The sequence below is a fragment of the Mirounga leonina genome, unplaced genomic scaffold, assembly GCF_011800145.1.
Source record: "Mirounga leonina isolate KUSES-001 unplaced genomic scaffold, KU_Mleo_1.0 Mir_53, whole genome shotgun sequence".
In the NCBI taxonomy this organism is placed as follows: domain Eukaryota; kingdom Metazoa; phylum Chordata; class Mammalia; order Carnivora; family Phocidae; genus Mirounga; species Mirounga leonina.
Window position 1 is genome coordinate 103,267,280 of NW_023270807.1, and position 141,051 is coordinate 103,408,330.

Sequence of the window (141,051 nt, forward strand, 5' to 3'; positions counted from 1 at the left end):
GCAGAAGTACAATTGTGTTGATTTTCTCATCTTTCAAAATAGGACATTAATAAAGATGCACCTACAGTGGTTATACAAAAAGATCAGGTTAGGTGTTATAGATACAAAGATATCCAATAGAAGAGTAAAAACAGACAATGAACCTTAAAAACATAGTCACATACCAACTCACACATTCCACAGAAAACAAAATAGAAAAAAAAAGGAAATCCAACTAGCAAAAAAAAAAAAAAAAGAAAAAATAGTGTAGGAAACACTCTAAACAGAAAATAAGGTGAGATTTAAAACCTAATACTAATTATCCCAGTTTTATCAGGAATTTGAAATGGAGGATAAACTCACCTATTGAAACAAAGATCCATACCTGATAGCATAAACTAAAACAAGCTATGCATTTTTTACAAGTGACACAATTAAAACCAAGTGTCTCAGATTACAGTTAAAGGGTAAAACGTTAAGTCAAGCAAGTAATAACCAAAAGAATATGAAATTTTAACAATAATAATAAGGTTGAATTTTTGGTAGTTAGGTAATAAGTAGATATATATATATATATATATATAAGAAATAAAAATGGGTTTGTTCTCTGAAATAAAAAGTTTCAAACATTAAAATAAATAATAATAATAGCAATAATAATGTTGAATTCACAGCAGGTAATGTTACATAAATCAAAGAGGGACACTGCATTTATAAATTAATAAAGATAGGGAGATTTGACATATCTACAATACCGAGTCTTTCTTTTTTTTATTATGTTAATCACCATACATTACATTAGTTTTTGATGTAGTGTTCCATGATTCATTGTTTTCATATAACACCCAGTGCTCCATGCAGAATGTGCCCTCTTTAATACCCATCACCAGGCTAACCCATTGCCCCCACCCCGTTCCCCTCTAGAACCCTCAGTTTGTGTTTCTCAGAGTCCATAGTCTCTCACTGAGACTGAGTCTTTCTTAAAACACAAGATGTCATAAAAATATTTAAACTTCTTTTAGCATTCTTAGAAGAGTGTTTATCTTTTTTGTATTAGTAATAAGAAAACTGGATTTTTTAATTACATAAACCTTTTGGTACAGCAATCCAACCTTGGATTCTGTCTTATAGAAATCAATCTCTGTTATGTAAGGATTTGTATGTAACTTTGTCTACCACGGATGGGTTAAATACTGCAAGTCAAATGCACGTGTGTCCACAAGTGGATGGCTGCATAAATTATGATATATCCAACTAGAAGCTACAAGGAACTACTAAAAACAATGAGTTGTGGAAAATCTATCAGGGGCTGCCCTTTAAGCTGCAGATTTACATATAGTAGATAGCTCTTAAACGCACACACAACCCAATACCCATATTCTATACATGTTTGTTTCTGTTTGATTAATCATAGAGCAACTTGTGGAATATATAGACCAACTGTTAATAGCGCCTATTTCGGAGCGCCTGGGTGGCTCAGTCATTAAGCGTCTGCCTTCGGCTCAGGTCATGATCCCAGGGTCCTGGGATCGAGCCCCACATCGGGCTCCCTGCTCGGCAGAAAGCCTGTTTCTCCCTCTCCCACTCCCCCTGCTTGTGTTCCCTCTCTCGCTGTCTCTCTCTCTGTCAAATAAATAAATAAAATCTTTAAAAAAAAAAAATAGTGCCTATTTCTGGTAGAGAGATTTTACAGGTTTGGTAAAAATATTTCAATTTTTTTTGAAAGAATCTCTTAATTCTTTGGGGTTTTTTTGTATAAACAAAGTATTACTTTGGTAATTTAAAATATAAAGTCTTAAAGATCTCAAAAAGCAAATGAAGAAAAAACTGTTCCCTATTAGTGCGAACATAGAGACACATAGTGTTATTCGAGATCAGGAAGTGGTAACTTGCTGCTGCAGTTCTGTGTGGGTGTTTCTCTGTCTTCCAGGTTAGGTTGGGCAAATCTTGTATGTGAAGACCCAGATTGTAAACACCTTATGCTTGGCAAGCCATATGGAGTGTGTCATAACTACTCAACTCTGTGGTCTGAAAGCAACCAGAGGTTCCAAGTAAACAAATGACAGTGGCCATGTTCTAGTCCACTTTTTGGTGGACACCAAAAGCTAAATTTCATATTTTTTATGCACCACAAAATATTCTTCTTTTGATATTTTTTCCACTATTTAAAAATGTAAAGATCATCCTTAACTCATGGGCTGCCCCCCAGATGAGCTCTAGATCATAGTTCCAACCCTTGTAGGGAGTGTAAGTGGAAGCGGAAATCTACCTACGGGAATTGGGCCTGGTTGCCCAAGCCAACGCCTCTGGGACCCAGGGGAGCTGGTACAGAACTTACCAAGATTGGAGGTTATCCCTTCTACATGATATCTCCCCGTGTTCTTTCTGGATGAAATGCACTTGATTACTTTATCAGCTCTAATTCTATACTTAGTCTCATTGTTTGCCAGAAAAAAAAAAACCAAAAAGCTCCCATCTTAAGAGAGAGAAATGCATTAGGCTATGCTATCTCTCACTGTGTGGGATTGTGAAAATGACTTTCTCCAAGCAACTACACCCAGAAAATGGAAGTTGTAATGGGTTAGAAGAGAGGAGGGAAGCCCCCTTTTAGATAATAGACCACCCCTGAGAAAGGCTGTGTGGGCTGTAGGGTGAGCGCTGCCTGCAAGGAGAGACAGTGGTACAGGGCGAGAGAGGTGGTGTGATCACCTGGCTGTAGAAGCAAATGAGATAAAACAACATGTCCAATTGTTTGCCTCAGACCGCATCCTAATTTTACCAGTAAGAGTGAAACTGAAGAAAACAAAGGTATTTGAGTGAAGGAAAGGTAAAAGGCAAAAATCATTTCCATTTTATTCAAATTTATGCCAAGGAATTACACATATGTCTCTCAGTCAGAGAACAAAACAGTGCATCATGCATTAAGAATGTGGGGCAGTCAGTTATGACTTAGAGGTAAACCAGGATTTCATAGAGTGGGAATGTTGGAGAATTTCAAATAAATTTAAGGAAGAATGTGTTAATGTTAACGAAGAATGCTTGTTTTTTGCAAAACTACTTAAAGCCCGAAACATTTTCATATGCCTTGTTAACTTCCTAAGGGAGCTAGAGTGTACCTTACTTCAAGATATATTTGAAAACAAGATGTGTGTGTGTGTGTGTGTGTGTGTATAAAACCTCTCAGGATTAATCCTCACAAAACACATTTTAGAAACTATTACTTTAGTTATAACCTTCTATGACAAAATTTGCCCTAAGACAATAAAAAATCACCATGTACACACTAAGTAACGTAGAAAGAGAAACAAAATGTAAAACATATACGGCGGTGCTGGTTGGCTCAGTAGGTAGAGTGTGCAACTCCTGATTTCAGTGTCATGAGTTCAAGCTCCACGTGGGGCAGAGAGATTAATTTAAAAAAATAACAATAAAATATGCATTTATGTGCACTTGTATGCATTTAACCAAACTGCCTTCTTGTGGCACAAACTGTGGGAGATATTCACATAAACACGTTCTTAAAAGCAAAGGCTTCAAGTTATCAGAGATTTCACATTTTAAAAGTTTGTTTACTCTTAATAGTTCAGAATGTACTTTCTAATAGAAACTAACAAAAACAGTGGCTTAGTTTCCCAGCCAACTTTACTATTTTTTTAAATAAAGGTGAAATAAAATTACTGATGATACAGTAAAACAGTTTTTAAAAAAATTGTTAACCAGTCATTAAATAAAACAGAAATGTAGAGATTTTTAAAACAGTATTATAAACATAGTATATTAAATTTAATGCTTCTGAAAAAAGTGAAAAGAGATATAATAGTTTAAGAAAATTATAAATGAAATTTTTGAAATATATACTCTCAGGTTATTTTGTTTGCCTACACACATATTTATCAGAGATTTTGCCTTAATAATAGTCCCTTTAACTCTTTTTATTTAAATATTACAAACACACAGGAAACATATACAGAACAAATATTAATCTCAGTGAATTATCACAAGGTGAACATCCTGGCAACCACCACTCCAGAGAAGATGTAATATCATACCCCAAGCCCCCTGAGTTACCTCACAGTCACTACCTGTATCTTCTCCCCACATATAACATGATCCTGACTTTTAACAAAATGGCTACTTTTGCAAGCTTTTGAAATTTATGCAAAGGAAAAATACAGTACCTCTTCTTCTAGATATGGCTTCTTTGAGTCAATATTATGTTTATGATATTTATCTGTGTAATTATGTCTTGCTGTCACTTGTTTTCCTTTATGGATGAATGGTTACCACGATATTAATATGCCATCATTTAACTATCTATTCTACTTTTGTGTTCAGGTTTTGGCTCTTTTACGTGGATTTCTGGTTGTAGAAATCAGAGCAGTGAAATAGCTGAGTCGTTGGGACAAAGTACACTCAAATTTAGTGGATAATGCCTCAGTTTTGCAAAGTGGTTATTCCCATTCACATTTCTGTCAGCATTTCCATTGCTTCGTATCCTCATCGACACTTGGTACTGTCAGTGTGTTGAATTTAGCCATTCTGATATATGTGTCATTATGTTTTAATTTACATTTCTGTAATCACCTTTTTCTATATTTATTGAACACTGTGTATCCTCTTTTCTGTCCAAGACGCTTGCCTGTAATCTTACTAGGTCACCTATCTCTTTTTATGTTCTTTGAATAATTCTTAATATGGTTTGGAAATAAGCCCCATTCATTTTTCAATCTATTTTTTATTTAATATTTTGGTGAGTTTGGCAGGGTAAGCTAGGCTTATGCTAAGGGATAAGGAATAACCTTCATGATCAGTGGACTCACACATAAATGTTAAGATTTGCTTCAGGTCATTGGATTTGGGGACAGCTACTTTACTCCACATAGTTCTACCATTTTAAATGTTGCTAGTTGCCACGGCAGGAAAAAAGAAAGAAAAAAGTTCACATCAAAAGTGATACATGTCATTTTTGTTCACATGACAACATGTAGTTCTAGTCAATTGTTTATACCTAACCTTGAGAAAGATGGGAAGTGCATTCTACCAAATGCCCAGGAATATTGGTGAGAACTAGTAATGTCTACCATGCCTGGACATTTTCCCTTATCAATAATATAAGTTTAATTTTTCTTTTCATTCCAGTTTGAGTTTATACCATACTTTAGTTAAGTACTCCCCCAGATTATTCACACCATGACACACAAGAAAAATCATATTTCTGTGGTAAGACGGGGTGAATACCAGAGATTTGGTCATACTGGTGACATCTATATGGTTTTTGGTGAAAAAAAATTGTTACTTTTTTATATTAGTTAATAATTAGAAAAACAATGTGTTCAGTCATGTATCACATGATGAATTTCTATAAAACATTCAAATTACAGCTTTTCAAAAATGTAACTGAGAAATTTGAACTGTTTCTGTAAACATGTCTTTTTAATATCAGATCTTGTTCTTGAGATGCTAAGATGAAGCTCCTGGTCAAGGCTTTTACATGAGGATATAGTCAAGTTTTTTATGTGATTATCAATAAAATTTTATTCACAGTAAGTTTGCAGAAAAAATAAAATTACCATAGTGGAAATTATATGTGAAGATTCCAATAGCTCTTCTTTTTCTTTCACTGTCAAATTAATTTTGAAATTGATTATGGAAATGGGGATGAATTTTGAAACCCAATTCAACATTGTCAACTCAACTATTTCAAATTACTGATGTAGGTTTTTTATAGAATATCCATGCATTGTTAGAACAATATTCTTAGCTAGCATAAACATCATAAAAGGGATATATCAACCACAAAAGGATAAAAGTATCTGATAATATGTAAAAACAGAAATTCAGAGATTGGGGCAAGTGCACCCACCAAGAGCCCCTGCCTACCTCCATACATCAACCTAGGGCTGCATGCATGAATCCCTGGGTGCTGGAGACACCACCCCTCCTCACAGCATACAAACCCCTTGTTCCTGATGGGCAACAGCATACTCTACAGCTGACAGCTAAAGAAGTTGTCAAGGTGGTTGACACTGACCAGTGTGTGGCAATGAAGTCCTTCGTGCCCATCAGCTGCAGAAAACTTGGGTGTATCACAGTCCTGTTCCGAAGAGCTCTGGGGGAGCTCCTCACTAAGGCAGAGGCACCTAGCAGGGAGATGTGTTTGGCTAAGCTCCATATTGCTGGGCTCTCTGCCTCTTTTCACAATATTCTGGGCACTAATTAACTAGACGCAAACAGGAGGTCATAATGACATTCGCTCAATTTAACACAAGAGAAAACTGGGGCACAGAAAGATCAAATGTCTTATGCACAGTGACACAGACTGCTAAGTGGGGAATTAGGATTTGAAACCAGGGAATTTGCTCCATAGTTGCCACTCCCAGCATTAGAGATAGACGTTGATTTTCCCAAGGCGAAACAAAAATGGCACAATTGCAAAGTATGGATATGTTGTGTTGATATTAGCCATCTCCAGTGTGTGACCTATTGATCTACAGATCAGAAACACCTGCCGATTTGCAGTAAAATAATGGCTTTTTGCAATTCATCATGACTCTGGCTTTTCCTTACTTAACAAAATGAGCCTAGAACTAGTTTGCCTGCAAGTTTAACATGTTAGAATGCAGGATGAAAACTGATGATTATAGTTGAAATTTGTACAGTACTTTGAAAATTTTCAGTGTTTTAATATGGTATTAATAATATCCATAAAATTGTGGGTTTTTTCAGGTGAAACAAGTAGAATTGCCAGAATTGATCATACATTAAATTAGAGCTTAAGTAGGTACATTATTTAGGATCACAATTTCCCTATTCTCTTGTAACAATACAAAAAGTTGTACACTGAGGAAATCACAAATTACTTAAAGTAACACCAATCTGAAGATTATTATTCAAGCATACTCTCAGTTTATTGTCTTATACAAAATTTGACTAGCTAATAGGACTATTACTGTAGATTTCTATAAAGAATATAATTGCCAAAAAAAAGAATGTAATTACATTATCATAGCTAGACGGACAGATTTAAATTAGTAAAAATAAATCTGGTTAACTTTTCTGACACCTGGATCTTTAGAAATCAGAAAATTCACATGGCATTATCTTTCAAACTGCAACATATTTAATGACATTTTCATTTTAATTGAAAACCCCAAAACTGGGGTGCCATGGTGTCTCAGTCGGTTGAGCATCCGACTCTTGGTTTCGGCTCAGATCATGATCTCAGGGTCTTGATATCAAGCCTCAAGTCGGGCTCCCATGCTCAGCAGGGAGTCTGCTTGATATTCTCTCTCTCCTCTCCCTCCTCCCCCCCCCCCCCCCCCCATTCATTCTCTCTCTCTCTCTAAAATAAATAAATCTAAAAAAAAACAAAACTAAGAGAATATTACATAAGCTAAGCATAGATTGAACTTCAACAAGTTCTAGCAACAAAGTATATTACAAATGATATTCTTGCCTTGTCCAATTTGTTCATTTTTGATATGATTTAGCTGGATGAATTGCAATGTGAAGGAAATAGAAAACAGTTTAGGTTATTTTGTTGTGTTTTCTGGGAGGTTATTTTATTCTTTTGGACTTCAGGTGCATGGAATTGGAGGCATCAGTCAGTTTGTGGCATGCCCTAGTGCTTATTTCTTGTATTTTTCTTTTTAAATGTATTTCCAAGTGCTTTAATTTTCCTTCGTTTTATCCCTTGGTATATCATCCCTAATGTCATCTCACCTTCCTCCAACCCATCATGTCACCGTAAATTATGTGAACACAATTTATAGAATGGTTTGGGGTTATTCACCTCTTTGTTTTGCTTCAAAATTTTCATTGAAAATACTTCTGACTCCTCCATCTTGCTTCCTGTAGATAGAGAAGTTTGGTTTTTTTTTTTTTTTTCACTGTGGCAAAGTATTCCATCAAAGTATTCGGACGCCTGGACCCCAAAAGCTGGCAGCGGCAGTGGGTGTGCCCGGCCTTGGAAGAGTTGGGGAGGGAGAGGCCGTGCAGGGCCCACAAAGGTCTTACCTTCCCAAAGTCTTACCTTCCCAGTCCCTGCTGATGGTCACTGATTTTACTAGCAATGTTGGACAATTGCTTCATTGATATATACAGTGTTTTTTCTCAGAAGTACATCTCAAGAAACAGAGTTAATGGGTGGTGACATATGTACATACACAAATCCACTACAGATTGTTCTGCAGAATAGTTAAACCTATTTAAATTTCAGAAGCAGGAAGAGATTTAGTTTTCCACACTGATATCTGACTTTAGTTTTGATGGCAAAAGATTTGCATGTCATTATTGCTTTTTAATTCGATAATTTTCCTCGCTACTGAGATTGAATAACTTTTACCTTTTAGGTATTCATGTTTCTTTCTGTGAATGTAATTGACCTATTACATCTTTTCTTGGCTAACTAGAGATTTTCCTATCTTATTCTGTCTAAACTGAAAGAATTTATTATATATTTAAGATTTCTTATAAATGTTAAGAATGCTTTTTAGTTGTATGTTGTATCAGAATCATCTCCAAACCTGTAACCTGTCTGTTAATTTCGTCCATGCTATTTGCATAACAGAAATCTTTCCTTCTGTTGTATTGAAAACCCACAAATTTTGTCTCTATGTTTTATTTTTTATTTTATTTTTCAATGTTTTGTCGCAGTCAAGGATCTATAAAGGGCCCAGATTTTGAGTGTACAGCTTGACAAATATTTATGAACTTCTATATATGTATAAACCCTTGTAAATGCCACTTAAATCAAGATATAAAACTTTCTAGCATCCCAGAAGCTTCCCTTGTGTCTTTTCCCAGCCAAAACCCACTCTTCACCCCTATCCCCCACACCCAGACAGCAACCTCTCTACAACCAGACATTAGTTTTGTTTGTTCTTCAACTTCATATAAATGGAATCACAGGTTATGTACTCTTTTTTTTTTTTTTTTTAAGATTTTATTTATTTATTTGAGAGAAAGCACATGAGGCGGGGAGGGTCAAAGAGAGAAGCAGACTCCCCGCCGAGCAGGGAGCCCGATGCGGGACTCGATCCCGGGACTCCAGGATCATGACCTGAGCCGAAGGCAGTCGCCCAACTGACTGAGCCACCCAGGCGCCCCACAGGTTATGTACTCTTGTCTAGTTTTCTTCACTCAGTATTATGACAGTGAGATTTATGCCTGTGGTTGCAGGTAGCAATAGTTCTAGTTTGTAGCATGTGGTTCTTCATTGAATAAATATAGCATATCGTATCTTTCCATTCTACTATTGATAGGCATTTGGGTTGTTTCCAGTTTGGGACTGTTACGAATAAGCTGTTACATTTTGTACAAAGAATTTCACAAACATATTTTATACATATGTCTTTGAGTGCGTATATGTACTCATCTCTCTTGAATGAATTTATATAACACACATGTAAGTATATATAAAATGTCTGGGTCCAGGGTTGTGTGTGTATTTATTAGGAATAGTTATTTAGTTTACCAAGTGACTGTCCCAATTTACACTCCAAATTGCTCTACAGTTCTAATTGCACCAAAATCTTTGCCAAGATTTTGTATTGTTGGTCTGCTTAATTATAGGCATTCTCATGAGTGTGTAGCAGAATCACATTTGGGCTTGTTCTCTTTTTTCTCAATATTTAACTTCATTTCTCTGGCTTTTTTATCAATTGTTTAGAGGAGAACATGGCCTGGAGTACCACAATACTAAAGTTATTGCCTATAGACTATCAGTGTGGATGAATGTTCTGCTCCAGAACATTATTTAAGAACATTTTCTAACCACATATAATAATCTTTGTCAACTTTATTTTTAGCATTTCTGTGTATGTAAAATTGCTTCATTTTAATGTATTAGATGGTGAATTATATTACCAGATTTCCCAGTGCTGAAACTTCATTATATAACTAGAATAAAAATGCAGTTTATTATGCTGTTAATGTGTTGTTCCATTCTGTTTGCTTAGAGTTCTGTTTGCTTAGAATGTTTGTATACTTATCCATATGTGATCTTGGCTTCCTGATCTACTTTAATGCACTGTATTTTGGGGGCATTAATATGAACGCTATGCTTGCCACATAGCATAAATTGGAAATTGTTTCTGTTTCTATCCTCTGGGACTGGTCAAATAATATTGATGAGATCTCATTCCAAACAAGGTAGAATTGCCTCTCTGTAGCTTGGGGCTTTTTTTCAGGAAGTAACACTGTGACAAGCAATCCCCATTTTCTTCTGTGGCATTTGGCTTATGTTTTCTTAAAGGCATGAAGTAAATTGGCCGAAAGCATGGACTCTGGTGCCAAAGCCCATGGTTTAGAATCTTGGTTTCTATCCCTTACAAGCTGTGTGACCTTAGGCAAATCTCTTGTCTTTCTGTGCCTCCATGGCTTCATTGCAGAATAGGAATGATAAAAGTTCTGATAGTGCCTACCTCATAAGGTTGTTGTAAAGATTAAAATAACTAGGTATGTAAAACTCTTAGAACAGTGTGTGGCACAAAATAAATAACATTTTGTTCTATTATTTCAACACTTCTAGGGGCAATTTGAGCAATTTACATGCTTGTAGAAAATGTATTTCATCAAATTAAAATGCATAGTATGGATAGAAACATTTCTTTTCCATCCTTAATTTTTTTTATCTTTTATTATTTCCTCATTATCATTTTTATTCTCTTTTCTTTGATTGGTTTTGCTAACAGGTTTGTGGTCTTGTTTTTTTTCCCCAAAGAACCAGCACAAGATTTATTCATTATCTCTAATGATTTTTTTTTATTTATTATATCCTGCTTTTATTTTTATTTGCTTCTTCCTTTGGTTTCTTTAGGTTAATTTTATTTTTTCTAAGTTCTTATGTTGACTGCTTAATCTTTCCCTTTCATTTTTCTTGATTATTTAGTTATAGTTATTTTATTCCATTTATATGTCAAAGATTCAGATATATTATTATATCTGAATATTTTCTTTATTTTTCATTTTCAGATATTTTGCAATTTTGGTGTAAATACTTTTATTTGTTTTTTATCTGAAGTTTTTATCTGTTGATTTTATTTTTCTACTCTTTCAATTTCCTTTTAAAAAGTATTGCCTTATTCTCCAGGTCTCTTGTGAATAAATTAATTTTTACTGAATTTGATCAGAAAGTGTTCAAACGTCATCTCCCACTCTGTAACTTACTTTTTACTTTTTCTAGTGATGTCTTTTCATGAACAGAGTTCTTAAATTTAATTTAGGGAAATTTGTCAAATGATTTACTTATTATTATCACTTTATAAATTTTTTTTTATTTTTACTACTCAAAGTTCATACAGGTTCAGCTTACATTTTCTCCAAAGTTTTCATTTTGCTTTTTACATTTAATACCTTAATCTACTGAAATCCATTTTTGTATATGATTTGAGATCTAATTTCAGTTTTCCTCATTTCCAGTCTATTTTCACAACACTGTCTATTCAATTTTCCCTCTTCTACAATCCTACTCTTCATATCTATTGTGTTCATATGATTTGTTAGCTTATCTCTCATTAAGTCAAATGCCACACATACCTAACTACTGTATCTTTATAAAGGTTTTGTGGTCAGTAGGGCAATTTCCTATAACTATCTTTAGAAATAGCTTGTCAAATTTCATTCACATATTCTATTGAAATTTTAACCCCATTAAAATTTTTCTATTAACACATAATGTATTATTTGTTTCAGGGGTACAGGTCTGTGATTCATCGGTCTTACACAATTCACAGCGCTCACCATAGTACATACCCTCACCAATGTCCATCACTCAGCCATCCCATCCCTCCTACCCCCCTTCACTTCAGCAAACCTCAGTTTGTCTCCTGAGATTAAGAGTCCCTTATGGTTTGTCTCCGTCTCTTGTTTCATTTTTCCCTCCCTTCCCCTATGATCCTCTACCTTGTTTCTCAAATTCTACATATCAGTGATACCATATAATAATTGTCTTTCTCCGATTGACTTATCTCGCTTAGCATAATACCCATTGAATTGAAATTTTGATGTGAATTGTATCCAACTGATAGATCAACTTGGGAAAAATCAATATTGTTTTAACCTAAGCCACAATACATTTCTCCATTTATTTCCTTGACAACATTACAGAAACGGTTACATTTTTTTTCCATACAGGACTCATATATCCTTTGCTAGACTTAAATCTAAGTGATTTATATATAAGTTTCAAATGGCATTTTATTTTACCAACTTAATTTCTGGTGTATAGAAATGCAATGAATTTTTATACATTGACATTATATTCAGCTATGTTAATGAAATCTCTTATTTCTTCTAACAATTTGAAAGTGTAACTTTTGAGTTTTATATATAATAAAACATCTGTGAATAATTACATTTTTATTTATTCCTTTTTAATCTTCATGTTTTTTATTTTATTTTCTTGTCTTACAGTAGTAATAGTAATCTTGTATTATTCTTGTATTATTCCTAAAACAATTTTTTAAAGTACTTTACCGTTCAAAATGTTTGCTTTCGGTTTATGTCAGAAGTCTTTTGTCAGATAAAGGAAGCCTTACTTTCTATTTTGATAAGAATTTTTATCATGAGTGGATGTTGAATTTCATCAAAGGTTTTTCATACATGTATTAATATGGTCACATGTCTTTTTCCTTTTAATATGTTAATATGGTAGAAGATATTTCTGGACACTTATGCCTTCTTGGGATAAATTCAGCTTGTCATGATATGTTCTTTTTTTATATATTTAAATTTTTATAAATCTTTTAAAAGATTTTTTAAAGAGAGAACAAGCAGGAGGAGCAGCAGAAGGAGAGGGAGAAGGAGGCTCCCCGCTGAGCAGGGAGCCCGATGCGGGGCTCAATCCTAGGACCATGGGATCATGACCTGAGCCCAAGGCAGATGCTTAACTGACTGAGCCACCCAGGTGCCCCTCTGTTACAGATTTTATTCACTAACATTTTGTTTAGGAATTTTGCATCTTTATTGAGTGAGATAGGCTTAAAATTTTGTCTGATGTGGACATCAAGTTTCTATTGAATTTAATGTATAAATTAGGAGTTCTCTCTTTTTCTCTTCTTTTAGAGTCATTTGTATAAGATTGCAATACTCTATTCCTTGAGAACTTACTAGAATCATTTTGGCTTTCGGCTCCGGGAGGCAAAGGTGCAACTTTCTTCGGTCATCCCGAATCCGGGTTCATCCGACACCAGCCACCTCCGCCATGCCACCTAAGTTCGACCCCAACGAGATCAGTCATGTACCTGAGGTGCACCGGTGGCCAAGTAGGTGCCACGTCTGCCCCGGCCCCGAAGATCGGCCCGCTGGGTCTGTCTCCAAAAAGGGTTGGTGATGACATCGCCAAGGTAACCGGTGATTGGAAGGGTATAAGAATTACAGTGAAAGTGACCATTCAGAACAAACAGGCCCAGATTGAAGTGGTACCTCTGCCTCTGCCCTGATTATCAAAGCCCTCAAGGAACCACCAAGAGACAGAAAGAAGCAGAAAAACATTAAGCACAGTGGAAATACCACTTTTGATGAGATTGTCAATATTGCCCCACAGATGCGACAGCGATCTTTTAGCCAGAGAACTCTCTGGAACCATTAAAGAAATCCTGGGGACTGCCCAGTCTGTGGGCTGCAATGTTGATGGCCGCCACCCTCATGACATCATAGATGACATCAACAGTGGTGCAGTGGAATGCCCAGCTAGTGAACTACAAAGGAAAATGTTTCAATAAAGGATCATTTGACAACCAAAAAAAAAAAAAGAATTTATTAGAATCAGCTTGGAAATCTATCTAGCTTAAGTGTTACCCTTGGGGAAAACAAAATTTTAACTAGAGTTAATTTCATGTATTCAGGATTTTTATTTATTTTTAATAAATTACAGTAAATTATATTTCTGCCCATTTTACCCACCTAATCTTATTTTATTTGCCCAATATTTCTCTTGCTAAAATTTTACAAATATTTGTTAATTTTTTTTTCCAAAGAACTAACTTTAGGTTGAGATTCCTTATGTCTTTGGTTTCTATTTTATTTTCTACTCTAACGTTTTTATATCGTTCTTCCACCTTTTAAAAATTTTGCTCTGATATATAGATATGAAAATTATATATATATAATATATATACACATTTAAGTTCTACTCTGAGCAAATTTTAATTATACAGTACAATATTATCAACTATTCTCACTATGTTACACATTCAATCCTCAGACCTTATTCATCTTATAGTGGAAAGTTGTTCTGTTCTTTTTCTAACTTCTTAGGTTGGCTGCTTAACTTAAAATTTTTAACCTCTGTGTGACTTGTTTTTTCACCGATGGTTTTTAAAATTTTTTCTCTTCACCTTTTGTTTTCTGCAGTTTCACCACAAATTATGTAAGCATAAATTTCTTAGTGTTTATCCAGATTGGGGGATGTTTCACTTTCTTAAAAATCTATGGATTTGTTACTTTATTTTATAAAATTCTCAGACATTATCTCTTCAAGTAGTTTCTTTGCTCCATTTTTTTCTGTCCTCTTTTTCCTGGAAGTCCACTTAAAATAGTTTAAACCTTTTCATTCTTTCCTCCCTATATCCTAAACTTTCTCACATTTTTTCATCTCTTTTTCTTTCTGGGATGCATTCTACTTAATTACTTCAAGCAATACCTTCCAGTGCATTCATTCTGTGCTATGTTTAATCTGCATCCTTTGAGTTACATCAATCAACACTTTCTATTTCTAAAAGTTTTATTTGCTTCTCTTTCAGATTGGTCAGTTTTTTTCTAGTGTTTTGTTTGTTTGTTTGTTTTCATGCCACAGTTCATTTTTTTAAACATTTCATCTATAGCTATGTTGTCTTTTCTGTTTCGGGGCTACTTACTCCAGGAGAGCCTATCTGAATTCTCCTGTTGTGACAGTTCAATAATTTCTGGAGTCACAGTTTTTTCTGTCAGTGGTCAGGAGATGGTTTACAGCTGACTCAGAGCATCGAGTGTTGCAAATGAATAGTCAATTGCCAGACTACAACTTTTTCTCTCCCTATTGACTTTTGTAAGATTTTTGTATCTTTAGAGTCAATAAATGTTATCAGAATATGTTTAGACACTTTCATTTTTTCATCATTTCTACCAGGAATTTGATTAGTCCTTTCAATCTATAGATTCAACTCTATGCTTAACTCAGAGATCTTTTTTCTCTTTTTAAGCAGTACATATCCTTTATCTGTTCTTTTCTTTCCTTTTTAAATTATTCACGTGTTAGATTCCTGGACCTATCAACCAAATCTTTCATCTTTTCCTCATAATTGTTATCTCCTTGTCTTTACTCTGAATTTTGAGATAATTTATGCCCTTTAACTTTAAAGGCTTTTAATTCAGGCTTTGACAGTGACAATATGTTCCTTCAACTCCTCTATTAAATGGATTTATTTGGGTTAGTTTCTTACTCCAAAAACATTCTTCTGTGTAATACATTTATATCTCCTTAAAAGCTCGTTCAGGGGAGTCCCCCAAATTTTTCATCTGCCTATAAAATCAAGCCTACTATATCAAATGTCCTATTTGTCTTCACTGATAATCATTTTTACAGCTATTGGATCCCCTCAGATGAGATGAATTATTCTTTCCCCAGGCATCACAGATGGTGAAAAGCAAATGGCTGTACTATAGAACTTGGTGTGCTTCCTGCCAGTGTACCTGGAAGAACCTCCCTTCTCCTCAGAATCTTGAACTCTCCTGGCCTCAAGGACAGAACTGACTGATTCCTCCCTCAGCTCCTTCTGACTCTCTGGGTGATCGGGAAACTAAGCGCCCTGATGGTAAGTGCTGCTCAGTCTGCTACTTTCCAAAGATCTGCCAGAACTCCAGGCAAAGGGTCAAAAACTCTGCAGATCTGCCTGCATGAGAGCTCAAGAGCAGTTGCCTACAGGCCTATCGCTGCCGAATTTTTGCATTCTTTTCAACCACTTTGTTCCTCATTTAGCTTTTATGGGAAAGAGAGGAATATTTTGAGAACTGAACTTATTCAACCACCTAAATGGTATTTTTCCCCCCAGAAACAGGTTAGTTGTTATTGTTATTGTTGTTCTTTCTCTATCAAAGATTTCCCATGGCCCTCAGAATTAGAATCATTTTAATGTCTCTGTCCTCTGCATACTGCTTCTCTGAGCACCTCAAGCGAGGGTTATTACAATTGCCACCATTTAGTAGTTGTGGCCCTTATGGTTTTCTTTAAATTAAATCAGTTTGGTTCTCCAAATCTCTTAGATTTCTATTTATTTCCTGTGGCAGAGAGAATAGAATTAGAACCACACTCCCCATGTCTTCTGAAAAGAAGACACATATAAGAAAGAAAAAATATTTTCCCTTGCTACAAACATCATCTTGGATCTAAACTAGCAGTTGTTTGTTCTGAGAGGCTTTGTCCTATGTCTCTGAACTCTAAGCACCCTGGAATACGTCTCCCTGCCAATGAAAGCTTTTTTATTGCTGTCACATCATGCCTGAGTTCCTCATCCATGTCCAACATCAATAGATCAGAAAAATACCCAAAAGTACATCAATTTTATATATCAGTTAGGGAAAAGGTGAAACAGTCCATGACAATTAAATGCAAGTCAATATCATGTGGCTTTTTTTCATAGATAAGGAACTGCAAACCAGGGGTCTTTAACATTTCTTAATTCAGCAATAGTTATAATTCTAACAGTTATCATTCTGATTCCCAGTATTTATGTTGAGAGCCCAGAATATCCTATTCTATTATATCTTTGCAAAGACAAGCATCCTCGGGCACCCCCTAGGCTTTTCCCTCTAGTGCATGGGAAGCGTACACACTCTCAGCTATCTCACCCTGGAGCCTTTACAATAACTGATGTATGGCCATACCTTGCTACCCCAATTTATTATATGCCCAAATAACTTCTTGCCATGCTTTGGTCTGAGTTTAACCTCAGCCTGTGAATGCTCACCAGTCTCATTTCCAAAAGTTCAATTATTTGGACTAGGTAGTTTCTCTAGAAACATAGAGCTGGGAAAATTCTGGGTGCTATCACTCTTACTTCAAAAGCTAATTCTCATTCCACAGAATGAAACATTTATCCCCTAGGGGAGCTAAGGAAGCTAAAGAGCGTGTTTAAATCATCTGCCTATTATCACTTCCAAATGCTTCCACTGCTTATTCCATTAGATAATTCAGTGACTCAAAGCCAGATGTTTTTATCCCCAAGTGAAAAGTCCTACATTTGGTCTAAAATTACAAATATACTGCAATGCAGAAAATGACATTCTGAAATTGGCTGAAGGGTTTTATTTAACATCAGAACACTTAGAGCATTTCTGAACAAGCACCAAAAATTTATCTTTTATAAATGTATTCTCTGTATTATTATGTGTTTCATGACATATCAATATTTACCCTCTGGTCAGTAAGACTTTGTTTTCATACAGGTCTGGTTTTACCTAAGTTATGGCTTAAAAATAGATTGCCATGATTTTTCTTTTTTGGTGCTGAGGAAGACAAATCACATTTCCCTCTTACTTTTCCATGGGTTCCATCACTAATACCCCCTCCTTGTTCCCTCTACAATGTTGGAAAGTTCTTTTTTTTTTTTAATACAGTGATTGCTCTCTTTTTAAAATTTAGACAGGCTCTGATACCGTTTTTTTTTTTTTTTTTTTACTTACCACTTGAATAATTGAATGATTATTTTCTAAAAATCAATGAGATATATATATAAACATATATAAAATATACATATATATATTTCACCAGTCCCTGCCTCCCTCCCTCCTTCCCTCTCTCTCTCTCTCTCTCTCTATATATATATACACACATATATAATCTCCAGGCTTTCTGGACACCACTAATCTATGGAATTCAGGAGTTTAAGATATTCCTGTAGTTCTGTGGTTCCTTGTTGATAAATATTATGTAGAAAGTATAAATACGTATATGCCAGAAAAAAAAAGAACACCTTTGTTGATGGATGATGAAAATCTTAGCAGAGAATGCTGGAGCAGCAAAACAGAATGACATCACACTGACAGTAATTCATAGTTAGCCAAAAAACAAGGAACCACCCTGAGGCCAGCTGAATGGCTTCAAAAGCTCAGAAGATGCAGACCAAATACATTCTCTACCTCCAGAATGGAATTACATCCTTTGAAATAACTCTGCCATGCGGTGTTGCTAAAACTTTCACAATGACAAGCAAAGGCACATCAGCAGCCTGCCTGTACAGAGTCCAATAAAGTGTCCCGACCAATAACACACCTATCCTGAATTTGTGGTGATTTGCTCAGCCTGCATGCATAAGCTCTATATGACAAGCTAAATTCAGAACAATTTCAGCAATCACTTTTGGACAAAACAGCAGAATATATAACAACAGGGCAGAGGGTCAGGATCAGATCATTCTTCTGTGGAGAAACAGAAACTCAGCATTTCTAATATGCTTCCAGATATCTACAGCATTTACTCTACTGAGATGACTATTTCACAATATTTTATTTCTCCCCAAAACACCAACTTTTCCCTAAAACATCATTCTAGCAGGAAAATCAGAAGTGCTCAACAGACAACTTCCTCATCCTATTTCACCAAGTCCACCAAAATCAAACATCTGTTCTTTTACACACGCTCCTGGTATCTATCCAACTACTTAATGACAGTTCTACTTATGTCTAGTAGTTATACTAATAGTGATATTTAAAAGCTAAACTTCTATTTGCCCTTCTTAAATAGAGTTTTCTCTAAATTTTTCTCACCCAGTTGCTCCAGTCAGTAAACATAAAATATCTTGATTCTTCTCTTTATCTCACACCCACCAGCAGCCCATCAACAAATCCTGTTATCTCTGACTTCAATTTCTTCTTATCTCCTGAAATGTTAGTTCAAAGCCACATCATTTCTCACCTGGACAACTGATTAACCCTCTAACTATTTTGGCTGCTTCTTTTTTTTTTTTTTGCCTTTCCACATCCACGTTGATTATCTATTGTGTAACAAACTTTCTCAAAGCATAGTGACTTGAAAACAATAGGGTTATTGTTTTTCATGATTCTATTTGTTGACTGGACTCAGCTGAGCAATTATTTGGTGGATCTCAGTTGATGTCATTAACACAGTAGTAGTTGCATAGTGGTTAGGATACTGAAAAACCTGGGTCGGTCTCTCTCTCTCTCTCTCTCTCTCTCTCTCCCCCCACGTTGTAGTCTCAGGGCTTGTCCTCTCCATGTGATCTCTCCAGTACTGTAACCAGGCTTCTTCCATGGTAGCCAAAGGCTCCTAACATAAGGGAAAGCCCTCTTAAAACCTAGACCTGGAATTGGTATAGCATCACTTCTGTAACATTTTATTGGTTAACATAAGTCAAAGCCCAACCCAGATACATTGTGCTGGAAAGGACTATACACACACACACATCCACACACACACACACGCACACACACATTTTATAAATAAACTATTTGTTCTGCTTCTCTAGAGAACCCTGACTAATACAATGATGCATATTTTGCATATAGGGCATCCTTTTAGCTTTAATATGCTTTCCTATTATTAATGTCTCTTTTATTGATTTCTTTTAGCTAGTTTCATTTCAATATAACTTGGTAAGGAGAAAAGCAGTTCTTGACAACCACAAGCCAGTCTGGCACTCATAGTCAGGCCATGGTGTTCTCCTATGGAACATAATTTAAGAGAACATCAATACCAGAGAAGTCCAATCTGTGATTCTATGGATCAAAACAAAGACAAGACCATAATCATGTCTGAATACAGACAAAATATTAACATTGTCCAAATCACAAAAATGTCTGCACATCCCCATATCCTGGCTGATAGGAATGACTACAATTTTAACCTTAGTCTACTCTTCTCTCTCTGTTGATAAGATGTACTAAGACAGAATTACCTCCACTCTCTGACCGCATCCAATCCAGAACAAAGTCTGCTTCCTCAAACCTCTTCAAAATTGATAAACCAAGCTCAAATCTTATTTTACAAAGTTGTTTCTAAAACTCTCTTACTGAAATGACTCACAGTTCTTGATGGCACAGATTTACCCTTGCTGAAACAAGCAATAAACCCAAGTTGCTCAACTACAGTTATATTTCTGATGGTCTTTGACTCAAAAGCAGTGGCAATCTTAACTTACTGTATGTGTCATCAGGGGCCTTAAATGATTTCTTGGTCAAATCAAGGTGGCATGGAATACTTAAACAACAGGAACATAAAATGTGAAATTTTACAAGACCAATAATAGTTTTGTATTCTAAATAATTCTTAGTGCCACACTGAGTGATTTCAATGTTTATTTTAGTATCTTATGGTTGCAAACCAATACTGAATATCAAAAGCACTCGGCAAATTGCTGTCTGGAAGTTATTAAATTAATCCCAAGTAGCTATATTGTTTCCTTTTCCTGAAGAAAACTGTAGGCTTGTAATCATTATAATTCTAGGTCCTGTGAGTATTGTGTAGCAATCAAACACTTATTAACTGCCACTGTTAATGCAGCCATCAAAAAAAATGTAGAATGTATAAATTTCAATTCAATTTAGGAGATAATGGAATGACATAGTTAAAAACTCAAATCACGAACAAAAAAAAAAAAAAAGAGAGAGAGAGAGAAGAAAAAGGCCAAACATATTGAGGCACAGAAAAGAAACATAAAAAGAAAACAGAAAACAGAACATTTTTAAATTCAAATGTATTTATTTTTTGTTATGTTAATCACCATACATTACATCATTAGTTTTTGATGTAGTGTTCCATGATTCATTGTTTGCATATAACACCCAGTGCTCCATTTAGTACGTGCCCTTTTTAATACCCATCACCAGTATTTAAAAAAAAAAGTAAAGTTCTCCTGCTGGCCAAAAGGAGTCATAGAGACTTAACTAACTCTCCCATTGAAACGATCAAAAACAGAATGAGATATATAAAGCAAAAACCTTCAAGATATTGGGCAATGGCAACAAAGGACAGTGATCCCTGAGAAAGATAAATGATGTAAACCCCACAATTGCTCCAACTTACTGTCTTGAAAGAGGTCCCAGTCCACTGCCGTAGGAAGGGGAAACACTGACAGAGAATGTGAGTTGTGAGATAGAGATAATAGTCCAAACAGCTAGATGTCATCAAGCAGGATCCTGGAAAGAAAAGGGCTGCACAGAAAAAGGACCCTGACATCTGCAGAAGATCCCTCTTGAGTATTCAACATAGCACTGAATAGTGCAGGTATGTGAAGAAGGTATGCAAGGCTGAGGAAGATCCACCCACAAGGATTAGAGGGCCCATTTCTACCAGCCAAATGGAAAAACATCCTATTTTATGAGGCATTGGGTAGAATATTCAGAAGGTCCTCTAATCTACTAGTCAAAAAACCCACAAAGGTACATGGGTCGGGACAGGAAATGATCTTAGCGCAATTTTAGTTATCTTCTCAAAAATCAGCCTTTGTTTTTACTAATTTTCTCTATTGTTTTTCCGTTTTCTGTTTCATTGATCTCTTTTCTGACCTGTATTATTTCCTTTCTTTGGCTTGCTTTGGGATTAATTTATTCTTCTTTTTCTAATATTCTGAAGTGCAAGCTGAGGTCATTGATTTGAGACCCTATTTTTTCCTCGTATGAGATGTTAGCACTATCAATGTCCCTTAAGTATTGCTGTATCTGCATCACACAAATTCTAACAAGTTGTGTTTTCATTTTTATTCACTTCAAAATACATTTTAATTTCCCTTTGAATTCTTTGTCCTATGGGTTACTTAGAAGATCTCTAAGAATCCAAAAATATTTCTCTTTATTATTGCTTTCTAATTTAATTCCACCATGCTCAGAGAACATATGTTCTATGACTTGAATCTTTGAAAATTTATTGAGACTCATTTTATGTTCTAGAACATGGTCTACCTTGTTAAATGTTCTATGTGTAATTAGAAGATTATGCATTCCCCCCCTTTTGGGGGGGCGGATGTTCTATAAATGTCAGTTAGTTCAAATTGGTCACAAGTATTATTCAAGTTCTCTATATCCTTACTGATTTTCTGTCTACTTGTTTTATTAATATTAAGAGTAAATGATGACAGGATGCCTGGGTGGCTCACTCAGTTAAGCATCTGCCTTCGGCTCAGGTCATGATCCCAGGGTCCTGGGATGGAGCCCCACATCTGGCTCCCTGCTCCAGGTTGAGCCTGCTTCTCCCTCTGCCCCTCCCCCTGCACGTGCATGCTCTTGCATTCTCTCTCTCAAATAAATGAATAAAATCTTTTTTTAAAAAAAAAGTAGATGATAAACTAACTATAATTGTGGGCTTGTCTATTTTTCTTTGCAATTCCAACACTTCTTGGCCTTTTGGGTAAGATCAAGTGTAGTATCTGTTCTTATTAGTTTATTTTTCTTTGCAGTTCCTTCATGTTTGTCAGTTTTGGCTTGAGGCTCTACTATTAAATGCATAAATAATTAGGATTATTAAGACTTCTTCATGAATTGACCCCTTTATCATCATGAAATGGCTTCCTTTATTGCTGGTAATATTTATTCTGAAATCTACTTTTTGTGATATTAATGTAGCAACCCCAGATTTCTTTTGATTACTGTTATCATGGTATATTTTCCCATCATTTTCTTTTAAATTTATTTACCACTTTTTTACATATTTCTTTATACTTTTCCTTATTCTCCTTATTTGGAGATTCCATTCTTCGAACTTTTTCTACAGCTCTCTGATATTATCTTCATTTTTGTTCATTCTTTACCTCTCTCTATTTCAATATGAATATTCTTTATTGCTATATCTGCCAGTCCACTGATTTCTTTCCTCTGCAATATCTAACCTACTGTTAAACTCAGTATTTATCATCTTAGACATTATTTTTTTCATCTTGAGAAGTTTAATAAGGGGATATATACATTTTTCCCCAGCTTCTTGAAGAGGTGTATTACGATTACAAACACTGTTTTAACATCCTTATCTACTAATCCTGTCATGTGCATCATTTGGTTGTTTCAGTTTTAATTTTTAGTTTTACTGCTCATTAAGGATTATATTTTCCTGCTTCTTTGCCACACCTGGTAATAATTTCTATTATTTGCCAATATTATGACTTTTACCTTGTATGTCGGATGCTATTGTATTTCTATAAATATTCTTTACCTTTATTCTGGGACAGAGGTAAGTTTTTTTAGTATGATCCTTTCAGGTCTTGCTTTTAAACTTTGCTAGGCAAGACCAAAGCAGTATTTAGTCTATGATGAATTTTTCCCACTACTGCAATAAAAGTCTTTTGAGGACTTTTTTTGATATCCCATCAATTAAGAGGTTTTTTACTCTGGCTGGTGGAACTATTCTCAGCCCTAGTTCAAGTACTGTTTTCTCTAATCCTTTTAGGTGGTTCTTTCTTTGGTCTCAGTTCCCTCACATACATGTACTTATCAGTATACACTTATGATAAGAAGACTTGAGAAAGAACTCTACAGGTCTCTCTAAATGCAGCTGTATCTTCTCTAGTACTGTCCCCTGTCAACTCAAACCATGTTGGCCTCCATGGACTCAAGCCCTCTCTTCTCCGTTGAAGGAGACCAGCAGGTTCTATCTGGGTTTTTATCTCCCTGTATTATAGCCATAAAACTTTCTTCAGGCAAGAATTTGGGACAATGTTCAAGTTCACCTTGTTTGTTTCCTATTTCCCAGGCATCACTGCCCTTTGTTGTCTGATGTCCAATATCTTAAAGACCACTTTCATAGATATTTCATATATTTTTACTTATTTAAGAGGTTAAGTCTAGTTCCTTTCATTGCATTTCCACTGGAAAGAAAAGTCCCAGAATTGAAGATTTAAATTTACAAAGTACTGATCCAAATAAAAGTAGACACCAAGTTTAATATAGTATACCCTCATTCTTCCCAAGGATATAATTATTGGTAAAAGAAAATGGATGATTACTAAGAATGGTAAGAACTGAAATTACCTTAATATTTTTCATTTCATACACAATAAAGGGAAGAAGAAAGATTTTTTCCATAAAGACATCTGATGCTGCCTCAACTTTTATTTTCTCAACTGCTATGATCTATTAATTTTCCCATCAGCTACTTCCAAGGAAGAACATTTCACCAAATTCAGCGACTGGCTAGCTGTCATTCAGTGTGGACACTGTTTTTTTGTTTTGTTTTGTTTTGTTTTGTTTTGTTGTTTTGTTGTTTTGTTTTTGCTTTGTTGCATTGAGAACAATGCAGAGAATCACTCTGGGAATAATCTGGAAAGACTATGAATAGTGCTCTGTTGTGTTTCCCTTTTACTGCTGCTTTTATGGACTTTATATTGTAGTTGGGTTGAAGTTCATAGAAGTTTTAATAAATGTAAACCCAGGGAACTCATAAACCAGGTCCCAAACTCTACAACTATAATTGTTCTTTATTTTGCTCTGCTCTAAGGAATGCTGACACACACCCATTTCTCAAAGAAATTTTCCTCTCTATCTAACTTATGTGTTTATTTAGGAAATTTTTTTATTATGTTATGTTAATCACCATACATTACATCATTAGCTTTTGATGTAGTGTTCCATGATTCATTGTTTGCGTGTAACACCCAGTGCTCCATTCAGTATGTGCCCTCTTTAATACCCATCACCAGGCTAACCCATCCCCCCACCCCCCTCCCCTCTAGAACCCTCAGTTTGTTTCTCAGAGCCATAGTCTCTCATGGTCATCTCCCCCACCGATTTCCCCCCCTTCATTTCTCCCAAAATGTTTATTGAATGGCTACTACATCAAAACACTGTGAGATACTAAGGTTATAATATCTGAAACAAAAAAAAAAAACAGTATTTTTACTAGCAAAGTATATAATCTAGTGAAGAAATGGATAACACAAGTAAACAAGTAAGTATTTAAACAAAAGTTGAATTAGGTGAGGTGAAGGAAATTAACAAGCAACTATGCGGCAGAAGTTAAAAAATGATCTATTTTTATGATATAGAAAATTCCTAAGAGAGTAAGTTATAAAACAACCCACCGAATGAAAACAATCAATCACAGGAACAGCACAAAAGAGAGTGGGCATAGAGATATGCTTGTGCTGAAATATTAAGAAAGGAAAGAAGAACTTAATCTGTTCAAAGATATGAAATAAAGCCACTGTGGTTGAAGTATAGCAAAGGAGAGAGTGGAACCAAATGAGGTTGAAAGAGAAGCAGAAGCCGTACCATACAGGGTCCTACATGCAATAGTCACTGAAGAATTTAAAGCACGGGGACAGCAGAATCATCCTTATGTTTCTGAAAGACCACTCTAACTTCCATATGTATAATCGATCAGAGGAAGGTAAGACTGGAAAAGAAAATAGCAAGTAGGAGACTAATGCAGGAGTCCAGATAAGAATGATAGTGAAATACACTGAGGTGGTGGAGATGCAGTGAGTGAGCGACTATATACTTGAACAGGGAGTTTGTGTATGGATAGGCACAGAGGTGGGGGACAAGTTTCTGGTTTGAGCAACTAAGTTAACAACAATGTCCTTCGCTGAGATGGTAAAAGACTAAATGAGGAAAAGGTTTGGAGGTGAAAGCAATTCAACTTGGGGCACATGAAGTTTGGAATGCTCAGGAGTCATCAAAACAAAGATGTTAAGTAACCAGCTGAATAAATAATTTATGGGAGGAATTTGAAATGGAAATATTATTTTGGTAGTTGTTAAAATTTAGATTATATATATATATATATTTATTTATATATTTAGATTATATTTAAAGGCATGGAACTGGATAAACTCACCTAAGGAAAGAACATAATTAGGGGAACCTAGGACTGACCTTAAGTGTGATAGTTAATATTATATGTCAACTTGACTGGATCACATTGAGAAAGATATTGTGAGTAGGTTGTGGAGATACATGTGTCAATTAGTTCTAAAACTCAATAGCAGGGGCGCCTGGGTGGCTCAGTCGTTAAGCGTCTGCCTTCAGCTTAGATCAAAAAACTCAATAACACTCTTGTGAAGAACAGTTTTGGTGAAGCATTAGAATTGAGAGCCAGATTTAAAAGGTTAAAAAGAGGTAGGAAGTCAAGAAGTAGAGACTGCATGTGTGACTAATAACTTGGAAAAATGATTTTGAAAGAAGTCAGTGATAAATAGAGGGAAACATGGAGTCAAGAGATTTGTATATATATACATATATATGTTTCCTCACTTTCCTCACTAAAATAGACCCTGAATATTTGCCATGGTACCAATTTGAAGCATATATAAATAAATTAGGGAAAGAAATCAAAGTTACCTAGCATCATCAAGGAAGAAAACTGCATAGTCATTCACAGTCCTGTAAGATATGTGGAAATCCATTCTGTCTATCAATATTTGTGCAAACCAACCTATTGCAAAAACCCATTAGTATCAACACAATTTTACGAAACAACTGTCTAATCAAAAATAATCATTTTTCTATTTAACAAAAAGAAATGGTTTCTGATGCAAATTCTTGTAAAATTGCAGTAAGTCATGTGACATGTTACTATGAAAGTTCTTTCTCTGACTATGCAAAACTAAGCATTACCATTAAAAAAAAAGCACTAAGCACAACCAGAACAAAGACAGAGGGTTTGACCTCAGATTTAACTTCCAGGTGTGATTTTCCTGTAATTTTACTGCAAAAGGAGCCAAACTCACAGGATATTTTCAGCAAATAAGAGAATTCTTTAGTTCTTCTCCCGGCGAGATATGGAGGGAAGAAAAGTAAATATAAACATAGGTGAAGGAATGAGAACATCTAGTTGCAAGGAAACAGTCAAGAAACTAGTCTTATTATTTACTATGAAAAATACAAAGTTTAAGTGAAGGGACTATTTTTTAATTTAACAGTTTCCACCCAAGTAAGGACTCCAAGCATATTCGATTTGTTCTTACTGAACACAATGAGGTTGACCTTATTATTTTAATTTTACAGATAAGGAAACTAAGGTTTATGGAAGTTAAATATCTTATCCAAGGACACACAACTGATAACTACCAGAGCCACGGTGTAAACGCAGCTTGTCCAACTCCAGAGCCAATGGTTCCAAAGACGTAGCATGGTGATCAGCAGTAGAGGAAAATAGGACCGTAGGCTGGGAACCTGGCTGCCTCCGTTTGACACCTAACTAACCCCATATTAACTCTGTGAACTTGGGCAGTTTGTTTCTTCTACTCCATCTCAGTTTTCTCATTTATAAAAGGGAGACAATATTTACTTCATAGGATTATTATGAGACTTAAATGAATTAAATAGGACTTGGACCATGGATTTTAATAAATGATAGGCATTAATATAGCGGCAGTTCTTTGGTAAAGTTACCCTTTTAATGGAGATCCTAGTGACTCCAGTGAGCAAAGATGCTTCCCAATCAAATCACCCTAAACCACCTTTAATCTTATATCAGAACACAGACCAACTAGAATTTTAATTTCAAAATACAGATAATATTGTCTTTGTCTCATCATTGCTTATGTATTTGCTTGTTGTTCAAGCTCTCCCCACCCTAGCGCCCTAATAAGTTTGTTTGTCTGAGAAGTACAGCAACTAAATCTATCAGCACCAAAGCTGGGAAGTCTTCCAGGATCATTTGGAGAGTACTCCACAGAGCTTAGGGAAGTGTGATCTGTCACAATATTGTAAGCTTGTACTAAGTCTGCATTCTAAAAACTCAATGGGAAAAGTGAAAGCAAACAAGATGGAGCAGCTGGGTCGGAAGTGCTTCTCCATTCAGTGTGCAGTAATGATTTTGCCTGCATTAATTGCCTCTTTCTTTTATGAACAGGAGAATTCAGTCAAGTAGATGTGGCAGAACAGAGTTGCTCTAAGATAACAGAAAAGGACTCCTATCTTTTATATAATTGCGGCCCCTTGTTCTTGTGTTTGTTAGATGCAATAAATGTTATTCTATGAGAAGGACCAGCTCTTGCATCCCATCAAAATCTTTCCCGGAAACCTAGAGCATAGAACTCTGATATCCTCTCATATTGTGGCAGAAAAGCAGCAGTACAAGGCACATTACCGAAATAACATGGTACAAGGGAGACAGGGCTGATTTGTTTTGTTGTAGAACCTTTTCTACTGAATTTGCTGGAAAAGCAGAGTAAGGGCTACTTAAGAGTCATCTTTTGAATATTATGCTTTCTGCCTTGTCCCTGTGATGGAAGAGCAGACAAATGAGGGACAACAAACACAAAAAGAGTAATTAACAATTTTGAGAGTTAAATGAAAAGGCATGTATGTGTGTATATCTGTGTTTTTCCAGAATGGCTATGGAATAAGTAATATTTATGCCGAAGTATGGTTTTATACAAGTCATTTTAGAGTTCCTGTGATTACTTCCTAGTTTTATTATACATCTAGAAGCTTGGAAAACAGAGGGAAATCTAGGGCTCCTAACTATGTAATTAAATATTTTTAAAAATCAGCTAGAAGCAGAAGAGAAGAGATGAAAACTTCAACAGATGAAAAGTTTCACAGAAGTGTTGTTTTTCAATGTAAATATAAACTACCTCATGACTGTAGGCTTATCTGTGTGCATATCTTTGTGCATTCACACATGGTCACACACAAAAAGGATTTAAGGGCAAGCAATTTGAATTGAAATAATACGTATGTCTCAATTATCTGGATGCTACAAGAAAAAGTAAAAAATTTTCTGACCACAATAAATTTTCCATTTCAATCATGTGTAGACTATTTTAGAACATTTAAGACATTTTTCTTTAAAAAAAAATCTTTGGCAGCTGTTGGAATGGAGAACAAAATAGGTCCCATTTATTTCTTTCACAGATGGACTCCTAATACAGATGGTGCTATTAAAATTATGTTACAGCAGGGACGCCTGGGTGGCTCAGTCATTAAGCATCTGCCTTCCGCTCGGGTCATGATCCCAGGGTCCTGGGATCGAGCCCCGCATCGGGCTCCCTGCCCCACGGGAAGCGTGCTTCTCCCTCTCCCACTCCCCCTGCTTGTGTTCCCTCTCTCGCTGTGTCTCTCTCTGTCAAATAAATAAATAAATAAAATCTTTAAAAAAAAAATTATGTTACAGCAATGTTTGAAGAGAAGTGGGATTTAAATTCAAATATGAGAATAAAAGTCCATTCAGAACCAAAAAGAGTTACACTTCGAGAGTCAAGATGAGATGACTTTCCGAGTAACTTAAGCAATACTTTATCCACAAAATAATTTATTGCATTTCCATTTCCAAATGTAAAAACTTAAATATCACCTTGAATTTTTTTCCTTGTGTCATGAAGTCTCTGTCTTAAAGACTCAGATGAAAGAGAGAAATAATTACATCTTTAGCACTTAATGTGATGGGATCAATTCAATAATACCAATGCAACCGAGTATTTATAATCATTGCTTCAGCAAATGACAATAAGCTAAATAATAAAAATATAACAAGATAAAATTTTCATAAGGATGGTTTTGAATATTTCACAAATTTCTGAAATAATCACAAGTAAAACTCAACAGAAATAAACATTTATCTTCTAAGTGCTATCATGATGGGAACGTTCCATAACACATATTACTGAATTTTACTACTCAGAGAGGAGAAGCAGTAGGTAGATCGTCAGGCTTTGGTCTAGATTATCAATGGCTACATCTCTTTTCTTCCTCTAAGAGGAGCTGGGTAAACTTAAGATGAAAATACAAATTTGTGGAGTTCCCACTATTGGCAGAACAGTGGCATTTATGATGACAGTTGATTTCCAGAGCTGTTCTTGAGTCTCATACCTCCAAAGGGTTAAAGTGACAAGTAATGTCACATTCTAACACCTGAGAGCCTAGCTTAGAGTGTACATTAAAATCAGAATTTGGGTCAAGATTGGTCTATGTTTTCAATTACATTTCAATCAATTAAAAACATTTTTTCTAACTTTAAACTTATTAATTCTCAACAATGTTCAAAAATTTAAAAGGCTGAGGGCACCTGAGTGACTCAGTCAGTTAAGTGTCTGCCTTTGGCTCAAGTCATGATCCCAGGGGCTCCTTGCTCAGCAGGGGGTCTGCTTCTCCCTCTCCCTCTCTGCCTGCCGCTCCCCCCTGCTTATGCTCTCCCTCTCTCTCTCTCTGTCAAATAAATAAATAAAACCTTTTAAAAATATTTAAAAGTCTCAATGAAATATTTTCCAAAAATAAATGAAATATGAGAGAATTTGCTTAGTAATATTTATTGCTCACTATCCTTAATCAGTTAGGCTTGCAAAAGAGAGGAGGAGAATTTCAAGTGGGTGTTAAACTTGAGCCCCAAACATTTTGATTTCCTGCCTTTTTAAGTCAGCCAATAATCCAGAGAATTCAAGAACAATGAAAATGGTTATGTGTAAAGGACCAACCAGTTGCAGACAGGACATTTTCAAAGAATAATGTAATCGGAGGGGGAGACGAACCATGAGAGACTATGGACTCTGAGAAACAAACTGAGGGTTCTAGAGGGGAGGGGGGTGGAGGGATGAGTTAGCCTGGTGATGGGTATTAAAGAGGGCACGTATTGAATGGAACACTGGGTGTTACACGCAAACAATGAATCATGGAACACTACATCAAAAACTAATGATGTAATGTACGGTGATTAACATAACAATAAAAAATAAATTGATTTAAAAAAACAAAGAATAATGTACAAAATTCTAAGAGCTAAAGGCAGCTTTACGCATTTAATTTAAATCACCAGTATAAGCATTTGTGAGAAAATAATCAGTTTAGGAAACTCTATTAGCAATGCATTCAAGTGCCTGAAATAATCAATGCATGTTAGCAAAACTTATGGAAATAATTTGTGAACTTATTCGTCTAACAAATGTTTATGGAGAATCTACTCATGCCAGAAAAAATCCCTATCTTCATGGAAGTAATATTGAATGGTAGAAAACAATAAACACAAAAATAACATATAATCAGTTGATCCTTGAAAAAATGGGTTTGAACTGCATGAATCCACTTATGCACAGATTTTTTCAATAAATACAGTAAATTAAAATTGTAATAAAATTATAAATGTATTTTCTCTTCCTTGAGATTTTCTTAATAACATTTTCTTTTCTCTAGTTTACTTTATTGTAAGAATATTATACTTTATTGTAACAATGTATAATACATACACCATACAAAATATGTGTTAATAAACTGTTTATGTTATCAGGAAGGCTTCCAACCCAAGAGTAGGCTGTTGGTAATTAAGTTTTGGTGGTATCAAAGCTATATGTAGAATTTCAACTGTGTGGGTGTGAGCACCTCTAACCTTGTCATTGTTTAAGGGTCCACTGTAATTGGTTGGATAAGTGGTAAGTGCTAAATAAAAGTCAGTGCTATGAAGTAAAATAAAGTGGCAATGATGTGTCTACTAGATAACGATTACTAAAAAGTTGTGACATTCAGCAGTAAGTGTTTATTGCTCATGTGTCAACTATGTTGATCTCAGCTGGGATTGGCAGACTCTAGGATGGTCAAGGTCAATCTTGACCAAGGTGATTGGGGCAACTCAGCTCTAATTCATGTTTCTCAACCTCCAGCAGGCTAATCTGAGCAGGTTCTCAGGGCCCTATAAAAGGTGAGGGAGAACATATGGAAACAGCCAAGGCTTCCTAAGACTTAGTGAAACTGGCACTCTGTCACTTCTAATTCATTCTACTGGCCACAGAAAGTCATACTGCTGAACCTAGACTCAAAGAACAGTGTATATCACCCCACCCACTGGGAAAAAGAACTGGAGAGTTAATAGTAAAGGGTATAGACACAGGGAGGGGAAAAAATGGAGTCAATACATCAACCACAGTGTATAGCCTACTCGAAAAGAGTAATCAGGAAAGGGGTTGTTAATCTACTTGATCCAATTGATTAGATAGCTTAAAGAGGCAAAAGGGTGAGCCACTGGGATATGCAGGAGAAATAAGTGCAAAGAGCATGAGGCAATACAGAGGAAATGAGGGGACAGAAGTAGAAGATGAGGTTACACAGGTGGTGGAAGGACGTGAATTGAGGCGCGGATCTTATAAGGCCTTGTAAGCCCTTGAAAGTATGTTTATTTTATTTTAAGTAAGAGGAAAAGCCATTTGAAGATTATGAGATGAGGCGAAACAAACTCTATGTTTAAGGGAACTACAAATGGCAAAATGCTGGGCAAGTTAAAAATTGCCATGAAAACTGAAAAATTGAGAGCCATAGAGAAATACGTACCTACAGACAATAAATGGAATGGGTAAAGTCTACATATGGAAAAATATACAAACTATATACAGTAGTCCCCCATTACCCACAGGGCTTATGTTCTAAGATCCTCAGTGGATGCCTGAAACCACAGATAGTACTGAATCTTATATATACTATATTTTTTCCTATACATACATACATACCTATGGTAAAGTTTATTGCATAAATTAGGCACAGTACAAGATTAACAACAGCTAACAATAAAATAGAACAATTATATTAATATACTGCAATAAAAGTTATGTGAATGTGATTTCTCTCTCTCAAAATATCTTACTGTACTGTTCTCACCCTCTTCTTCTTGTGATGATAGGAGAGGACAATATGCCCACATGATGAGATGAAGTGAAGGGGATGACATAGGTGTTGTGAGGTAGCATTAGGTTACTACTGACCTTCTGACAATATCTCAGAAGGAGAATCACCTGCTTCCAGACCTTGGTTGACCACAGTAATAAGAGAAACTGCGAATAAGGGGGGACGACTGTATATAATACCTTAAAGGAAATCTAATGGCTATTCAAAGTAAGGTGATTTACAACTTGCTTATGCTAAATTTGGAATATAGCCCAACTATAGTCTTCAGTATGGGCTATGGCCTTGGATTTATTACCTAGCGGCTCACTGAGCACAGATAGTCTTTATGTAGTATATGTATTTCTGAAAAGTTTTCTGGGGCTTTGAATTTTAAACTGAAGTAATTTCCCAATGGTTATTATTTAAAATATGCAACCCCATGCAAAAATTAATTGAAATCCCCTAAAATAAAACATTTACCATAAATAATAAAGTAGCGGGTATAAAAAGTTAACATACAAAAAGCGATACATATATATATATATGTAACCAAATAGAATATATAATGGAAAAAAACACACTTGCATCAGCTAAAAATAATAACAATAATATAAGATACCTAAGCCAAATTTTAACAAAAAATATCTGCACCTCTATGATGAAGTCTTTAAAACACTCTTACATGACACAAAAGTAAAAGTAAACAAATGAAAAAATAGACCATGTACTTAAGAAGAATCAACATTATAAATAGGTCAGTTTTCCCTAAGGTAATTTAGAAATTTAATACAATACCACTTGAAAATCATCAGGCTTTTTTTCTTTTCCAGAACCGGACAAGTTAACTATAAATTTCATTTGAAAAAACGAACAAGCAAAAATATTGAAACAGAAGTGGGGAAGTGGCTAGTCCTATCATAATTAAAATACACTGTAAAGCTTCATAACAGTGTGGAAACTGTTGCATTAAAAAGACAGAGAGACTAATGGAATGGAATAAACATTCAGAATAAACCCAGTTACATATACACGCATAAAATATAGAATACAATAAAGAGGTGGCATCTCAGGTCTGAGGAGAAACACGAATTGTTTAGTAAATGGAATTATGATAACCAGATAGTCATATAAAAAAAGATAAAAATTAAATCCATTCCTTACATCATAAATGACAATAAATTCCAAAACCACCAAAAAGGAGACATAAAAATAAAACATCATAGTTCTAGAAGTCAGCATGATTAAATTAATCTATAATCTGGGAAACTTTGCCTACCTATTGCTCAAATTCCAGAATACAGGGAAACATGGATAAATTTGAATACATAAAATAAAAAGATATATTTTGTATGGCAAAAGACACTCTAAGCAAATAACAAAGACAAATGAAAAACTGGGAAAAAATACTAACTGAAGTGTTAATATCCCTGATATATAATATATAAAGCTACCACTTCCAGGGTGTTTTGACAATCAAATCAGACAATTAAAATGGAATTGCTATGCTGTGTCCTTTGCCATCTACCCATTCAAACCATTTAGTCAAATAAGTCAGCTGCTCAATCAATCACTGAAACAGTACATATTTATGATCACACACATGTGAAAAGCACTGAACTATGTGGAATGATTTAGCTGTTCATGGCACTGCCCAAGGAAATCACACAAAGATTTAATAGTGTCTTCTGACTTTTGTTTAACATTTGCCTGCTAACACCCACATGTAAACTTGGATGAGATTTTTTCATAAATAACACATCCCTGGGTTCAGAGTTCTTTCTCATTTTCCATTTTCCCCCAGCAATTCCCTTTCTTGTCTCTTCTATTTGTGCTCATCAAAAATATGGGAGTCTAAAACTTATTATCATTCTGGGAAATAATAAAAGTAGACTAAGGTCACTTATTGCCCCAGGAGAAAACATTAGATTTCTCTTTGAGGCTCACTATCATTCTCTTACCCACACCTCAAGCCCAGGAATGAGTACTCAAGTCCTGAAAATACTACTATGCTTAGACCTATGATAATCTTTCTTTTTGTGTTTCATACATCCTTGGAAGAAGAGACCATTTTCTATTTGGGTGTAAAATCCCCCCTCCTGGGATTCATCATTAAGCTGTTTTCCCCAGCACTCTATTCCCACCCTGTTAATATCTCTTTCCTCTTTCTGAACACAGAATTTCTCCCCCACAAAATTTTTTCATTCTATTACCACTTTTCTTTTCTTTTCTTTTATTATGTTATGTTAATCACCATACATTACATCATTAGTTTTTGATGTAGCATTGCCATTTTTCTAACAATATGACCATCTCATTTGGTCCAGCTTATAGATTTCCCTCCTCTTTGTACAGGTCTCTATATCCCTTCCATGGGCCTCCACTGAGCTCAAATATAAATTCGTACATTAAAAAGTTCCCCTTTTATGCTTTGATCTTTCCTTAAAATATTTAGTATACATAAGACTGACACTGTCTAAGGTAATATACATGCAACATGACAGCAAATTAAATATTTTTTAAAAAACTAAGCACTTTAGGGTGCCTGGGTGGCTCAGTTGGTTAAGCGACTGCCTTCGGCTCAGGTCATGATCCTGGAGTCCCTGGATCGAGTACCGCATAAGGCTCCCTGCTCAGCAGGGAGTCTGCTTCTCTCTCTGACCCTCCCCCCTCTCATGTGCTCTCTCTCATTCTCTCTCTCTCAAATAAATAAATAAAATCTTTAAAAAATAAAAATAAAAAAATAAAAACTAAGCACTTTAGAACATAAATGAAAGTACTTTTTCATATGGTCATTTTATAAGATTATATTTCTAGAAAGCTTCCTATTTCAAGAACTAATCTTGAAATAGCCTTCAAAAAATGTATAAACCAAATGTTTTAAAAATCCATCTCCATACTCTAAGGCTGACTATCTTATCATTTTAAACCAAAAATAAAATGATAGAAGCAGAAAACATAAACTTAAAAAAAACTTAAAAAAAAAAAGAAAACATAAACTTGGCTCTAAATGAATTTTTTATTATGTTACAAAATCAATCTTAACCTCAAAGAAAGAAGATTATAACATTTGCGGCTATTTTAAAGGATACATTAGTAATTATAAAGAAGCACAGTTCCAGGTAAGATTTTCTATCCAAATGAGATGGACTATCATTGATAATTCTTAAGGCTCCTATCAGGGAAAGTTTGAAAAGACAAATTCCCATTTATATTTATATTCAGGAATATTCCCTTAAACATTCAGAGTATACCTGACATATTGTACGCTTCTCAGAGTTTCTTCATGCTATCCAGGCGTGCATTTACACTTAAGAAGGTATATTAGGGAGTGTAAATCTTGGTTTTTGCTCTTGAGGTTCTTTAAACTTGTTTAAGGAAATAAATTGATATAGGTACTTTGGAGACACTAGGATTTTAGAAATTTTCACTATACGGAGGAAAATTATAAAAATTCAAAATAGGATTATGTCTGGTTCCTTTAAGAATTAAAAATTTTAATAGGAGTGTACTATCAAGTATGAGCTTGGAAGTGTTAGTTTGCCTGAATCAAAAATCTTACTGTCTGCCTGGACTCTTTCAAGAGAAATGTGGTGAAATTATAAGCTAAAAATAAAAGGAAAATAGTGTGAATCAAAGAGATGTACTCAGCTTTCCCCTCACAAATTTGTTTTTAGTAAAGAAAATTCTGGGATATTTTCCTCACAGGACTTGGGAAGTACAGGGAGATTGGACAAGAGGTTTGGGTGATAGACATTGCCGTACCTCAAATTCTGTGCAATCTATTCATGGAAAGGGAGGAAAATTATATGAAGATCAGAAGAATCCAGAGTTAAAAATAACTTTTAAAATGTATGTATTGCTTTCATTGTTCCTGTAGAAAAGGGATCACAGAAAAGACAAAAAAAGGGGGGGGGATTATATTAACATATCTCTCTGTACCTGCAAATGGACACAGGTGAAGGCTAGAACATGTAATCCAAGGTAATGGTCAGAAATTACAGCTGCAAAGAATCCAAGTGTTACCTAATGGTGAGTTATCATAGAAGTTTATCTTAACTTTATATTAAAAACAATAAGAAAAAAAAGAAATTAAGAAAAATCTATGATAGTTTAATCCCATCAAAAGCTCTGTGACAATTTATGTCTCTTTAAATCCTATTTCAAAAACACAGTCCCTTAATGTTAATGTAAAAATATTGGCATTTAGTCAATTTTACATTGTTGTTTTACTAAAGGTCCTTAAGAGGGAAATGACCAATCAGTTGTCGGGCACAAATGCATTAAGTTCTGAGATACTCTACTCCGTATGTCTAGAATTCATCTAACCATTGGGTCTTCACCACTTTCCTGCCAATCAGTTGTTACAAGATGTTTACTGAAGATTTGTTGTATTCCATCACTGTGCCAGTCTACATGGTCAAATGGGGCCAAAATAGTGCCTTACAGTCGATCAACAAATACTTATTAAACACCTCCTGTGTGCCAGAGAAGAAAACGATGAAAATACAGAGACAAGAAAGAGTATGGCAAGTACAAGGAACTATAAGTTGTTCAGTATTCACAGGGAGCAAAGTACAGTGAGTACCCCAGAGATGAAGCTAAAAGAGTTTATCCTGAGGGATCGTATACAACAGGAAATTCAACTTCATCCTGTCAGTAATGGGATGCCAGCAAACAAGATCAGTAGCAGCAGAGTCAGATTTCCATTTTTAACATCTTCTTTTTGCAACATTGCATAAAGTGAATGCATAGAGACAAAGAGAGAACATTTAAGAATTTACTATTTAACTCTACGGGAATAATAAAAGCCTGAATTAGAAGACTGATAGCAAGAATGAGAGGAAATTTAACAGGTAGAATCAGAAATCACGGTAACTGAATAAGGGGATAAAAAGAGAGTGGGAGCAGTCTATGAGTTTATTTAACAAATATTTATATCATCTTTACATGTGCCAAAGACTCTTGTAAGTGCTTTTATTAACAACAACTCAAGTAATACCCATAAAAGCCATATTGGGAACTCAATTTTATAGATGGAAACACTGGCTATTAGCAGTTTAAGTACATTATCCACAGTTGCATGGCTTGTTTGTGGTTAAAATGGGATTTTACCAATGAATGGGACACCAGAGTTCACACTCCTAACCACTACATGCTGCCCATCTAGAAATGCTAGGATGGCTGCCAGGTTCCTCAGCTGGGAGACTCAGGGGATGGTGACATGATTAAGAGAAGGATGTTTGGATTGGATTGTGAAAATACTTTGGGCATATGGCATTTCCAGTATCCATGAGTTGTTCAAGTGGAAATGTCTACCAAACATTAGAATCTGAAACCTTAGATAAAGGTCAGAGCTGGAGATGTAAATTGACTGGGTCCATCAGCATAGAGGTTAAAATCAAGAGTGATTTGATATTACTTTAGAAAAACATGTTGAGAAGGTTAGTAGAGGAAATGCTGAAAAACATCAACATTGAAGGAGCAAGTAAAGGAGGAAGGAACAATTAAAATAAATGAAAAGGATGTGATGTGATGAGCATTGGGTGCTGCACACAACTGATGACTTGTTGAACACTACATGTGAAACTAGTGCTGTACTATGTGTTGGCTAATTGAATTAATAAAATTAAAATAAATTAAATTAATGAAAAGGTATGATCAGAGTGATAGGATAATCAAGAAACAGAGTTGAGGAGAGACACTAAAGAGTATCAGGAAGAAAAATCCTATAAGACTGAAAATGCCAGTAGGTTAGCATTAAAGTTAAATGAAGACCAGATTTTTAAGTGTGGAGGAGTAAATGAGGCTGCGAGAAAAGAGAGGAAAGATTAAGGGCAGAGCTTGGGTTAGAGATAAAAACATGAATAAAGTCCCATTTTAATGAGAATGGAATGGCCTGATTTTATTAACACAAAAGTAAAAGAGTCTTTTGTACAAAGGCAGATGTGTAATGATTTGAATGCAGATTTAACACGCTAGGAAAAAGCTGCCACCATCACTTTCTATGTGATCTGTGGACCATGGAAGTGCAAGGAGGGGAAAAATGGGGAAATGAATTAATAAAAAGGAAACATAAGAGTAGTGTGTAGATAAGAATACAGATTAATGAAGTTGGTTGAGGTGAATCATTAAAGGCTGTGGTACAAAAGAATGATTTGCTCAAGGAATGATTTTAGGAAGATTTATATAGCACTGACACATATGTCCCGTAGATTGATAGGAAACAAAAGCAGAAAACAGGAAATATTTATAAAAGTCTAAACCAGGCCAGAGGAGCAAGATGGTGGAAGAGTAGGAGAACTGGATTTCGTCTGGTCCCAGGAATTCAGCTAGATAGGGATCAAACCATTCTGAACACCTACGAACTCAACAGGAGATCGAAGAAAAGAATAGCAGCAACTCTCTGAACAGAAAAGCGACCACTTTCTGGAAGGTAGGACATGCGGAGAAGTGAATCCAAGGTGATATTTGGGAAGATAGACCCCAGTGGGGAGAGAGCCTCCATCAGCCACTACTGGCAAGTGATAGAGCAGTGGAGCACAAAATCGGAACTTTTAGAAGTCGGCTCCGCTGAGGGATGGCGCTCCAGTGGCCAAGAAGGGGGTGGAACCCTCACTGACACAGTGTGGTCTCAGGACCCTCGGGGTCACAGAAAGAACTGGGGTGACTGAGTGCAGCAGAACTCCCAGGTATTGGAGCGGGGAAGCCGGCTGCAGAGACAGAGCCCAAGAGCGGGCTCTCAGGTCAGGGTTGCCATAAACCGTGATCCCCAGCACAGTCAGGCCACTGCTCCTCCAGCAGGGACCCAACAAGCAGCAGATCCGGTGAGACTCCCCTTTCTCCCCAGGGAGGAGTGGCATGGGAATGCACCGCAGGGATCTGCTAGGTTTGGAGACTCCACATGGGGTCATGTGCCAGAGATAGAAACGCTTGGTCACAGGCTGGGTGAGCGCAGAGTGTGGTCAGAGACCGGGGAGAGGGGAGTGATTGACTGCTTTTCTCTGGGGCCCCGAGTTCTTGGCTCCTCTGGGGCGGAGATTGGGAGGCTGCCATTTTCACTCTCATCCTCCAAAGATGTATGGAAAGCTTGCAGGCAACAAAACTCCCAAGAGCAAACCCCAGCAGATTGCTTAGCCCTGACCGGGCAAGGGCTGGGCAATTCCGCCTATGGCAAAGACATTTGGGAACCACAGCAACAGGCCCCTCCCCCAGATGATCAGCAAGAACAGCCAGCCAAGACCAAGTTTACCGATCAATGAGAATGGCAGAACTCCAGGGCTAGGGGAATACAGCACATAGAATTCATGGCTTTTTTCCCCCTGATTCTTTAGTCTTTCAAAGTTAATTTTTTTAATTTTCTTTTTTTTCTTCTTCTTTCTTTATTTTGAATTTTTCTTTTTCCCTTTTTCAATCAATATCTTATCAAGCCCTTTTTTAAAAATATTTTTTATTTTTCATTTTTAGAGTCATATTCTACCCCTTCATAGTAGTTAATCTTATTTTTGGTATATATATAAGTTGTCCTCTCTTTAAAATTTTGGGATATAGTTTCTTCTAACAGACCAAAATATACCCTAAATCTCTAGCGTATGGCTTTGTTCTAGTCTCCTGCCTGATCACATTTTCTCCCCCACCATTTTTTTAATTCCTCTTCTTTCTTTTTTCAAACAACTTCTTATTTTATCAATTCTTTCTATAAAATCTTTTATAATTTTCATCTTTACAGTCGTATTTACCCTTATTTTTGTACATATATAAGTTTTTCTTTCTTGAAAATTTTGGGACGCACTTTCTTCTAACAGACCAAATTACACCCAAATCTAGTGTGTGGACTGATCTATGCACCAGCCTGATCATATTTGATCATATTCTTTTTTTTTTTCTTTTTCTTTTTCTTTTTTTTTTTTTCTTTTGTCTTTCTTTCCCTTTCTTTTCCCCCAGTTTCAGGTCTCTTCTGATTTGTTTAGTGTGTAGTTTTCTGGGGCCATTGTTACCATGTTAGCATTTTGTTCTCTCATTCATCTATTCTCCTCTGGACAAAATGACAAGACAGAAAAAATCACCTCAAAAAAAAGAACAAGAGGCAGTACCAACTGCCAAGGACCTAATCAATACCAACATTAGTAAGATGTTGGAACTAGAGTTCAGAATGACGATTTTAAGGATACTAGCTGGGCTTGAAAGAAGCACAGAAGATATTAGAGAAACCCTCTCTGGAGAAATAAAAGAACTAAAATCTAACCAAGTCAAAATCAAAAAGGTTATTAATGAGGTGCAATCAAAAATGGAGGCTCTAGCTGCTAGGATAAATGAGGCAGAAGAGAGAATTAGTGACATAGAAGATCAAATGATGGAAAATAAAGAAGCTGAGAAAAAGAGAGATAAACAACTACTGGATCACAAGGGCAGAATTCGAGAGATAAGTGATACCATAAGATAAAACAATATTAGAATAATTGGGATTCCAGAAGAAGAAGAAAGAGAGAGAGGGGCAGAAGCTATTGGAGCAAATTATAGCAGAGAACTTCCCTAATTTGGGGAAGGAAACAGACATCAAATTCCAGGAGGCACAGAGAACCCCCCTCAAAATCAATAAAAACAGGTCAACACCCCGACATCTAATAGTAAAACTTATGAGTCTCAGAGGCAAAGAGAAAATCCAGAAAGCAGCTCGGGAGAAGGGATCTGTAACCTACAATGGTAGAGACATTAGATTGGCAGCAGACCTATCCACAGAGACCTGGCAGGCCAGAAAGGACTGGCAGGATATACTCAGAGCACTAAATGAGAAAAATAGGCAGCCAAGAATACTATATCCAGCTAGGTAGTCACTGAAAATAGAAGGAGAGATAAAAAGCTTCCAGCACAAACAAAAACTAAAGGAATTTGCAAACACGAAACCAGCCCTACAAGAAATATTGAAGGGGGTCCTCTAAGCAAAGAGAGCCTAAAAGCAACATAGACCAGAAAGGGACACAGACAATATACATAACAGTCACCGTACAGGCAAAACAATGGCACTAAATTCATATCTTTCAATAGTTACCCTGAATGTAAATGGCCTAAATTTCCAAATCAAAAGACACAGGCTATCAGATTGGATTAAAAAACAAGACCCATCGATATGCTGTCTGCAAGAGACTCATTTTAGACCCAAAGACACGCCCAGATTGAAAGTGAGGGGGTGGAAAACCATTTACTGTGCTAACAGACACCAAAAGAAAGCTGGGGTGCCAATCCTTATATCAGACAAATTAGATTTTAAACCAAGACTATGATAAGAGATAAGGAAGGACACTATATCTTACTTAAAGGGTCTATCCACCAAGAAGATCTAACAATTGTAAATATCTATGCCCCTAACATGGGAGCAGCCAATTATATAAGCCAATTAATAACAAAAGCAAAGAAAAACATCAACAATACAATAATAGTAGAGGACTTTAACACCCCCTCACTGAAATGGACAGATCATCTAAGCAAAAGATCAACAAGGAAATAAAGACTTGAAATGGACCAAATGAACTTCACAGATATGTTCAGAACATTCCATCCAAAAGCAACAGAATACACATTCTTCTCTAGTGCCCATGGAACATTCACCAGAATAGATCACATCCTAGGTCACAAATCAGGTCTCAACCAGTACCAAAAGATTGGGATCATTCCCTGCCTATTTTCAGACCACAATGCCTTGAAACTAGAACTCAATCACAAAAGGAAAGTTGGAAATAACTCAAATACATGGAGGCTAAAGAGCATCCTACTGAAGAATGGATGGGTCAACCAGGAAATTAAAGAAGAATTTAAAAAAATTCATGGAAACCAATGAAAATGAAAACACAACTGTTCAAAATCTTTGGGATGTAGCAAAGGCAGTCCTAAGACGAAAGTATATAACAATACAAGCCTTTCTCAAGAAACAAGAAAGGTCTCAAATACACAACTTAACCCTACACCTAAAGGAGCTGGAGAAAGAAGAGCAAATAAAGCCTAAACCAAGCAGGAGAAGAGAAATAATAAAAATCAGAGCAGAAATCAATGAAATAGAAACCAAAAGAACAGTAGAACAGATCAACGAAACTAGGAGCTGGTTCTTTGAAAGAATTAATAAGATTGGTAAACCCCTGGCCAGACTTATCAAAAAGAAAAGAGAAATAACCCAAATAGATAAAATCATGAATGAAAGAGGAGAGATCACAACCAACACCAAAGAAATACAAACAATCATAAGAACATATTATGAGCAACTCTATGCCAGCAAATTAGATAATCTGGAAGAAATGGATTCATTCCTAGAGATGTATCAACTACCAAAACTGAACCAGGAAGAAATAGAAAAGCTAAACAGACCTATAACCGCTAAGGAAATTGAAGCAGTCATCAAAAATCTCCCAAAAACAAGGCCCAGGGCCAGATGGCTTCCCAGGGGAATTCTACCAAACATTTCAAGAAGAATTAATACCTATTCTTCTGAAACTGTTCCAAAAAATAGAAATGGAAGGAAAACTTCCAAACTCGTTTTATGAGGCCACCATTACCTTGATCCCCAAACCTGACAAAGACACCATCGAAAAGGAGAATTACAGACCAATATCCCTGATGAACATGGATGCAAAAATTCTTACGAAGATACTAGCTAATAGGATCCAAAAGTACATTAAAAGGATTATTCACCACGACCAAGTGGGATTTATGCCTGGGCTGCAAGGTTGGTTCAATCCACAAATCAATCAATGTGATACAATACATTAATAAAAGAAAGAACAAGAACCATATGATCCTCTCAATAAATGCAGAAAAAGCATTTGACAAAGTACAGCATCCTTTCTTGATCAAAACTCTTCAGAGTATAGGGATAGAGGATTAATACCTCAATATCATAAAAGCCATCTATGAGAAACCCACAGTGAATATCATTCTCAATGGGGAAAAACTGAGAGCTTTCCCCCTAAGGTCAGAACACAGCAGGGATGTCCACGATCACCACTGCTATTCAACATAATATTAGAAGTCCTAGCCACAGCACTCAGACAACAAAAAGAAATAAAAGACATCTGAATCAGCAAAGAAGTCAAACTCTCCCTCTCTGCAGATGATATGATACTTAATGTGGAATACCCAAAAGATTGCACCCCGAAACTGCTAGAACTCATACAGGAATTCAGTCAAGTGGCAGGATATAAAATCAATCCACAGAAATCAGTGGCATTCCTATACACCAACAACAAGACAGAAGAAAGAGAAATTAAGGAGTCAATTCCATTTATAATTGCACCCAAAACTATAAGATACCTAGGAATAAATCTAACCAAAGAGGCAAAGAATCTTTACTCAGAAAACTATAAAATACTCATGAAAGAAATTGAGGAAGACACAAAGAAATGGAAAAACATTCCATGCTCATGGATTGGAAAAACAAATATTGTGAAGATGTCAATGCTACCTAGACAAATCTACACATTTAATGCAATCCGTATCAAAATACCATCAAATTTTTTCAAAGAAATGGAACAAATATTCCTAAAATTTGTATGGAACTAGAAAAGACCCGAATAGCCAGAGGAATGTTGAAAAAGAAAAGCAAAGCTGGTGGCATCACAATTCCAGACTTCAAGCTCTATTATAAAGCTGTCATTATCAAGAGAGTATGGTAGTGGCACAAAAACAGACACATAGATCAGTGGAACAGAATAGAGAGCCCAGAAATGGACCCTCAACTCTATGGTCAACTCATCTTCGACAAAGCAGGAAAGAATGTCCAATGGAAAAAAGACAGTCTCTTCAACAAATGGTGTTGGGGAAAATGGACAGCCACATGCAGAAGAATGAAACTGGACCATTTCCTTACACCACACACAAAAATAGACTCCAAATGGTTGAAAGACCTTAATGTGAGACAGGAGTCCATCAAAATCCTAAAGGAGAACACAGGTAACAATCTCTTCGACCTCAGCCTCAGCAACTTCTTCCTAGAAACATCACCAAAGGAAGGGAAATAAGGGCAAAAATGAACTATTGGGACTTCATCAAGATAGAAAGCTTTTGCACAGCAAAAGAAACAGTCAACAAAACCAAAACACAACCGACAGAATGGGAGAAGATATTTGCAAATGACATATCAGATAAAGGGCTAGTATCCAAAATCTATAAAGAACTTATCAAACTCAAAACCCAAAGAACAAATGATCCAATCAAGAAATGGTCTAAAGACATGAACAGCCATTTTTCCAAAGACATCCAAATGGCCAACAGACACATGAAAAAGTGCTCAACATCACTCGGCATCAGGGAAATCCAAATCAAAACCTAATGAGATACCACCTCACACCAGTCAGAATGGCTAAAATTAACAAGTCAGGAAACGACAGATGTTGGCGGGGATGCAGAGAAAGGGGAACCCTCCTACACTGTTGGTGGGAATGCAAGCTGGTACAGCCACTCTGGAAAACAGTATGGAGGTTCTTCAAAAAGTTGAAAATAGATCTGCCCTATGACCCAGCAATTGCACTACTGGATATTTACCCCAAAGATACAAATGTAATGATCTGAAGGGGTATGTGCACCCCGATGTTTATAGCAGCAATGTCCACAATAGCCAAACTGTGGAAAGAGCCAAGATGTCCATCGACAGATGAATGGATAAAGAAGAGGTGGTATATATATACAATGGAATATTATGCAGCCATCAAAAGGAATGAAATCTTGCCATTTGCAATTTCGTGGATGGAGCTGGAGGGTATTATGCTGAGTGAAATAATTCAATCAGAGGAAGACATGTATCATATGATCTCACTATTATGAGGAATTCTTAATCTCAGGAAACAAACTGAGGGTTGCTGGAGTGGTGGGGGGTGGGAGGGATGGGGTGGCTGGGTGATAGACATTGGGGAGGGTATGTGCTATGGTGAGTGCTGTGAATTGTGTAAGACTGTTGAATCACAGACCTGTACCTCTGAAACAAATAATACATTATATGTTAAAAAAAAAGAAAGAAGATAGTAGGAAGGGAGAAATGAATGGGGGAAATCGGTGAGGGAGACGAACCATGAGAGACTATGGATCTGAGAAACAAACTGAGGGTTCTAGAGGGGAACTGGGTGGGGGCAATGGGTTAGCCTCGTGATGGGTATTAAAGAGGGCACGTACTGAATGGAGCACTGGGTGTTATACACAAACAATGAATCATGGAACACTACATCAAAAACTAATGATGTAATGTATGGTGATTAACATAACATAATAAAATAAATAAATAAAACATTAAAAAAAAGTCTAAACCAGTGGTTCTGAAAGTGTCTAGGTATTCCTGGGGTCTCTAAGACTCTTTCAAGGGAGCCATGAGGTCAAACTGTTTTTATAATTTAAAAAAAAAAGAAAGTTTCATAGCTTTTTCACAGTGTTGAAATTTGCATTAATAGTACAAAAAATGATGGGTTGAAACTCCTAGGACCTTGTCACTGTATTTTTCACAAACACTTTCACAGAAAAGAAGAAAAAATTTTCACTTTTAAAACATCATTAAAGGATCAGTAAAAATAGTTAACTTTATTAAATCTTGACCCTTTAGGGCACCTGGGTGGCTCCATTGGTTAAGCATCTACCTTCGGCTCAGGTCATGATCCCAGGGTCCTGGGGTGGAGCCCCACTTCCGGCTCCCTGCTCGTTCTCTCTCAAATAAATAAATAGACTCTTTTAAAAATAAAAATAAAAAATAAATCTTGACCACTGAATATATGTCTTTTTGATATTTTGAATAATAAAATGGAAAGTACACATAAAGCACTTCTGCTGCATACCAGAGTAGGATGGTTGTCTCCAGGAAAAGCATTTCTGTGATGTGGGGGTGAACCAAACTTTTCCATGGACTACTATTATACTTAAAATATGACTGAAAGATAAACTACGTGTATTCAGAATTGTATGTTTGGCAAATATTTTCCTAAAAATGAAGGAAATGAGCCTGTCACTTTAAGGAAAACTGAAGATATTTCTTACCAATGATAAAATCCAGTCTTCCAAGAAAAATTGGAAAAACAGAAAAATTTGTCTTCCATTGCAGCTTGAAACATCCCAGTATCTGAGGAAATTTCCTATAATACCAGTGGTGACATTAACAAATGTGATTTTTATTTATATTATATAGTGGACTGTTTCAGCTTTTGGAAAATTGACATAATCCAGTAAACCAACATTTTCCAAATGATCAATCCATGATTTACAAAATCATGCATGAGTAGCAGATTCATTCAAAATGGAAGATAAACCAATGGATTTTAATGTAACAGAACTCATGAAAAAAAATCACTACCTCAATTTCCACAATGCAACTAACCTTTAAGTAACTAGCACTTGTTAAGTTTGGGTTTAGTATCAAAGAAAAACATCACAATTATCTGCAAAGGCCACTGAAATACTCTTCCCCTTTCTAACCACGTATTTGTGTAAGGCTATATTTTCTTCATATCTTTCAACCAAACAACATATTGCAACTGACTGAATGAAGAAGCAGATATGAGAATCCAAATATCTTCTTCTCAAACAGACATTAAAAATAAACCCATAACATAAAACAATGCCACTCTTCTCACTAAATATTTTCTTACTTTGGAAAATACAGTGTTTTTTTCACTAAAAAAAATGTTTACCTATAATAAGTTTACTTTTGTTATTTTAAATGAATTGATAAATGCTTTTAAACTTTTTGTTTTCATTTTTAATGTTATAAATTGTGATAAAGTATAACCTACATAAACCAAAGTTTCTATGAATCATCAATAATTTTTAAATATGTAGTCTTGAGACCAAAAAATCTGACAACTTTTTGTCTAAATATAAAGTGATACAAGACTATAATAGAGTAATGGCAATCCTCTATAACTGGAAATTGAAGAGAAAGACTATAAGAAACAGCCAAAAGAAACTAATATTTAACTTGTAGAAGAGACTACTTAGTTATTTTCAAATATATGTAATGGAGGAATAATAAGCTATCATTTATTAAATAACTACTATTGTATACCTCATTTAATCCTGCTAACACAACTATGAGGTATTATTAACATTTTTTTGCTGATAAGAAAACTGTCACTCAGTGAGATAAAGTAACATATTCAAACTCACACAGCTAAAAAGTTATAAATCCAAAATTCACAAAATGATTTGAGCCCAAGACCAGGGCTTATTACATTGTGCTTATTTGTCTTTCACACGAAGTAAGCTTAAACTGGTTCTATTTGTCCTCAAGAGACTAAATAATGCCAGACAGATTTCAGCTCAGTGTGTGTGAATTGATATATTAGTTCATGGCAAGGTATTTTTACTAGTCCTTAGGAGATCTCTATGAACTTCTATTGCTAAAACTATACCCTTTAGTGTAAAAGGATAAAAATAATACTCAAAATTGGCAAAGTAACCTATGATTAATGGAGTTTACCTATGAGTAATCTGTTTTCAAGAAAATGGTAAAAATCATATTGGAATTAAGTGTTCTTTTTTTTTTTTTTTAAAGATTTTATTTATTTATTTGAGACAGAGAGAATGAGAGACAGAGAGCATGAGAGGGAGGAGGGTCAGAGGGAGAAGCAGACTCCCTGCCGAGCAGGGAGCCCGATGCGGGACCCGATCCCAGGACTCCAGGATCATGACCTGAGCCAAAGGCAGTCGCTTAACCAACTGAGCCACCCAGGCGCCCAGAAATTAAGTGTTCTTTCCAAGCTCCCTAACCTACTCCTCTCCCTGTTCCCCAAGAGTATTGCTTTCTACAACCAATTGGGGATATCTAATACCAATGCATATTGTTAAAAGATATATACATACACAAATAGACTTACAGTTATGAGATTTACTTCAGAATTAGTGTTAACTTACCGAGAAAACAAACAAATAAACAACAACAGAAACATCTTATCCCTGGTTGATTTACAAATTTATTTCTAAAATAGAAGTATTTGGGGTCTTAGAAATTATGTATTAAATTTTAAAATGTATCAATATTTCTCAACCTTGTGTGGGCCACTCCAGTTCCAGATGTTTATGAAATTCCTCCTGGAATCTCTACACTAGAAAACAGACTGCAATAATGCAAATGTTTGATTTTGACCACCTTCTACTGAGAAGCACATGTCCATGTAGGAAGTCCGGCAATAAAAGGGATAATAAATAATTCTAAACTGATCTTTGAGATTTAGATGTGGAGGATCACCATTATCCTTCGTTGGCTGTCCTGGATGCCACAACCACCTGATTTCTGTAAACCAGTTCTTATGCCTCCTCCCCACCAAGATAGAAATCAGATGTAACTAGAACTTCTACTTTAAGACAAATTAGGGGAATATGGAGTGAAATGAATAGGTTTCCTACACAAAAGTTTGTTTCTCACTTCTTTTTCAGAGAAAGGACCACTTTTGTTTCAGACAGGTTTAAAGGGTTGAAAATTCTCATTTAGCGATGTAAAAAACACGGTTACTTTTGTGTGGACGTGCAGGCAAGGCGGACTAAAGAAAAGGAGTTTGTGTACCCTGTCCTGAATGATTTCAGCAGACTTGAGGGCTGGAAGAACGTTGGGGTGTAAGGATTGTCCGGGTTGCACCAGGCCAATGTCTTTCCTTTCATATTATACAGAGAAAACGGCGCTGGGAAAATAGATTGATGTCAGCCCCCTTTCTTATGCTTTACTGCTGCCGAGAACTAACTCTGTCTCCCCCGCCCCTTCCCTCCAACTCCTTTCCCCAATCTGCCCCTCCTTAGATGTGTTTGCACGGACGAGTGCCGAATGGGGAGACAGACCAACTCGTTGGATCGCTTTGCGCAAAATCCACCCCTTCTCTCTCCTCCCTCCCCTCCAGCCTCCGGATCCCGCACAGCCCTCCCTCCCCTTCCCACAGCAGTGTGGGTTTGAGGATGTGTCTCTACTACTAAGGCGGAAGGGGGCTACAAGCAGTGGATAATGTCAGATGCCCAGCTCTCCCCTTCTACCTAAAGCTCCTCTCTGGCTGCACCAGGGTTAGTCTGTGTAAGAAATAGCAGGAACTGTGGCAGCAGCGAGAAGAAGCGGCTGAGACGCGTGGAACCTGAAAAAGTCTGGGTGCTCGGGTTTACCTCATAGCGAGGTCCCAGCCAGCCGTCAGCACCATGGACAGCAGCACCGTCCCCACCAACGCCAGCAATTGCACTGATCCCTATACGCACTCTTCAAGTTGCTCCCCAGCACCTAGCCCCGGTTCCTGGGTCAACTTCTCCCACCTAGATGGCAACCTGTCCGACCCATGCGGTCCGAACCGCACCGAGCTGGGCGGGAGCGACAGCTCGTGCCCTCCGACCGGCAGTCCTTCCATGATCACGGCCATCACCATCATGGCCCTCTACTCCATCGTGTGTGTGGTGGGTCTCTTCGGAAACTTCCTGGTCATGTATGTGATTGTCAGGTAAGGAAGGCGTCAGGGCTCCCACCAGAAACTTCAGCAGCTAATAGGGGCATAAAGGGACAACTGACCCCCCAGGAAGTGTTTGGCGGGAGGATGAGAGAAGGGAAGTAAACAAGGGAGAATAAGGGGGCGACGGTGATAGAGTGGTTATTGTGAGTGCAAAAATCCACTTTTCTCTTTTTCCCTCCGCTGTTAAAAAAAGAATCAAAAATTTCAGAAACAGAGAAGTTGCATTGGTAGAAGATGTAAAGCTCTGGGAGGGGAAAAAAAATGCTCTTAGAGTTCACTTACACTGAGCCAAGAGGGCTCTTGGGCACAGAATCCCACAGTCCCTTTCACAGGAGCTGTGGAAACAGTAATTTGTGAATAAGGAAGAGGAATTTTAGTTAGATTTCCTGGTGAGGGGGTCAATCCCCTTCTCAATTCTTTTCAGACATGAACCTTGGCAACTTTCCTACCCCTGCTGGTTTCCATGTACTTTACTGTACCATGCCACCCCCCCCCCCATTTGCTTGTCACACTTGTCCTTACCCCACCGTTCTTCCATCCTGAGGCCACACTCAGTGAGAAAGTTTTTCTGGGGTCTCTCTACAGTAAATAGTGTTGTTTTGTAGTAACAAATGTGACAGTTGTGTTGCTTGGACCATTTTGCAGTTGGCAGCTGCCAGATCTGCTAGGAGAGTCACAAACTGAATTGGGAATAGATGATGTGGTTTAGGAGAAATACAGGGCATGACTGTTTTCGAAATCCTCTGAAAGTGGAAGCCAATTAGAAGTGACCAAAAGCAGCATAATTCTGGAGTATAAACCATTATATAGGAAGTTACAGTGGTTGTTCTGGGAGGAAAAACTGCCTTTATCAGTGATATTATTTCAAAAGAGTTTGTGGCCCATTTTCTGTTTACCTAGATGTTCCAGGTTTATTTGGCAGAGTGTGCAAGCTTTCAATATTAACTATGTTAGTGTTGGTGTGCATATTCAAATCCTACATGCTAATAATGGGATTCTGTATATTCATTTTTGCTAAAGTAGATAAATATTTTAACACTTTAAAATAGTTTCTAATTTGGGATTTTCTTCCTACTCAGGGTTTATGTACGTAGTGAACATGGCATTTTCATACTTAGTTATAATATTTACTTCATCTACTCAGCAAGTACTGCAGGTTTTAATGGAGTTCCTTAATCATTTAACGATCATTTTTCCTATTATGCTTTCATGATCAAGGTCTGCGAGTTGCTTGTAACTGATTATTTCTTGTATGTCTGATCTCCTTAATTAATGATTGTTAAAGAATAAAACTAATTTCTCTAATCTTTTGATGAGGAATAAGATAAGTAGTGTCTCTGAGAAAAGAGCACCATCTATTGAGAAGAAGGCTAACAACAGAAGGGAAAGTACAGGAAGGAAATCAATGGAAGAATTTATTTTTGAAAACATTTACCGTGTATAATCTAATACAAAGACTCATATCAAAGATAAAAGCCGAGTCTCACTTACAGTTATAATAAAAATCATTATTAAAGTTCTGCCTTATGAAGAGAAAATATGTTTCTCATTCGTCCTAAGAAAATTCATAGAATCAAAGCTGATAGGGCTAGAAGGGAACCTAGAGTTTACCTATGCCAGATGAGTAAACTGAGGCACAGAAAATAGTGATTTCTTCAAGGAGAGATAGTTCTTTAGTTCAATAATACTGTATTAGTTCAATATAATATCTATTTTAGCCAATACATTTTTCTTATTAGAGTAGCAAATCATGATTTAATTCAACTAAAATATTGACAGAGTAGATTCAATTAGCTGTAATAATGTGGAAATAATAAAGTACCCCAAATTTATGTCTGGAATCCTGGAGAATAAAGGATTCTACCTTTACCTCTACAATACCAAAGTGTCTGGAAATCCTGCTGTCTGAAACATAATCCTTTATTCCCTTTTATTGCTTCTCTTGGTATTGTCCTTCCTTATTTTTCTCCCCTCTAGCTTATGCTTTTCTATAAAGAGAGAGCCAATAAAGCAGCAACTGGCTGTGAAATAAGAAGATTGGTCTTATTTCAGTGTTTAAGAGATTGCTGGTTGATTGAGTTTGTTTTAAAGGCATTACTTCTGACCTCTTGATGACTTGGAGAAGGATAGTGACATTGCATCTTAGTGAGAACATGATATTATGCTTTATTTCTCTGTACTGAAATTTCGAACAAAATGCAGTATGATTTGAAAGGTTACCCCAAACATCCATCTATGACAAGTTGGGTGTTTAATTCCATAGTCAGGTAACCCTCTGAGAATATGACTGCAAAACAGAAAAATGGACAGTTCAGTGACCAATGAAGTAATGAAGAAAGCATTTGGGGATTGAAGAAAATATGTTTATTTAGCTTAGAATATTTAACTGGACTGTCCAGGCTATGGTGTTTTCACTACAAAATGATAGTTCAGAGATATTATTGCCCCTGTTAAAAAGATGACTATAATGCTACATCTATTAAATTATTGAGGTGAAATGCTCACTTCCTGCTATTATTTAAAATTCAACAAATACTTTTGAATGGTAAAGTGCAGTTAATGGTCAAGTTACACTCTTCTATCCAGATTAAGGTGATATTTATTAGAACGTTTTAATACATCAAATGAATTATGAGTCTCAGATGACTATAGCAACCAAACCAACAACAAAGGTAAGTGGTAATACAGATGCCATGATTAATACTTTTTCTGCTCTGTGTCTCAACTCCATCATCATTATACCTTCAACAACAACATTATTAAATAGTATAACTTAAGAAGGATTCTTACACAGTGCTGTTCTAAGGAACATAAGGGAGGAAAAGAGATACCATCATATGATCCAAAGATTTAAAATCCAGATGTTAAATGATAAAAATGTTATAACTATTCACCAAATGAAAACTTTTTCAGTTTTAAAGAATATAATATTTGCAAGATAATAATATTATAAAAATTACCACAGAGTCTAAAGAATATGGAGATAAAACATTATAAAATGTGGCAATTATTTAAAATGGGATGATACTTTACTATTGTCAAGAATGTTTTCTAGGGGCACTTGACTGTCTTAATCAATAGAGCACACAACTCTTAATCTTGGGGTTGTGAGTGCAAGCCCCACGTTAAGTGTGGAGATTACTTAAAAATCAAACCTTTAAGAGAAAAAGAATGTGTTTTTTTTTTAATTAACCAAAATAGTGCACAAAGTTATAGCCACCAGGAATGTTTCACTTTCTGAGAACACTTGACCCAAATATAGAATTAACCATAAATATAAAAACTGATATTGCCCCACATATATTTATCTTGTGAGATTTTCTTCCAAAGATTTGTCCTTATAGTCATGAATATGGCCTTTGCACACACTGTTTAAAAAAGTAGAGGGTTGGAAACCGTTAGATCTTTATGAGCTGTGTAAACCATCCTTCCAATAAATTACCAATGAAGAGTGTCAAATGATATTGCCTTCATTTTTCAGATTATTTCTTAATTTGACTAGATGAATTCTCAATGTGTCTAGTTATCAGAGCAGAGCACTTAAATATATGCAAGATTTTATTGTCATTTTTCTTTCACTAAAAGGTATTTCTCATTTTAAAACACTTGTTCTATATACTAAATATTTGATTTAGGTTTAAGCTGCAAAGTGATCAGTCATGCCTGCTTGGAACAGAACTACAAGCTTTTTTACTTCATATATAAGTTGCTGGGAAAATAAGGAATAACAATATTTTATCTAAGGTTATATATATTTATGTATATATATATATACACAAATACATATATACATATGAATTAATTTCAATGCATATGTCCCTGAATATGATCACTAGTAATTTTTATAAAATAAAAAAGAAAGTTGTTTATTTAGAAAGCTCATATACAAACAAAGCTCATTTTCTTGTTTTTTTAAACTATAAAATATCCTAGCTAGAAGACGGATTTAAAGGGAAAAAAAATCCTGCTAAATAAAATCTGTCCTTTACATAATGGTTTATATGAAAACCTAAGAATTTAATTGTATTCCTTTCACTTCACAATGGAGAGCTTCTAGTATCATCTATTACAATTTCAACTTTAACTGCTATGTCCCATACAGATGCTAATTCTGTCAGAACAGTCTTCTTCAGTGTGCCCCAGAAAATAAAAGTTGCTTTTCATTTCCTCAATTGTAAGCTGTGTCTGTCATTCACATAGTGTTATCACTCCTTTCTCTCCTTTCTTTCTTGAAAGAATGAGCTATCTTATATTTTATGAAATATTTCCAACATAAAGGAATGTATAGAGAGTAATAGAAGATTCTTCACCTTTAAAAATTATATATAATTATACAGCACCTGGGTGGCTCAGCCTTTAAGCATCTGCCTTCCGCTCAGGTCATGATCCCAGGGTCCTGGGATCAAGCCCTGCATCGGGCTCCCTGCTCCATGGGAAGCCTGCTTCTCCCTCTTCCACTCCCCCTGCTTGTGTACTCTCTTGCTGTGTCTCTGTCAAATAAATAAATAAAATCTTTAAAAAAATTTTAAAAATAAAATTATATATAATTATAATTATATATACTTCTAGTAATATATGTTATATATTATACATAATAATATCCATTATTTATATAATTATATAATATATAATACATAATTATATATAATTATATGTTATGTAATACATAATTATATATATACAAAATAATGTGTAATTTATAAATTATATTATATATATAATATATATATAAGAAGTTTCCTCTCATCTCCTATTATACTGTCTCCCCAGAGACTATTACTATTATAAATTTGGTGGTTATTATTCATGCATATTTTTAAACTTTTATTTCTGATGCCTGTTTCCACAAACAAAATATAATCTTTTAAACATGTTCTTTGAACTTTACATATTAAACATTTATATTTTACATTAATGTTAATTTAGACATAATTTCACTATTTTCCCAGAGTTGTTCTAGTTCCAGCAGATCAATGATAGAAACAAGATGTCAAAGAACTAGCCCTCCTTAATACTTTTAACTTATCTCTAAATCTGTGTTAAAAATTATTGTAAAGATTTCGGGAAAATTTTCTGGCAACTACTACAGTAAGTAAATCTGTTCATAAATAAAACCTAGGTATAATTTCTCTACTTCTAAGAAGGAAATAAAAATAATTGGTTTCTGACTACTTCAAAATGTCATTCAAGTGATAAATGCTAACAATACTTACTTCAGGATTTTGAATATCTTAGAGAACTTTTTACACATAAAAGTTGAAAATGTTACTTCTTCTAGTATTCTACTTTAGGTATTAATTGAAATAAAATTATTTTGGTCAGCAGGAACAGATAAACTGGTTTCCATAAATAATGTAAAACAATGTGACATTTTAAAATATATTAATGATAAATACCAAGAATAAATGTGTGAAATTTTAAAATATGAGAATTTCATATCTTTAACCTTCATAAAATTTAATGTATATGAACTAAAATAATGATTTATGACAGTAGTCTCCAAACTTGTTTATAGACATAGACACTTACTTCAAGAACTCTTAAGCCAATATATGAGAGATCAAATGAGCTATTCAGGATTAATCACATGCTGGGGCCAGAGAGTACTGCTCAACTGCCATCCCCATCCTACTCTCCATTGCTATCCCCAAGGCACTTTCATGGAATTTCTAGAGCTCCCTCAGGCAATATTGTAAAACAATGGTTTTCATATTGTTTCAGACCTTTGTTGTACCTCACCTCTCATCCTGCAGCTCATCTTTTACTTCAGTGATTGGTATGACAGTCAGTTTTGCCCGTATATAACTTGTTAACTCTCCACCCTAGCTATATCTACATCCCTTGCCTATGGCCCTGGAAGTTCTCTGATTCCACCACACTCTACAGAAACCATCCTGGTACTAACAGATCAGAAAGTATGAGGAAGTTGCGACCCCATGAAACAACCGTTGACTGGGGAAATGAGAGACTGTGCACAAATGGTCCCCTAAGCTTCCTTCTACACTTAGGTACACGGTTCTAAGGAGCAGACCACAAGGCACATTAGAAGTTGTGGTCCACATTGTGTCTATTTCAAGAACATTCTTTTCCTTCTTTCTTTCCTTCATTCTTTTCACTCTTTCCTTCTTTTCCTTCCTTCCTACTCCCCTACCTCTGTTCCCACTTCTATTCCCTACAATTGCTTTCCAAAATGATTCACCTTCACATCAATTCTTGTTATTTTATAATTGGCTACAACGTGTTGGCACAGTAAAATCTGACTAATAAACAGGGCTTTACATATTCACAGAGCATAGGTTTTTCTTAATAATTAAAAGTTCTTAAGAAAAATTTGAATAAGTAAACCAAATTAGAACAATGAAGAGAGTTCATGAGTGAAGCTTTTCCTTTTATTTGTTTTCCTGCCTCAAGATTCAGGAAAGTCTTTTTCAGTACATTTTTGCTTTGTGGACATGACGTAGACAACAGTCATGTGTAGTGTTCAGTTATTTCTTGAGTTCAAGGTGATGGTGGCGGTAGGCTCTCTGATATGTAAAAGAAATAAAGCCTCCTGTGCCTTCTAACAAATTATCAGAAGACAAAAACTACCACCCCCTTCTCCACTGATTCCAAGTTGTATAATAACTATAAGAGTTCTTATAATAACTAAGCTCAAGAAAATTTCAGGATCCTCAAAGTGAGCTGAAACAACAGATACAAGAAATGTCATGTACAAGAAACATCATATAATGAGTTTGTTCTAGCACTTCCTTTCCCTTAGCCATCTGTTCTTGCTTCAGGCCACTTTATTTCTTTCCCAACAAATGCTTCAGGCTGAGGGTCCTTGAACCAAGATAGACATTTAGAATGGAAAGGTCACATGGAAAAAAAAAAGTTTTGCTTTAGCTCAGAATCCCAAGTGTCAATTGTGGCTCAACTTCAAATCGTTCTGTGCCTCATTCTCCTCATTTGTAAAATGTGAGAATTAAACTAAAAATCTTGGAGTCCCTTCTAGTACTAAGAATTCCTATGGCAACTTCAAGGACTTGTTTCTCCATAATTTTTGTATCTATACTATCTAGAGAAAAAAGTAATGATCTGCTAATTTAAATAATTTCGGTTTCAATTCCATCTCACCCCCTTGGATTCTAAATAAGCTCAAATGGGTTCTGTCAGAGAGAGAAAATGCCAAGCTGCCAGTTTTGTGGTGGTCAATTAATACAATGAACCAAACCGAAAGCAACAGTCAAGGCTTTATTCACTTACTGTGAGAGTATAGGCAAGACATGAAAAAGGAAAACGATGTCAGCTCCCCAGTGTTCCATTTTTCCCCACAGAAGAGCACCAGGTTACATGTACGAGTATAGATGTGGCAGAGGGGAAAAGAAAGTCATCATCTTGCTGTACAGGGAGCCCCAAACAAACATGTTTTATGGACCTGGGGGCCAGGGGGAGGGAGAGGTGAAGGATAGGAATGGGAAAGTATGGAGTCGGAGAGGAGAGGAGTTTCTTTAAGAACTCCTGATATGGAGGTCTCAGCAGAGACACCTGGAAATCGCCTTGTCGAGGGCTCCCCAACAAGGAGGCTTCAAATGGAGGCTGTTGGACTAGCAATGCATATATATCTAAGAGCATGGTTGTTGAGGTGAAGGAGGGGCATGAATCTTTGATCACAACAGATTGAACTCTTATGATCGAAATACAGAAAGTAAAATTTAAAGAGTAAAAAGAATAAAAAGTTAATACAGTCAATTCTCATTATTCGTGGTGGTAATGTTCTATGAAGTCATTGTGATTAGTAAATTAGAGAATATGGAAGCTTTGCTTCTAGGGGTGTTGCAGGGTTAAGTTCCTATGAGCCTCCAGTTTCATTTGCATCAACTAATCAAAACACAACTTTCTGTTACTTGTGGTTCTGTTTAAAGGCATCTATTTACTGTATATTGTTGAGTCATTAACATTGAATGTATGGTCAACACTAATGCCTTCATGAAGCTCATCTAAGATACCTACATTCTCCATTAGACACATCACTACCATCTTATACTTAGAAACCCCTGACAGCACTTCAGCACTCTGTTTGAGGTCCATTTTAAATACTGAGATCACCAACAAAAAATACAAAAAATGCTATAAATGATTGACTCATTTCACTTAGCATAATACCCTCTAGTTCCATCCACGTCGTTGAGGGTATGTGCTGTGGTGAGTGCTGGGTGTTGTGTAAGATTGATGAATCACAGACCTGTACCTCTGAAACAAATAATACATTATATGTTTAAAAAAAAGAAGAAGAAGAAGAAGATAGTAGGAAGGGAAAAATGAAGGCGGAAATCAGAGGGGGAGACGAACCATGAGAGACTATGGACTCTGAGAAACAAACTGAGGGTTCTAGAGGGGAGGGGGGAGGGGGATGGGTTAGCCCGGTGATGCGTATTAAAGAGGGCACATATTGAATGAAGCACTGGATGTTATACGCAAACAATGAATCATGGAACGCTACATCAAAAACTGATGATGTAATGTATGGTGATTAACATAACATAACAAAATAAAATTAAAAAAAATAAAATTAATTAATTAATTAAAACTTAAAATTTAAAAAAATGCTATAAATGTGTCACTAAATAAGAGAGTTCCCCTTTCTTCACATCCTTGCCAATATCTGTCATTTCCTGACTTGTTAATTTTAGCCATTCTGACTGGTGTGAGGTGGTATCTCATTGTGGTTTCGATTTGTATTTCCCTGATGCCTAGTGATGTTGAGCATTTTTTCGTGTGTCTGTTGGCCATTTGTATGTCTTTTTTGGAGAAATGCCTGTTTATGTCTTCTGCCCATTTCTTGACTGGATTATTTGTTCTTTGGGTGTTGAGTTTGATAAGGTCTTTATAGATTGTGGATACTAGACCTTTATCTGATAAGACATTTGCAAATATCTTCTCCCATTCAGTAGGTTGTCTTTTGGTTTTGTGAACTGTTTCCTTTTCTGTGCAAAAGTTTTTTAACTTAATTAAGTCCAAATAGTTCATTTTTGTCTTTGCTTCCCTTGCTTTTGAAGACATGTCACACTGCTAGTGGGAATGCATGCTGGTAGAGCCACTCTGGAAAATGGTATGGAGGTTCCTCAAAAAATTAAAGATAGAGCCACCCTACAACTCAGCAATTGCACTACTAGGTATTTACCCAAAGGATACAAACATAATGATCTGAAGGGGCACCTGCACCCCAGTGTTTATAGCAGCAATGTCCACAATAGTCAAACTATGGAAAGAGCCCAAATGTCCATCAACAGATGAATAGATAAAGAAGATGTGGTATATATACAATGGAATATTACTCAGCCATCAAAAAGGATGAAATCTTACCATTTGCAATGACATGGATGGAACTGGAGGGTATTATGTTAAGTGAAATAAGTCAATCAGAGAAAGACAATTATCATATGATTTCACTCATATGTTGAATTTAAGAAACAAAACAGGATCATAGGGAAGGGAGGGAAAAATAAAATAAGAAAATCAGAGAGGGAGACAAACCATGAGACTCTTAATTATAGGAAACAAACTGAGGGTTTCTGGAGGGGAGGTGGGAGGGGGAGGGGGTAACTGGGTGATGGGCATTAAGGAGGGTACATGATGTAATGAGCACTGGGTGTTATATGCAACTGATGAATCACTAAACTCTATCTCTGAAACTAATAATATACTATATGTTAATTAATTCAATTTAAATTTTAAAAAATAATTTAAAAAATAAATGTGTCACTGAGAGCTAAAATGGGAAGGCAGAGTGTTGCTTTGATCTCTGCTGAGAACTTGCACATCAGAGCAATTCAAATTTTTCATCACTCTATACATATCTGCAAATGACCACAAAAGCCCATAAGTAAATATTTTTAGGTTAAAATAGATTTTAGCATGTAAGGTTTTTGTAAATACAAAATCCATTAATAATGAGGATTGACTGCATATGCAAATGTTTTCCAATGAAATATTTTAAAAACACAGCTGAAGAAAAAAATCAGTATGTTCCATATTAAATATAATGACAATTTCATGACATGAAGACAAGTTTTATGTTTTTATTATCATTGATCATAATCAAAGGGAATAGCTTGAAAACAAAATGGATTCCCATATGAATCAATCATCAGTCTGTCACTAGATACTAGGTTGGCACACAAATTTAAAAACATACATGATGCACAACGGTCCCCTTTTCTCCATAACCATGCCAGCATTTGTTATTTCTTTACTTTTTGATAATGGTCATTCTAACAGGTATGAAGTGGTATTTCACTGTGGTTTTAATTTGCATCTCCCTAATGACTAATAATGTTGAACATTTTCCCATGTACCTGTTGGCCCTTTTGTATATCTTCTTTGGATAAATGTCTATTCGGGTCCTTTGCCCATATTTTAATCAGGTTATTTGTTTTCTTGTTATTGAGTTATATGAGTTCTCTCTATACTTGGCTATTAAACTTTTATCAGATATATGGCTTGCAAATACTTTTTCCCATTCCATAGGTCATCTTTTCACTTTGTTTATGGTTTATTTTTTTGTTCAGAAGCTTTTTATTTTGATGTAGTCCCATTTGTTTATTTTTTATTTTGTTGCCTGTGCTTTTTGTGTCATATCCAAAAAATCATTACCAAGACCCATGTCAAAGAAACTTGTTCCTATGTTGTCTTCTAGGAGTTTCATGGTTTCAGGTCTTACATACAAGTCTTGAATCTATTTTGAGTTAATTTTTGTGAGTGGTGTAAGATATGGGTCCAGTTTCATTCTTTCACTTGTGAATATCCAATTTTCCAGCAACATTTATTGAAGACACTGTCTTTTCTTCTTTGAGTATTCCTGGCTCCTCTGTCAAACGTTAGTTGACCATATACACTTGGGTTTGTTTCTGGGCTCTTGATTCTGTTTCATTGGTCTATTTGTCTGTTTTTATGCCAGTCCCATACTGTTTTGAAGATGACAGCTTTATAATATAGCTTGAAATCAGGAAATGTGATATCTCCTATTTTATTCTTCTTTCTCAAGATTTCTTTAGCTATTCAGGGTCTTTTGTGGTTTCATACAAATTTTAGAAGTGTTTTTTCTACTTCTGTAAAAATGCCATTGGGATCTTGATAGGGATTGCATTGAATTATAGATGGCTTTTGGTAGTATTGACATTTTAACAATATTAATTCTTCCAGTACATGAACATGGGATACCTTTCCATTTATTTGTGTCCTCTTTGATTTCTTTCATCAATATCTTATAGTTTTCAGAGTAGAGAGATCTTTTTTTTCGTCCTTATCTTTATAATTTTTTTATTTTATTATGTTATGTTAATCACCATACATTACACCATTAGTTTTTGATGTAGTGTTCCATGATTCATTGTTTGCATATAACACCCAGTGCTCCATTCAATACATGCCCTCTTTAATATCCATCACCAGGCTAACCCATCCCCCCACCCCTCTCCCCTCTAGAACCCTCAGTTTGTTTCTCAGAGTCCATAGTCTTAGAGTAAAGAGATCTTTTATCTCCTTAGTTAAATTTATTCCTATTTTATTGTTTTGATGCAATTGTATATAATTGTTTTCTTAATTTCTCTTTCTGGTAGTTTGTTATTAATGTATAGAAGTGCAGCAGATTTCTGTATATTGATTTTGTATCATGCAACTTTACTGAATTCATTTATTAATTCTAACAGTTTTTTTGGTAGAACTTTTAGGATTTTATATATATATATATATACAGTACGTCATCTGCAAAGAGTGACAGTTTTACTTCTTCCTTTCCAATTCGGTTTTTTTTTTTCTTTTTTATTGCCTAATTGCTGTGGCTAGGACTTCTAATACTATGTTGAATAAAATGGCAAGAATGGGCACCCTTTTCTTAATCTTTATCTTAGAGGAAACCTTTCATTTTTTCACTGTTGTGTATTACATTAGCTTTGGGTTTCTCATATATGGCCTTTATTATATATATTGAGGCACAGTCCCTCTATATCCACTTTGTTGAGGGTTTTTATCATAAATGGGTGTTGAATTTTGTCAAATGTTTTTTCTGCATCTATTGAAATGATCACATGATATTTATCCTTCATTTTGTTAATGTGATGTATCACATTGATTATTTGCAGATGTTGAACCATTTCTGCATTCCAAAAATAAATCCCACTTGATCATGGTACATGATCCTTTTAACATGCTGTTGAATTTGGCTTGCTAATATTTTGTTGAGGGTTTTTGCATATGTTCATCAGGAATATTGGCCTGTAATTTTCTTTTTCTATGATTTCTTTGTCTGGTTTTGGTATCAGGGTAATGCTGGCCTCATAAAATAAGTTTGGAAGCATTCTCTTCAGTTTTTTTGGAAAAGAAGGATAAGTATTAAATATTCTTTGAATGTTTGGTAGAATTCACCAGTGAAGACTTTTGGTCCCGGACTTTTGTTTGTTGGGAGGTTTTGATTAATGATTTGATATCCTTCCTAGTAATCATCCTGCTCAAATTTTCTATTTCATAATTAGTCAGTTTTGGTAAGTTGTATGTTTATAGGAATTTAAAAATTTCTTCTAGGTTGTCCGATTTGTTGGCTAAAATTGTTCAAAGTCATCTTTTATGATCTTTTGTGTTTCTGTGGTATGAGTTGTAACTTCTCTTTTTCTTTTCTGATTCTATCCATCTAACTACTGTCTATCTTTTCTTAGTGAATCCAGCTAAATGTTTGTAAATTTTGTTTATTTTTTCAAAGAACCAGCTCTTACCTTCATTGACCTTTTCTATTGTCTTTTTAGTCTCAATTTCATTTATTTCCATGTTATCTCTGCTATTTCCTTCCTTCCACTACCTTTGGGCTTTGTTTATTCTTTTTCTTTCTAGTTCCTTTAGGTGTGAGTTTAAATTGTTTATTTGAGTTTTTCTTGTTTCTTGAGATAGGACCATACCACTATAAACTTCCTTTTTAAAATTGCTTTGGCTTCATCCCATAGATTTTGGACTGTTATATTTCCATTTTCATTTGTCTCCAGGTATTTTTTTTCTCCTTTGATTTCTTTGCTGGCCCATTGGTTGTTCAGTAGCATGTTATTTAATATCCACATATTTTATTTTTCCAGTTTTCTTCCTATAAATGATTTCTAGTTTTATACCATTATGGTCAGAAAAGATACTTGATAATGATTTCAATCATTTTAAATTTATTGAGACTTGTCTTGTTGCTTAACATATGATCTATCTTCAAGAATGTTTCATTTGCACTAGAATTCTGCTGCTTTTGAATGGAATGTTCTGTATGTATTTATTAAGTCCATCTTGTCTAATGCGTCTTTTAAAGCTAATGTTTTCTTACTGATTTCTGTCTGAATGATCTATTCATTGATGTAAGTGGAGTAAGGTCACTTAGTATTATTGTATTGCTGCCATGTTCTCCCTTTCGTCTGTTAGTATTTGCTTTATATATTTAGGTGCTCCTATGTTGAGTGCATAAATATTTACAACTGTTGTATCCTCTTGGTGGATTGACCTCTTTATCATTATGTAATGCCCTTCTTTGTCTTTTCTACAGTCTTTCTTAAAAGTCTATTTTGCCTGGTATAAGTATAGCTACACCAACTTTCTTTTTGCTCCCATTTGCATGGGTCATCTTTTTCCATCCCTTCACTTTCAGTCTCAGTGTGTCCTTTGATCTGAAGTGAGTTTCTTATAGGCAACATAAAGAAGAGTCTTGTTTTCCTTATCCATTCAGCCACTCTATGTCTTTTGATTGGAAAATTTACTCTACTTTCTTTTAAAATAATTATTGACAGACATGTGCTTTTGCCATTTAATTGATTGTTTTCTGGTTGTTTTGTAGTTCCTCTCTGTTTCTTCTTCACTTGTTTGCTTCCTTTGTGATTTGGTGAGTTTCTGTAATGTTATGTTTATATTTCTTTATCACTTTTTTGTGTGTATCTACTGTAGATTTTTGCTTTGTAGTTCACATATTCCATCCTATATATTTAACAGTCTATTTCATGTTAACAGCATCTTAAGTCTGAGCGTAGTTTAAAAATTCTATATTTTACTCTCCCCCACCCACAATGTGTTCTGTTTTTGATACCATATTTTTCATCTTTTATTTTGTGTATCCCTTAACTAATTATTATAGTAATAGTTAATTTTACTACTTTTTTTTCTATTAACCTTCATGTTAGCTTTGTAAGTGGATAATCTACTACCTTTACTATATATTTGCATTTACCAGTGAGATTTTTACTTTCATATGTTTTCTTGTTACTAATTAGTGCATTTTCTTTTCAGCTAAAGAAATATCTTTGACATTTCTTGTAAGGTCAGTTTAGTGTTGATAAACTCCTTTAGTTTTTGTTTGTCTGGAAAACTCTTTATATCTCCTTCAGTTCTGAATGATAACCTTGCTGGGTAGAATATTCTTGGTTGGAAGCTTTTTCTTGTCAGTACTTTGAATATATCATGCCACGCTCTCCTGGCCTGCAAGGTTTCTACTGAAAAATTAACTGATAGTCTTATGGGGGTTCCCTTGTATGTAACAAGTTGTTTTTCTCTTGATGCTATTATATCTCTTTATTTTTAATGTTTGACCTTCTAATTATAATGTGTCTTAGTGTGATTTCTTTAGGTTCATCCTATTTGGAACTCTTTTGCTTCCTGGATCTTGATGTCTATTTCCTTCACCAGGGAACTTTTCAGCCATTATTTCTTTAAAAAGATTTTCTACCTCTTTCTCTCTCTTCTCTATCTGGGACCTCTGTTTGCAGATATTATTTCTCTTGATATTGTCCCATGGGTCCTTTAAACTATATTCACTTTGTTTAATTCTGTTTTCCTTTTTTTAAAGATTTTATTTATTTATTTATTTATTTATTTATTTGACACCGAGTGAGAGTGAGACAGCAAGAGAGGGAACACAAGCAGGGAGAGTAGGAGAGGGAGAAGCAGGCTTCCCGCTGAGCAGGGAGCCCCACGCGGGGTTTGATCCCAGGACCCTGGGATCACGATCCGAGCTGAAGGCAGATGCTTAATGACTGAGCCACCCAGGTGCCCCTAATTCGGTTTTCTTTTGTTCCTCTAATTGGATGATTTCCACTATCTCATCTTCCAGATTGCTGATCCATTCTTCTTTTTCATCTAGTCTTCTGTTGCACTGCTCCAGTTTATTTTTCAGTTCATCTATTGTATTCTTCAGCTCTATGACTTTTGTTTGGTACCTTGTTATGTTTTCTATCTCTTTGTTGAAGTTCTCATTGTGTTCATCCATTCTTCTCCTGAGTTCAGTGAACATTTTTATAACCATTACTTTGAACTCTTTATCAGGTAGATAACCGATCTCTATTTCATTAAAGTATTTTTCTGAGGTTTTGTCTTATTGTTTCATTTGGAACATATTCTTCTGTGTCCTCATTTTGCTTAATTCTCTGTTTCTATTTATTAGATGAATAAATGCTGCCTTCCAGTCTTAAAAGAGTGGCCTTGTATAGAAGATGAACCTTATCATTCAACCTTGCCCTAGGTTTTTGGTTGTTTCTCAGACCTCTTTGATTATCTAAGTAGCCTGATTTGTTTTTGATGGGTCCCAATTGTGACAGTGTACCAAGATCTGTCAGTGTTCCAAAAGGATGGATCTCAGACAGTGACTAGTTTTAGGCTAATTGCAAGCCAGGTCATCAGACAGCAGCTTTTAAGATATAGATAGAGGATAGATGATAGATAGATAGATGATAGATAGATAGATAGATAGATAGATAGATAGATAGATAGATAGAGTCATATATATATATGAATATATAGTCATATATATATATTCAGAGAGAGGGAGAGAATGATAGAGATGGAGATATAGGTATATATACAGTCTTTTGAGTCTGTGATCATAAATCTGTTGACTTCTAGACCAGGAGATCTGGAGCTGTCCCCTCAGCAACATTTGCAAAAAAAAAAAAAATGTGGCTTTAGTCATGTGTATAAGCTCCTTTCTGGGATGCATCCGTGAGCTGTGGCAAGGCCAAGGGAGCGCTCTAATATGGTATCTCCCTGCCCACACTCCCTGGAAACACCTCTGTAGCATCCAGATGTGTGGCAAATCTGAAGCCTACTCCTCAGGACAAAAAAAAAAAAAATAGACATTTTTCTCATGAATACCAGGGATATGTGTCAGTCTGCTGTTTATGCATTACTCTAGAGATGGTTACCTGCTAAGGACTGTCTCTCTGATTATTTTAGACCCATAAGGCACAGAGACACAATCCTCACTGGCTACCAGAGCCAGGCACTCAAGGGGCATGCACTGTGTGGGCTGTGCATACCCATCATCTATGGTGAGGCAGGCTGTGGTTGTGACACATGGGGACTGGGGCAAGGCAGCCCATGGCCGAGGTGCAATGTGAGGTACTTGACTGTGGTGCATGAGGGCAAGGCACTCAACAACTATGGCTGTGGTGTGAGGGGATGGGGCACTCCCACTGGAGCTAACAGGCCAGAAGGTGGGTGTGATAAATGGTACCCACCAGCCCCAGCACAAATAAGGCAGAAGGTGAATGTAAAAATGGCACCTGCCAGCACCTCATCCCCAGAGAAATCTCAGCAGGTTCTTGCCTGTTTGAAAGATGCTTTAAGGTTAACAGATGAGTCTTTCAAATTGCTTTTGTACTGGGTCCCTATGTGAGCGAGTCTGTGCTGAGCCCTTTTAGTGTGCATTTTCTACCCTTTACCCTATGGTTCTCCTGGAAGCAAATCCTGTTTGTGTTTTTTTTTTTTTTATTCTTTTTTATTCTTATGTTAATCCCCATACATTACATCATTAGTTTTAGATGAAGTGTTCCATGATTCATTGTTTGTGCATAACACCCAGTGCTCCATGCAGAATGTGCCCTCCTCAATACCCACCACCAGGCTAACCCATCCTCCCACCCCCCTCCCCTCTAGAACCCTGTTTGTTTTTCAGAGTCCATCGTCTCTCATGGTTCGTCTACCCCTCCGATTTTCCCCGCTTCATTCTTCCCCTCCCGCTACCTTCTTCTTCTTCTTTTTTTTTTTCTTAACATATATTGCATTATTTGTTTCAGAGGTACAGATCTGAGATTCAACAGTCTTGCACAATTCACAGCGCTTACCAGAGCACATACCCTCCCCAGTGTCTATCACCCAGTCACCCCATCCCTCCCACCCCACCCCCCACTCCAACAACACTCAGTTTGTTTCCTGCGATTAAGAATTCCTCATATCAGTGAGATCATATGATACATGTCTTTCTCTGTTTGACTTATTTCACTCAACATAATACCCTCCAGTTCTATCCACGTCGTTGCAAATGGCAAGATCTCATTCCTTTTGATGGCTGCATAATATTCCATTGTATATATATACCACCTCTTCTTTATCCATTCATCTGTCGATGGACATCTTGGCTCTTTCCACAGTTTGGCTATTGTGGACATTGCTGCTATAAACATTGGGGTGCACGTACCCCTTCGGGCCCCTACTTTTGTATCTTTGGGGTAAATACCCAGTAGTGCAATTGCTGGATCATATGGTAGCTCTATTTTCCAGAGAAGACATCCAAATGGCCAACAGACACATGAAAAAGTGCTCAATATCGCTCGGCATCAGGGAAATCCAAATCAAAACCTCAATGAGATACCATCTCACACCAGTCAGAATGGCTAAAATTAACAAGTCAGGAAACAACAGATGTTGGCGGGGATGTGGAGAAAGGGGAACCCTCCTACACTGTTGGTGGGAATGCAAGCTGGTGCAGCCACTCTGGAAAACTGTATGGAGGTTCCTCAAAAAGTTGAAAATAAAGCCCTGTTTGTTTTTAAGGCCAAACTCTTTGGGAGCTAATCAGTCTGGTGCAGTTCCCAAGGGTAAAGGGGCCTGATATGGGACACAAACCCCTCACTCCTGAGGGACAAGCTCTGTAATTATGAAATCCCTCCTTAGGACACCTGAGAGGCTCAGTCACTTAAATGTGTCTGCCTTCGGCTCAGGTCATGATCCCAGGGTCCTGGGATCGAGTCCCACATTGAGTTTCCTGCTCAGCAGGGAGCCGGCTTCTCCCTCTGCCTGCCACTCCCTCTGCTTGTGTGCTCACACTCTCTCATTCAGTCAAAATAAATAAAATCTTTAAAAAAAAAAAAAGAAATCCCTCCTGACTATGGGTCACCACACGTGGTGTGGGGTTTCTTGCAAGACCATGTCTCTCCTTCTCCTACCCACCTTGATGTGGCCTTCTTATCTTTTGTTGTGGAGGCACTGTTCAGCTAGCTTACAGGTCCTTTTCAAAAGGAATTGCTCCATATATAGCTGTGGGTTTGTTGTGTTTGTGGGAGGAGGTGAGTTCAAGATCCTCTTATGTCACTACCTTGAGCCTTTCTCCCCCCAGATAATTGGCAATATTCATTACCACCCTTCACCAGTGATTAGGGAGTGAGTGCTTAGAAAAGAGCATTGCTGAAAATTTTCCCTCAATTGGATATGTTTTATGGTTATCTTAAATCAGTGCAATTTTCTAGGCTTTCTCACAGTATTTTCACCTACAACTATTTGAAGCTTTCAGGAAAAATTGAAACTGTCATCTGCAAATTCATATTAACTTCTTAGCAAATACAAAATCTGCCCTCCAAGACACCTCTACCTGCATACCAGACACTTTGCACCCACCTCCAGGCACCCAGATCGTGACTGGCAGCTTCATTTCTCTCAGCCTCTCATTATGCCCTTCCAAGCACAAAAGCTCATTACTTGGATTTCTTTTTTCTTTTCTTTCTAATTTATGTAACTTGCTCATTTTAAAAAAATTGTTTTCTGCAGTTCTCAAAGTTTGCTTTGAAAAATGTTATCCCTTGTGTTTTCATATTCAGACTGGCTAGCTGGATAAAAAGGAGCATCAGTTAGGCCAAAGCATTCTGTGGTGTTTGTAATCCTGTGGTTTCTTATCCATGGTTTTTCTCATTGATTTTCTACAAATTCACTGAAATCTCTTTTCTGCCTGGCTCCACATCTTTAATTCAGTCCCAATCTGTCTCCAAATGACTGCTACTTTGAAGAGTTGTGCTCAGAGAAAATTTTCTGACATGTACAGGAATTCTTTGGATTAACCAGATAGCCCCTGGGTACAAGTTTGCAAGGGGAGCAAAGTTGAGGAGAGATTTAACTGGGTGATAGACAGTCCAGCTAAAACATTCTATAGTTCCTAGAATCACTTACATGAGAATTAGATCTATATTCTATCAAGGAACCCAGACAGGTTAAAATAAATAATAAAATTTGAGTTTCCTTCCAATTAACTCTTGGAACATTGGAACTATTGAATAAATCCTTGCAGTATGCTTAGACACATAGAAGACCTTCCAGATCTTCCATTCCAGTGGTGCTCAATCTTGGTTTGCACATCAGAATCACCTGGGAAGCCTTAAAAAAATGGAAGCCCACCTCCAGCTAAGGTTAAGGTTAATTAAATCAAAATCCTTAGGGGCAGTTTTTGGAAATATGCAGGAAGGCCTTTTAATGTTCAGCTAAGATTAAGAGGCACAGATCTGGTCCAACCTATTCATTTTATGGATGAGAAAATGCAATCTTATTTGTCACAGAGGTTTAAGAGGTTTATATATATGTCTTACTTCTCTGAACTTTAAGAAGCTGTTTATAGAGTAAGTAGTAAATTAAATTACTTCTCAGAAAAGCTAAAGCTTAGGGTGTTTCCAAAATTTACCTAAAATAATAGGCACTGTGGAGTGGACAGAGTGCGGAACCTGAAATGAGAAGAACCGTGTTTGAATCTCTGCCCCTTGCTAGTTAACATTGTCACTCAACCTCTCTAAATCTCATTAGTTAACCTTTACTAAAAAAAAAATAACCATATTCAATCTCACATGGATTTTAGGTCCAAATTAGACAAGATAATATGGAAGTGTGTGGTGAACACTAAAAGTGCTATATAAAAATAGAGAGTTTTATTATTTGCTCCCCTCCTACTGGGAATTCATCTTCCTTCCCACTAGGTTCACACCATGAGCATGTGGATCTGAACACTCACCCACTGCTTTGCTTTCTTGTAGGTCAAATATATTACCCACTATAATATTTTGAAATACAGTTTATCTTTTTGGGATCACAATTTCTGCAGAGGCAAAGCAAGGCATTGCATGGGTGTCACTTTGTCATTCCTCTCTTCATTCCAGTCAACTCCTTCCCACCACTGGATTATTCCAAGATCATCTTGTTGACTGCCATGATGATGCTAAGAGAATTCTAAAGACAGAGAAGTGCAATTTACTTGGTTCCTTACTAATAAGTCTTTTTATACTGTCCACTGAAAAAATTCAGTGGTAAAAATATGCAAACCAATTATTTGGGGGAGAAAAGAGCTATTTTGTTACTTAAATGTTTCACATTTAAATTGGTATTACAGTCAAAGCATCTAAAGCAGAATTTAAATTTAAATGCTGATTGCATGTGATGAAACTCCTTTTTAGCCAGCAGTGTTGTTTATTTGAACTAGAAGAAATAACTTATAATAAAGGTGTTCTCAAACACTAGCTTTGGAAATTTAGGCATTTAGAATTCCATCTCTGGGAAGAGAGTCCTAGCTTCTTTTATGAGTCTGAGTCACTAATCACAGTAAAACTGGTCAAAAAGTGGAGCTCTTCATGATGGATGCAGTAATGATGATACAGTGAGTCTGTGTGTCTATCTATTCCTAACACCTTCATAATGGATTTTTTTAGAACTTGCAAAGCAATGTATGTAAATGTCCTAAGAATAATGAATTGTATAAATAAGCAACCACAGCGTAGAAAAATAATATCCATGGGGCTTAGTGTCCCTGAGAATTAAGACTATTTCAGCTATAAAAGTTGTGGGAAACAAGGAGATCAATGAAAGGGAAGGCCTTCTTTCTATCTGAGCATTTTCCACTAAAACAGTGGGTTCAGTGCCAATGAAAGATAGAGCATTTTGTGGGGGAGTATTAAATGTTAATTGAAAAAATGCTGCCAGCAGTATAACCTGAACATCAGAACCTGATTGTACTTGCCAAGAACAAGGGAAATTATTATAGACATTATAATTTCATACTTATCCAGCCCCCATGGCCTATGAAAAGGCAACCATATGAGTTGAATGAAGTTAAGTGTGCTTCTGATGATGCTGGTGGTCCAAGGCCACCAAAATAAGAGGTCCTGTTAAAATTAGCGTAAATTGAGATCCCGAAGTCTTTCTGAAACAAAAGTCCTTCTGAAAACAAAAGAAAGTTTATTTAACTTCTTTGTAAAATAAATAAAACATATATCTAAATAATAATGATTATACCTTACAATTTTAAAGGACCTTAATTTTTTCATTACATTGACTAATTTAAATTTCATAAAATTTTTATGACCATAGACAGGGAAAGAAATTGTTAATTAGACTAATACTAAAGAGGATGAAACGAAGCTCATGGATTTATTTGCTATGCTTGTTGGATACTAACCATGTACAAAGCACTCTCCCAGGGACTCCAGATATACCAGTAAGAAAATTAATATGGTCTTCCCTGTCCCCAAAAGTACAGTGTAGTGGAGAAGAAAATCAAACCATTTCACCAGTTGATAAATGCCAACAACAGGATTATAACAACTAACCTATGTTTTTCAACCACACTATCAGGCAAACACTATTCCCAAGCTTTTTAACAATCAATTAGTATAGTTCTTCTTTCTCTATCACCAAGCCCAGCAATGGGGTGACTCCTGACTTAAGTGTTTATTCACTTTTCCAAATTTTTTAAAAGTATGATTTATGTCTCAGAGACAAGATAGAGAAAAATGAGTGGAAAGGGCCCTGGTTAATTTAAGAAAACAGTGAAAGAGAATCCTATCAACCCTAATTTACAAGTATTTCTCAAAGCAGGTATTATAAACATTTTACAAATAATAAGGATATTGCAGTGGAATAGTAGAGTCCTGAATGAATAGGACACAGAGGAAGAAAAATCTCAAGAATCATTGCTTTAGGAGATTCTTTAGTGCCACTGTACTATGACCATGGTCAGACTTCTGAATACCTTATAACATGAACACAGGCAACAGAAAGCTCAACCTGGAAGTCAGATATGAAACTTCTGTTTTCTAAAATTACTATCCTTTTTATGGAAGTTAAGATATAAGTTTCAAAGGAAAAACTGATGCCATCCTTTGAAAAGAATTACTTTTCTGAACAAAGAAGATATTTTCTGCCTAAAAATAAATGTCACATTTCCACAAAAGACATTATTACATGAATCAGTGCCACAATGCATACATTAAAGCACATGAACCACACCAATGATCATTTCTACAAGAGTATTATTTTCTCAACAATTTAGAAACTCAAAATAATAATACATGAACAAATGAATTAACATGTCATCTACACCACTTGCTTTAATTGTCTTCTAAAATATATTTTATATAAAGTTATATTGCTTCTGCTCTACAAAAAAAGTTTAATTCTAGTACATTCTTTGGTTTAACTGAGATGTTTTGTTCACACAGTTGTTTGAAGTTGAGCTGACACACAAAACATAATATACCAGTTAGCGTTATAGCTAACATAGATGATGTCATGAACTCAATGAACTAAAAGCATTGTGGGGAGAGATAATTGGCCAAAGAATATAGTTGTGTTTTTTATAATAATCATAGGTCAGGATTCAACTTTAGCACACATGAGAAACATGCTACAAACAATGTTAGTACAAGCAGAACAAAAGTAACACTTTTATGAACATTTACCAGTGTCTTGTCAGAGAATAATATCAGCCTCATTAAATTTGAAACCCACAAGAAGTATACCCATCCTTGTAGCTAACATTTGTTGAAAGTTACTACCCTTTAGACTCCATATTAACAATCCTTAAATGCACCATTTTTAAAATTTTTCATCATTACATTAACCATCTAAAGAAGGTACTAACTATATTCTAAGTTTTACAGAAGAGAAAAATAGAACTCAGAAAATGTAAGTAAGAAGCCCAAGTTCGTCCAGTTAATAAATGATAGAACTAAGATTTGAATCAAGATATATGTGACCCTGAAATTTAAGTTTCAAAACTTTTATGTTTAATTCCATCAAGGCAAGATTTTCAAGCCAGTTATCAAGGCTTCATCAGGATGGCTAATTAGACTTTCATCTTATCTTCTACATCATACTTCCAAGAACATTCCCTAATTGACAACCTGTTCATGATTTTCCCTTTGTTGATAGGCTGTGCCCCCATTGAAATGGAAATGAAGCTAAGAGAAAATTTGTGTCCTTACAGGGTCTAAATCTGGAGTTTCTTCTTAATATTGGACTGTGACACTTTGAAGTGGATGTATGCCTTTGGACTAACTGGATCTAGGGCTCTAATTGATTAGTTCTGATTAATAGAATCCATTATTTGTGAAAGTTTCAATTACAAAAACTCAGTTGTGATCCAAAGCTGCTGTCTAATTTGGATAGATCCCTAATAGCATGATTTTATGCTTTGACAAATGGATGCTAATAATTCATATTGACACACTGATCAGGGAACAGTTTGTATGCCAGACTCCATGCTGACAGTTATAGATCAAGCTTGGCTTTTGACTCTGTTATCTACCCAAACACCATGTCATTTTTATATTTCTATTTACATCAGTGATCCTGTCCTACATTTTTGGAAAAAAGGAAATTCCCCATTTGGAAAATGTAAACTCCTTGAGGATTAGACTGTATATTTTTTTCACTCTTTTATCCTCGAGCCAAAAGAGTAAGAAATGGTCATAGGACATAGAGTTGCTGAAATGTTTCAGTACATTGAGTTGATTACACTGTTATATTATGCCAGATTAATTTCAACCTCTGAATTTAAGTGTCCCCTTTTTGGATTGTGAAAATAATTTTTTCCTCTGAGGGTTAATGGTTGAAATAAACTTAGAATTCCTAAAAGTAAAATTGTATTCTAAAATTCTGTTGTTTAATTTAGAAGCAAAGATATTTTCCTGGGTTGTTTTCCACATTCAAGTAGAGAACCTAAGTCCATAGTCTGTTTTTCCTTCTTCCAACTCACTGTCCCAAAGAACCCAAATAGATAAGGGCTGTAAGGACATAATAGTGAATGAGAAAAATTGAATCTGGAAGAATTAATTCTAAAGGAATCCGAGAAGAATTTCTGCAAGGAAAGATAGGCCTTTATTCGGGACTTTGCCAAAGATTCACCTAATTAAATATTCAAAGAAAAGGATCCAATTCCATGCCCTTATTTTCCTGGTGAGCAAAACACCAGATGGACAGGCTGAAGGCAAGTTAGCTGGAATTACTCCAGATAAAAGCAGCAAGGCATGTTGGTGTTACTCCATAGAGTCTAAATAGAATAAATAGAAATCTTCCTTTCTCACTTGTGGCTCTTACCTGTGACATTTTTTTTTCTTCTCAAATGGCTTATGGGGCTACTTATGAAAAGTATGGAAACCTAGCCTATTCAGCTCCTATGCCAAATTCTTTCATACACTCTACTCTAGTTCATTCCACATCCCAGGCCTTGAAAACAGATTGGGTAATATGAAGTATCCCAAGAGATTATGAGTAAATGGAATTCTGTTTCTTGAATAAACATGATAGACCAAAAACTGACAAACATTAGGAGAATTCTTAGTGGTGAGATTTTTTTCCCCCTGAAAAGCCAATGGACTACTTCTCTCCAGGAGAAGAAAGATGAGGTGACAATATCAATAATAACAAGGGAAAATAGGAGTGGGATTCTTCCCCAGGAAATGGAAAGAAATAAATTATAAGATAATGTGTGACTAAGAAATCCAGATTCATCTTACTGATGTATCCACATGATGGACTAACCATCTCACAGACATTTAAAAATACAAAGCTTAGGTCAAGAAAAAGAAGTCCTAGTTCACATAGCAGAAAATAAACTGGCTATACAATTTTGATAATTACTATCAGTAAAGTGAGTAGTAAAATTTACCAATTTAAATGTATTTAGTAGTATTTCTGGAAAACAGATACATGATAGACTAATTGGAAAAGCAAGATTTACTTTTATTTCTAGAAAACAGATAATAGATTGGCTTACTGGGGGCTAACCCTCTACTAATCCCTTCCTACCACCATCAGAGACACAAGACTCTGAGAAGCAAATTTGATATTTTCATGGATACTCCCCAGGTAATGAAACAAATTTTATATAATTGCAACTTCCCTGACACTAAATGAAGGTTAGGTTGTCCTCTCAACATTGCTACATCACCCCCACCTTTCCATAATATCTAACATGCTATTTTGAAATCACTCAACTCTCATCGCTCAGCAGACTATAGGTCCCTTCAAGGCAGGAGGGTCATGTCTCCATTGATAACCATTGCCTACCACAAAACTTGGTGAAAATAAAAATTAAAAGGTGTTAAATAAATGTATGTTTGACTTAATATTGACACTTAGAGGATTTTATGGTGAAAAAAGTAATTATAAAAATATAATAAGAACCATACGATCCTCTCAATAGCTGCAGAAAAAGCATTTGATGAAGTACAGCATCCATTCTTGATAAAAACTCTCAACAAAGTAGGGATAGAGGGAACATACCTCAACATCATAAAAGCCATATATGAAAGACCCACAGCTAATATCATCTTCAATGGGGAAAAACTGAGAGCTTTTCCTCTATGGTCAAGAAAAAGACAAGGATGCCCACTCTCACCATTGTTATTTAACAGTACTGGAAGTCCTAGCCTCAGCAATCAGACAACACAAAGAAATAAAAGGCATCCAAATCAACAAGGAAGAAGTCAAACTTTAACTATTCACAGATTATTGATACTCTATATAGAAAACTCAGAGAACTCCACCAAAAAAATTGCTAGAACTGATACATGAATTCAGTAAAGTTGCCCGATACAAAAACAACATACAAAAATCTGTGGCATTTCTATACAGCAATAATGAAGCAGCAGAAAGAGAAATCAAGAAATCAGTCCCATTTAAAATTGCACCAAAAACCATAAGATACCTAGTAATAAACCTAACCAAAGAAGTAAAAGATCTGAACTCTGAAAACTATAGAACACTTATGAAAGAAGTTGAAGAGGACACAAAGAAATGGAAAGACATTCTATGCTCATGGATTGGAAGAACAAATATTGTTAAAATGTCTATACTACCCAAAGCAATCTGCACATTTAATGCAACCCTTATCAAAATACCAATAGCATTTTTCACAAAGCTAAAACAATTCTAAAATTTGTATAGAACCACAAAAGACCCCAAATAGCCAAAGAAATCTTGAAAAAAAAAAAAAAGCAAAGCTGGAGGCATCACAGTTCCAGTATTCAAGTTATATTACAAAGCTGTAGTGATCAAAACCGTATGGTACTGGCACAGAAGCAGACACATAGATCAATGGAACAGAATAGAAATGGACCCACAACTACACGGTCAACTACTCTTTGACAAAGTAGGAAAGAATATCTAATGGAAAAAAGACAGTTTCTTCAACAAATCGTGTTGAGAAAACTGGACAACATACAAAAGAATGAAATGGGCCCACTTTCTTATACCATACACAACAATAAATTCAAAATGGATGAAAGACCTAAGTGTGGGACGGGAAACTATAAAAATCCTAGAGAAGAACACAGGCAGTAACCTCTTCGACATTGGCTGCAGCGACATCTTACTAGATATGTCTCTGGAGGCAAGGAAAACAAAAGCAAAAATAAACTATTGGGACTTCATCAAGATAAAAAGCTTCTGAACAGTGAAGGAAACAATCAACAAAACTAAAAGGCAACCTTCAGAATGGGAGAAGATATTTTCAAATGATATATCTGATAAAGGATTAGTATACAAAATCCATAAAGAACTGATCAAACTCAACACCCAAAAAACAAATAATCCAGTTAAGAAATGGGCAGAAGACATGAATGGACATTTTTCCAAAGAAGGCATACAGATGACTAACAGACACATGAAAAGATGCTCAACATCACTCATCATCAGGGACACACAAATCAAAACTACAATGAGATATCACCTCACCTCTGTCAGAATGGCTAAAATGAACAACACAGAAAACAACAGATGTTGGCTAGGATGCAGGGAAAAGGGAACCCTCTTACACTGTTGATGGGAACGCAAACTGACGCAGCCACTGTAGAAAACAGTATGGAGGATCCTCAAAAAGTTAAAATAGAACTACCCTAAAACCCAGCAATTGTGCTACTAAGTATTTACCCAAAGGATACAAGAACACTGATTCGAAGAGATACATGCACCCCAGTGTTTATAGCAGCATTATCAACAATAACCAATTATGGAAAGAGCCCAAATGTCCATCGACTGATGAATGGATAAAGAAGATGCAGGATTTATTTATTTATTTATTCATTCATTCATTCATTCATTCACACACACAATGGAGCATCATTCGGCCATCAAAAAGAATGAAATCTTGCCATTTGCAATGACATGGATGGAACTAAAGTGTACTATGCTAAGCAAAATAAGTCAGTCAGAGAAAGACAAATACCATATGATTTCACTCATATGTGGAATTTAAGAAATGAAACTGATGAGCATAGAGGAAGGGGGGGAAAAAGAGAGGCAAACCATGAAACAGACTCTTTTTTTAAAAAAAGATTTTGTTTATTTATTTGAGAGAGAGAGAGCATGAGAGGAGGAGGGTCAGAGGGAGAAGCAGACTCCCTGCCGAGCAGGGAGCCCGATGCGGGACTGGATCCAGGGACTCCAGGATCATGACCTGAGCCGAAGGCAGTTGCTTAACCAACTAAGCTACCCAGGCGCCCCCATAAAATAGACTCTTAACACTAGAGAGCAAACTGAGGGCTGCTGGAGAGGAGGTGGATGGAGGATGGGTTAAATGGGTGATGGGTATTAAAGACGTCAGTTGTGATGAGCACTGGGTGTTCTATGTAAGTGATGAATCAAAATTCTACTTCTGAAACTAATATTATACTATATGTTAACAAACTGGAATTTAAAAAGCTTGAATAAAAAATACATATACAAAAATAAATACATAAATAAATATTATTTTTGTAAAAGAAAATGTAAATGTTTTATATGAAAATTAAAGACATGTCTATAATTCTTCTGATGTTCTATTTCATAACATAAAGTCCCATATAATTTTTATATTAAGCTAAAGGAAATGTGAAGTGTATACCTTTGATCACAAAATTAGACTATTAAATATAATAAAATGTTACAAGAGTTTGTCTCTACATGTTAGGCTTATGATGTTTTGTATTTCACTTTTTATATTCTTCATATTTTTTACAATGGTATGCAATCTTATAATGAAGAAAAACACAGTAATATGAAAATAAAAGGGGAGAAATTTTTTTAAAGTAATAGATGATCTTGAAAAGCAATAAAATATTTATCAGAGGGCTTTTTCACCAAAATATAAGTTGAGATCATGTTTGAAGTTTTCCTATTAAAAGTACAGTTAAATACATTAATTGTGAATAAAAATGTTGATGGTGTCAAATGAGTCCATTCCAAGTTGGAAGACAACTCCACGTTGATTTAATAACTCTTATCACACCATAAGACTAAATGTTCAAATTTTAAAAACTAATGGGACTTACTTGCTTTCCCAAGTTACTGGTTTATTTATGAATCTTTTTTTTTTTTTTCCTCCTAACAAGTGCTGTTGAATTCTCCACAGGGGAAGGGAAATACTTTTGGAAAGATTCCAAAAAATCTCTCTGCCTGAAAATACTTAGAAAAAAAACTCAATAAACTGACTTCTGTTTCCTAGAAAAATCCCAGGTCAGCATGATCATTAAGTTATAAAGAATTTATAATTCTTGGGTGGAAAACAGTCGTCGTAAATAGACTACATAAGTTTCTCTACTACATAGAGAAACTAAATGTATTACCTTTATTTCTCCTTCAGTTGGTCCTGAAAGATTTTGGACAGCTATTTTTGCAGGAATTAATTGAATGCCAAAATATTTAGATAACAACAGCTTCTATGACACATTAGAAGAGGTAGACAGGGAATGCTCAACAGTTTTGACAAATGGAATTTGAAATTGAGTCTTCATGTATCTTAATTAAATCTCTCTGTTGCAAAACTCAGGAGCAATGAGAACATCCCTATTTCAACTCCCTACACAGTATCTTGATATATGATTCTCTCCAACATGCTGTGCTGTTGTTAAACACTAGTAATTTTTATTTCCACAGGACACACACACACACACAAAACCGCATGCAAAACATCTAAATCATACAGGTATTTTGCATAGCAATCAAACGCCCAGGTATTTCAAATGTATAATGCTACACGTGTTTGTTCTGGACACTGATCCAAACCTCTGTTCTATTTAAAATGGGGAAAATAACCGTAGTTGCTTCAGCTACCAATAAGACTTTTGTGAACATTAGTTTACACAATGTATGTAGAAGCGTTTGTAAACCTTACTGCAATTTTTAAAAGTTAGTATTTATTATACAGACAGCTTAAATTGCATGGTGTGTATTGTAACAGAGCTATGTGATAGTGAAGAGTGTAAACTATAACAGATATGGCTTTAAATTCTGCCTCTGCCACTGTTATTCCTGAGCAATCTATTTAACCTCCATGAACCTCCGTTTATTAATCTACAAAAAGAAGTGATAATATGCAATCCGTGAGTAGTTAGGGAGACTGAGCAAGAAAATCCAAGTAGACTGCTTGCAGCCATGCCCCCTTATCTGTGGTTTCACTTTCCAGACTTCCAGTTACCAGTCCCCTCAAGGAAAATGATGCTTCTTCTAAAAATATCACCTGAAGGTCAATAGATAAATGCTGTGTCACAATGTCTATCATCTTTCACCCAACATCATCTCATCACGTGGGCATTTTATCATCTCACATCACAAGAAGGTTAAGCACAGTACAATAAAACATTTTGGTGGAAATAGAGACCACACTCACATAACTTTTATTACAGTATATTGATATAATTTCTCTATTTTATTATTAGTTATTGTGGTTAATCTCTTATTGTACCTAATTTAGAAACAGCTTTATCATAGATATGGATGTGTAAGAAAGAACATAGTATACACAGGGTTTGGTACTATCCACAATTTCAGGCATCCTTGGGAATGCAGTCCCTGCAGATAAGGGGAACTACTGTATAGCAGTGCCTGGCAAAAAACATTCAATAAATGTTGGCTGTGGTTATAATAATTAAAAATGACACCTATTACCATCATCATTTAATTTGTTCTAATGGTAATTTTTAGAGGTAATATAATCATCTCTTTACAGTTGTGAAATTCACAGTTGTGAAATTCAACCACTCGGCCAAGATCACAAGACACAGCACTCAGACCTATGTATCCTAATTCTAAACTGAGTGTTCTTCCTTCTAGACTGTGTGGGACTGTTTTACTCCCAACTTGATGAAGACGCTAAACTGGGGGAAATTTAACAAAATCAAGGTAGTTTTAGTTATTCACTGTTTTGTGGTTTCATAACATTTTAATGGGACTGGCCTTGTTCTTCAGAGTCAGTAAACAGTTTGTATGACTCGAGAATGGCCAGGAATGTTCCTACTCTAAAAGGTAAGATTTTTGTTGCTTAATCTCCTAACACTTAAGATTTTAATTAAGGAAATATCAGATAGTCATTTTAAAATGTGAAATATCTCAGAGCACCTGGGTGGTTCAGTCAGTTAAGGGTCTGCCTTTGGCTCAGGTCATGATTCTGGAGTCTCAAGATCAAGCCCTACATCAGGCTCCCTGCTCAGCAGGGAATCTGCTTCTCCCTCTGCCCCTCACCCCACTCATGCTCTCTCTTCCTCTCGCTCTCCCTCTCTAATAAATAAATAAAATCTTTAAAAATAAATAAATAAAATCTGAAATATCTCTAGAAGATATTGAAAAGAAACACCATAAATAGAAAACATATGACTATAATTGAGCAAGCAGATTTTTTGCTTCCATGACTCTTAGACCTAAAAACCACATTCAACTAGTACTTGAAGGAATGCAATGCATAATAGGTAAAGAGAGTTACCTAGGGCATGGGGAGGATCCAGCCAATGGTGCAGTGTGCATGGTCATGGGCTCAGAAAGAGGGGAGCAGCCCTGAAAAAAGATGAGATGGTAACCAATATGAACCACCACCACCACCACTCCCCCCCCACCCAGGACCATCTGGAAAGGATTCTGACTGCTACATACAGACATTGAGTGAATACATTTGCCAGGATTCCATGGGAAACGGCAGCTGTTGTAACTACAATGCCCTCTAAGTGGCCTGTAGCCATCTGTGGACATCACTGGAAAATTCCTAATGCTCCCTCTAATTGTTGATTGCTGTTGGTCCTCTGGTGCTGGTACAATGTCCTTCGCCAAGTACACTCTACTATCAATGCTCACCAGCTGAAAGCCACCAGGAATACACCTGGAGCCAAACAAAACTAGGCTTATTAAGCTTGCTGCAGTGAAAGAGACAGTACACCACAGGAATTTTAGTTCCTGTTTAGTGATTTAAGATAGGATTCAAGGAAGCAGAGGTCTATCTAGACAGGGTGCTGCTCAAAACAAGAGTAATCTGATGTATGAGGAGCAGTGGGGTTTTTTTTATCTAGGACACAGAATAACAAAGTAGGGTAGGAGTCATCATTGAATAAGAAGCAGCAGTCACTTAATGTTAACCAGGAGAGGGGAGATGTTTGGCACTTTTATGGCTGTGGGTGATTTGGGTTTTATCTCTCTTCAGACACAGTTACAGAGTCAACTTGTTTTCGTCTTGTGGCATCATGGACATGAAGAATTCTCCTATGATGTTAATATTCTATAGAATTATGTTCCACAGAAAAATACCATAGCCTGGCTGTTAGCAACTAGGCTAGCTCTGTGAAAGCTGGCAGGGGCTTTTTCCCTCATATTCCTCAACCTCACTACCATTACATATCATCCCCTGCTCTCTTCTGGCAATAGGGGAGGGATAAAAATGGGGATCGATGTGGGAGTAATAAAATGACATAGGATGAAAAGGTATGATTTATTTCTATTAGGGTAGAGAGAATTCCTTAAGAACATGAGATGAACAGGAATGTCATATGTAAAGAGATATATATGGATGCAGGCATTTGAGTCAGGAGAATTCATCATGTTTCATCATGCAGACAGTAGAGTAGAGATTGAGCACGGTCCCTGTACTCCAGAAGTTTATAGACCAAAAGACAAAACAGCTAATTCTAATATAATCACTACATATGTTGCACAGCACTAAGATTTATTGTGCAAGTATGCAAAAAATTTATTCTCAAATTCATTAATAGTACAAGATTTGCCTTTATTGAATACTCAACTACTTGTTGAGAGTAAATACCATACAATGTTTCATTTTCAGATTGATTGAAAATAAGCACAGCACTCCACTCACAGCCTCCAAACTCTAAAACAACTTTTAGAAATTATTGTTTTTAAGTAAATTTCTACCCCCAACATGGGGCTCGAACTCATGACCTGGAGATCAAGAGTCACATGCTCTTCCGACTGAGCCAACCAAACACCCCATAAATTATTTTTTTCATAAATTAATTTTTAATTAGCATAAAATAGACACATGGAAATTTATGAGAATTACAGAGAAATTCTTGGTAGGCAATGTGGATGTTTAAAGGAGCCTATTAAAGCCACGCCTACTCTCCTTGCCAATGTTTAAACCAACAGAGAGATAAGATGAAAGAATCAGTGAATGGAGAAAAAAAATCAGCTTTATTAGGATAAGTACTTTGCTGGTAGGTATGCCTTAGATATGCAGTATTAATGATTTCTTAATTATAAATCCAGAATGAAATACACTCACCCATCTACTCATAGTCCTGGACCACTAGTGACCTCCCCATATGGAAATCAGCCCCTTTAAAATATAGAATGTGAAGTAGTTGGATATAACATGTGTTTCCTTTGAGCATCTAAGTCTCAAAAAGAGATAGGAGAAGGGATGGAGCTATACATATCCAATTCTTTACCCTAAACATATAAAATAAATATGTCACTCTTCCTCCTTTTGAAAGAAGTGAATGATGCAACAGATAAAGATTGAATGCTAGAGTCATTGATGACTCTACTCATGAAATATGAATTCAGAACAAAAAAGATTCTTTCACATCAGATAAACTAAAACCCTGAAAAAATATCTGCGACAGAGAATAGACAATCCAAGCCTCTGGTTGTGGAGGACACCCCAGAGGGAATTTTGTAACAGAGTAGGTTTCCACAGTGCTGGCAGCCATGTGTATTTTCCATTCTGCAGACTAGACAGAAGCAACAATGTCCATTTTAAAATTGATGCAGTGCTTGGAGCAGAGATATTAAGCTATACCTGGGAGACCAGCAATGCTCTAAAAATTAGAAGGGAGCCACCAATGGACTATGTCTAACCAAGCCCATCCCACTGTCAGTTCTTATGAAAAACTATGGTGGACGAGGCTCAGGAGCAGATTCTAACCTCTGCACCCAGTCAGGCTGCACAGCAGAGATGTGAACAGTCTACCAAGGAATATTAATTTCAAGGATCATCTCAAAATCAGTAGTCATCATATTGTTAATGAGTGACTACACCATAAAAGAGATGGCATCTGGGGGAGAATACAATAAGCAAAAGAATTTACACTTAAGGAAACAACTGAAAAGCAATCACACAAAGACTTAAAGATGTTATATTTAATATCTTCAGGGGAAGAAAAAGAGTATTGTGCCCATGAAACAAGAAGAAACAATTAGGAAGTAAGAAATGGTTATTAATAAAAAAAGGATGGCAGGTAAGGTCCCAAACAACATGGACTCAATCCTGGCCCTAGCAATTGCTAGTCAGGAGCCCCTAAGGCAATTTATTTAGCCACTGTTTGTCTTAGTTTTTGCATCTGTATAATGTAGATAATCATAATACCTACCTACTCATTTAATGTTTGTAAAGCACTCAGAGCAATAGCTGACATTTAGGTGTCTGTGAAATATAGAAACAAATTTGAAATCCTGAGAATAATGGCCACAATGTTTAGCATTCAAGATTCTATGGGTGACCTGAAAAACAGAATGAAGGGAGGTGAAGAGTGTATCAGTGAACTGGAAGAATATAATAAGTGGGGTAGGAGTAGAGAGTGAAAAAGGAAATAAGGTACCAGAAGGGAAGACAGAATAGCTAAGATGACTCTATTAGAAGCAGAGAACAGAGGGAATAGAAGAGAGGCAATATTTGAAGAGGTAATAGCCCCAAATTTCTCATGACTAAAGAAGGTGATGAGACTTTAAACTGGAAGGGTTCTCTGAATGCCAAGCACAGTAAATCTTTAAAAAGAAATTTTCACATTTTAATGAGGTTCAAGAACATAAAAGATAAAGGTAAAATTGCAAAGAAAGAGAGGAGAAAATAATGTGATGTAAGGGAATAAAATCAGTCCTCATCAACACCATTGGAGTAAAGAAAAAGATGGATGGAGTAGTATTTTCAAGGTGAGCAAAAACTACTTTGAATGACAAACCAAACTAGCTATTTCAGAGGTTACATCCTCTACATCTCTAGAAGCATGTTATTTACAGATGTTGAAGTAAATGCTAAAATAATCCATTTCAAGTACTAAAATTGATCCCATGAGCAATATGAATGAGACAGAATAAGAGAAACAGGCATCTTTCATCAGAGGGTGAAATTATGTGCATGGATTTCTTTGAAAAAGGTTAAGTGTATTTTTTAAGTAACCAAATAAAATAAGCACTTTTGAGTGCCTACTGGTGGAAGAGTACTAAGACTCAGACTCTGACTCTGAGGAACTTTTTGTTTGTTAGGGGAAGGGAACACAGAACAGTGAACAGACCAGGGGTCATCCCACTTCTGTCACTCACTGGCTTTACAACCTTGGGTAAGACTGCTGATCCCTGAGCCTTAGTTTGCTCATCTGTAAAATGGGGATGATAAAGTGCCTGTCCCATCAATTTTGTAAATTGTCTGATGCAATAACAGGCATGTAGCCAGCATTAATAAATGTTATTCTTCTTTTGTATGAGACATGTAGAAGGATATTGGCCAAAATGGCCAAATCCCCTCTCTCCAGGGGCTAGAGTTTCAGTCTATTTTTTTTATTTTATTCTTTGTACCTTCCTGTGTTATTTGATTTATTTTTACACTAAGCATGCATCATTTTTTAATTTAAAAATGCATTCAAAAAGTTTCTTAAATTATCAAAAGGACATTTTAGAGACAATTTTTAACAGTCTCTGAAATAGAATAAAAGAGGCCTTTGTGAAAAATGTGCACATGCACACACACAAACACACACACCCCATAAGTTAAATTAAAATTTGATACATCTAAGGGACCAAAACACCACAAATAACATAAAAAGCAGTAGTCTGCGAGGAAATATTTGCCACATATACTTTTAACCTCTTACAAATCAATAAGAAAAAGATAACCCAACAAAAATGGGCAAAAAATGAAAACATATTAATGAAATAGGCAATACAACACACCAAGAAATATATGAAATTATTTTCAACCTCTAGAGTAATCAGTAAAGTGATAACTAAAATGATAATGATATAGTATATATCACTTATAAGACTGATACATATTCTGAAGTTTTTTAACACCAAATATGGGAAGAGTGTAGGAACCAGAAACTGTCTCATGTTATAGGTGGGAGTACAGCCCCTTCGCCACATGATTAGGGAGACCCTCTCTAAACAGAAAACATGCATTGTCCATGACCCAGCAGTGCTGGTCCAGAGAAACACTTGCACACAAGCATAAGGGGTAGGCACGAAATCCATGCAGTCTTGTTAATATTGAAGAAGTCAACAACACAAATGCCAATCAGCTAAAAGGATATGTAAAATGAGGCATATTCATATAAAATACTACTAGAGAGCAGTTAAAAAGAATGAATTACATCTCAGGTATTAAAATGGAGAGTCTTCAAAATCATATTGTTGACTGAAAAGCTAAAGAAGCTCAAAAATGCTGCAGACTGCATGGTACCTCTTGAGTTAAGAAAATAATGCAACATTGCACATTTTCTAAGGGTACCTGTTTATGCATATAATTATTGTAAAAGCTGTGTAATAGACCAAAACCCTAAGAGTGTGTGTATCTGTGCTTGGGAAAGAGACAACCATTTGATATTGGAGTTGGGACTTCAAAAGGTCTTTAGTATTATCGGGAACTTGTGTATAACTTGTGTTACCATAAAGGGATTGGAATGAATTTAAAGACTGAAGAGAAAAAAAGACAAGTTTGACACAATACCTATTTTGAAAGAATGACGTGCTACAGAAGAGAGCACAAATGTACAACTGCATGCAAACCAGATTAACTGGAGGAGGAGAAGCAGGAGAAAGAAGAAAGGAGAAGAGGAAGAGGAAGAGAAGGAAGCAGAAAAACAAGAGAAAGAGTGTGGACAAGAAGAGTACACAGTAGTAGTAGAAGCAACATCACAACAGTAGTCATTATGGGAAGAGTTTAGATCACACCATGGGAAGGGCAAGAGGCATCATGAAGGGTGGTGTTTGAATTGGGCTACTGGTGATATTTTATTCTAGCTTCATTTTAGTCCCATCTTCCATAGTCACATCTTAACACTATTCATCAACAACTCCAAAATCTCCCTTTTAAGGATCCGTACTCCTTTCAGACTAATATCTCCTAATTCAGACCCTCAAAACTGAGTATTCCCATCCCTCATTTTAACCACTTGTTTTTCAAACTACAAATCTCAAGTGAGCACCCACCACTGCCAAGCAAATGTTTCTTTGATGGACTTACTTTCCTGCTCTCCTCTCTGCCAGATCTCCTGCCTCTCTTGCTCCATCACCTTTGTTCATTGATGCCCCAGACTTTTACTTCATTCATTCATTTAACAAATATTTATTGTGTGCCTACACAGTAGAACTGAAGACAGTGAATGTGGATTTTTTTTTCCTAGAAGCCTGGTGAAACAAAAAACAGAAATGGAAACCACAAAATGGAAAATGAGGTCAAGAGAAGGATTTCACTGGAAAAGTATAAGCATGCAAAAAAAGTATTCAACGAGTCTGCAGACCTGTCCTGTATCTGTCTCCCTATTTTTAGTCTTGCTGCTAGTAATAATCAAGAAGGGACCAGACATTCACATGTGCTGTGAATGCTATCTTTCAGTTTCTCAAGGACATTGCTCCCATGAGTATCCTCTGTTTCCCCAATTCATCAAATTTTCACTGCTACATGATTCCATAACACACACACGTTTCTCTGGTCTATCAGATCAAGTTTTTAAAAAATCCTTTCTTGAACTCACACTCCCTCTGTTCTGCATAACACAATATTGCAAAAGCATTCTACATCCTCCTCCCACCTTGCTTTTTAACTCTTATCTACATATCTTCCAGCCCCACCACTCTACGGCCCTTGTCAAGACCATTAATAATGTGTATTTTGCAAAAGCAGCAAACGTATCTCTGTCCTCATTTTACTTAATCTCCGCAGCATTTAGTGAAATTGACCACTACAGATTTCATGACACTTTTTCCTTTCTAGGTTTCTTTAACCCCAGCTCTGGGTTTTTTGTTTTTGTTTTTTTTAAATCTTGGCTATTTCTTACTTCTCCATCTTTATCAGGGCTTTAACCTGAGCCCTTTTCTCCTTCTTATAGAGACTTTCTTCTCAAGTAGTCTTCCATGGCCCCAGGCTTATATATTACAAAAATGTTAACCTCTCCCAAATCCACACTTCAGTGTGTCTTCTCTTCTAGACTCCATACTCCAATTACTACTTCATTTCTTCACCAGGTATCTAATAGGCATTTGGCAAAACAATAAACTAAAATACTATGTAATGCATGTATTTCCTTTCAATAATTCCTTGTTAATCCTGCAGCTCTTTTATATTTAAGACCAAACTATGGGGCTGAGCTTTATTTTCCCAAAGAAGAGGAGCCTATGAAAGAACTCAGGGAGGATGGTAAAAGTTAAGTTCTTGACTGTAAGGTTTGAAAGCCTTAGTTTTAAAATGCAAGACTAGGTAGACAAAAAAGGAAAAATGTTTTGAATGAATTCTAAAAGCTTGGGCTTGATTATGGAAAGCTCAGCCTAAAGTACTGGGAGAATAGAGTTTAGGACAGAAAAGCTAGCAAAAATTGTGATTTTCCTGCAAAACAGAGAGGAGAGAGAACTTTCTGGGCTGGATCAAGTCCATTTGAAGGATAGGATAAAGAGAACAGAGAAGTCAACTCTTTATTTGGGGCCCTGCCCTTATCACTTACCCACCTCACTACCTTACTCCAGGGGCCAACTCTTTATGGGGATATAAATCACAAATCTGTGAACCCAAAACAGTAAGAGATTTGACCTCATACCTGGCTGGAATTCTGGAACGAGATGCCTCACAGAACATCCCATAGTACCATTGGATAGTGATGGTGGAGTAAAATGGTGGCAAGGCATAACAAGGCAGAGAAGAACTGAGATGGTGTTGCATTATATGGAAGAGATCCAAAAATGGGATGTAGGAGATTATTGGAATTGAGAACTATTGTGCCATTCAGAGGCACCACTGTCACATGCAGTAAATGAGCCCTCTAGTCAATTTGTGTGGTGGAAAGCTCAGGGCAGAAACCAGAGAGGTCATGGGATTGAATCTCAGGAAGCTCCCTGTGAGTGGGAACTGAGAAGTAGGCAGAGATGGGCTCAGAATATATGAGGTAGAGCTCAAAGCTCATACACTTTAGATCTTTTAGAAATTGATTTTTCTAAATTAAATTAAAAATTAATTTAGAAAGTAAATTTAAATTAATTGAATTGAAATTAATTAGAAATTAAAGCAAATAATTAGGTTGAGAAAGCATTAAAAATACAAATTTTTAAAAGCTGATAAATACCACAAACATCACAAAATCCATAATAATAATATTTTTATTAGTTAACTCCCCACCATACTTGGGTACTATTTTCCTAAATTTTAGGCTGTATAGTTTTTGAATGCCTCATCATTTGATACGACCTTGCATTATCATTTTCTATGGAAAAGAAGAAAACTAATTTAATTTTCCTCTAACATAGTAGATCAAAATTTATTTTTATTGATTCTTTAGAAAAATTTCTTTCCTTTACAGATTAATAGTGGAATTGTACAAAATTACAAATGGTCAAATTTAGGGAAATATCTATCAAATTTCTTATATGAGCTATAAGATTTATCAGAAAAGCATTTATCAAATAAGTAATATGTGATCCAATATGTTAGGATGCATGAAATATGCAATTTCACATATAGACATGCTAACGGCTGTAGGACTGCTACAAATTCATGCTTTCAAAATCAAGAATTCTGATAAATTCTATTTCAAACAATTGTCATGAGGAGTCTTATTACCCTTGAATAATTGCATTTTATACTATATAATGAAATACAGTCATGATAGGAAAGAACTATTTTGATTGGATATTTATAAAAGCCCACTTACAAAAAAAGTATGTCTGGTGATTAAAAGACTTGTGCCCACATTCTGGCTCTGACATTTCAAACCTCATTTCCTTCCCACTCACGCTCTGATGCATCCTGTGTAACACATTCATATCCTATCTCTGCCTCTCTCCTTTTCCTTTACCCCCTTCCTTCTCTGTCCTTTTCTGAAACATTGTCCTTCTCTGCCTTAACATCGTTCACATTTTGCATCTTACCACAAGGTGATCTCATCCTCTTGCATGATTAGAATTACCATCCAGAGGCTGATGACTTACAAATGAATTGCTCCAGCTGAAATTCAAACATGATCATATTTCCTTTGTCCCACAACATAATAATCTCAAAATCAAACTATCAATACGGAATCTGCTTTCCCTGTCTTCTTCCCTGTTAGATAACGGTATTACCACCCTCTCCATTCTTCCATACTAGAATTTATGATTCATATTATACCCTTCCTCCTTTATTCCTTCTTTCTTTTTTTTTTTAAATTTTATTTATTTATTTGACAGAGAGAAAGACAGCGAGGGAGGGAACACAAGCAGGGGGAGCAGGAGAGGGAGAAGCAGGCTCCCGGCCAAGCAGGGAGGCTGATGTGGGGCTCGATCCCAGGACCCGGGGACCACGACCTGAGCCAAAGGCAGACGTTTAACGACTGAGCCACCCAGGCGCCCCTCCTTATTTCTTAAAAGTAATTAAATCTTGTTGATCCTTCTTCCTAGTTATCTCAATTCACCATATGTTACATCTTTTTAAAATGATGTTACTCATCAGATGTTCAAAAGAGAGTTGGAAAGGTAGTCATAGAACTTGAAAGAGAGGTTGTGGATCAACTACATAGAACTGATAAAGGATTGTGAGAAAGTAAAGCAAAAGATATGAACTCAGCTCTTCTTTAAAAACTATGATTCTGTTACAATATTCAATATAATGAGAAAATGTCTCAAGATTTCCAAGATGTTCCCAGCATGGCCATTTTTGAGAAGATTAAAAAGCTTTGCATACCTACCATGTTTTAGCTAGATAGTGGGCTGAATATTGCCGAGGCAAACTATTTGCAATGTTATCAACAACGCACTCCCGGAAAGGTACATGGCCCACATTACAGTACAGAAGGCACGTTGTAATTTTAGGTGAAGCCTAAAGAGATGGAGGAAAAAAATCTCAAACATTTGTACATTTCTCCATGCTTCGGGCCCTTTTACCATAAAACAAGGTGATCAGACAATGTGGTTTGGAAAGCCCCTTTCAGTACCTACTTATCATTACATGGCCTTTTTGACCAAAGTTCTTTTTAATTTGACAATGAACTGACAGGAAAAAGGGAATATTCCCTCTTTGCTTTCACTTTAAAAACTGCTGGTTCCCCTAAAAAAAAAGTTTGGCTTATCTTATTACAATAAAATAACCCAAATCCTTCATTCTATATTTAATTCCATTCAACAAGCATTTACTGGTGCCCATCTTGTGCTGAATTCTGTGCTGAATGGATAAATTTTCCCTATTTTTATTTCTTTTAACTTTTCCATTTGTGCTATCTTTCATATTTTACGTATAGTGAGTGATTATATGCACATCATCACCGAAAGTATAAATGAAGCCTTGTATTTGTTGTATGAACTATAATAGGTAATAATTTTACAGGCAGACTATGCCTTCTAAAAATTTATAATCTATAGCATATGCTTGAGCTTCTTCAGAAAGCAATTTTCTAATATTGATGTTGGTAGAATTGTTTCTCTTTTTTGTTCCTTCATTATTTAACAAGTACCTAGGGATATAACATTATTTGAAGTTAGTGGTAATGTACACTTGATTATTTTTTATGTACAAAACTTTAAAATTCTAAAATAGAAGACATTTCTTTTTCTCCTAAAACTTCCAAATTTGAAATCTAAGATATTTCTAAGTTCTAAAAACTAGTTCTTGAAAATAAAAGCAAAACCTTCTTATCTCTGAACCAAAAAGTTCTAGCTCTGAGATAAATGTTCTCATACTGTCTTGGAAGTCAGTTCATCTAAGGAGATGAGATTTTCCTGCAAACAAAAATCTAAAGCTATAGACAAGAATATTTCAACCAGTTATAATGGTTAAATACATCAGAGGATTTAGCATAGTAATATTTTTCTATGACACATAAATATTATTTATCACAGAATTTGGCATCAAGTTCATAAGACATATTTTTATATAAACTTCTGATGAAATAAATGTTATTCAGGTCTTGAAGTAAAATTTCCAGAAATGAAATAAAGCAGGAAATAAGCACTTCTAAAAAGCATAATCAAAAAAAAAAAAAGGGGGTTAAGCAAAGTCCTTGGCAATAATAGAAGTATCTCACTTTTTCCTCTGACCAGAGGAGTGGTGCATTGGCATGTGGCCATGTTCTCACTCCATCCTCCACCTCAGTTCCATTTCCAAAAGGAGAACTTGAAGAACCTTACAAAAATGCATACAATAAAATGAGAGAAATATAGATGAAAGTAGGCAAAAAATAAGCAACAGAGAATGAAATGATGAAATTAGCAGTAAAATTGATACAATAGAAAAGTATTTGATTTTAATGTCATTAGGATTCTATACGATTATTAAGAGGAAACAGATTTTACTCTGATTTTTCAGAGCCACAAATGCAAAAATACAATCACTTATATATTTCACATTTTCTATTTTAAAGTTTCATCCATTCAATCTACTTCAAGAAAGCAGATTTTTCCCTTGCTCTGTGTGAAAGATATTTTTCTCATGAATTGTCACTAATGGGAGATGGACTAGAATGAAAGTAAGAATAAAAAGAGAGAACAAAAAATGAAGCAGGTGTGGATAAAGAGAGAGTAACACTCAACCAAAAAGTCCCTGATGGTCATCACATTCTGGTGACACAGAGACAGAGCCAATTAACCTCTGGAAGGAGATGCTTCTTTGTTTAATTTTCTATAAGCCTCTCTCTGTCTTCTTTTTTGAGCCAAACTAGCAGGCAATAGTCACTTTCTTTTTTTTTTTTATTATGTTATGTTAATCACCATACATTACATCATTAGTTTTTGATGCAGTGTTCCATGATTCATTATTTGCATATAACACCCAGTGTTCCCCATGCAGAACGTGACCTCTTTAATACCCATCACCAGACTAACCCATCCTCCGACCCCCCTCCCCTCTAGAACCCTCAGTTTGTTTTTCAGAGTCCATCATCCGTCTCTCATGGTTCATCTCCCCCTCCGATTTCCTCCCCTTCATTCTTCCCCTCCTGCTATCTTCTTCTTTGGCAATAGTCACTTTCTTGTCCACAGGACCCAGAGGTCTGAGGTTACTACTTTTTCCTTTTTTTACTATAAGCTTATTAGAAATGTGGTCATTGACCAAATGACTTTGAAATAAATATAAGTGAAATATTTTAAAACATTCTATCGCAAAATGAGAAATCTCCTGTTCCTTCTTTCCCTGAGTTAGTGGAGAACATAACAGAAAATAACAAATTAGTATATGGTCTCTTTCTATGTTAATGAGAGTATCATCACTGGCTTTGGCTTTGGTTCTTAATTTAGATCTCAGTCTCTCTCTCTCTCTCTCTCTCTCACGCACACACACATACACACAAATACATACACATGCTTGCCTGAAATATCAGAATGAAATGGACAATAAATGAGAAATTTAAGTAGGTAGTCATGTAACCACTTTGCTCATCTAATTAGTAATTTATTTTCTCTATTAAAGTTGTGAATTTCTTTATGTGAGGATGGATAGATATAAAAGTCAGGGCAGTTGGAAGAAAAGTATCTTTCCAAGCACAGTGCTGGAAAGGACTCATTGAATCTTTACTGGATTAGATAGCTTTCTACTTCACTGGGATTAACAAACAGGAAAAAAGAGAGAAAAATTCCATTTGGTAAAAACATGAAAGAGCAGAAAATTAGACCAAAAAGAGGTGAAAGTCTTCTGCACATCCCAGTTGGCTCTGTTATGAATTTCTAGAGAAGGTAGCAGAGCAATGTGAAGGGCTTGACATGGTACAAAACTGACAAGCTGGATTATAGAATATGTTCTTCCTCTTTTCAAGTTTCTTTGGTCATTTTTTTCTGGCCAGAGACAAGGCCATCACATTTCAAAAATTAACTCAAAATAAAACAAAGGTTTGCAAAGCCCATTGGGTATACACGAGTAATTTATTCAGTGTGGCTTCATTTAACATATGTTGGTCAAAATCAATGTTTTGGCAAGTAGTAATAATTGCAAAAATGACACCAAGAGTAGGTCTGAAAATAAATAGGAGTTCTTTTATAATCACAAAGAAAAGAAGGGCATTAACAAACAAAAAGTGTTTATGAAACCTGGGAGATTATTTGAGCTGCCAATGAAATGGGATTCATAATGCCTCCCCCAACAGAGCATCTGGAAGCTCCATAAAACGGGTCAAACACTGAAGGTCCAGAGACTGTAATTTTTCAAAAATAATAATTGCATGGTAATATATTTGAATTTATATAGAAAATAAGCTACTCAATCACCTGGAACAGGTTTTTAAAAATACATATTGGAAAGAAAAAAAAAATAGCTTCAGCCTCTGCCTTGAGGAAAAGCCCCAATTCAGTGCACACAGTAAAACAGCCAAGGTGAGAAAGGCCCTGTGAGTCCAGGAGAGACACTCCAAGGACATGCCCTGTATCCCTCCCATGTCATTTTGTCCATTTTGTCACCAAACTCATTCATGGCACAGTAAGAAGGAATAGGTACAAAGGATGGCAAGAGGCTTGTGTGTTAATATCAGGGGCTCTACTCAGGTCCATTCAGGTCAACTGAGCACAAGGACGGTCCTTCCTTTAGCTCACTCTTTGTCGTGTTTGCTAACGCTGGTTTGTATATTCCTATAACTCATAATGTGACTCCGACTGTTCACGTAACTTTTCTGAGGCAACGTTCATACCACTGCATCAGACCCGAATAGAATGAAAGAAACGCTCGTGTTTGCTGGACTGCATGACCCCTTTTCTGATCAGACTGTCACATTAGATTTAAAGCCTTTAGAGACATGTTGGAGGCAACTGGAATTCTCAAATCTTTGGTCTTGTATAATTCTCTTACGTGTATTTAGGAAATTGCTAAGCCCTCTTTTATATGTTGCTGTGACTCAAAGTGTGAGTAATTGGGGTAAGAACACTGGCTATCTTTAGAGAAAGGCTCTTTGGATAAATTGAGAAAATTCAAACAGCTTTGTTCCTGTAAAATGCCAATTGAAACAGTTTTTGTAGATACTCACTTTTCCTCTTGTGATGTAGGACCCTAACCTAATTTTATTTCACAAACACCTCATTCCGGGGGAGAAAAATTTTTTTGACTGAAATAAACATACATCAATAAATATCTAGTGCTAAGATGAGCCTGAAGAGAAGGTTAGAGGTATTCTGAGTCATAAAACTGACAGTAAAGAACCTGGTTATTTAACATAATACACTCCTAAAGATAAGATGTGAAATGTAAGGTCGGCTGAGTAGGAAAGTGACTAAGGCAGTCAAGCACACTTTTGTATCATGCAGGTCTTTTATCAGTGGTGTAACTAATAAGGTTTTTTTTTCCTTCTTTGTGGGAGAAATTTATTTTTATAAATATCGAAATTTTTTAACTTCTTGAGCATCCAGGTCAGTTATTCTAAAATCCCTAAAGTCATAGTTTTAATTTTGTTTTAATTTGTTTGTTGTTGGACTTGGGCGGATCTTGTCTGAATTACCTTTTTATGTTTGCCACATTTAGAGTCCTCACTAACATCAAATTGGTTTACCTCCTCAAGTTAAATGGCTTTCTCTACCTTTTCCTTTTCAAATCTTTTAAAGGAGTAAAATTTCTAAAGCAATTCAAAAGGCCCCACACCTGGGGTGCCTGAGTGGCTCAGTCCGTTCAGCGTCTGCCTTTGGCTCAGGTCATGATCCCAGGGTCCTGGGATCAAGTCCCACATCAGGCTCCCTGCTCAGGGGGGAGTCTGCTTCACCCTCTCCCTCTGTCCCTCCCCCTCTGCTCATGCTCTGTGTCACACTTTCTCTCTCTAATAAATAAATAAAATCTTAAAAAAAAAAGAGGCCCCAGATCTGACTTTTGGGCATTAACGCAACTTCTGCGACTTTGACAGACAAGTTGGGGTATCAGAATTTTAGAGCTCAAATAAATAATTTGAGCCTGTTGACTCTGAGAGGGTTCATATAACTTCAGCTTCTTGGTGCTTATTGAAACCAAACAAACTTTCCTGAACACTGAATTAAGGCCCTAAAAAAATGAGTCCATAATATTATTTCCTCCAACCAACAGCCATCTTGGGCTAAATGAGTTAGCTCCTTAATTTCATGGGACTGAAAAATATACACAGGCTAAAGTTTAAAGAGAATGATTGAACCGGGGCGCCTGGGTGGCTCAGTCATTAAGCGTCTGCCTTTGGCTCAGGTCATGATCCCAGGGTCCTGGGATCGAGCCCCACATTGGGCTCCCTGCTCGGCGGGAAGCCTGCTTCTCCCTCTCCCACTCCCCCTGCTTGTGTTCCTGCTCTCGCTATCTCTCTCTCTGTCAAATAAATAAATAAAATCTTCAAAAAAAAAAAAGAGAGAATGATTGTACCATGTAAACAAAAAAGTCCAAGGCTTCAGGTAGATATTCCTCTCTTGCTCTCTCAAATCCACATCCTCTGTATGGGATCCACTTTCAGACAGGCTCTTCCAACAACCTTACATTCTCTCAGGTTTAATTATCTAAAAATAGTATACTCTTTCTTCAGAAGTCTCCCGAAAATTTTATTGGCTCTGGTTGAAACACGAGACCAGCTCTGAACATTCACCATGGCCCCAATCACTTTACATCTTGATGCATTGAACTAGTAACAGAGCCCACTACAAAGCCTACAGACTAAACATGGAAAAGGCGTTGTTTCCCAAGTGAAATTGAGTACTGTTCCTAACATTAAGGTAAACAGATGTGCAATGTCAGATACATCTGACAATTGGACAACACATTAGCAAGGTACTCCTCTACAATCATATATAATTTATTAGTGCTGTCATTGTACCTGCTCATCTCTTCTAAGTTCTAATTTCTGTGGCTTTGAGAACATTTAACACTCCTGGATACTTAGACAGGGGAAAGAAAAACATATTTCCAGGCAAAGACTTAATTAATGTTCATAACAGCTAACTTTCAGTATCCAAAAAGGAGATGCAACTCAATTCCCATTAATAGGTGAATGGATAAACAAGTCTGGCTTGTTTATCTATAACCACACAATCATATCTATACTCAGTAATAATAATAATATGCATACTTAGTAATAAAAAAGAATGCATTATTGATACATGCAACAAGATGTGGATGAATCTCAAAATATTATGCAGAGCGAAAGAAGCTAGACAAAAAAAAAGACTACATACTGAATGATTCTATTTACATAAAATTTTAGAAATGAAAACTAACCTATCGTGACAGAAAGCAGATCAAGATCAGTGATTGCCTATGAGTGGGGGGTCAAGTCAGGGAAGGGAAGATGGAAAGATTTAGGAGCTTCACAAGGAAATTTCTGAGGGTGATGGATATGTTCATTATCTTGATCAAGAATTGGCATTTCTTGCTGTAAAGGGCAAGATAGTAAATATTTTAGGCGTTGCAGGCCATATGGTCTCTGTCACAACTACTCAACTCTGCCACTGCATCATCAAAACAGCTATAGATAAGAAGTAATTAAATGAATGTGAGTGTGTTCCAACCAAACAGGGAGCAGCCCAACCCAGTCTGCAGGCTGCAGTTTGCCAATTCCTGATCTTGATTAAGATAATTGTTTTGCAAGTGTGTACATATGTCAAGACTTATCAGATTGTACACTTTAATTACATGCCATTTATTGGATGTCAATTAGGCCTCAATAAAGCTATTAAAAAATAAAAACAAAACAAACAGCATTAGCTTCCTCATCATGGATTGGATAAAGTTCATGCTTCTTGCCATGGCATACAAATCCCTCCATGAACTGGCCTCTGTATTCCTACCCAATCAGATTTATTGCCATTTTCTGGTGGGATTTTACCTTTTGGAGTGCCAAAACACACACATCATGCTATTTCAACTCTATGCCTTTATTTAGGTGTTCTATCTAGAATAACCTACCCTCACCAGTGTAAGATTAAACTTGCACATTTACAATTCCAAGATACCTTTCTTCTTCCCTTATCTTACTCCTTCATTTCTTCTTGTGCCACCATTATAATGTGTGTGTGTGTGTGTGTATACACAGATATATATTTATATGTACATATAAACACACTTGCACTATTACATTGATATATATACATACACATTCTTGCATGATTACACTTTTCCATACTTTTAACTATATATATCTGAAATTTTTCTTTTACATATGTAGAGTTAAAATGAATTATCATTCATTCTATATTCATTTCATGAATATCAGTAGACTTGGATATATGACTGAGCACTCCCTGTGTCTATTACATCTATCACAGTGCCTGGCACCTTAAAGAAACTTAGTAAATCAGTATGGCAGCTGATATTAAGGCCATCTTACAGATTATAAAACTGATAAGTAGAGAAACCGCATTTAGTTCATAGACACATGGTTATGAATAGCCAATCTAGTATCAGAAAAAAGTTCTTCCATATCTAATCTCAAGAGCTTTCCACTAACCCTTGCAATATTTTTTATTATCAGAAGCTTATCTACATTTCATATTGGTCTTTTTCTGACTTTGCCACCACTCCTCTTTCACCCCCTAGATACACCAAAATGAAGACTGCCACCAACATCTACATTTTCAACCTTGCTCTAGCAGATGCCTTAGCAACCAGTACCCTGCCCTTCCAGAGTGTCAATTACCTAATGGGCACATGGCCATTTGGAACCATCCTCTGCAAGATCGTGATCTCCATAGATTACTATAATATGTTCACCAGCATCTTTACCCTCTGTACCATGAGTGTCGATCGTTACATCGCAGTCTGCCATCCCGTCAAGGCCCTGGATTTCCGTACTCCCCGCAATGCCAAAATTGTCAATGTCTGCAACTGGATCCTCTCTTCAGCCATTGGTTTGCCTGTAATGTTCATGGCAACAACAAAGTACAGGCATGGTAAGTTGCAGACCTGAGGGATGAAGGGTTTATAGACTGACATGCTGGTGAAGTCATGAGTGGTCCAACTTCTTAGTCAAATTGTAATATCAGTGATTTTTTTCTAACAGAATGCCTTTGAATCTTTTGTAATATGAATTCTCCCCTAAATTTTAAGCACACTAAACATCTTAAAGAGACTATAATCTATTGTTTCCTGATTTCTCTGCATTGACTTCATCAAAATGAGGGCAAACTAAGACTATAGCTCTTACAAGAATGATTAGACTTAAACCCCAAAAAACATTAAGTTGTTTTAAAATTTCAAATGGCTGCTAACATGACAAATTTATTTTTCTAGTCCTCATATCAGATGAACCACCCATCAAAAATGGAATGAAAATATCCATTAGCTGGAACCTCCTACAGATTTTGGACAGTGATTGTATTTTTTATGTCAACATAGACCCCATAGAGGATCTAGCTTACAAAAGGTTCCACAATTGTTGACTGAATGAAAGCTTAATGTGATCAAAATGGACCAAAAAATGAGATATTTAGAAAAAAAAATCTAAAAATAACTCTCCCTGAAAATCAACAGAGAGCTGAGTTTCTCCCTCAATTTCTTTAAATCTTCCCCTATTGGCTTCCCTTAATGGATTTATGTTAGCTCTGGTCAAAGCTATAATTAGATGTTGCTGCTAATTCTTCCTTATAATTATTGTTTTCCAGGTTCCATAGATTGTACACTGACATTCTCTCACCCAACCTGGTACTGGGAAAACCTGCTGAAAATTTGTGTTTTCATCTTTGCCTTCATCATGCCTGTCCTCATCATTACAGTGTGTTATGGACTGATGATCTTACGCCTCAAGAGTGTCCGTATGCTCTCTGGCTCCAAAGAAAAGGACAGGAATCTGCGAAGAATCACCAGGATGGTGTTGGTGGTTGTGGCTGTGTTCATTGTTTGCTGGACTCCCATTCACATTTATGTCATCATTAAAGCCTTGATTACAATCCCAGAAACTACATTCCAGACCGTTTCCTGGCACTTCTGCATTGCTCTAGGTTACACAAACAGCTGCCTAAATCCTGTCCTTTACGCATTTCTGGATGAAAACTTCAAACGATGCTTCAGAGAGTTCTGTATCCCAACTTCCTCCACCATCGAGCAACAAAACTCCACTCGAGTCCGTCAGAACACTAGAGACCACCCCTCCACGGCCAATACAGTGGATAGGACTAACCATCAGGTATGCAGCTTCTAGAATTGGGTACACCTACTGGGGATGACATAAAAATTATAGAGTTTGTACCAATCCAAGTTTTAATCCATTAGAAGTGAATCAGTAACTAAGGGATGAAGGTTCTCCCCCTGTGAGGACAGAGGGAGGAGAACAGCAAATTATGGTCATTGTGACAGAGAGGTACTTTACATTTTATAAACAGCTTTATGTATTTGTATGTATTTATTTAGAGATACACCAACTAGAAATTCATAAAGCTGCTAAAAAGCAGTATCTTCACAGCTGTTGCTTCTATGCAAAATTAATGATGTTAGCACATTGTGGAAGTGATGCTGTTCTAGAATTCTTCTCATTTTCCCCAATGTTTATGTTTCATGCATATCATTGCAAGTCAGTCCTGTTCTGGTTCTGTGGTTAAACAGAAAAGGTCATCACTTCACTCACTGTAGTGATGGGTGCCAGATGTTCCCAGCAAATCAGTGTCACAGCAAAGGAGAAAAGACCAAAAAAAACCAAAACCAAACAAACAAACAAACAAAACAGCCAGTCCTAACTTGTTCAGCCATTGATTTGTCAATCTTTATACCTGAACTCTAGAGGAAACATCAAACATATTACTTAATTATTAGAACTAACTTACTTTTTAATAGTCATTATACCAGTTAATAGGGTGAGGAGTGACTATTTTTTGGAAGATATATTCCTATGTGCAGAGTACAAAGGGCAGCCTGCATGGGAGAGGTAAGATTTATACACAGTATTATAGTCACAGGAGAATCAGAAAAGAGAAAAATTTGTCTCTAAGTTAATATGATCTTGATAAGCCAATGATGTGCAAAATTTGGTGTCTGATAGAAGGTAAACCAAACATATCACTTAACTCTTAATATTAATTTAAATAAATAAACTTTCAAATAATAGTGTCAGCATCCAAAAATCCAAAAAAGCCTCCGTAATTTTATAACACAGAACTCAAATTTGAGCTTCCAGTGAAGTAAATCCTTGAGTCAGAACCTGGTCAGAGGCCAGGACTCTGAGAACAGATGCCTCCATAAAAACGACTGGAAGTCTAATTGAGGAGGCAGACGAAGATCCTTACAGTACAGAGCGGCTGCCTCCTCTCCATTTTCTTTTCCCCAGGCCCCACTCTGTCTCCCCCACGCCCACTACCAGCCCCCAGCGCAGCCCCACCCAGGTTTACCCTTTCCTACTGACAACAGGCCTAGCTTAAGGAGGCCCACATGGTCTGCCATAGGAGGCGCTAATCCTCACACCTCTGCTATTAAATAATGCTAAAAGGAACACTGGAATTTGGGCCCTTTAGGCAGTATAAGCTAATGATGGCCAACCGACTGCCAACCGAAGGGAAATTACTACTTTATTTTGTGTCACTTCTAATCCCATTTCAGACTGAGTAATAGAAGAAATGTTTTTCCACTCTGCTTCTTTTCTCTATATTTTTTCCACATCAAGACTTCTCTAAACCTGCTTCTTCTACTAAGCAGCTCTCCCTCTCAGCAGCTATTAAAAGCTTGTGAGTAACTTAAAGAGGGTAGGGATTCAGAAGATTTTCTCTGACCTGAGGATAATATATTGCAGAATGCAATTTAAAACTCTCAATCCTAAACCAAGGTTAACACATTTTGCCTTGGAACAAAGTACTTCCATTGGAGCATAGGGATGGAACACTCTATAAAGTATTGATTCTTGCTCAGTTGGGGCCTGCCCCACCTTCCCTCTCTTGCAGGCACGCTGGGATGCAGCTGTGGGTAGCTTTACCCTGGACCACTGCGGGGGCCTCTTGTCACGTCTGATTCTCTCAGTGTCCTTCCCCCACCTGCTCTCCTGGAGACACAGCTCCCAGCCTGTCTGGTGCAGCCTTTCTCCTGAGTTCAGTATGATTGTCCTTCAGTTGCCCCGACCCCGCTCTTGACTCCCGTCCAGATCCAGCATTTTCACATTAGTGTGGTTCCTGCACAGCCAGAGAGAAGAGAAAGGAAGCTAATTGAGGAAGCTCTGTTCTAAGTAACTAAAAGGTTTGCTTTAAAAATACATCCACTTAGGGCTTATCTTCATTGCTGTCTCTATGAAGCAGCATCAGGATCAGATAACAGCAGAAACACATTAGCCCTGGAATTGGCTGCTTTCCCAAAATGCCTAGCTGGGAGGGCTGGACAGAGAAGAGCGGCTGACAGGAAAAGAGGAAAAGACACTCTGACATATTTGAAAATTAAGATAAATCAAAGATCTCTTTCACTCATCTCCACTGATGTGTCATCGTTAGAATCAAGGCGGTTACACACAGACATCTGGAACGATACATAAGCCTTTGGTGAGAGTTTCAATGAGATATCAAAATCATGAAATTATTTGAAGGAAAGATCAAACACTTTATGGCCGTGTCTATAGGACATAGTTGGTTAGTCAGACAAATTCAGAATCTGACTGGCAGGTTTTTGGGTTTTTTGTTTGTTCATTCATGTTTTTGTTTTGACACCATGAGCCATTATGTTGCAAAGCAAAGCTAAGCTAATTGGATTTGCATGAACTTTTTGACTGCTTGTTCGGAGTTGGTACTGTTGTAGATGTTTATGTCCCTCCTATATATTTGTATTTTCTCCAAGAAATAGATTATCCTCTATATGTCATGTTTCAAGCGCATTAGTCAACTTCATATTCTGCAGATCAGAGATCCAATATCAAACCTTCCCAGGGTGTCTGTATTCTGACAACTGTACACTGAGACCAGGTCCCTACAGCGCAAAATGAAGAGTTGGCAGTTATCAAGGTAATTTGATAAGCCGTATGAGAAAATTCTGTGCCCCAAATAAACTTTGCCTCATATTTACATAGTTAAGGGCTATTTGGTCAGCTTTTGCTACATAACAAATCATTCCAAGACATAGTGGCTTAACGCAACCATTTACGTAGTTTGAGCTTCAGTAGATCGGTAGTTTGAGCTGGGCTGGGCTAGAATGTTCTTCCGGCCTTAGCCAGGCTCACCCGAGGGGCAGCTGCCACTGGCAGAACTGCCATCAGCTAGCTGAGCTGGGATGAGCCCTGCAAGAGTGGCAAGCTCCGCATGGATCCTCATCCTCCAGCACGTTAGCCCTGCTGTCCTCATGGTGGTCCCAGGCCCTAGGTTCAAGGGGTGGCAAAACAGACCTTACCTCTTGATGGTAGGAGCTGCAGTTACATTGCAAAGGGGTGTGGATATAGGGATGGAAATCACTGTGGCCTCTTTGGCCAACTATCTACAGTAGGTGCATGCTGCACTGGGGGACAGGCATAGCTTCCTGAGGGCATGAACCATATCTGCCTTGCTCCTTCTTCTTTCTCCAGCAGCTATCTAAAACAGTGTCTGACACATTAAAAAAGTACTCCAAAAATATCTGTTGAATGAATGAATGATCAGAGGGCTTATGATATTTCAGGAGATTATGGAGGGCGGTAAGAATGACCCCTTTCTTATGCAACTGATGGACAACCTCAATGCTTGCATAACACTCTGACGTTATTCCAGGCTCACCCTTCAGTAACTGGAAAATATTCACGAGAGGGGTTCTTTGTTTTCTTTTCTCTAGTCCTCTGATCAAAAGTTCTACTTTCCAAAAATTGTTACATTTGTGCTTGTCTTCTAATTTTATTTTTAACAAGTACTATTGATGAGCCGGCCAAGAACTGGATTCGGTGCCCTAAAGAGGTCTTGCCCTAAGTATAAAAAAGTAAAATAAAAGATGTCCTCATGTCCTTTTGTGCATTCCAGGGCTCAGCCTCCTGCTCCAGCTGTAGGACTCCATGCCTGATTTATGTTCCGCTCATTGTCTTTATGGCTTCTAGATTTTTATTGGGTAGACTTAGACATAAGTTTTCCATCTGCTTTCCGTGCAATTTAATCTCTCTGTAGGTGTACCACCCAACAGTTGTTACTGGACCCCACCTTGCTTCAGAGCACTTCCCCCATTTGCTCAGATCAATTCAGATCAGTTCAGACCTGAGATGCTGGCCATGCCCACGTGCCTTCACTGCTTGGTTTCCCACCCTGGTTGTATTCCATAATGCATTTTCTGTTGTGATACCTAGATTATGTCCTTTAATGGTTAACATTATATGGGAAAAGAAACAACTCTATTAGGCCAGTTGGATTATTATTTAAAGAGTTTGTATTAACCATAACCATCATAATAATGCTATCTTACATTTTTATCACTGCCTACAGATTAAAAAGGTTTTTTGTGTGCACTGTCGCCTTGGCTTCCTACCACAACCCTGATGGGTAAACATGAAAAACTAAATGCTCAGGGAGGCTCAATGACTATAAAAATCAAACCACCAGTAAGAGGCAGAACCCAGACAAACATCTGGGCTTCCAACATTAATCCAAAACTTTCCTCTGCTTTCCTACACAATGCCGATTTGTGCTCAAATATTATTACAGGGTCTCAACCAGAGGTTCTCAAACATTATTATGCGTATAAGTTCTGAGAAACTCCTTTAAGAAATTCTGGTTCACTGGGTCAAGGTCGAGGTAGGGTCCAAGTATCTGCATTTTGAATAAAACATGAAATTGAAAACGATTTAAATTGTAACTTTATAAAATACTATTAAAGTTACTGTTTTGTCTAACCTGGCTACCATTTTAGTCAAGCTGATTGGTAAGAATTTTTTCACCAAATGAGTCTTGTGTTTAGCGAAATAATGTAGCTACAGTGGGAACAAAGCCTTAACTTTCTATCAGTGAGTCTTACAGGATATAGAGATATAACATTGATAAAGTTAATATTATGGTACCTCCTGCCAACTTCTTCTCATTAATATGGCCAGTCCAGCCCTAAGCCCTCTGGTTACCATTTTTAAAGCATTTTCTTGACATTTTAATCCAAGTAGCATGTCAAGAAATTAGGAGATGCTTTGCAATTGTATTAACTACAAACCTATATTATCCCCAGCTAAACTAAAAGCAGAAGCCTAATTTTTTAAATCAACCACATCACTCTCAAAAACTAGATCTTAATTTTTTTTTTATAAAACATCTGTGGAGAGATAATTTGAGGAGGAAAAGCATTTCAGTTCCATCACAAAAGCCCCAAATGAGAATAGCTTACAGAATTACAGAGCTTGACCACATTAATGCACATTTTGTGAATAAAACCAAAATGGCTATTCTTTCAATTCTAAGGTTTAAAAAGAAAATGGATCCAGTTACAAGCGTGTGTGTATGCGCATGTGTATGCTCATGTGCATGATATTGGTGTGCCTCTTTATGTATGTGTAGCTCTAGAGTATATTTAGATTTAAAATGAATAATATCTTTAACAAATAACAATAAGAACGTCTTATTTCTATAACTTGGCCATAATCTGGGAGGAGAAAATATTGTTTAATTGAAAATATGTTTATTCGCAGAAAATATTTGGCTTTAAGGCTATTAGAAATAACACTTACTGACCAGTTTGTGCCCAGTGTATCTTATTTAGTCATATGAGGTATGGATCATTATCTCTACAGTTGAGGAAACCAATGTTTACAGAATTCACCTGCCCAAGATCATAGTTACAAAAGGAACTGAGGAATGAACCCAGTTGAATTTTATTTTAAACTGTGTGCCCTACTGCCCCACCAGTCTGGTTGTCATTCATCTCAATGGTAGCTCTTAGAACTAAATTTTAATATTTACATACTAACAATTCAAATGCCATAAGTTCTTTATGTAGGCTTGTTTAGATGTATTCATAGCTATCTGTGTATCTGTGTATAAAGATAAACATCCAAATAGATTGATGAATAGCTTGGGGAATTAAAAATTTGATAATGAGGATTTGGGTTATCATTATATGAGTCCAAATTATTCGAACTAAATTTTTTTGCCATCATTAAGGTCATATTGATTCTCACTGAATGATACTATTTGCTTTTCCACAAGTTAGAATTTTTCATTCATGTCAGAGAGGCTCAATTAGTATTTTCATAAATCATGTTTATCCTACTAGAGAAGGCAGCTTGGTGGGTGGTGGTGCCAGAGGAGACCAGGACAGGGAGTCAGGTGAATGTTCCAGTAGTCATGCTGTGCCTGTCCAACATGTGATAGAACAAAGCCCTTCATCTTATAAGAGCTCAGTTTTCTCAACTCACGCATAAGAGGGTTGAACCAGAAGATTATTCTGCATATCAGAACCATGCAGTGAAACTTGATGCATGAATTAGCTAGTGTTCTTCCTGAATGAATACTCTCATCTTTCAGGAAGGTTAAATTTTAAAGATTAAATTAACTAATATAATTACTGCAACATTTTCCTGTGCTTGTTGTTTCAATTGATGTAACTGATAAAATACAGCAACATATTTATCTTTAAAAAACTAACTTTAAATGAGATGTTACTTATTTGGCTGACCTTAAGTGGTGAATTGCTATTTCATAATCATTTATCATGGAAAATTTAGTGTTTTGAAACATGCCAATCTTTAGTTGCTATCTATATTTATAGCTTGGGAGCTAAATATGAAAGGTGGATATTTTGCTCTTTTAACTTTCCACAACACATTTATTCTTCCTTCTACCTTTATGAATTTGAAATGTAGTTACATAGCATTTTTTTGTTTTTGCATTTTTTTCCTCATACCAAACAAACTAAATGAAGTTGATCTATCACAAACCAGTCATTAACTTTTGATTGTCATTCTGATTGCTGTATCTTTTGGTAGGTTGCAATAAATATTTGCAAATTGCTACAATTTTGCAAATGACAAAATTATTTGGGGGATTACCTTATGAGAACTATAAGTTTTTAAAATAAAACATGTCTTAATTTTTCTTTTCTAATTATCATTTCCATGGAAATCAAAAACCTAAGGTCACAGCTTTTGTTGCCCTTCTCCCTTTACACTAAGGAATTTTTTTTTAAAGATTTTATTTATTTATTTGAGAGAAAGAGAGAGAGACAGAGAAACAGCATGAGAGGGGAGAGGGTCAGAGGGAGAAGCAGGCTCCCCACTGAGCCGGGGGCCCGATGTGGGACTCGATCCCAGGACTCCGGGATCATGACCTGAGCAGAAGGCAGTTGCTTAACCAACTGAGCCACCCAGGCGCCCTACACTAAGGAATTTCTTATATAATGGAGTTCCTGGCATTGAAGTGAGTAGAAAGTGGATAAGAGGAGGCTACTAACAAGATTTATTTTGAATGCTAAATAATTGTGATAGTACTTTTTCAAAACATGAATGGTTTTCATGATACATATCCAAAAGATTATAATGCCAGCTCTGAAGACATCATATGAGTTTGATCTTCTGCATTACCAGGGATGTATGCTGAAGGAATGAATACACATAAATATTATTTTACTTACCATACCTGGGTGGGAGGTAAGTTTAAATATAATTTAATGTTTATTGTTTTATTGCTCATGAATCAAAGAAAATTAATTACTTTTTCTTTCCATAACAACTGAACTTACTAGGAACACATGTAAATAAATAATTAGCCTGATAAATTAGCTCCCTATAATTATCAAATATTAAATAAATATAAGCTGAAAGTTTTACTGTGATTTAAAATAATGGCTCTGTCAGTCCAAGAATGAAGATGGAGAAAAATAACTCAGGTCCTTTGTCTATAAAGCATAGTATTTATAAGGAAAGAATAAAGGAAGGGAGGGCAGGATGGAGGGAGAAAAAGAGTACATTTTATGTTTGAAATCAACCACATTCTTCCTACTCTTTTGTTTTCCATACAGATACCAGGAATCCTAGGGATATCAGAAATCTAGGAAATCTATCAAGCCCAACCTAGTTGTTTCCCTTTCCCCCCCCCCCACATTATCAAATCTTCATAAAGGTCAAAAGAGATAGTGATAAAGATGATCCAAAATCCCAAAACGGTATGCCTAAGACCCTTAAAGCATAACAAATGTATAACTTTTTCTTATTGTGATGAGATATTTACTTCTAAGACATCTGAGAGAAAAGCAAAAAAGTAAAGGCTATGGAAAATGACATTAAGAAATGAGAATATTTTCTCAAGAAAAGCCAAATTATTTAAAAAAAAAAAAAGCCTTAAGAAAATGCAGTGAATAGGGAATGTAGAAGGGAATGCGGTCATTACATATTTGACAATACAATCACTTATTTAATCCATCCTATAATTTACCAATTTAGCAAGAATATTACACTCTTACTATTCTTTATTTCTTCTCTATCATGTTACCAAATTGTCTTTATATTCAAAAATCCCCAAATATAATTACATATAAATTCATTCAAATTCAAAACATCAACTTAAAAAAAAATGCTTTATTTGAGTTACCCTTGGGAGACAGAAGAGATACACGTTACTCCCAGAACCTTACCATGCTGCAGATAGATGGAGGCTTGCAGTATGGCTACCATATACATTAACAACTGAACATTTTTCTGGTTATTTCAGAAATTCAGTGGGACAGTTAGACTCTCAAATGACTACACTATAAGTAAATATCAACAACTAAATCCCATTAATGTAATTGGATTTATCAAGCATATGCAAAATATTCACAGTTCATAGGTAATTGGAACTGGAAAAAAATACTAGAGAGCATCCAATCCAAACTGCCTTATCCTACAAATGAGGAGTGTGTAGGCCAGATATGTACTTTTTTAATTCTGTGCTTTTTTTCTGAATATAAAAGATGATAGAATCTTTTCAAGTATCTGATTTTCAAGTAGAGTTTAGGAAAACTTTTATGACTAAAGAAAAAGTCAGGTAATTATATATTACATACACCCTGGTATATGTAAATTTATTTAAAAATTTCAGCAAGTAAGGGAACACTTTATAATTAGATAAGAATAGCAGATATAATATAAAATCCTAAAAGTTTAGGTGGCGCATTTATTTATCCAGATTGTACCACTGACCAGCTGAATGCTCCTAAGTTTCTGAAACTCTCCAGTTTCAACTGCTACATCTGTGAGAATGGTGATAATTGTAGTAGCTAGCACTTAGTTTTGACTTGAATGTGATGTATCATAGTCCACAAACTTTGCCAGACAACTGACTAGCATTACTGTTCTAAGCCACTCAATGAGGCTTTACACTTTTCATCTTTCTTCTCTTTTCCCCAAGAAACTGAATTACAGCTCTTGTAAAGAAAATTTAAAAGGAATAAAATCATGGTGCCAGAAGAAATCAATCATAAGATTGGTCCTAGCCAAGACTTCTCAACCTTGGCACTGGTGACAATTTGAGCCAACTAATTCTTGTTGCAGGGGAACGTGCATTGCTATATTTAGTAGCACTCCTGGCCTCTATCCAATAGATGGAAGCAGTACCCACCCACCCCTAGTTGTGACAACCAAAATGTCTCCAGACACTGCCAAATGTCCCCTGGGTCCAGGGGCGGGGGGCAGGGAGGAAGGGGTGAACAGTGGCAGGAAGAGGGGAGGGATGAGTTAAGAACCATTGATCTAACCTGACAACCACATTTAATTGATGAAGAAATTAGTTGTGATGTCTTTAAGGTAGTGCCTGAAAGTAGGAGCTAAAGCCCAGGTGTCCTGAGAGACACCACACTGATTTCTCAAAAGAAAGCTTCCTTCTGCACTGCTAACATTGCAAAGATTAAGACTCAGTATTAATGGAAGACAAGAGGAAAGCACAATTCTTCAATCTTTATTTTATGCGGAGCTTCTCTCTCAGAGAAAAGATCTTCAGCCTAAAACATTATTAAGAAACAACTCCACTAATTAAAGCCAACAGGTGGAAGCTACAGGGAAAGGGATTGTAATACAACGAAAGAAAAACTTTTCTAAGTCTTGAAATTCAAGGACTTCCTTGTCACTGGAGGCTTTGAATGTTCAAGCATCAGCATTTTGCCTCCATGAAAGGGAATGCGGCCAGAATTTGGGTGTTAAGATTTGATGTCTCAGGAGTCAAACAAATAACTTCCTATAAGGATCTTACAACACTCTACTACAATAAAATGTTAATATGCAGTCCATGCGAAAATAGCTCTTTAGACAAATTTTCAGAAATGTTGCATATCTTATTTTGGTCATGGGGACTGATACTGTGTATTAGCATTGTAAAGGCTTTGAGAAATCCTACTCTGTGTGTGTGTGTGTGTGTGTGTGTCGCAATTAGTTTATATATATATTTGCCTTTTGTTTTTTAAGCTGAAGTTCTCAAACTTATCTGAACACAGGTCCGGTGTTTCAAAGGATGTCTCCTAACATCTCACAGAATGGAGTTTTCACAAAACAGTTTCAAAGCCCACTATAGACCATAAGTGCCAGCTAGGCACAAATATTTTCAAACTTCAGTGTTTTACTAGAATAAATGGCAACATCATTTTATCCCAGGTATTAACCAGGATTCTAAAATTGATCACTGATCTCTTAGTCTCACTCATTTAAAATATATGGCCTAAATACAAGCAAGATACTGAAACTTGTTTCAGTTTGAAATAGAACAGGTTGTGTTTTGTTTTGGTTTTCACTTTTGTTTTGCTTTGTTTTGAGATTTGCCACTTTCTGGTTATACTCCTAAAGGGGGAAAATGTCTATGTAGCTTTGGGATGTGTTTTCACTGATTTAAACTACACATTGCTAAGAATAAGTCTCATAATTGGCACATTCTTCCGTTTTGAATAAAACATCTTTGAGGAAAATAGGTTTCTTTTAAAAATCATCTATACTCAACAGTGAGATGCATTCCAAAAAAGTTGAATAATTACAATCTTTCTTGTGAAAGAACACAAGACTAGAAACCAAGAAGCCTGGGTTCTGGTGCCAGGTTGCCGATAACCAGCTGTGTGCGCTTGGCATCCCATGCCAGTCGCTGCATAGGAGATCTTCCCAAGCAGGACATCCCTGATCTCTTTTAACTGCCAACAAATTAGGGCTCCTTTCTGGGTTTGACTGATCACCCCATTCAGACTCTGGGAACTAGCTTCTCCTACTGAACCACAAAGGTAACCACCAAAGCTTCCTTTCATGAGACAAAAGATTTATTATATTGAACAAAATAAACACACACTAAGAGCAGGAGGAAGCATATGGCTCAGCGAGTCGGGATCCTTTGAACTACCAGATTTCACCTCTCTTTGAATTCTCCTTTACCGAAGTTTGACCCCTTATCATACTGTAGATTCCAATATGTCTATATAGGCAAAGGAGCTTAGAAAAAATGGATGAGTTCTATATCATTGAAGTAAATGGAGAGTTTTGCCTATTAGGCATCAACTCTCAGTTTTTTGTGTGGCTTTGTTTTTATGATTCTATAATAATGAAATTTTGAAGCCTTTTGTTGGCTGAAACTCTGATCAGCTTCTAAAGTACCCAACTCTGGGGCGCCTGGGTGGCTCAGTTGGTTAAGCAACTGCCTTCGGCTCAGGTCATGATCCTGGAGTCCCTGGATCGAGTCCCGCATCGGGCTCCCTGCTTGGCAGGGAGTCCGCTTCTCCCTCTCCCACTCCCCGTTTGTGTTCCCTCTCTCGCTGTGTCTTTCTCTGTCAAATAAATAAATAAAATCTTTAAAATAAATAAATAAATAAATAATAAAGTACCCAACTCTGTTACTGGCTTCAGTTGCAACTTTGGATGGCATCACAAACAGGAAAGAGAAAACAGAAAAGGAAAAAAGTAGCTGCAAAAAGCAAAAATAAGAATATAACTACATTTCCTCAACCAATACTCAGGCATGTCACTTCACCTCTCAAGACCTCTGTTTCCTTCCATAGAATGATGACACTGGTTTAAAAAAAAAAAATCTTTTAAATTCCCTTCAGGGGTAGGAAACACACTCCAATCATTGTGTGGCTAGAGAATAAAAGTGCCTCAAATAAGCTTCAGTTTGAACCTATAAAATTTTTAAAATTTTATTGTTCAAAATAGGCTAAAAAAATAGTCCAAGGGGATTTGCTAGTTGACTTCCTGAAAAAAATAACAGTTCAAAAAGCTGTTGACAAAATTGGAAAACTGATGGTAGATTAAAATAGTGTATCGATGTCAAATGTCAAATTTACTGAAATGTATAACAGTACTGTGATAATGTCAGGAAAGAAGCCCATACTTAGGAAATGGAAGGGAGTCACAGGTTTCCAAAGGAGGTATCTCAGCAAGCAAGCAGGTTTGGCACCACTCCATGGGTACCAAAAATACACAATGTGACTCAATGGACCACAGAAAACAATTTACTATTCATGGCACTGCAGGAGCATCAGCATGTCCCATGGTGCAACACAATGGGCCCAGATTGTCACTATGCACACAATGGATTGCACCCAACAGAAGAGCCCAGAGCTAGGGGTACACCACCTTTTATAGCAAGCAGTAAGCAAACCAATCCTCTCCTAGGAGAAAGCAATCACAAAATGGTCATGCTGTGGTCCTCATGCAGTTAGGCAGCAAAGGTTCTTAATTGACTATGTGACCATAGGAAGAACTCAGAGTCAGAAGATAGGCCTTGTAACACAGCTCAGTCAGCAAGAATGTGTAGAGATGCTGGGAAGACTATCTTTCCCAATAATTCACCTGTCAGCTCAACATATTTTTAGCCGAACTCAATTTTCATATGCCACCCCATAGCAATTTGGATTAGACATACTGACAGGAGCTAAAACCAAATCTGTTCTATTTATTTCAATCAATAATTGATTAGACTTATTATCCACAGAATCCCATCCCAGGATGAGGTTAATCTATAGCAGTAACCTCAGCCATGCGCTCCGGGATCTGCATTCAACTGAATAAGTCCCAGAGAGGACTAATAAATCTTATTTCTGATAACCATTTAGCTTTCTTTCTTATAGTATGCATGAACTGTTGATATGAATTCAAATACAACAAATTAATTCAATCATATCAACAACAATGTAGTCTAAGGCCAATCAATGATCCATTTACAACCAGAGAGTTTAACCTGATCTGTTGATCTCCTATGGCTTGTTCCATCTCATTGGCTATGGTAGCTAAAGTAAAGGATATGTTCCTAACTGTCTCTACAACGTGGAATCTGATGGCGGGGGACAATTTTCACACTGCTACATGAAAACAGGAATCCACATATCCCTCAGGTCAGACAGCATCAGACAGCCCTCTTTATCTGGGGTCCTAAAAAATAGAATGTGATCCAAGGAATGGTGTCATTGCCAATAATTGCAAGGGACAAAGAAGAGTTAACCAGCAGCCCCCAACCATGCCCAGTAGAGAGATATCCTGTGGCCCATTCTCTCCACATACAAACATATAACTGACAGGACAGGTTACTTTAGTTCAGACTTTGTCCATAAATTTGATTTGGATCACCATTACATTAATTTGGATAGTCCATAGGAGCAGGGTTATCAAGTAGTTATAGCCTTGATAGTCATACATGGCATAACCCAAGAGCACTCAGGTGTCGGGAAAAACATATGAATTGGTATGAGCCTGACTAAAACAAGATCACATCTATCTGTGCATTTGTACATGGGCAAGGGGATTCACATTTAGGAGTTTTCTCTGATATCATAAGACACAATAGAGTAACTCAGGGCCAGCCAAGCCCTTATGAGTTTTCCTGATCCCACAGCACATAGACCTACCCAGCAGTTGGTCAGGTTGGCAGTCAGAGATGCTTCTTGTCTCAGTGAACCACGTGATTGTCTTGCCAGGTTGTAGAGCTAGAATTTGGAGACAAAGAGAGGGTTCATTATTTTCCTCTCCCAGCACCTCCAACATTTAAGGAGTTCCTTCCCCAACTGAAGTGGGTAATTGTACCAAGGAGGCATTAAAGTGTTCTCCTTGTGAAGGCTGCCTCCTCCTATGGAGCTCAAAAGGGCCCCAGGGCTGGGGTGTTGGAACAACCTCCAGGGTCATAGGCTGCTTAGGTCCTCAGTCAAATTCAGCAGATTTTCTGATTAACTTTCAGACTCAACAAATGTATACACTGATAAGATACATATTATCTCCAATACCTGAATGGTGCAATTGTGAGACTGCCTTTCTGATGGTAGAGAGCCATAGTCCTCTTCTCTTTACTGTCTTTAGGATCAACTTTTGAGTTGTAGCCCACATCACTCCCAGAATTTTGACTTGGGTGGCTGGTCCCTGTATCTTATCAGAATTAACAAGCTTTCCTGGGCTTCATATGAGTTAGCATCTGCTAACTTAATTAGGGCTTATCAAGATAATATCATCAATGTAGTAGGATCATGTCACCAACAAAAAGAGAGAGATTTGTTCTGTGTGCCAACCTACCTACTGGGGGCAAATATCAGGAGAGTTCAAGTATTACTACTACAGCACAGTATGTTCTGGAGGCTCATCTAGGTGAAGGATCTGGATCCTCCAGAGGCTAAAGCAGTTGAGAAAAAGATGTGACCAAAGTCCAGGATCACATACCAGGTGCCATCATGGGCAATTGCTTCAGTCATAGTCACAATGGCTGGAGTAGCCAGGTTGTAGGAACAGCAACTGAATTCAGTTGGCAATTATCCTGCATAAGCCTCCAGATCACCTTAGCTTTTTTCACTAGCCACACAGATCTACTATATTAAGATACTGTGTTTTTCATAAGTACTATTACATTTAAACTATGATTTCCTTTTCTTCTCCTGGAATTCTAAATTGTTTCTTTTATAGACCATGGAAGAGAAACTGAAGTGGAGGTGTGATCTGTTGTGCATGCATCTCCCACGTCACCCACCTACAAGAGGCTCTTCCATATCTTCCATATCTTCCATAAGAAGATCTCCTTTGGACATTATGAGCCTCACAGAACAAACATGTAAATTATCAATACCAATTACACATTCAGTCTTGGGAGCAACAAAAATGGTGCATAACAGGGGTCCAAACAGCCACTTCCTTTTCCCATTTGATTCTGTTTCAAATCTGGCTAATTGAATGTGTAGTCCTCGCCTCTCAAGAGAACTTAGCATGTTAGTCCTTTGGGCACAAGCACCCAAAAAAAAAAAACCATACAACTTTATATTCACCCCCCACCCCTTACCTTTCTCCCCTACCCCATTCTGCCATTCTAAGGGTATGAAGCCTCTGATTCCTGCTGGAAATGAAAATACCTTACCATGTCCCTTATCCTTAAAGGTTTTCAAGGCATGATACAGAAATGCGGGTCAGGCAGTAGAGGTTCTGAGGGAGAAATTTGCTCTAAGGCAGCCACATGGCTTCCTAGTTCCTCATTAGAGGGAAATTGGTCTCCGCAAAGGAATCTGGTTCTACAGAGGCACACAGAGTTTTATTTGTATGAACTACTAACCACCCCCTTGGGACCCATCATAGCCTTATATGTGGACTGCATTTCTTTGGTGATTATCCCATCAGCCTTTACTTTGGGATCCCCCATGTTAAGAGGCTTATCCCATTGCCTTACAGTTTGGAGGACATTGGATGTTCCCATCCTGGCCCTTGTCCTAGATTGCAGAGACTGCCTGGTCTAGAGAGTGCTATCTTTATCCTGGCCATCTAATGGCCCCAAGCACAACTTCCAGCACGGGGTCTCTCACCAAAAAAAAAATATAGTAGAATGCTACACCTTGCAGGGATGGGGGTAATCTTAAAAAGGAACCAGTCATTCTCTGGATGTGGGATCATAATCAGGCTGTCATTCTGTTCAGGAAGGAACAAGTCTAGAGTCACCTCAGCCTTTGAGTAGCTTTCTCCTAAGGTTTCATGGGATTTTATTGGCCTCAAGGAAGTCTCCTTGGTTTGGTCATAATGTGATAATTGAAACAGAAATACACAATAGCATACCTCATTGTGAGGCATGATTCTGTCCCTGTTAAATGATCTGCACACTGGCTTAAAACATGGGGTCTCCTGTAAGAGGGCATAAGTGCTTTGTTCACTAAGAGCATAAACTCCCTAACTCTTTCATCAGCCACATGTCTAACAATTCCTCAGCCAGTTGATCAAAGTACTCCTGGATATCCCTCTTTTCCCTTTTCCCTATCCCACATTATAGAGGCATTTGCCCTCTAGTTGTTTCTAGTCTTGACTTAAAACTGGTGAATCTGTGCTCTCCTCCCTGGTGGGGCTCAGAGTGCTCTCTTAGCCTCCTAGTCCACAGGACAGCAAACAACAACCATGGCACCATTTGGGCAATTGGTTAGACTTTATCCCTCACCACTCAGCCCCCATCCATTGACCTGAGTCACGTTCATCAACAGGCAGGACCGGAGTGGACAACCTACTCCACCTTTCTGTACCACTTTGGTCAGAACATTTGCTACCAGGTCCCAAAGAGTTTCTTCATATTCTCAGACCCAGTCCATGAGCCCTTGCCTTTTCTCTCCCAAAAAGTCATTGTCTATCTTGACATCCTGCTTGTGGTGCCAGTTTGGGAAGGACCTCTCAGAAGATGGCGAGAAGTAACCAGATTCTTGACTGAGCAAGCAAGCAGGTTGTCTTGCCACAACTCTTTAGGTGCCAAAAGTAGAGGAAAGTCAGACAGTTTAGTACTCACAGCACAGCAACAGCAGAAACTTTAGCATAGCAGTGCATCTTCTGCCCCCAAATCCCACAGGGCAGCGTGATGGGACCAGATGGCAACTGCACACTTAATGGGTTGTGTCACAGTTAAGGAACCTAGAGCTAAAGTCTCAGCCCCTTTTGGGGCAAGCAATAAACAAACAGACACTTCCCACGGTGATCAATGCTGTGGTCACCTTGGCAGAAACTGTTCCAGGCCAGAGGACAGTTGAGCCTTGTAGTTTGGCACAGTCAGCAAGAATGTGCAGGAAACCCAGGGCCCATGGTAGACCGCCTTTCCAAGGGCGATTCTGATCTTTCTATTTCTTATTCTTAGGAAATATATGTTGAAATGTGTAGTGACAAAAATTCAACTGAGTATCAAATAATTCAGAGAGATAATGTGTGTGTGTGTGTGTGTGTAGAAGAAGACAGAAAAAAGGAATAGAAAGCGAACAATAAAACACATGGGATAAAATGTTAATAGCAGGTGAGTCTGGGTAAAATGTACACAAGTGTTCTTTATGCTATTCTCATTCTTGCACTTTTACTGAAGTGTGAAATTTACCAAAATAAAGTTAAAGGAAAAACCCTCTCATCCCTTTACACTGACTCTATAAACACTTCCTTTCCATCTCACCAAAAACTATAGTAACAATGACAGCAGTGATTACTTGTTAATTACAAAACATATTTCTTTCCCACAATTCTCCTCCCATATTTGAAAATATCAAGCCATATTTTTATGTGTGTGAACAAACATCATGTTATTGCTCCATGTGTATGCCAGCTTTACAATGGAAGTGGGGATGACGAAATCCCTGTACTTCAAATTAGTTGCTTCAGAAAAAAAAATCCATTAATTTTAGAACTGAGTGAAAAATAAAAATGCCTTCATCTAGAAATGAAGAACATGAAAGGTATTGCAAAGAGAGACACTGCTTTTTCTTCTGAAATTTTTGTCAAGTCATGAATAATTTGAGGAGAAAGAAGGAGAAAGAGGGTCAAGAACAGAGGGAGATAAGGGTTTTGGATTGAAAATGTATTTTTTCAAGGAAGCCAGTATCAATTATATCTCTTTGATGACCAGTGTATAATTCTTATGTATTAGTGTGTACAAATGCAATAGCAGATTATTCATAATGACCCAAGAGATTAATTAATGTCTTGACATTTAGGAAAAGCTCTGAAGGTTGCAGGTGAAAGTATACTGAGGGCACTCAGGACAGTTCTGACACACAGAAGATGCCCGATAAATGTGCACTGCAATCCAATTTGAAATGCTCACTATCTTTGCTCTTTCTTTTTTCAGCTAGAAAATCTGGAAGCAGAAACCGCTCCATTGCCCTAAGTGGGTCTCATGCCATTCAGACCCTCACTGAGCTTAGAAGCCACCATCTATGTGGAAGCAGGTTGCTGCAAGAACCTGTGGGAGGCTCTAGTTTCCTAGGAAAATGCCTGCTTCTGAGTCATCAAAACTCGATCCTCTGTGGCCCCTCCACTCTGCACATGTGAAGGATATGTCCACTAAGTCAAGTGCTGGGAAGGAAAGGTCTCTACCACACAAAAGAGTCCAGCTTGTGTACATAATCATGAGAAAGATGCCCAATGGGACCAAAACACACCATGGTATGTGAATTGGGGTCATCATAGGAGATGGCCCTTCTGTGTGTAATATTTTGTGTTCAAGCAAATATTTATGACCTCATCAAAAAGAATCAATTGTTAAATTCAGCATGGTGACATGTAAAGTAAGTGCTACCTCTGATCAAAGGACCTTGTGTGGAAAGCCCAAGACTTTATGTAGTCTTCTGTAAGGAATACTTTTTTCTATTTTCTATCTTTGACATTAACCTTAAAATTATATTCTGGTTAAGACATCATTTCCACCTTCATTTCTTGGTTTTGTATTCTTTTCAAGAATAACATCTCTTACCTAGCTCCATAATTGCAAGGGAAGAAATTAACATGAAACGTAATCTGAAACACAGCAATGTGTCAGCAGCAGAAAGGTCAATTCTTGGGCATTGCAGGTTCTTCCCAAGAGTCTTCATGGGAGATTGTCCATTCCCTTCTTTTATCTAAGTATTCATAAAAGGTAATAGTGGATCGATGAGCTCATCCCTTCATCTGTGGAGGAAGGCAAGCATTAAAATGTACTTACTTTTCATTTCTCAATAGTTTCTCCATACTGCATGCCCCCTTTGCATATTATTTTACCTTTTTTTTAACTCTGCTCAGCGCACTATGCCTTTCGAATCAGTGTGATAAAATGACAGATTTTTTGTTGTTGTTGATTTTCAGAACGGCTTAAACCCTTTTAAAAATATGGATCCAATAAGCTTAATCTCAAAACAGAAAGACTCAAATGACCATAGATAAAAATGGTTAATCTTCTTTTCAATCCTGTGGAGTTACTTGGACATGAAATATTAACAATGACCCAAAAATATTTTCCTGAAGATTGTGTTTACATAATGTCATTACCAATATGTTGGTCTTTTCGATCTTTGCTAAATGTCAAGATTTCCTTTGTAAAATACCAGTCTTCTAAGCAATTTCTGTAGGACAACCCTCCCCTTTGACTGGTTTTCCTTGGTATAAAATACAGTATAGATTTGGCAATCACCCATTTTATTTGATCCATGTAGACAGTCAAGTCAGTTGGCCCATGCAAAAAAGCTCTCCACTTTGAACTTTTGTCTGGTTTGATTAAATGAGTCATGTACATTGTAGTTATCTATGAAGACATAGAGGACAACAGGGTGCCAGCTTCCCTTATAAAAGTATTTCTAAGTCTAAAAGCTGCCAATAGACTCAATATTAAAATTTGTATCCGTTCCTCAATATAATAAGACACAAATATGCACCGGACCTCCAAAGGCAATGTTTCAGGAAGACAGCTGTCTTGGATCAGAATAACTATTTTTACTGTCTCAGATCCAGTTGGCTGTAATTATGTGGGCCCAACACATGTATCCATTGGATGAGAAGAAAACAAAAGCCAAGATAATATTTTATCTTGAATCTTGAATATTAAAGTCTTACGTTGCCTCTGATAATCTCTGTTTCTCAAATATTATGTCCCAGAATAGATATGCATTATTTTTAATTTTTTTCTGATCAAAGTAATTTAAACCAGAGCCTTAAAAAGTTTTAGAATGTTAAATAAATGCATTCGTGTATAAATACATATATGCATATATACACTATTAGAGCTTCCACAAGTAAAAGGATAATTCAAATGAAATACAATAAAGGAGAATGAAATATCTGTATGTAAGTCGCTGGGGAGGAAAATTCTTGCCTTTAATGAGTTGTAATAACATGAGTTCTCTCAAGAGATGACATAGTACTGCTTTCCGCTCATAAGGATGTTTCTCAACAATCATTTCTGCCTAATGACCAGCTCTTAGTTAAAACATTCTAAAGTAAATAATAAATATGCTTTTCAATATTTTTCATTCAAAACCATTGTCACGAATTTGCTAGAACTGCCTTGCTATTCCATGGCAAATGGGGAATGTCAGCCCTGACTCAGTGGGATGAGCTAAAGTTCCCTTATGAAATCTGCCTATAAAGAAAATGTAATGTTCTGCTTGGTTCTTCCTTCTCATTTCACCTTCCCGTCCTTACAGATAGGATTTCTTCTGGTTTGACATTCCAGTGAAGCAGACCATAGATGTAAACTAAGGGTAAGATGTATTAGCCTTAGCTTCTCAGCTTCTCTACTAGCCACACATGCCCCAGCTAGGACTGTGCATTTACAGCCACAAATACTATCCTTTTCATAGAAATATCCACAAATAGGAAATGGGTGTCTTCAGGAATCCTCAATGCCATTGTAAAAACACCAAGATTTTTGCCTAGATTTTTAACATAATTCTTTTCTCATGAGCCATATTACTTCAGTGAGGGGAAAGGATGGGAACAAACACAAACCTTCATCAGTGCCTTGGCTAACCACTGTATTTTCCCTGGTAGGAGATGCTTCAGGATTATAGTGACGGAATACAGCATCCAGATTATATTTAAGACCACTGCCATTAGGACATTAGAGCCTAAAATGACAAGTCAGTTAAAGAATCTAGCTTTGTGACATCCAACCAGGAGGCAGTTGAATTTAATTTGAAATAATTTCAACCCAGTCATTGTTCACCACTGAGATCAAACTAAAATCACAAGGAGGTAGGTACATTGTTAGCTGTTCAAAAATAAGCAAAACCAAATGGCAAAAGCTTAGTGTGCTATGGTGCATGGCAAATATTTAAGCTCTTGTCATGTAATGCCTTGGCATTTTTTAAAGGAGTCAGCAGGTATGTCAAGTTCAATTTAATTTACCTAATATTGTGTCCTAGACATCTGAGTTACAAACATAAGGACCATCAACACTGAGGTTTTAGGATTATGAAGAGTGGATTGAGGGTGGACTGAAAGTGCATCCTATAACAAGGTACTTTTCAAATAACACTGAATAGCTACATATACATTTTAAAGGAATTTTTAAAAGCTCAGAAAAAAATTAAAATTGAATATATCAATCTTTGAAAGTATGTCTTGACTCAAATATATGAAAAGATGATTCTAGACCCTAGGCACATATTCAGAGAGAGATCAATTTTTCTGAGGTTCTTCCCATCACATACTTAATGCAAATTTAATAATATACTTTTTCAACTCACTTTGCATTTCCTATAACCTTGTGTGAAATGAGAACTCCATTAAAATCTGCACTTGAAATTGCACCTAAACTTTACAAAGTTACAGAGGAAATTACTACTTCCTCTGCTCTTTGAGAGGGGCTTAGGTTTGCATTTCATAGCCAACCCATCTGGAAACCAGTGCTTAGAGCACTAACATCCCCATGCCCCTGACCCCACACCTAGAAAAAATAGCCCTGTGATTTCGTGTGGTACAAGGGGTGAACTCCTTCCTTCTCTCCCAACCTCCAGAAACTTAGTTAAGTCTCTGATCCATTCACATCCAAAAGAGTGCCCCATCTGCCTGAAGACAAAATAAAACTCTATGACAATAGATTAAGATATTCGTAGACTGTACTACCAGGTCTGAAATAGTGCAAACGTTTTGCTATTTATTTGGGGAAAAAATGAACTGAGAATCAAGTGGAACCATAAAGGTTAAGGGAGGAAAAAGAGAGTTTACTCATTTTTATCATTCTACCATCAGAATTATTTAGCATCATACTTCACTACTGCTCAGAGGAGCTGGTTGGCATTACTATTCTTTATACAAAGAGATTGTTTTTAAAAAGTGTGCATTTTGTAGAGCAGGTAGTGAACTATTCAAAGTTGGAACAGTTCTGTAGAATATATTAGACCAGAAACAGGACCTACAGAAACCACACTTGAATGCAAGCAAGTTTTATAGCTTTGTGTTTCAGTAAAAACCTCTATATACTTGTAGAAAGAACATAAAACAATCCTAAGTAGTATGAAAATTGCCTGAAATTAATCATAACAGCCCCAAATGTTTTAATGCAAGCATAGATATGCTTTGATTTTTCAGATGATGTGTCTTCAGTTTTGATTTTGAAAGAATGGTAATATTAAATATATGTCATGAGGGGAGATACAATTTTTGCAGGAACTGAATTTGCCTCTATACATCTCAGTGATTGCACACCTCAATGATTTGCTGTCATTCAGAGCTATCTCATGAGTCAAACACAGTTTGCTTCTCCCCCTACAATTATGGCCATGAAATCCAAACCAGGGCAACTGAAAAAAAAGTTTATTGCTTAAGTTCCAACTAATAGTGTCACATTGTTAGCAATGTTTGCATAGCCTATACAGAATAAATGTATATTTGTCTTGTGGTTTCAGAGAAAGAACACAGAGGTCTTTTTGGAGACAGTAAGGAAAATTCATCTTAGTATTATCATATGCCCTGTAATAGGCATGTTTAGCAACAAAATAATCCTCCAGGAAAAGATGTGCTTTAACATTACCTACAACTTCCTTCTTCTTACTTTGCTACTTGATTTTTGAAAGAACCTAAATCTTGAGAACAGGATATCGTATTTACTTCCAATTCTCTTAAAAGAAATTTCTGTTGTTTTCCTTCCAATACATAAATGTTTTATTCAATTAGCATTACCCACTAAAGCTAGAAAGTTTTTAATGAATACACAGGGTTACAAAATGCCAAATGGAAATGAAAAAATAAGTGATACAAACAGAGGAAGAGAAGAGAAGAGAAAGGGAGGGAATAGAGGGGACACTAGGTTTCTGAGAGTGTGGATAAAATTGAACACAGTCACATTCATTGAACAACATGAGTGAGCTTCGTTAATATAAGCACAGTAAAACTGTTTTAATTAATGATTCCCAGAGAAAAGGGAGAGGAAATCACATTTGTGTGACCTGATGACTGAAATTTTACCATCCATAGTGGAGGGCAAAGCAGATGAATCACTGAGAAAAACAATAATTATTTTTCCCCATTTTGAGGAGGGAAGCAATGTCCCAACACTACATGATATTTGCAAAATTTGTATGTCTCATCGGCTCTCCTTTCTCTGGTTCCCTCAGAGATGGGCTTCTGGGATGCAGAGATACTTTTCACATTCCACTTCTGGTCATAACCATAACGTCACCACCCTGAACTGCTACGACATCAAAACAACCAAGCCTACAGGTCAGTTGGTGACTCACAGAAAAGACCAGTCTGCAAGTGCCTACATAGTTTTGGTTCCCAGAGATATTCCCATTCAGAGTTGGGAAAGGCCAGTTACAAGCATAAGGTCTTTATTATGCCCTCAAAAGATCTCTAATCAGAGGTTAACCTGTGGATCCCACTGGTTTTTACTTTCTCTAAATAAGACAATGCAATTTGCATGAAATTTCCATTATCCAGCGTAACACTGAAATGTAGTATTAATTTCTACAGTTTTCCTGGCAGATTAGTACATCTGACTTTTTTCTTGCCATGGTCAAGATATCATGCTCTAAAATCGGTGGACATTACTGCCTAAGGAATCTGACTACCAGAGACTTTAAAAGAAGAGTTCCCATTTATAAAGTAAATTTGGATAAAATGGTCAGTCAGATGTTTCAGAATGCCTATTCCTTATTTGCCACCTCTTTGAGGTTTTTTTGTTTGTTGGTTGCCTGGTTAGTTGGTTGGTTTGGAGATTCATTATTGTTGTTGGATTATTTTTTGTTGCTGTTCAAGAATTTTGACTTCACCCTGGGATATTTATCATCATACATAGACATGTTCCTCAATTTTCTCTACTCAGTGAATTTCCCTTTGTAATGACCAGTGTAGGAGGTCATCGTTGCCAGAATAAAGTGGAAAATTGAGACATATCTTTGCTCATGGCTTGACATCATGCTGGGGCCACCTACATTCCCCATTTCATAAAATAATGTCCCTCTTCTCTATATCATTTTGACTTTAGAACCAATCAGAATTCCATCTCTCATATCCTGACTAGCACAAGAAACCTATCAGCTGATTCTTTTCCTGCATCTCTGCAGGTGGTAAACCTGCTTCCTATTGCCTGCTCTGGCCTCTGCAGGAGTCCATTCAAAAAACAGAAAAATAACAAGGCCTTCCTGTTACTCTTTGGCTGTGAGACAATTTGTTCCCATCTGCCCCCAGGCTCACCAGCACTCTGACTCAGTGGGAAGCTGCTACTGATCATTGCTGTATTAACTCAAAACTCATTTGTCTTATGGAAATTCATGGCCCTTATTTCTCAAGAGAATGGAGAAAACAAATAGGCCTCCTACCCAGCTAGGTACCTTCCATGCAATCTACTACATCTATATAAATTAGGTCCAAATAGCATCAGGGTATTTTTAAGATTTATAAACTCAGTATTGCAAATCATAGAACCTGGCAAGTAGTTCTTAGGATCCCCTTGTTGCCTATGACTCAATCACATAACTTCTACACGGATGGGGGGAAAAAATAACAACAATAAAAAAAAACTTGTGTTTCCATCAAAAACTGCCCCATGATTTTTGTTTGTTTTAATAAATTTCATCCATTTACTGGGGATGGGAGGTGGATTTAATATTGATTACACAATTTCTTTTTCACTTTTATTATGAAATCCTTCCATTTCTTAGAATGAACTAAATCTTATCATAACTAAATGCATAAACCAAATGTATAATACAATTCCTAATAATGGCTGGTGATCCATTTATTGTAAGTAATGTTCACTACAATAAATATAATTCCAGTCAAATCTAAAAGCAGGGATAGCCCATTGAAGTTACTTGCACCAGGCTGTAGCTTGGCCCATAAAATGGATAGGCACATAAAAATATGAGCATCTCTTTTAAAGTATCATTTTCTCATAACAAGGATGAAGCTTCCAGTAGGAAATTGGGAGATCAGTTTGGTTTGTTTTCTTATTGATCCTGAAGACCATTGAAGTGATCTTGCTGGTTGTTGCTCACTTAGAGACAGCTGGACACTGAGCAATTAAAGACACTACGGGGAGAAAGCCACCCTATACTTCATGCAGAGATGAGGGAGAGGAGAGGGGAATCCACTGAACGGTAACTGATAGGTACCAGCCATGCTGCTTCTGGCATGAATGTAAAAGCTAGAAGTCTTTCCTCTGGCTCTGGTTTTGCACAGTGCACAGACGTCTTTGTAAATAGTAGGAAATTAATATTATATTGGATCTATAAACTAAGTCATTTTGACTCTGTTACATTAAAAGAGAATAATTTTGACCTCTAACTGTATTTTGTAATATTTTGTAGTCTAAGAACTCTTGTCAACATTTTATGATACTGGTGATTCCCACATATAAAAAAAATTTGAGTTTGAGTGCCCACTGTTTGAGAAAATCCATAATGGAAAAACTAAAATGTCAATAAGACTTTTAGATGTCTATTTCATTTCATAAGAACATCTACATTCACTTGAAAAAAGTTCTATACATATTCTCAAACATATTTAGTTCATGGCCTGACAAACACGTGACCTTCCAAACTGGCTAGGAATAGCTCTGCAGCCTCTTGAAGATCAGAAGACTCTATGATGCTTGAAATGTCTGGTTTGGCTGAAGTTTCTATTATCAATCAGGTACTTTGCATTATATAGTATATTTGAAAATAACTATCATGGACATATACACATAGCAAAATGGAGCCTTGGAAATTATATGGTAATTGTAATCAAAGTAGAAAGCAATCAATGAAATAAAATTTATCAAGAACTTAGCTCCTTATTTGGAAGGTCCTGAATCAATAAATTACTTGCAAGCTTTTTTACATTTATACTCAAGAAATAAAATGAAAATTAGAAAATGCTTTAAACTATACATTCTCTATTTAAATCTTAATTTGGACTTCAAATTATGCTTTATCTCACCTAAACCATTAATTTCACTGAAAAGTTTGAATGGTCATAAATCCTGAATCCATAAAATTCAATGTTACAATTTATAATTTAATACTCCCACCATAAAAATTTCTACTATATGAATATAAAAATATAAACTCCCATTAATTTAATGGGAATTTAAAAATGAAATGCCAGTTTCCACTAACACATCCTTCTCTTGGCAATACATTTTCTGAATTTTTCATCTACTTTATAATAATTCTGGAAACTTAAAACAAGTGAACTTGTTGCTTTTATTTTGTTCTGTTAAATGAAAAATAAATTGCAAGTGGAGCTTTAAAAAAAAGAAATTCAAAAATCTGTTCTATCTAATATAGCAAATAGATGAGTTTTTTTAAAGTGTGAATCTAAGCATTAGGTGCTCTGTCACTTGTCATTAAACTGTTTGTAACATGGACACATTTTTGTTTTCCAAAGATAATTTCCATTAGAAAGGAGTAGTTGTGCTTCATGATTTTAATTATATTTGAAATTCAGGCAACTAAAAACACTTAATTTAAAAAGACACCCATGTTTCCAAAGGAAAAATTAAAATATTATTTTTTAAATGTTTTATGAAATGAGATTCTCTGTGGTTGATTTAGTACAAATATTTTTATACAGATTCATGCCCTCACTATTCACAAACTACTTTTTCCCTAGCAATAGAAATGGCAGCAGAATTATTGCTTCCTTTTTCTATAGTGTGAAGTCAAACCTAAAGTAAGCAATCAACTCTCTTCGCATTGATTTTGTTCTGGTGGCTCCATTCAGGGGTCTGAGAGAAAAGCAGAATCAATCCTTTTCCTTGAACGTGTTGGGGATGAAAGGAGAGAAACAGATCTGCTGCTCTACATATGGATTCAGCTTCTATGCAGCAAATATCCAAAAAGCTGATTTTACAAATGCCAACTGGTAGCATAAAAAGAAAAGTCTAGAATAGTTCATGTTTTACAGATTTTCTAGCGAAGTAAATGAAAACATAACTACATCTTCAGAAAAACAGTATCAGTGTAAGTCCATAGATTTAACAGTGGGCACAAAATGCTTCCTGTTCATTTTTAAGAACTTCCCCATATCTGCCCTTACCTAGGTAGTGTATTTCACCCATATGGCCCTTCCAGGAAAACAGAGATAAATGAATTCAGTTGACCCTTGAACAACATGGATTTGAACTGTACGGGTCCACTTATAAGTGGGGGGGTTTTGATAAATACAGTGTCCTGTAAATGTATTTTCTCCTCCTTATGATTTTCTAATAACATTTTCCTTTCTCTAGCTACCTTTATTGTAAGAATACTGTACATAATATGTTTAACATACAAAATATGTGTTAATTGTTTATGCTGGCTGAAAGGCTTCCAGTCAACATTAGGCTATTAGTAGTTAAGCTTTTGAGGAGTCAAAAGGCTTATGCAGATTTTAAGCTGTGTGGTCAGGGTAGTCAGTGCCCCCAACTGCCGCCTTGTTCAAGGATCAACTGTATATGGTTGACTGGGGTAACACCAAAGAGGAATGTTTAGAATTATATGACATTGTTTTCATGTTGATGGTCTGGTAGTTTTTCTTTAGTGGTTTTTTTTTTTTGTATGTGTGTGTTTTTGGTTTTAATTAATGTGTTGGTCCCCTCATAATGTCTTTTTAATTGTAGAAAAATTAATATTTTCACTTGCAGTAAAGACGAAGCTATCATTTTGCACTTTATGCATATTTCCAGGTAGGAGAGGATGGTCAGCTTCAGTTTTCAAAAGAATGAACTGCCAAATCACAGTGGTCTCAGTGCAGGTCAAAATGTTGACTTGTACATCAAACAGTGAGCACATCAGTAAATTATTTTTACCTTATTCCTATTTAACAGTTGAAGATCGCTGTACATAAAAATATAAGCTTTTGACTGTATTACTCTTGTTGTGTCAGAATACATAATCATTTGGGCCTATATTGTGATTTTCTTGCATGTAATGTACAATGATATATATGTCTAATAAAGAAAATCTGATAGTGATATATAGATTTTCCTCTTGTCTTTCTCATTTGCACATGATAACTTACCTGTTTAAAAAGAATATTCTCCAAGTGAATGTTAATGTAGATAAGGAGCCCAAGAATCGACTAACAGATGACTTTGATAAGTACTTTATTTTTTTAAGTTTTTATTTAACTTCCAGTTGGTTAACACACAGTGTAATATCAGTTTCAGGTGTACAGTATAGTGATTCAGCACTTCCATATAGCACCCCATGCTCATCATGACAAGTGCACTCCTTCATCCCCATCACCTATTTCACCCATCCCCCCACCTTCCCTCTGGTAACCCATCAGTTTGTTCTCTATAGTCAAGATTCTGTTTCTTGGTTTGCCTCTCTGTTTTTTTTTTCTCTTTGCTTTGTTTTTGTTTCTTTGTTTGTTTGTTTCTTAAATTCCACATATGAGTGAAAACACACAATATTTGTCTTTCTCTGACTTATTTCACTTAGCATAAAACTCTCTAGCTCCATCCATGGCATTGCAAATGGTAGGAATTCATTCTTTTATATGGCTGAATAATATTCCATTGTGTTGCTTGAATTCTGAAATATATGTGTATAAATATAAATATATACATATGTATTTAAATTTTTTAGAACTATAGCATTTTTTTATATGCTTTGTTGTCTCAAGTCACACTTTTAGGGGTGTTGATCAATTATTGCATACCTAGACGCCTACATAACAGAGTGACAATTCATTTTTCACATCCCTGGTTTCACTACAATAAAAAAACTTTTAAAATAAAAAAAAATTCCTGTGTGTGTGTGTATGTAACACTTATTTTTTTTAGTTCCTTTTATTTTATTATGTGATGTTAATCACCATACATTACTTCATTAGTTTTTGACGTAGTGTTCCATGATTCATTGCATATAACACCCAGTGCTCCATTCAATACGTGCCCTCTTTAATAGGTATCACCAGGCTAACCCTACCCCCCAACCCCCTCCCCTCTAGAACCTTCAGTTTGTTTCTCAGAGTCCATAGTCTCTCATGGTTCCTCTCCCCCTCCGATTGCCCCCCTTTGTTTTTCCCTTCCTATTATCTTCTTCTTCTTTTTAACATATAATGTATTATTTGTTTCAGAGGTACAGGTCTGTGATTCAACAGTCTTACACAATTCACAGTGCTCACCATGGCACATACCCTCCCCAATTTCTATCACCCAGCCACCCCATCCCTCCCACCCCCCACTGCTCCAGCAACCCTCAGTTTGTTTCCTGAGATTAAGAATTCCTCAGACTAGTGAGATCATATGATACATGTCTTTCTCTGATTGACTTATTTTGCTCAGCATAATACCCTCCAGTTCCATCCACATTGTTACAAATGGCAGGATTTCATTCCTTTTGATGGCTGCATAATATTCCATTGTGTGTGTGTGTATACACACACACACACACACACACACACATATATATATATCACATCTTCTTTATCCATTCATCTGTCGATGGACATCTTGACTCTTTCCACAGTTTGGCTATTGTGGACATTGCTGCTATAAACATCGGGCTGCACGTACCCCTTCGGGTCCCTACTTTTGTATCTTTGGGGTAAATATCCAGTAGTGCAATTGCTGGATTGTATGGTCACTCTTTTTTCAACTTTTTGAGGAACGTCCATACTGTTTTCCAGAGTGGCTGCACCAGCTTGCATTCCCACCAAAGTGTAGGAGGGTTCCCCTTTCTCCGCATCCCCGCCAACATCTGTCATTTCCTGACTTGTTAATTTTAGCCATTCTGACTGGTGTGAGGTGGTATCTCAATGAGGTTTTGATTTGGATTTCCCTGATGCTGAGCAATGTTGAGCACTTTTTCATGTGTCAGTTGGCCATTTGTATATCTTCTTTGGAAAAATGTCTGTTCATGGCTTCTGCCCATTCCTTGATTGGATCATTTGTTCTTTGGGTGTTGAGTTTGATAAGTTCTTTATAGATTTTGGATACTAGCCCTTTATCTGATATGTTATTTGCAAATGTCTTCTCCCATTCTGTCGGTTGTCTTTTGGTTTTGTTGACTGTTTCTTTTGCTATACAAAAGTTTTCTATCTTGATGAAGTCCCAATAGTTCATTTTTGCCCTTGCTTCCCTTGCCTTTGGCGATGTTTCTAGGCAGAAGTTGCTGTAGCTGAGGTCGAAGAGGTTGCTGCCTGTGTTCTCCTTTAGGATTTTGATGGACTCCTGTCTCACATTAAGGTCTTTCAACCATTTGGAGTCTATTTTTCTGTGTGGTGTAATGAAATGGTCCAGTTTCATTCTTCTGCATGTGGCTGTCCATTTTTCCCAACACCATTTGTTGAAGAGACTGTCTTTTTTCCATTGGACATTCTTTCCTGCTTTGACGAAGATGAGTTGACCATAGAGTTGAGGGTCCATTTCTGGGCTCTCTATTCTGTTCCATTGATCTGTGTCTGTTTTTGTGCCAGTACCATACTGTCTTGATGATGACAGCTTTGTAATAGAGCCGAAGTCCGGAATTGTGATGCCACCAGCTTTGCTTTTCTTTTTCAACATTCCTCTGGCTATTCGGGGTCTTTTCTGGTTCCATACAAATTTTAGGATTATTTGTTCCATTTCTTTGAAAAAATTTGATGGTATTTTGATAGGGATTGCATTAAATGTGTAGATTGCTTCAGGTAACATTAACATCTTCACAATATTTGTTTTTCCAATCCATGAGCATGGAATGTTTTTCCATTTCTTTGTGTCTTCCTCAATTTCTTTCATGAGTATTTTATAGTTTTCTGTGTACAGATTCTTTGCCTCTTTGGTTAGATTTATTCCTAGATATCTTATGGTTTTGGGTGCAATTGTAAATGGGATCGACTCCTTAATTTCTCTTTCTTCTGTCTTGTTGTTGGTGTATAGGAATGCCACTGACTTCTGTGCATTGATTTTATATCCTGCCACTTTACTGAATTCCTGTATGAGTTCTAGCAGTTTTGGGGTGGAGTCTTTTGGGTTTTCCACATAAAATATCATATCATCTGCAGAGAAGGAGAGTTTGACTTCTTCTTTGCCTATTCGGATACCTTTTATTTCTTTTTGTTGTCTGATTGCTGTGGCTAGGACTTCTAATACTACGTTGAATAGCAGTGGTGATAGTGGACATCCCTGCTGCCTTCCTGACCTTAGGGGGAAAGCTCTCAGTTTTTCCCCATTGAGAATGATATTCACTGTGGGTTTTTCATAGATGGATTTTATGATATTGAGATATGTACCCTCTATCCCTATACTCTGAAGAGTTTTGATCAAGAAAGGATGCTGTACTTTGTCAAATGCTTTTTCTGCATCTATTGAGAGGATCATATGGTTCTTATTCTTTCCTTTATTAATGTAGTGTATCATGTTGATAGATTTGCAGATGTTGAAGCAGCCTTGCAGCCCAGGGATAAATCCCACGTGAATAATCCTTTTAACATACTGTTGGATCCTATTGGCTAGTATTTTGGTGACAATTTTTGCATCCATGTTCAACAGGGATATTGGTCTGTAATTCTCCTTTTTGATGGGGTCTTTGTCAGGTTTGGGGATCAAGGTAATGGTGGCCTCATAAAACGAGTTTGGAAGTTTTCCTTCCATTTCTATTTTTTGGAACAGTTTCAGAAGAATAGGTATTAATTCTTCTTTAAACGTTTGGTAGAATTCCCCTGGGAAGCCATCTGGCCCTGGGCTTTTGTTTGTTGGGAGATTTTTGATGACTGCTTCAATTTCCTTAGTGGTTATAGGTCTGTTTAGGTTTTCTATTTCTTCCTGGTTCAGTTTTGGTAGTTGATACATCTCTAGGAATGCATCCATTTCTTCCAGATTATCTAATTTGCTGGCATATAGTTGCTCATAATATGTTTTTATAATTGTATTTCTTTGGTGTTGGTTGTGATCTCTCCTCTTTCATTCATGATTTTATTTATTTTGGTCATTTCTCTTTTCTTTTTGATAAGTCTGGCCAGGGGTTTACCAATCTTATTAATTCTTTCAAAGAATCAGCTCCTAGTTTCGTTGATCTGTTCTACTGTTCTTTTGGTTTCTATTTCATTGATTTCTGCTCTGACCTTTATGATTTCTCTTCTCCTGCTTTGTTTAGGCTTTATTGGCTGTTATTTCTCGAGCTCCTTTAAGTGTAGGGTTAGGTTGTGTATTTGAGACTTTTCTGTTTCTTGAGAAAGGCTTGTATTGCTATGTACTTTCTTCTTAGGACTGCCTTTGCTGCATCCCAAAGATTTTGAACAGTGTGTTTTCATTTTCATTGGTTTCCGTGAATTTTTTTAATTCTTCTTTAATTTCCTGGTTGACCCATTCATTCTTCAGTAGGATGCTCTTTAGCCTCCATGTATTTGAGTTCTTTCCAACTTTCCTCTTGTGATTGAGTTCTAGTTTCAAAGCATTGTGGTCTGAAAACAGGCAGGGAATGATCCCAGTCTTTTGGTACCAGTTGAGACCTGATTTGTGACCTAGGATGTGATCTATTCTGGAGAATGTTCCACGGGCACTAGAGAAGATGTGTATTCTGTTGCTTTGGGATGGAATGTTCTGAATATCTGTGAAGTCCATTTGGTCCAGTGTGTCATTTAAAGTATTTATTTCCTTGTTGATCTTTTGCTTAGATGATCTGTCCATTTCGGTGAGGGGGGTGTTAAAGTCCCCCACTATTATTGTATTGTTGTTGTGTTTCTTTGCTTTTGTTATTAATTGGCTTATATAATTTGCTGTTCCCATGTTAGGGGCATAGATATTTACAGTTGTTAGATCTTCTTGTTGGATAGACCCTTTAAGTAGGATATAGTGTCCTTCCCCATCTCTTATCATAGTCTTTGGTTTAAGATCTAATTTGTCTGATATAAGGATTGCCACCCCAGCTTTCTTTTGTTGTCCATTAGCATGGGAAATTGTTTTCCACCCCCTCACTTCCAATCTGGAGGTGTTTTGGGTCTAAAATGAGTCTCTTGCAGACAGCATATCAATGGGTCTTGTTTTTTTATCCAATCTGATGCCCTGTGTCTTTTGATTGGTGCATTTAGCCCATTTACATTCAGGATAACTATTGAAAGATATGAATTTAGTGCCATTGTATTGCCTGAGGGTGACTGTTACTGTATATTGTCTGTGTTCCTTTCTGGTCTATGTTACTTTTAGGCTCTCTCTTTGCTTAGAGGACCCCTTTCAATATTTCTTGTAGGGCTGGTTTCGTGTTTACAAATTCCTTTAGTTTTTGTTTGTCCTGGAAGCTTTTTAACTCTCCTTCTATTTTCAGTGACAGCCTAGTTGGATATAGTATTCTTGGCTGCATATTTTTCTCATTTAGTGCTCTGAATATATCATGTCAGTCCTTTCTGGCCTGCCAGGTCTCTGTGCATAGGTCTGTTGCCAATCTAATGTTTCTACCATTGTAGGTTACAGATCTCTTATCCCAAGCTGCTTTCAGGATTTTCTCTTTGTCTCTGAGACTCGTAAGTTTTACTATTAGATGTCGGGGTGTTGACCAATTTTTACTATTAGATGTCGGGGTGTTGATCAATTTTTACTGATTTTGAGGGGCATTCTCTGTGCCTCCTGGAATTTGATGTCTGTTTCCTTCCCCAAATTAGGGAAGTTCTCTGCTATTATTTGCTCCAATATACCTTCTGCTCCTCTCTCTCTTTCTTCTTCTTCTGGGATCCCAATTATTCTAATGTTGTTTCGTCTTATGGTATCACTTATCTCTTGAATTCTGCCCTCGTGATCCAGTAGTTGTTTATCTCTCTTTTTCTCAGCTTCTTTATTTTCCATCATTTGGTCTTCTATATCGCATATTCTCTCTTCTGCCTCATTTATCCTAGCAGTTAGAGCCTCCATTTCTTATTGCACCTCATGAATAGCCTTTTTGATTTTGACTTGGTTAGATTTTAGTTCTTTTATTTCTCCAGAAAGGGTTTATGTAATATCTTCCATGCTTCTTTCAAGCCCAGATAGTATCTTTATAATTGTCATTCTGAACTCTAGTTCCAACATCTTACTAATGTTCTTATTGATTAGGTCCCTGGCAGTTCATACTGCCTCTTGTTCTTTTTTTTTGAGGTGATTTTTTCCGTCTTGTCATTTTGTCCAGAGGAGAATAGATGAATGAGAGAACAAAAATGCTAACAAGGTAACAATGATCCTAGAAAAATGTATGCTGAACAAATCAGAAGAGACCTGAAACTTGAGGGGAAACAAAGGGGAAGAAAGAAAAAAAAAAGAAAAAGATAAAAAAAAAAAAAGAATATGATCAAATACAATCAGGCTGGTGCATAGATCAGTGCCACACACTAGATTTTGGGTGTATTTTGTCTGTTAGAAGGAAGTGCCTCCCAAAATTTTAAAGAAAGACAAACTTATATATGTACAAAAATAAGGGTAAATATGATGAAGGGATGGAATATGACTGTAAAGATGAAAATTATAAAATATTTTATAAAAGGAATTGACAAGATAAGAAGTTGGTTGAAAAAAGAAAGAAGAGGAATTTAAAAAAAGGAGGGGGGAGACTGTGATCAGGCAGGAGACTAGAACAAAGCCATACACTATAGATTTAGGGTATATTTTGGTCTGTTAGAAGAAACTGTATCCCAAAATTTTAAAGAGAGAACAACTTATATATATACCAAAAATAAGGTTAACTACTATGAAGGGATAGAATATGACTCTAAAAATGAAAAATAAAAAAGATTTTTTAAAAAGGGATTGATAAGATGTTGGTTGAAAAGGGAAAAAGAAAAAAGAAAAATTCAAAAAAAAAGAAAGTTTTGTTGATTGTTTCATTGTTTCCTTCACTGTGCAGAAGCTTTCTTTTTTTTTTTTAATGAAGTCCCAATAGTTTGTTTTTGCTTTTTTTCCCTTGCCTCCAGAGATATATCTAGCAAGAAATTGGCCTATGTCAAAGAGGTTGCTGCCTATGTTCTCCCCTAGGGTTTTTATGTTTTTAAGTCTTACATTTAAGTCTTTAAACCATTTTGAATTTATTTTTGCATTTGGTGTAAGAAAGTGGTCCAGTTTCCTTTTTTTACATGTTACTGTCCAGTTTATTGAAGAGACTGTCTTTTTCCCACTGGATATTTTTTCCTGCTTTGTCGAAGATTAATTGACCATATATTTGTGGGTTCATTTCTGGGTTTTCTATTCTGTTCTATTGATCTATGTGTCTACTTTTATGCCAGTACCATACAGTCTTGATCACTACAGTTTTGCAATATAACTTGAAGTCCAGAATCGTGATGCATCCAGATTTGCTTTTCTTTTTCAAGGTTGCTTTGGCTATTCAGGATCTTTTGTGGTCCCATACAAATATCAGGATTGCTTTTTCTAGCTCTGTGAAAAATGCTGTTGGTATTTTCATAGGGATTGCATTAAATCTGTGCAGTGCTTGGGTAGTATAAGCTTTAACAATATTTGTTTTTCTAATCCATGAAATGGAATGTCTTTCCATTCCTTTGTGTCATCTTCAATTTTTTTCATCAGGGTTTTATAGTTTTCAGAGTACAGGTCTTTCACCTCTTTGGCTAAGTTTATTCCTAGATATATTATTATTATTGGTGCAATTGTAAATGGGATTGTTTTCTTAATTTCTCTTTCTATTGATTCATTATTGTTGTATAGAAATGCAACAGATTTCTGCACATTGATTTTATATCCTGCGACTTCATTTATCAGTTCTAGCAGTTTTTTGGTGAAGTCTTTCTGGTTTTCTCTATTGAATAAGTACTTTAAAATGATTAAAATAAGTGGGCTTTTTCTCATCAATTGTTTGTATTTTTAAAACTAAAGTGTCCCTAAACCTTGACAATGATGACTCCTTCAATTAGAATTGCCAATCCAACTGTATAAAGGAAAAAAAAAAGTCCTCTGCTATAAAGTCCATTGTTGAAAATAAATGTAGGTACCTTCACTTGTAGTCTACTTTTCAAAAATGAATTTGATATCTGAAGCAGTGAAATTCTTTGCAAGAAACAAGAAATTCAGTAGGGTAAATTTTAAAGCATGCTTTAAGTTGTTAGGTATGGTTTTTGAATAGGGAAGCTGTCTCCACAAGAAAACACTTTATGGTAAGAAAAAACTTTTTATTTTTTTTTAATTTTTCTTAAGAAAAACTTTTTAAAAATAATATTGGATAACTGCAGATTACATATTTTAAAAAGTTATAAATGTGAGCCTTTTGAAAAGAAAAACCTAAGTCCAAATCCCAATACATGTGAATGTTTTCTCTGCCTAACATTATCAGATGAACGTCCTGAAGCACAGCTTTGTTCTTCTGCTCAAAACCTCTGACTGGTGGTCCAGCACCTAACTATTAAAGTCTAATGCCTTCCCATGACATCCAGAATCTTCATACTTCCCATGAACATACCACAATTTATTCATCCAGTCTGCTATTAATGGACAGTTGGGTAATTTCTAGTCTTAGGCTGTCATAAACAATGCTTATATGTCTCTGTTTTCTGGTGCACATACATATCAATTTCTTTGGGGTACATACCTGAAAATGGAATTGCTTAGTAAACACCAAATGGTTTTCTAAATTGACTTCGTTAAATTACCCTCCCTCCAGCAGTGTGTGAGAGACTTTCAGTGCTACACATCCTTGCTAATATTTCATCTTGTCATTTTTAAACAATTTTAGCCATCTTGGTGGTATACAATAATATCTTATTAGACGTTTAAGTTGCATTTCTTTGATAATAATTATGTTGAGCATCTTATCATATCCTCATTGACATCTGCAAATTCTCTTTTTTGAAATGCCTATATAAGTTTTTTTGCCTATTCCTTCAGGGGTTTTATGTCATTTTCTGTTGACTTGTAGTTCTTTACATTCTGTGGGTACAAGTTTTTTACTGGATATATTCATGAAAGTATCTTTTCCCACTTTATGTCTTGACCTTTTACTCTTTCACAGGCATATTTAAATGAATGAAAGTTCTAGACTGTAATACACTCTATCAGTGATAGTTGTTTTTACATCTTGTTTGAGACATCTTTGCTGACTACAAAATGAAGACAATATTCTCCCATGTTTTTTCTAGAATCTTTTACCTTTTGCAGTCCATAATCCTTTCATAATATGCAATTATTTATGTATGAAATTAAAAAGACTTTTCCATATGGACATTCAACTAACCAACCACCATTTATCGAAACACGGGATCCCCTCTGCTTTGTAGTATACCTATGCTATAATTCAGGTAACCTTATATATCTGGGTCTGTTTCTCTTTAACCTGCTCCATTGGTCTATTGACATTGTTTTAAATACAGAAATTTTACAAGGAGTTTTGATTGTCTAATAGCATAAGGCCTCTAACTTTGTTCTTTGCCCTCAAGATTGACTTTGCTATTCTTGGCCCTTTACTTTTCCATATAGAAAATAGAATCAGCTTGTTGATTTCTACAGAAAAGGCCAAAGAGATTTTGATTAATACAAAGTATTGCCTGCTGAGAAGGACCTGTGCCTGGGGCATAGGGTTTGAGAGCTGAACAATGGAAGCAGCTTTAAGTTTGGCTGAAACCAAGTTTTAAAGAACTTTGAATGTTATTTAAGGAATGTATACTTTATTCAGTGGACAGTGGGGAGCCATCAGAGATCTTTAAGCAGGAAAGTCAAATAATTAGATTTGTATTTTTGAAAGATCACTAGGAAGCAGCATCCATGCCCAACTCCAACCACCTAAATTCCCAGATACTTGCCTTAAAAGTAGAGTTATGTTTATATCCAGGTGCTGGGTAATGGATTATTCCCCCTGGAACCTCAAAGCAGAGAAGTTGTTTCGTGCTTAGACCTGGGGTGGGGAGAGGCCTCCCCACATGTTAGAGTAAACACGGCCAGCAGTGTGCTCCTTTCCAATGCACCAGCATTCAGTCCAAGCCTTGTTTTGAGAATCAGGAGAGTGTCACCCTCTTTGAGCCAGTTCATGTCTGCAGGAAAGACGTGTAGTTCCCTGGGATATCAAGGTGATGAGAGCAGATACAATGTCTCTGTACTGGAGTTGTACCCAAATGACCCACCCTACCCCCTGCATTCTCACTCCCCCTTCCTCGAACCCCCAGACAGAGGCAAGGAACACACTCAGCACTAAAAGTGCTGGACACATAACACATACAGAAACCACACTATGTAGAATAAAACACACATAAAACAGCAACTTGTTAAAAGATCTTCATCCATGACTCAGACTCCTTTCATTCCAACTTCTGATCCAGACTGCAGGAGCAATCAGACAGTCCTACAAAAGTACAGACAGTTCTCTTCCAGAAACTGGCTGACTGAGCAGCTTATTTAAAAATTTGTATGCATTTTTAGGACAAGAGTCAAAGAAAAACATTATTCAAGAAGAGGAAATGGGAATCGTAGTTAGCCCACTTATCAAAAATAGATGACAGGAACTGTCTATTTAAATTAGATTTCATGTTGAGAAGAGAAGATCTCAGAGTCCTACTTTGTTTCCCGCCCATTTCCTATGCAGTCATGGGGTTTTCAGAGCAGTCTGGTGGCCAACTGAGACTTGGACCATTTCTGTAGGTCAGATCTATAGTCCGCATCCTTACAAAGCTTTGTTCACTGTGGGTATCATGGATTACTTGGAGCTCTCTTTTGTAAAAGCAAACTAGACCGGAATAACTAGAAGTCTATGAGAATAGATGTCTTCCCTTACTAAGTCTGTGTATGCATCCTAAGGAATATTGTTGGACTTAATCTCTGTCGAGATCTGGGGGGAGGGTGTGGGGGGTCTTTACTTCTTTTTTCAATTTTATCCTCTCCCTAGTGACAGGCTCCATGTAAGCACAGAAAGGCTGAACCAGCCACAGTGCCCAAGCTCTCTGAGATACCTGGGCCAGGCCTCTAGAACCTCTCAGCCTCATCAAGGAGACACAGAGGCTCCCAATGATGAGCGGTAGGAGGCCTCCTTTTACAATTTTCCCAGAACAACCCAATGCTGGCAGCTATGTTCAGGATCTCCCACTGAAACTAGACCAGCCCTTTCTTAGAGCAAAATCAAAGCAGACATATACTAAAAACACCAAGCTAGAAAGAAAGTTGAAAGAATTTGATATTGGATATTACCTAAAGAATCACCAATGTAATCATAATAGAAAATTTCAAAACCTCTTTGGACTTCTCTTTTTTTTCAATATTGAGTATTTTTCACTATTTTGATTTGTATATGCAAAGTAGGTGAACCATCAGTTTTTGAGTGTTTAGGTCCTATAAAGACATAATTCAGTTCTGCCCATCCAGAAAGCCTAAGACATATCTTAGGGAGGCCTGGTTGGTCACATGGATGGCTGAAAGAATTTGTTGGTTTGGGGCTTTGATAAAGTAAGAAGCCATATAAAAAGGATCATGTGCTCAGTCCTACCTATATCACAACCTGTCACTAGTGCTGTTTTCCAGGCCTGCTACTTCTTCACCTCTGTTACCACTCCCTCACTCTTCCCATTCCTGACTGCACCAGAGCCCCATTCTGAAGCTATATAGTTAATATAAGATTCAATACTCTGCCTAAGGTACAGGAGAGAAGAACTGAGAGGAAACCCTTATGGGAATTTATGATATTCAGCTCTCCTTGACTCTTCTAGTGAAACAGTGATATCAAATTTCCATGGAATAATGTAGAAACTAAAGCTAGATACAGCCAAGTGGTTCTGCAGGCTAAGCTCACCTATATCCCTCATGCCCACCTTATATTCCCTCTCTGCATTGACTAAGGGACTTCATGTTCCACCTAAATTTTAGCCCCTCGGCCCCTTTTCTGAGCCTTCCTCCCTCAATGGCCCCACATCCCAGTAAACAGTCACCAAGCCACAATGTGAAATGCAGGCATGACAAAAATTTATAGCTCCTTAAATTCAAATACATGGAGAATGCAATGGAAACCAGCAGGTGTTTTCCATGATCTACCTATATGATATGGATGGAGCTAGACTTTGAAGGATTCCAACCTGTTCATGTGCCATGGAAAGGCTAATGACTGAAGCAAGCAGAGTATAGTTAGCTGCCCATACCTAGTCCCACCACTAGTTGGGAATGTAAAGTGCCTTTGAAGAACACTCACTTCATAATCCTGTTACTGACAATGAAGATGTAAAAGGATATTGTGAACATTCCTCAAGCCCAAACTATCTACAGTTTTTCTACTCAGTGCTTTACAATTATAGTTGCATTTAATCTGCACAATATCCTTACAGAGTAGTACTACTAGCATCCCATTTTACAAATGTAGATATCAAGACTGAGAGATTATATTCTCCATATAACCCAGGTAGTAAGTTATTTCAAAACTATGCTCTTAACTTCCACATTATACTACTTCTTTCAAAAATTATTCCCCAAGCATATAGGTGACATGCAAATGAAATATAAATAAAAGTCCATAATTAGAAAAATAAAGCTAGAGGTGAGCCTATGGTAAGGAGAAGATTATAGCTATGTACACCAATTAAAAGAAAGGATAGCAGGAATATATTTATTATTTTAAAATGTATCTGTTATCTCTGAATATGCTTATTTTCCATGGCATTACTTATGCAAGATCAACAAATTATTTTATGGTTAAATAAAGAAATAAACCTTTATACACTCAGTTCTTGATGCCAGGAATTTTCTAATGTCAAAATATCTTATTTCTATAATTTGGACAGAGGAAGTTAAACAGAAATTAAACAGCACGTGCTCTCTACCTAGAGTAGAGGAGATTATTGGAAATTCAAAAGAGAAGATTCTGGTTTGTTGACACTCTTATTACAATTATCTTACAGATCCAAATGGAGGTGTATGGTCTTTATCCATAAAACAGATAATGGCACAGATTCAGTCATCAGTCAAATAATACAACACATGTTTTATGTGCCATGTGAGTGAGAGAAAGAAAAACTATTCCAGCCAAGTTAGCCTGGAAAAGTAAGTGAGATGAAGTATGTAAGCTGAAGGAAGGAAGTATAGAATGAAGATCAGTGGGTAGGATAATGAGGGACATTGGAGGTAAAGAGATTCACAGGAGGGATTCACACAAGAAAAGGAAGGATCTTGTTAAAAACAAGGTAACAGACCCAAAATAGAGTTGTTTATGCTAAGCCACATATCACCAAAGGAGCCTTAACTTACTTACAGTTTCACCATTCCCAGAAATGGAATCTTCAACCAATCAGGAATCTCCTGGCCAACACTGTTAGGCAATATTCCTGATGGACCCTTGCCCTCACCCGTAAGGAAAGTCACCTGCAATTCAACAACCTGCCATTTTGCCTAATACCACTTCCTTGTTCCTGCTCCCTACTGCCTATAAAATCTTCCAAGCACCTTTCCATCTGCTACATTGGACACTGCCTGATTCATAATCGCTGAATAAAGCCAATAAGATGTTTACTCAGTTGAATTTTGCTTTTTAGCACTGAAGACCCAGAGGTCAATGCTGAGACTCATGTGTCTGCCAAAGGGCCCTGGAATTCATGAACAA

At 36.5% G+C, this 141,051-nt stretch overlaps 1 protein-coding gene and 2 pseudogenes across 1 annotated transcript; all 3 read left to right on the forward strand.

Moving 5' to 3' along the window:
- Positions 1 to 13,183: 13,183 nt before the first annotated feature.
- Positions 13,184 to 13,733, forward strand: LOC118001529 (annotated as a pseudogene).
- An 8,565-nt stretch (positions 13,734 to 22,298) lies between these two features.
- Positions 22,299 to 22,459, forward strand: LOC118001731 (annotated as a pseudogene).
- Positions 22,460 to 49,239: 26,780 nt separating this feature from the next.
- OPRM1 (opioid receptor mu 1) lies at positions 49,240 to 117,536 on the forward strand. The gene is given in 6 exon segments (XM_034991066.1): positions 49,240 to 49,272; positions 49,274 to 49,378; positions 49,474 to 49,916; positions 98,161 to 98,513; positions 99,225 to 99,745; positions 117,498 to 117,536. Coding segments are annotated over 6 exon segments (1,494 nt in total).
- The last annotated feature ends 23,515 nt before the right edge of the window (positions 117,537 to 141,051 follow it).